This window comes from Rhipicephalus microplus, chromosome 7, assembly GCF_043290135.1.
Source record: "Rhipicephalus microplus isolate Deutch F79 chromosome 7, USDA_Rmic, whole genome shotgun sequence".
Taxonomy (NCBI): domain Eukaryota; kingdom Metazoa; phylum Arthropoda; class Arachnida; order Ixodida; family Ixodidae; genus Rhipicephalus; species Rhipicephalus microplus.
Genome location: NC_134706.1, coordinates 140296254 through 140421082, shown reverse-complemented (window position 1 = coordinate 140421082; position 124829 = coordinate 140296254). Strand labels below are relative to the sequence as shown.

Genomic DNA, 124829 nt, shown 5'->3' with positions numbered 1-124829 from the left:
AGCTAAATGATTTGGTGAAAATTGAAGCAGAAAACCCGGGCTTATTTACACATCAACTGCAGGTTGTCAAAAACGAAACTGAATGTCTTGAAGAGGATAAATATAACGGCGCAATTATACGCGCAAGAGCTGAGAGATACCTCGTGGGTGAAGCCCCGACAAAGCGAGCCTTGTCAGATAAAACGGCATACGCTCGAGCTCACGACATACCAGAGATAGAATTGAATGATAAAATATTGAGAGAACATAAAGATGCCACGAAAGTTTAGCTACTATCAAGACTTGTTTGCTTATCGCGAGCCAAAGAAGCCGGGTTTCGTAGTTGAATTCTTCATAGAAATGCTGAGGACACAAATTAATTGGACAAGTCTATTAGTATAGGAAAAATTCAGAAAGCTATCGATGATCTTGGCATGGGCAAATCGCCCGGTCTAGATGCCATTAATTCCGCCTTTTACAAGGCGTTCAAGGAGGATATGGCCACCACATTGCATGAGGTTTTTTCAGAGTCTTTAGGTCGAGGAACTCTGCCTCTATCATTTAATCGTGTGCACACTGTGCTGACTTCTAGAGGAAAAGAGCGACATGTTTTACGCAAAGTGACAGAATACAGGTCAATCACGCAAACAAACGTAGAATATAAGGTGTTCATGAAAGTTCTGGCTTGCCCCGCCACGGTGGTCTAGTGGCTAAGGTACTCGGCTGCTGACCCGCAGGTGGCGGGATCAAATCCCGGCTGTGATGGCTGCATTTTCGATGGAGGCGCGAATGTTGTAGGCCCGTGTACTCAGATTGGGGTGCACGTTAAAGAACCCCAGGTGATCAAAATTTCCGGAGTCCTCCACAACGGCGTCTCTCATATTCAGATGGTGGTTTTGGGACGTTAAACCCGACAAATCAATCAATCAATCGAAAGTTCTGGCTAGGAGGTTGCAAGGAGTTATATACAAGTTGGTCGGGCCGCATCAGACTTGCGGCATCAAGCGTAGGAGCTTATTCATGAATATTCATGTCGCCAGGAGAATTTCGGAGTATTGTGACGCTGCACTACTGAAAGTAGCCATGTTACAAATTGATCTAACCAAGGCTTTCGACATGGTTCCTCACAATATACTCTTCACGCTAGCTGACTACGTTGGTCTTGGTGCGATCATATATAAAGGTATTATATTGGCATACGAAAGTTCAACCACAAATTTAATTGTAAATGGCGAACAGGTACTTTCCTCGTTGCGCCAGGGGTGTCCTTTAAGGCCTTTGCTTTTTGCTCTATTTTTAGAGCTACTGTGTCGGAAAGTGATTCACCACGCAGGGATTATTTGTTTCAGGTTGCAGTCATGTGAAGTGCGTGTTTTGGCACACGCCGACGATACTGCCCTTTTTGCTGTTGATAGAGAGAGTGTCACTGCGTTATTAAGAATCACTGAAAGGTTTTGTGACACGAGCGGAAGCTTATTGAATGACGAAAAAAGCATTGGTTTATGTCATGGTATTTGGGACCTCACGCCCAGTTCCTTTGGAAATGTTCAGTGTCCTAGGACACCTAGTCGTTACCTGGGTGTAACCATTGGACAGGTATCAAGACGATGAAGCGTTGTGGCAATAGAGGGCGGAAGATCTTCGCGCGATAGCCGAAGGATGGGGCGGTCGTGATTTATCAATTTTCTCTCGGTCAGCGGTATGCAACGTGTTTCTGGCTGCTAAAATTATGTACCTTTTGCAAGTACTTAGTTGTACGCGTAAAAGCATTCATAAAATCCACAGGATATTTGTCACGTTCACCCGGAGCTCTACAAGACGCGAACATCTAGAACGAACTTGTTACGGCGTGTTAAGCAAGGAGGGCTGTCTTTGTGCCATCTGTTTCTTAACCAAGTAATATCACGTTTCCTGCTAATAAGAGACCAGAGAGACTCTTTTTTATGTTCTTTATTTCAAACAATGCTGTTACACCACATGCCTGACTTCTTTGTACCTTCAGATGGGGGAGAACGACACACCTTGTCACCGTTCTTGCGCGAAGTTGTTTTCTCAGTCGTTTCTTAAGAGCAAGGTTTTCGATATATTACCTAACTAAAGTGAAAAGAAAGCGCCTTATGAAAGACTTAATACAGAATGTTTCTCCGGTGCCCCTTTACTGTTCAAAGTACGAAAAGTCATATGCACAAGACGTACTAAAGTGAGTGAAAAACATGTGGATGCCACCCAATGTTCAAACTTCCTTTTTCAAACTTCATACGGGAACTTTGCCAGGGAAAACGCGGCTTGAAGAGAGAGTGATGTATGTATTATGGGGAAGCAGCTGTATCCTGTGTAACAAGCCTCGGAAAATTGAACATGTATTTATTGATTGTAAGAATGCCATTTTCTTTTGGGTCATTTTACAGAGCATTTTAAAAGAATATTTGCATCTACTCCACATGGTATCTGTTTTTCGCCATGTGATAGTTCTATGCAACATTTGGACGTTATTTTCTTACTTGGTCTTCATTCGGTTTGCTGTAGCATGTTATCGTACAGACACTGTGATGTAAGAGTTCTATCTGTTCTTGAGTGTTTCGTGGAAGCTGTTATCAAAGTGCGAGGTGTACATAAGTTTACCGACTGTGTTGAAGATGTAATATTTTTGTTTGGTGTGTTATGACGCATGAAACGCATGAGATGTGTGATTGTCAGGTTAACTCGACCTGTAGTCAAGAAGGCAATAAAGAAAAAAGCAGGTGTAGCTCAGTGGTAGAATACTGGGCTGGCACCCAGCAGACCCGGGTTCGAGCTCACTGTGCCATTGGTGCTAGGTCATGCTCCCTAAGGCAAGTTTGACAACAAGTTACAAGCACCGGTGTAACTCAGTAGTAGAATATTGAGCTGGCACCCAGTGGACCCGTGTTCAAGCCCCACTGTGTCATTGGTGCAAGGGTGCAAGGATGTTTTTTTTTTTATTTTCGCGCGATGTGGTTACGGGCCCAGGCTGCGCGTGACTGGAAAAGTGATCGCATAATAGCTTTCGCTGTAAAACTCAAACAGTCCTTGATGCATTTGGTTGAGACAACTCACAGGCGAAATCCTTTTTTTCCCACGGTTGATTGTTTCGATTGGTGGGAGAGGAGTTGTTTAAGCGTATAGCATAGCCGAGTATGTCATCACGCCGGCAAAAGCATCTATCGCATTCTCCTGTATATAACACGTCATAGTAATGTTGCGAGTAAGGAAAATGAGCGTGACGAGGAAGGAAAAGTGGAATGACGAAAGAAACGTGCAGCACATATATGTACGGCATCACGCAGGAAAAAGCAAGTGTAGTACAGCCACCTAAGTTGTGTGAGAGAGAGATACAGGTTTCTTTACAGAACGACAGAGAGGTCGGCCTGAGTGATAGCTTGCTTTAGCCTGCTACTCTACACTGGGGGAGGAGAGAGGGGAGAAGAAAGACTAATGGATGACGATGATGAGATAGAGAGGTGGGTATATAGAATTCTTGCTAGCTGAGAAAATTTTAATAGCAGCGCACATAGTCCAGATGCTTCTAACAAGGCTATAACTGCTCTTATGACCACATATGCACTGTTGGTGTCTGGCCAAGGGCCCAAAACAGTCTCATCAGTTAATGACCTACTGCGATATAGTTCAGTAGAAAAAATCAGTGTTTGTCGTTCACGTGCGTATGCTGGGCAGTCACAAAATAGGTGCTCAAGTGTTTCTGGTACATCACAGTGTTCACAATTAGGACCGGTGTCACTGCAACCGATAATATGTGCGTAACGTCTCGTGTACGTCACACCAAGACGAATGTGTTGGACCGTACTTGCGAGTTGCCGTTTCAATTTAGGGTGCATGCAAACCTCATTTCCGGGTCCCATTTGTGAAGTCGCCGGTGTGGCCATTCCGGTTTGGTTCAGTGTTGAAGTATGTAGCTGCGCATCACGCAGCGAAGCAGGGCGTTCGTGTCAGCTCGTGAAAACGCAATGCGTACTTCAGGGGCAGTGCTTAAGGCATTTTCAGGTTCAGCGTCTGCCTCTTCGTTTCTCTTCACGCCGCAATGCGCAAAATCTACAGGAAAGGGTTAAGATAGCTATTTGTTGAAGCAACCTAAGTAAGTTCTGCGATTTCTATTGACAACATGTAATACAGACCTTGCCTCATGATGCGATTGATGGTTTGCAAAGCGGATTTGGCATACAGAAAATCGTCCAGGCTTGAGGTTGCTCTCCGGAAATAAGTCTTATTGCCTCCCAAATAGCGACAAGCCCTGTGGCAGTTGATGTAGTTTTATGGTCCACTTTGAAGCGTCGGGCGATATCCATGTCTGGGACGACAAAGGCTGCGGCGGAGGTGTTTAGTGTGGCGGACTCGTGGGGTACACGTGCAGAAAATCATCTTACGTTTTATAAATGTGATGTAGGGTCAGCTGTCTGAGGCCAACAGAAGAAACAAAGAAACGAGTGACTTCTTCGTGATTCCAGGTATCGTAGGACAAACAGGTGGCTTAGGCAGGACTCATGGAGGCACGGCAGGAACGTTCGGCGGATAAAACCTTGATGGCAGAATATTCCCATGCCACGATACCACTCTTGAGAAACTGCAGTCTGAGTGAGTGGCGGGTAATACTGATAGTGGGTGCTGTCTGTGTCGGCTCAGCAATCGAAGGTGAACTCTAAGTGGCTCGCAGAACATGTATACACCAATGGGACAAGCCCGAGCCTCTGTGATGGTCCCAAGCATCTTCGTAAGCATTGAGCTTGAGCAGTCTCTAGCGTCTTCACACAGCTAGGCCTCATATTGGAGAGCACCGGCGTGCTGTATTGTATGTATCCCAGAAATAGAGTATTGTACCATTGAATTAGCGATGATTCTGATGGGCCCCATTTCGCTCCTGCCACGTGGCGAAGAACGAGAGCAAAGGCGGGAAATAGAAGTAAAGATGATTAGGAGGGACGTGAAGGGGAAAACGTAAAGTACGAGGGAGAGGGTGAACCATATCATGGCCATGTTTAATGAGTGAGGCATGGGGTAGGAAAGGAAAGCAATGATGAGGTGAGTGGAAAGAAGGAGAAGGCAGGTAAATATAGCACAGCCTTGTCTGTACAGTAGGTCAAGTGAGGGTGAGGAGGAAGGATATTCACTTGTGGAGTGAAAAGGTAGAGGTGATAGCTTTATAATGCCCATTGTGTGTTCAGAAAAAGTGTTTAACGAATTAGAGTAATTGGTACTTTACTACGGGAGAGCAGAAGCCGTCCCTTACGAAACCATTGCGTCTATCAGCGGCAGGATTATTCTCAATTAAACATATAACTCGCAAGCACCAATTCGCTGTAACATTGCCTGAATATCAGGCCACAGTCAAAGTGAATTCAAACAGCGCTCCTGTTCACATAAATAAATTCACACTTTTGAGACGTCACAGCTTAGCAGTAAGGTTATTTTTTGGCGCCAATATATCTCGCCGATTAATACTTACATACACTCCATAAAGCTTTTTTATGAACTGCAGAATTTAGCGTGCGCTTTTGAAGCCGTATTCGCAAATGCAGATGCTAGCGGCAACACGTGCGCCCCAACATACCAGCGTTCGCTTTCTTGTGCAAAGAAAAAAACAAAAAATGCAACACCCGCATGTGCTGCTGTTACAATTCAACGACTGAGGCTGGGAGCGCAGCACAGACCAAAGTTTTGCGCTGTCTTTTTTTGCCGCTCCTCGGTAGCATTAATAATTCCCACTGATTTGAGTGACAAGAGGCCTCCAACAGCTTGAAGAAACGAAGCTTGACGCTAACGAACAACATACCAGAATCACTGATTAGGTGTAACCTTTCCAAGGGATACTACAGTTGAGGTACGTTTTACGTTATCTGGCTTATTAATAGTAATTGCTGGCGTTTCATGTCCCAATCCATGCAATATTTATTTATGAGAAACTTATTAGTGGAGGGCTCTTAAAAGTTTGACCATCTGGGGTTCTTAATATGTGCTTGAATCGAATCAAATAGGCTTTTAGCATTACGCCTCTATGAAAACAGCCGTCGCCAACAGGATTATATTCCGCAAACTTAGAGTCAGTATTCGAACGCTACAACCACCAGACCAGTTTTGTGGTTTACTCTACAGCCATGGTGCTGGCGCATCATTATCATTTCGTTTGGGAGAATATGAGCTGTGTTTATTGGACCTTATAGGTACTTTCCTTGTGTCGTATGTTAGTACACTGTAGACTGGTTCAGGTACCCTTAAGCAATCTGTTTTCAAAAATATTGTCGCAAATTGACTGTAAGGTTTCAGCTGTCAGAATGTAAATCAATGTGTTCCTCAGAAATTGACCCTTGGCCCATTGGTTTTCTTGTGATTTATTAATGATCTATCTAATACTTTGAGTACTGCAGACTGTATCTTGTATGCAGATGACACGACCATTTTCACTTGCACTAATAACAACGATGACCTACAACGAAAAATTTATGTTGATCTACGAAATTTAAGTTCATGGTGTCAAAAGAACATGTTAAAGATCAATCCATCCGAAACAGTTTTTATGGCCTTCTATTCCTTACCGGCAGTATTTTCAAAATATATATTTGTCTGTTTGGACGATAACCTAATGCCAATATCTGATCGCAAAAAGTTTCTTAGGGTAATCTTAGACAGGAATATGAAGCTCAATCTTCATGCGCAATCACTAATTTGCAACATAACCTACGGAATACGTGCCATAATCAAAACTTGTACATATTTTCAGCCACATATTATTCATTCCCTTTATCACGCACATATTCACAGCCATATATCTTATTGCATCACCCAGGGACAACACATATTTCACCCCACCTCAACCAACTTCAGCGCATAAATAATCAAGCACATTGTCTGATGACATTCAGTCATTTCTCAACCAATGCAATGCCACTTTATCAAAATTGAAATATCTACCCTCCTCATAAACTATACCAGCTGAAGTTATCTATTGTTATGTATCAGCTTTTCCGCGGTATTCATGAAATTATTGTAAATAACCTCGTAAATAACAATGTTACTAGTTTTTCTGAGCTGCATAATCGCCTTCTGCCTAAGATTCGCACCGGCAGTGGCAAGTTCATCACCACGTTTATGGTAATCAAGCTATAGAATTCCCTTCCTTACATCATTAAGTAATCAAGCGCAGAACATGCATTCAAAATCCAACAAATACTTTTTGAAAGAACTGTCTTCATCCTAGCAATTGCTTTTTGTTTGGGACATGTTATATTGCTTTTTCTGTGTTGTATTGTAACTTCTGATTCTTTTTTTTTTAGTGGTACATTTCTCTTTATGTTTGTTGAACATATAAGTATTTCTGATTTTGTATTTATTTTCACACTGTTCATTTCCTTTCTCACCAAAGATACTGTAACCACTGAATGATGTATACCTTCCTTTTTCATTCACATCTTTTACACCCCCCCGCCCCTCGGCAGTTTTTAGCTTAGGGATCCTTGAGTATTGTCAATCTTTTACACACTTTTTTGTAGAGTAATATTGTCGATATTGAACAAACTTTGAACTTTGAACTTTGAATAAGAATGGTTAGCCCCACTAAAGTGTATGGTATGTCATTCCAATAATTTCATGTGTTTTCTTGCGTAATCTATATCTGTATATTTCCCCCAAGTTTTCCATGTATTTCTGTAAGAACCTTACGGAAACATATAGAATTGTTGGAATGACTTACAGAACGTGACAGTGAACGAAAAAGGCTTTAAATAATCAGTAGTTCTTCAGCAAAGCATGTCACTGCAGCCAGTGTTCCGACTAATAAAATTTTCTCCGTCAGGCCAACAAATTTTAAAGCCAAGTTTTCTGGTCTAAATATTGGACCCAAAAATGTCCTTCACCGAAGATATCTCATCACAAAGTACAATAGACTGCCTTTTTTTAACGACTTCATATATATCCAGACTATCTACCACATCTTTCCTACATGGTGTGCTCGGGTAATGCGTAAAGTTCAAGAGGTGTTTACAGGCGCCAGGGAACGCCGTATATACTATCATCTTAGAAAGCCTACAAATTTCTTTCGCATATTTCGAAGTGACTCCTAATGCTAAATTAGCGTTTACATAATCGTCATCCACAAGGCCCTTGCCTTCTTGTGCGGCAAACTTACTTTTATTGTAGTTTACAAATACCACCTTGCGACTCTAGAACACACGTGAAAACCGACAGATCAAAACACAATGTGATACACAGGTTTTCGGCAAAAAGTTGGGCGCAGTACAAAACACAGACTAGGGAAGAGAGCGATGACACAGGCGCACAGTCACAGGTGGAAGTTTTATCACATTCATAATGTTTTTTTTTTTTGTCAAACGGGTATAGTCACTCAGGTTTTTTTTTTGTTTTTGTTATGTCCGGTGTTGTCGTCGGCCCATAGACGTACGCGTTGGTCGCGGTAGTCCAAAAAGCTCAGACAGCCTCGAACATGAGTATATCACCCGGCGGGGGTGGTTCATCTATTGTGGTATCTAGCGGCAGGCGGCTTAGTGCGTCGGCGTTCTGGTGTTTCTTCCCCGTGCGATGTTCGAGTTCGTAATCGTACGCCGACATCTTGATGCACCATCGTGTCATTCGCGGCGACAATGTCTGTGGCATTGGCTTCTGGGGACCCATATTACCCAATAAGGGCCGGTGATCTGTTATGAAAGTCACTTTCCTGCCGGTAATGTACTGCCGAAAGTGATCTGCTACGTAGACGATGGCAAGTCCCTCTTTATATAGCTGGAAATAATTCCTCTCTGCCTGCGATAGGGTGCGCGAAGCAAAAGCGATCGGGGCTTCCCGTCCCTGGTCGTCAACTTGGGAAAGGACTGCTCCCACTCCGTATGGTGATGCGTCACAGGCTAGCAGTAGGGGTCTCCTTTCGTCGTAGTGTCGCAGAACAGTAGACTTGCGAAGTAGTTGCTTGAGGGCAACAAATGACTCTTGGTGGCGTGGCGACCAAGTCCATGGGACTTCTTTCTGCAGGAGCTGATATAGATCGTTGGCCACTGTAGCTCGATGTTCTAAGAACCGGTCGTAGAACGTCAATAGCTAGCCCCAAAAACGACTGCAGTTCTTGCTTGTTAGTAGGTGCTCGTGCTTCAGTGATTGCACGCACTTTGTCTTCAGTGGGATGGATACCCTGCGCGTCAATTTGATGTCCAAGAAACTTCACTTCAGGCACCGCAAAAACACATTTTTCTTTACTGATGCGCAAATTAGCATTTGCTAGCCTTTCCAAATTGAGCTCCAAGCGTTCTGTGTGCTCTTCATTGGAGGCGCCACCGACAATAACATCGTCCAAGTAGACGCAAACACCTGGGATCCCGCTAAGTGTAGACTCCATAAATTTCTGGAAGATTGCTGGCACTGCAGATATTCCGAATGGTAGCCTTTTAACTTTGTAAAGACCCTTAATAGTGTTTATTGTGAGCAGTTCAGACGTTGATTCGCTCACCTTCAGCTGCTGGTAGGCTTGTGTCAAGTCCAAGGGGCTGAAGATTCTTCCACCACGAAGCATGCTAAAAACCTCTTCTGGTGTCGGCAGTGGGTAGGAAGATGCTTTTGTCGCCAGGTTGACAGTGCTCCGGTAGTCTCCGCAGAGGCGTAGGGTACCGTTCTTCTTTCGGACGACAACGAGTGGTGTCGCCCATTCCGAATGTTGCGTCGGTTCGATGATCCCTTGTTCCTGCAGTCGGTCAAGCTCATTCTCGACTGACGTTCGCAGGGCGAAAGGCACCGACCTAGCTTTCGAAAATTTCGGCGTCGCATCCTCCCGCAGCTCCAGTGTGACTGGAGGTCCGTTGTTCCCTGGTATTTCTTCGGAGAAAACCGCTTTGTACTTATCTTGAAGCTGCTCCACTGACGGATAACTGGGTGTGTGGTGAACACCGCCAATGACCACTCCAAGGGCGGAGAACCAATTTCGTCCTAAAAGGCTTGATCTAGAACTGTGGACGACTAGCAAGGGGAGCTGATGGGGCTGCCCGTTGTAGTACACGTCTACGTTGGCACAGCCCAGCAGTGGAAGGGAATGTCCGGACCACGTTCTCAGCCACGTGTCGTCTTGCTGGAGAGCTGGCGCGTTCTCACGCCAAGTAGCGCGAAAAGTGTCCTCGCTGATGAGCGTACATGCTGCTCCGGAATCCACCTCAAACATGATTGGGCGCTGGTGTACCATAATTTCAGTTGTAATCTTCGGTCTCGTTCCGAGGTTCACAACGGCGTTTAAGTCATATAGTGCCGATGACGTTAGTGCTGTTCGGCTTGTATCTTGCGTCTGGCCCTCCTGTGCGTCGACATTGTTGTTCCGTTGCACTGAAGTCTTCGGTCCGAGCTGTTTGCGCTTCGAGATGCATGCCCTTTCAATGTGTCCCAGTTTTTGGCAAAAATTGCAGGTCGCTGTCTTGTATCGACATACCTGGGGATCGTGCATGTCGTCGCATCGCCAACAGCGCTGTGTCTTTCTGCTTGATTTCGCCTTGGACGTAGAATGACCTGACTGCTGACTGGTGTGATGCACCGGCTCGACGTTCCGTCGAATATCCCTCTGCTGGTGACCGGCGCTCTCCGCTCGTTGGGCGATGTCGTAGGCTTTGGAGAAGGTAAGACCCGTCTCCGCGAACAGGCGTTGTTGTAGGCCTGCGTCACGCAGTCCGCACACGAAACGGTCACGCAACATAACGTCCAAGGGGAGCATAGTGGTGTTAGCAAGTGTGGCAGTCGATCCTCCCTCCTGCGCAGTAGCTGCAGCTGTGGCGGTCAACGTCCCGAAATTGCAGTCAGCAGCGAGCTTTTTGAGAGCCGCTACGTATTAGGCCACTTTTTCGCCTTCCAGTTGGTCTCGCCGTTGGAAGCGGGCTCGACAGTAGACCTCCGATGGCCTTGGGTCATAGTGCTCTTGTAGCGCTGCTACGATGTCGTCGTAATCAACGGCTGCTGGAGTGCGTGGCTGAATCAGGGCACAGACTGTGTCGTATGTCTGCTCCCCACACAGCGTTAGCAGGTTGGCCCTCTTCATTGCTGCATCAGTGATGTTGTTAGCCTCGAAGTAAAATTGCAGGCGTCCAAACCACGATGACCATGATGAGCCGTTGAATTCAGGTAGCCGATTTGGGAGCCCGTGTGTAGCCATAGCTTGTAGCTTGTCAATATCGTTGCGTAGCGTTGGTCCAAATCCCATCCTCGTCGCCACTGTTAGGCCGCCGCCTCCATCCGAATAGGAATAAACTTGTTTTTAACCGTTCGAGGCTGTCTGAGCTTTTTGGACGACCGCGACCAACGCGTACGTCTATGGGCCGACGACAACACCGGACATAACAGTTTTTTTTACGTGAGAGAAATTGTACCATGTGGCAATTTTGATAGCTATATATACGTGTTGTCTCTTCAATAAACATCCACTTGCGAGCGTTCACCTGTGTGACCGTTCTCTTCTGTTGTCTCCGTTCCGCGTACTGCGCCCCACTTCTTGCATTTGGAATTACCCGTTACCAACTAGCCCACATGGCTGTTTTACGGCATGTTTTCTGAAGAAGGGCAAATCCAGAAGAAAGCCTGACCACCGTTTTATAGGTCTACCTATATTCGCCAAAGGCTTCATACCATCGTTAGTGTGGTAAATTTGAAAGGGTTCATCGGGGATGTCATGTTATGCGGTTTCGCTGTTGATACTTGACATCTGCAAAAAGGAAAAGTTGATTCGCTCTCTAGTTTATCCTTTTGCAAAAGATGTTGCATTGCGTCATTCTCTGCTTCAAAATCTATAAGCTTACATTAAATTACAAATGCTACAAGTGTACAAACCGGTGTAACTTTTGCAAAAGGGAAGCCTTTGCGCGGCCTTCGTGTCAAACATAGCCATCACTATCATCACCGTTTTATTTATTTATCACCGCCTCAATTATTTTTTGACTCCTCAATAACTATAAGCCAATGGTACTACAGCGTAGCCTATGTACAAGAAGAGCAACTTTGCTTTGTTACTCTATGTATACCATAGCCTTACGAACATGACTGTTCCACAACAACTTCCACAAAAGGTGACACTAGAGACTTTTACTTTCGTGGCTCTTTAAAATATTCTTATAGTGAATCGTACATTACTTTGTACCGGTACATATCTCCAGACAACATTAATAAACAATTGATGTCACTCTGTTGCTCTTTAAAGAGCTCGGTATACATAATGTCAGCTACTAGGCTGTATATCTCACGGAAAAGTGTCGTTAAGAATTACCGATAATCATTCCGAATACGCTTCCCACGTAAGCTGGACAGGACAGCTAGTGTCAATACTTTTTTTTTCACCTATTAAATTTGTTTCGGGAACCCTCCACGGTGGTCTAGTAACTAAGGCACTCGGCTGCTGACCCGCAGGTTTTGGGATCGACTCCCGGCTGCAGCCGTTGCTTTTCCGATGGAGGTGAAAATACTTGGAGCTCGCGTGTTCAGATTGAGGCACACGTTAAAAAGCCCCAGAAGGTCAGAATTTCCGAAGCCCTCCACTACGGCGTTTCTCATAACCAAATGGTGGTTTTGGGACGCTAAATCCCAACAATTATAATTAAACTTTGGCCAGGATTATTCACTTAACCTGCTCGGGGTAAGCATCACTCCGTATAACTGAATTTGCATTCTTCCTGTGCAGTCAAGAAGAACCTCGTGTTAGTACAGAGGCATGGCCGATATAAAAGCTGAAAGCTCATCACCGACGTCCGACAAGGCGAAATACCTTCACCACTTCGAAGGCATCCTGGTGGGCGACATGTTCGAAGAGTCACGGCTTCGATCAGCCTTTCGTTACGAGCCCAGAAAGGAAGACATGTTCGTCGTGGGCTTCCCGAAAACAGGCACCACGTGGCTTCACTTCGTGCTGCAACGCATCGTGAATCATGCGAGCGAAACGCCCGCACAGAGCGCCGCGACGTGCTTGCCTAACGTCGCGTTCCTGGAATTCGCTGGTGGCGAAGGTTGAGAAGTTATCCAGGATTCCGGGACTACCACTGGTGATCAAGACGCATCTTCCCTTCGAGAAGGTTCGCTTTTCGCACAAATCCAGGTATATAATGAGGTTGAAAGCTGGGATAGTCATCGACTGATCTTTATACGGTATGGTGAAGTAACGCACTTTTGACCGGCACAAAGAGGACAAATGCCGTGGCCATCTTGTCCTCTTTGTTCTTGTCAAAAGCGCGCTACTTCACCATAAGGTACACTGACCAGGTATGTATGCATCTCGTGTAACGTTGGGGTAGTAATTTTGATTCAAACATTTGATTGAGCAGCTAGAGAAAGAGACGGCAATACAGTTAAATCACGCGAGGGATAACTGTGCAATATTTTCAAGTGATCATCAAAAGAATTCAGTATTGAAGTTTATTGCCTCGTGAACCAATCGCCTTAAGACTTCATCGAATCTCTCAAAGGAAACATCCCACCGCAACATCCAGCAGCCTCAGATGCGAACTCAAACCTCCTCAGTGAAACGTGGGAGGCTGCGATCACTAAGTGAGACCGGGTGAGCCAGCTTCATCTGGTAGCCCCAAGACCAGTAGGTGGTCCAGGCCAGATGGTTTCTAGAATAACGGGTCCTCACTAAAAAATATTTCATCAGTAAATTTTTACTCTCTGCCTCGTGCACGAGCTCAGTTACAGGGAATTGTTGCACCGTTCAAGCACTATTTTCCTTCTTCGCGCCTTTTACCTAGAATCATGCAATTATAGCGCGCCCAGTTGTTCCCCCCGTGACTTCATGACTGTGACACAGCATGTATGAATGGAATGGCCCTTAATAAAGTGACAATGTCGCTCGTAAACTCACCATGCCGAGAAGTCTACTTGCCACGCACGATTACAAAATTTGGATGAAATTTTCACAGCAGCGGTTGATGTAGCGCAAACTGCGACTCATTGTAAGAGAAGGTTCGCGAATATTCTAAATCGTCCTGTTAGTAATGCGCGCAAGACGCGAACAGTCAAGATTGTTCCTGAGCTTGCGCGACGACCCAGAGACAAGGTTGGAATATTCGACGGCACATGTATATATTCCGACGCGCTCCGCCGCTTGTCAGTTGACCGATGGCCGACGCTCTGCTCGCCGCTATCAGTGTCAGTGTCTTGCTGTAATCTGATTTTAGTTTTACATGGCCACAAGTTCGGCCCGATAAACAGCTTCATCTTTCATCTGCAGTCTGCTCCTTCCATCCACGTCACGACGCCGTGACAATATGAATCAGTTACCACACCAGTACTGGAGCTGTTCGGTCATAATAAAATAGTCATGGCTCGTAGCACTCAAACGCAGCTCCATAGAGTTACTCGTGATTACTCTAGAAGCTGTTTGCGCCGTCGCTCATCTGTTGCCTGGAGCATCTACTAACGCCGAAGTCGAACCACGATTTAGTGAAGGTTTCTGAAAGTTAATACACAACATTAAATTTAAATTGTCTCTATAGAAAATAACAATATTCCTTATACGTGCTATGTAATGCCAAATCAACAAAATACAATACGTGTTCAAACTTATGTGATTTCATATATTATACAGGGTTAACTGATTACAACAGCATACTTAAGTTGATATTGAAGTTCGAATGTTTTCTTTTATCATATTAGGCGTGTCTCGTACGAAGATTCAAAATTCCACAAATAATAATCCCTGGTCTTCACATATAATTATGCAGAACTGCCCATTTATTTATATTTACACTTGCATTTACGAATTTTATATGGTATGATCATCAGCTAGAACGTAATTATTGAATATGTGCATTAAATTTAGTAAGTGTAACATATGTGTACACCGTCAGCTTAGGCTGTTGTCTAATTCCCCTATATATGTACTTCGAGGGAGACCAATGCCAGCTAAATCCCAGTTATTTAGGACGTCATCAATGAAACCCTAACGTGTGACAGCTTCATACGGTGATAAGCGAATTTTCTTAACCTTAAAGAGTTCTTAACATTCCGAAAAGGGCATCTATTTCAGTCACGCACTTTCTAGAAAGTTGTGTTTGTGAATGTGTTTTTGCCAATGCGCTCAAGGCCTGTGTCCGTGTCAATCGAAACAGGTATGTCTACGTGCTTCAAAACCCGTACGACACCTGTGTGTCGTACTACCACCAGGTGCAACAAAAAGCCCCAGGTTGCGGTGACCTGACCTTCGACGAGTTCTTCGAGCAGTTCATAGGCGGATGGATTCACCCGAACGATTACTTCGATCACCTAGCGTCCTGGTTCGCGCACAAGGCTAGACCTAACTTTCTGTGCATAGCGTACGAGTACATGAACAAAGATCCTCGTTCGGGTATCCGAAAAATCGCTGCATTTCTCGGGAAGGAAATCAGTGACGATGCCTTACTGGATGAAATCGTACAGGTATGTAGTGATTTGTTCCACTGCAGGAAAAGTGCTCATTTAAGAAAGAAAGATTCTCTCATTTAAAATTTGTTTGTTGAATAAAATGTAACCTTCGAGCGTTCAGCTCATAATTCTTCATTGTTCTTCGGGAGTCAAGCAATGAAACAGCAGTTATAATTGTCACCATCGCCATCATAAGACTCAATAACATCAATTAGGACAGAAAAAAATTTATTACAGAGAATACCGATGGCGAGCACGATTTTCGATTATGTTAGTCAATTGCAACTAATCGTGTTACGGTGCAAGTTCTGTAGCTCGCGCGCTATTGCTTTTCCATAAAGCCCCATGGCCAACGTCAACAAACCACTGAAGTTTGTTCATTTGTTTTTGTAGGTTTTTTTTGCGTAATTACTGCATGTTCAGATAAGGGATCAGGGTTGGGGACTTGCTTTACAATCTGATCATTGAAATACCGTAGATGTGTGGGGTTTATGGAGTCCTCTTAATTCGTATGTTAATATGAATGAGTATCTTTTATTCGCTTTTGTTTTGTTTTGTTTTTCTGCAATACAGACCGTATCTCCGGATATTATGAAAAGAGCCTTCGCCGAAGCCCTTTCTGCAAGGCAACAGGAGAAGTCTGTCAAAGGCCGTCCCCCGAACGGAGCTTCAGACGACTTGTCCGACGGAGCCAACAAGCTCAAAAGGGGAAGCCTCGTGAGGACAGTGACTGTCGGCGACTGGAAAAACTATTTCTCAGCCTCTCAGATTGAGCGTATGAAAGCCAAAATGGCATCCAAGACTGAAGGCTTTCGAGCAGATCTGGAGGTTTTGTGGAAGGACGCCAACCTGCCATGAACGGTCAATTCAACATGCACCACAAAAAAATCAATTCAGCAATTTCGCGCATGCCCACATGCATCCTTCTGGAATGAATTTCGGTTAAGAGTATCACTAATGATTTTTGTTTTAAATCAAATATATGGCTTTCGTAGACTGGAGAGAATACGAACGCATGATGCGAGGGACGGGAGCGTACAATGAAGTAATATCGTTGGAGAAGCGAGAGATACGCGAAAAATTACATTCTTGAGAACAAGTTCGGGATCGTTAGTGCGATCACGACTTCCTGACAATTCGCTTATAAAGAACACCAACATTAACTCAGTTCGCATCTCATAGTTCACCTAACACTGCAACAATAACTTTAGCAGTAGGCTTCTTCTCGACTCCCGCCCTTTACAGAGAGCATAAATCGGGGAGACCCCTTCTGCTCCTACAATGTATAGAGATCAGGAGTCGGAAAAAAGTCTTCAACCCCTGTCCTCTATAGAGAGCAGATATGGGGAGAAGGCTCCGACTCCTGCCCTCAGCCCTCTATACAGGGCCGGAGTCGCTGAGAAGCGTTCGGCGTTGCAGTCGTCAACTCACACTAATGTGTCGATATAGTTGGCGCTGAACACATATACTCGTTAAATTGCTCGCCAAGGAGTCACGTACCGCCCCGCCGTGGTGGTCTATTGGCAACGTCTTTAGATACAGTATCTAAAAACGTTGTCTAGTGGCTAAGGTACTAGGCTGCTGACCCGCAGGTCGCGGGATTGAATCCCAGCTGCGGTAGCTGCATTATTGGTGACGGCGAGAATGCTGTAGGCTCATGTGCTCAGATTTGGGTGCTCATTATGGAACCACAGGTCGGCGGAATTGCTGGAGCTCTCCACTACGCCATCTCTCATAATCACATGGTGGCGTTGGGACGTTAAACCCAACAAATCAATCAAGGAGCCACGTACCGGGTATGCATGCAGTCGTTGTTCCCCAGGCGGCAAGCGACGAGCATGTGGCGCAGCTGGTGTCCCATGTTTCGCACAACGCTCCGGTTGAGGCGCCTTTTGCGCGCCATCCACAGCCACAGCTCGGACTGCAGCGCCGCGTCTTCCAGGTTCGGCTGCGTGCCAGTTACGAATAAGTCACGGGGCATCCATGGCACGCCATTTCGGTCATTGGCACATCTACTGTGGTACGGAGATGCGGTACCCCAGGGCCTACGTAATTTTAGAATAAAAGCTCTCAAAGCCTAACATTAAACGTCGGGCGTGCGCGAAAAACTCTCCGCGTCCTTGCTTATCCCACGCCGTTGCTTATCAGCTGCGCCCACTGACGGATACAGTGCGCACTGCCATGGGGCCGCTTCTCAACTTCGCGCGAGCCAATTACGAGCGACGATATAGGCCCTCGCTTCAACCGCTGTACACTATAGGCACCCGACAGTGGACCTGATTGATTGATATGTGGGGTTTAACGTCCCAAAACCACCATATGATTATGAGAGACGCCGTAGTGGAGGGCTCCGGAAATTTAGACCACCTGGGGTTCTTTAACGTGCACCCAAATCTGAGCACACGGGCCTACAACATTTCCGCCTCCATCGGAAATGCAGCCGCCGCAGCCGGGATTCGAACCCGCGACCTGCGGGTCAGCAGCCGAGTACCTTAGCCACTAAACCACCGCGGCGGGGCCGCCAGTGGACCAGAGGGCGCTACGAAGCTCTTTGGGCCGCATCAGCATTGTTGGTACCGACCGCCAGGGATACTAAGAACATGGAACGCTCGCTGAACACAGTGACACGCTGAAGTGTCTGTGCCTTTTTTGGCTTATTTTCACACAATGCTTCCTGGGCGCTACGTAATCAGCCATAACCCCCTTCGTCACAACTAAAAAGGAAAATGATGTACACGTGCAAGTTCGGTTTTGCTGCGCCTACTCGCTAGGCTGTGTGTTCTGGCGCTAGCATCTGATCTATTAAACTGCATTGCCGGGTGCCTATAGTTCGAGCGCTGGAGTTATAGACATTCTAGTGTAATCGTTGACAGGCTATGGCTCGACTCTTCTTTGTCTATGCCAGGAGTTAACCTAACAGCTTTACTGAAGCTAATAGCTTTACTAAGCTAAGAGCTTTACTGATACAAATGCGATACAATGTGCTGTATAGAAGCTATATAAAAAGTGTAACTTGCCGAAAGTTTTTTTAGGCGGGCTGGTCGGCTCATTAGTGTGGCAGAAGATAGCAAACTATGAACACAGCACCCTGTCCTCTGCGTTTCACTACCCCGTAGTTTGCGCTGTTCTGTTGGAATGAACTTACCAACTCCCAAAATATTTTTATTCAGCCACATCTAAAATAACTTATGACCATTAGGAGTCATAGCCTAACACTCGACAACTGACTGAGCTTTCTGTCAAATCTATTCAAATTGGTTTTCTTGGTTTGGCTTCTACAATCCTTTGTTCTATATAATCATTATATTTCCTTATTCCTGCTTATTTGTGCGGAAAACATTCACAGATACTGTTATTCTCTAGACTTCTCTCCTTTACGTCCAATTCTTCTAATTTGATTCCAGATTACAAAATGCGGTACTGCGACATGGCTAGCCACCTTTTTCTTCTTTTTTTATCTCCTTGTTCTTACTTCTGTGCAATCTTGCCAAAAATATTGACTTTAAACGTTCTATTCACGTTGTAAGTAGACTTCGGCTCGCTATCCAGTGCCTCTCCAAACAGAAGCACTTTGAACAATTCAGAGCCCTATCGAAGAAAAGCACGCAAGTTGTGCTAGTTGATTAATGATCTTTCTTGAGAGATTTAACTGCGTTAATGAAACAAGGACATAACGAAAGTAAAGGACAGCTTGTGTGCAGTGCTGTCCTTTGCTTTAGTTGTGGCCTTCTTTTATAAGCGCAGTTCAGCGTTTCAACAATACAGTGCCCACGTCTCACCTCGTAATAGGCGGCCGGCTCGTCACACTCCCTCCGCCAGACTCGGTCGGGCACAGCTTCGCGACGCGCCAGCCTGCGGTCCTTGCAGAGCGCCGACCTTCGAATCGGATTCACGTTGCACACGGTCACGTCGGGAAACGGCAGCGACGTCTGCGTGCCGTAGTGGACGCTGGTGAAGACCCCGTACTGGTGGTACTCGCCAAACACCCGGGCCCACTCGCGCAGGGTCAGGCCGACCAGGAGCGAGACGACGAGCAGCCAGCAGAGCCGCCGGAAGGCGCCGCCCGTCAGTCCTAGGAGGACGTCGCAGCCCGAACATCCCGCCGAGGCCACCCTCTCGCGGTACCTGAACGAGAGAGGCAGCGGGCGGCATATTCGCGTAGACGCTGTTACTATGACGTAGAAGGAACATCGTTAAACTTGTCTCGGGAGTCTCTCTGTGGTCGGCGTCTTCCTCCCCATAGTATACAACGCATACCGTGGAAAGAAGACGCCAGCTCAGCCGTTTGCTTTAAGCTATGTTGTGCCTCTTTATTAAAAAAACGTTCAATAAGCGTATTTTTCAGCAGACATGTGCACATTGACTGCGTTGAGTGTTACACTTATCAGGACCTCGAAGTTTATTGTTAACGTGTATAGTTGCCTTCACTTTCAAAATATGCAACGCACTTCACGAAATGAAGCGGGTTTCATACGGTGATCCCTTGGTCGCGCACGAAGCCAAGCGAGTTGAGGAGAAAAAACACATGTGTAAGTGCACGAACTAAAGAAGAGGAATCGATGAACGACTTCTTCGTTCCAACAGGAAAGTGCACAGGACATCATTTGTAGTATTTTACTTGTAGTTTTGATCTTATGACATAATCTGGAAATTATTAGAACTCAATTGTTGCTTGGGTACTTGGGCTATAGTTGGTAAATCATCATATATAGGGGCTTAGCGCAACTTGGTAATTTCTCGAAAAACACTCACATTCACTCACGCGTTCACTCAAGACGTGTGTGCAGTGTGTTTTTTGACTGGATTCGGGTGTGTATGAAAGAGTGCTTTTCGAGGGATTATCAGTTCGTGCTAAGTAGCTACAATAATCTATCGAGAAAGTACAGCAAACGAAATTAAGGACAACTTGCCACAGACAGAAAAAAGTCTGGTAGCAAGTGCATTTCATCTACTGATAATCCTCGTATACGCACCAATACAGAGCTTGCAACTGAGTGACGTCTTAAGAGTTCCATTGCTGGATTGAAAAAGTGCGGCGAAGAGGGGGGAAACGCTGTATGCATGAGGGCAATACAGGCTCAACCGTTATTCGTGGTTGATTAAGGGCCCGAACTTACACGCCGTGCTTTCGGATATGCAGCTTGTTCTAGAGTGTAATTGTAGAAATGAATAAATAAATGAACACTCTTTGATGGTTTCTATTAAGCTTTCAATGATGAGAAATTCAACGTGACGCACAGTGAACACACAAATCACACACATCACACCGCAGCGTGTGACATACAAAAATGACACCAGAAAGCAAATTAAAATATTTGTTCTTTACTGCGCGCATCAACATGCTCAACGTTTTCTGCTATGACATCAGAAGTAGTAATGATATTTTGGGTAATGCTGCATATACACTAAACATGGTTGGTTTGCCAACAGTGGTAAATATTAGGAACAGATAACGCCCGTGCGTTTGAGAATGAAATGGTCGGTTTCGTTGTGTTTGGCAAAGTCAGCTAGGTGTCTTTTTTCGTGGTGGAGGAAAAGAGTGGAATGGAAGGTAAAAAGTTGAACACGAATTTCGGATTCCCGATGCTCACATGCACGATGAACGAAAAATCTTCGACAGTTGTCTGAAAATTGTGTACAGGCACGAGTAAGATGCGACTTACATATTCTCGATCAGCTCCGCAACGCTAATCGTGGCCGCGCCGTGGTTAATGTGGAAGCTCGCTTTCCCTTACATCCCTTATTGTGTATGCTTTCCTTTCTTATGACCCCCCCCCCTTCCCCAAGTACTTTCTTTTTCTTTTACTTAAATGAAACACAGGGAAAACACGTTCGCTGTGCTGAGGTCCTTTCAACTTTTTCGCACAAGGTCCCTTCTCTTTTTTCAACATTCATCTTCACAATGTGTTCCGCATGTTTCTCTTTCTCTCTCTATCTTTCTCACTCTCTCTCTCTCTTTCTTTCTCTATTTTTTGTAACTTACGAAGTGCCCATTCCCCGTTTAGGCTTTGCGTAATTTTGCGTTTCGCGTAATGAAGATTATTTTGGTCGAATAATGAGCGAAGCCTCTGCGGTAGTTCGATCGCACCGTTCGATAAAGTTGTTCGATCTCAACATTAGGCGCGGAAAAGTCGGAGCAATCGAAATTTTTTTTTCGCCTCCACTTTGAAGGGACGTTCACGCCGAAGCGGGTGTGTGTTGCGATTTTTCTACCATTTTGCTTCCCAGTAAACTGCGCTTCGGATGCCTTGCAGAATCTAAGTGTTTTGCAGGCTCATTTTTAAATTTCAAAAGCACCATTACTTCTCCGCATGCACTTTCGCGTAAAATGTTCTGATGAGTCATTTGAAAGAACTCGCTTTTTTGGTTATCATAAAAGCAGTAGCTAATGGAAGTTCAATCATACCGGCGCTCAAAGTTCAGACAATGATCTTGGCACTTTTTTTTCTGTCCGCAGATGGTTGCCGCACGTCGAGCCTTCACCCAGAGCTCACGCGCGGCTGAATAGAAAGGGGAAAATCAATAATAAAAAGTCCCACCAGCTGTGTGAGTGTAGCGCTTGGCGTCCATTTCTATTCAGGTGATCTCTCCACTGACACAGGCATGTGCACTGTTACTGTATCGTCACTTGATTGATATGTGAGGTTTAACGTCCCGGAACCACCATACGATTATGAGTGACGCCGTAGTGGAGGGCTCCGGGAGTTTCGGCCACCTGCGGTTCATTAACGTGCTCATAAATCTGAGCACATGGGCCTACAGCACTCTTGCCTCCATCGAAAATGCAGCCGCCGCAGCTGGGATTCGATCCCGCGACCTGCGGGTCAATAGCCGAGTACCTAAGCAACTAGACCACCACGGCGGGGCGCTGTATCGTTACTTCGAGATGAGCGTAATGACCTTCTTTGTAATCAACAACGTAACTTTAAGTAAACATGTGATTACAGCGTATGTCTTGCATTTTCATCCTATTGTTAGTATAGTGTGTTATTATTTCATATTTTTTATTTGCTTTTCTAATACGAATACTATTATCAATATTTTATTAGTTGTTGCGCAATAGAGAGAAACCTTTCTGTGGGGGATCAGGCTTGAACCAGAAGTTGGGTGGTCTTTTCATTCAAGGTATAGCCTTATTTCGCTGCTGCTGCCCGAACACTGTCCTCAACCATGGTTGGTGTATGGTGGCCACGGTCATGCGAAAGCTGTAGAGCCTCCCCAATGCTCTTCTGATGGCTCCTTTTTTCTGGTTCTGCTGTGTCTGGCTCCTATATTATTTTTTTTCACGTGATAAAAGGTTCATATAAAGCGTTAGAGATATTTCTCAGCGCTGAAAATACACAGGATTTTTATATTCACTAGAAATATAAAGGACTTCTACTTTCAGAGAAAGAGGTAAAGTAAGATATTATGAGACAATTTACCCCACAAGGCCCAAACATTCGACAATGTTCAATGATTGTGACTTATTCTGCAATTTTATTGAGTTATTGTGGATGCCAGGACATAGAAAGCTGCTCAGAACTCCAAAACGTATGTTTCCACTGGAGGGTGACTGTGCCAAACTGTAAAAACTGAGGCAATTCACAGAGGTCAAAAATTGTATCGGTTAAGGGTGATTATTCAAGCGAGACGTTTGCTTCAGAATTAAAAAAAAAATATTTTAAGTGTGTCTTGGCAGAGACGAAACGTCATCAAGTATTTATAGCCCAAATTTTTTGTGACATAGTGCCGGATGGAAAGGTTGCTGGTTAGAGTGATGCGGAGTCCTTCGGCATCTCATTTGCTCAAGACCCCACCCATTTTAGGTTAGGTACACTGCAGCGTTTTCTCAAGTTCCTAAGAACCCGTTGATATTATGCTTGTAGCTACGGACGATAAATCTTCCGTCGAAATGAGCTTCTCACTCAATGCAGTCCTTTTCCAGTGGTTTTTCAGCGCGAGGAATCGTACGCTCCCAGGCTTTGCGCTGTTCATCGTCGGTGGGAGCATAGAAGAGAGGCGCTTTCTTCACTTGTTTGCGGGCCGAAGCATATCCCGCATTGCATCCAGGTGCAAAGCAGTGCCTTTGCTGTTTACTCATCACTTGTACATGGTCACATTGGCACGTATTGATTCAGAACCAGTTCAAATAGGCAAAGCGCAGACGTTGCGGCTTGTGAGCACACGAGCAAGCGACTAAAAGTGCCCTGCTAGCGGCTGGTAAGCGCTCTCGACCGATCACGGTGGTGACTTGGTGGCGGTAGTGGTTGTAAGGAAGAGGAAAAAGGCACCTAATTTCTGTCTGCCTTCAGGCGACACGGCACAGTGCCTTATAGGGGTGGGGGGAAGGTGTGATAAAAAGAATAGAAGGAAATAGATGAAGAAATCGTGACTTGCGCGCCGCTCCACGGTGGAATGAAATACCATCACGCCTCCTTTCAAGGCGCGACTGGGACGATGCTGACACCTCTCCTTCTAGCCACCATAGCAGAAAAAAGGTGATGACAATGAGCTTGTACCCCTTTACCTCCTGCTACAAATGGGCTTTTCCAGAATTCGCAGCGCCGCACTATCAACTGGTGGATCGGCGCTGGGCATTATGAGAGAGCGGAGCGCCGGCGGTCAGAGCAGACGACACTTTCCCGCTTTCGCAGGTTTTCATCGCGTGCCGTGAGTGGTTTTGGATGGTGTAAGGAGCTGCTCTTGTGTAGAAACGCTTCTTCTTATCGCTCTGACTTTCATTCGCGCATACTATACTGTGTTGTTCATCGCAAATAACCGTAATCATCACTGAACATGCCGAATAAGGATGATGATTGATTGATTGATATTTGGTGTTTAACGTCCCCAAACCACCATATAATTATGAAAAACGCCGTAGTGGAGGGCTCCGGGAATTTCGACCACCCGGGGCTCTTTAACGTGCACCCAAATCTGAGCACACGTGCCTGCAACATTTCCGCCTTCATCGGAAATGCAGCCGCCGCAGCCGGGATTCGATCCCGCGACCTGCGGCTCAGCAGCCGAGTACCTTAGCCACTAGACCACCGCAGCGGGGCCATGCCGAATAACGAAAGTGGCGGACACACTTGCTTGGTTCTCGGATATGATAATACATGAATGTCACTGGACCTTTCATTCATTGCTTACCCGCCACGTTGGTCTAGTGGCTAAGGCACTCGGCTGCTAGCCCGCAGGTCGCGGGGCTGAATTCCGGCCGCGGCGGCTGCTATTTCGATGGCGGCGAAAATGCTTTAGGCACGTGTGCTTCATTTCTGGTGCCCTCCACTACGGCATCTCTTATTATCGCATGGTGGTTTTGGGACGTTAAACCGCAACACTTATATTATTCGTTCATTGCTTGCTGCCACTTCATGGGTTCGATGTTGGTGGTGCTGCAGATAAGTTGCTCCTTTGTTATCTGTGTTCTCACTGTGATTACGAAGCTGGGATTTTACACTTACAGCTTACCGTGTAATTAACTACGCGAATTTATTAAGGCGAGATGCTTAGATACCTCGCTATAAACTCACAGGGTCGCCCATTCATCCACCTAGGATGATTTGATGGAGAAGGCCATCTTCTTTTTCTTCTAAGTCGATGTACTGATACCACCCCGCCAGTCTATGAATGTCTGCATGGTTTTACCATGGGTGCAAACCCGCGTTGCGTCACGGCTTCGGGAGAGCACTGATGTCGCTTGGACGCCGGCAGGTGCCGGTGTGGCTTGAAGGGGACCAGTGCCCCTTATGCACGTTGGCCGACGCCCCAGTTCGCCACCATTCACACCACCTTTTGAAAACTTGCTGTATACCTCCGAAAACGGAAGCAGCACGAAACTGATTTTCCATTGCCTCCATGATGAGAAAACATTGCACCAAGCTCGGATGTAATGCGATGACGTGATCACGTGAATTCACGTGATGTTTTGATGAGGTAATGATTTTTGGGGATGTCTGACATCATATATGTTGTCATCACGCGGTAGTTTTATTCGATCACTCGACGTCGTCGACGAGGTGCGCAAACGGTCGAGTTTCACATTTTATGAGGCATGTTAAGTTTTGCCTAAAAACAAAAAAAAAGTCCATTGGTGGCTTTAGCGTCCCACTGCGTCGGCGTCAACAGGAGTGATGCCAAAATCATCGCGTGAAGGCGTCACCACAGGGCGTCATCGTGACATTACAGATCAGCAGAATGTGTAAGGTCATCATGACGGTCTTATGATGACGTCATCAGATGACATCGTCGCTTTGCGCTGCTTTGTGATCATGTATTTGACCCACCAATCACGGAGGCTATGCAGAACAAGGTGAGGTGCTGAAAGTTTGGAATGCATTCAGTAATAAATCAGTGCAAAGCCACTTTAGCTGCAGAAAATATTTGCAGGGGGGGGGGGGGGGGGGGGAGGACCAATAAGTTGACTGAAGAAAAAGAAACAGACGTATGTCACCTACAGGTCGCCTTGGGTGAATGCTTAAGAAACCATGCGAGTTATTCTTTTTTGAGTTGTTATGTAGTGTTTATTTCACTGTTTACTGCATGGTTATGTTCAATCGCATCTGTTTTTAATTACCATAAACCTAGAAGCCTTACCTATTTTTGCCCCGCGCATCTCTCTCTCTTTTTTTTCTTTCCCTGTGTCAAGGCAAAGAGCGCTATAGTTGCAGTTTCATGATTATCGATACAAAAGCTACACTCGCGTCAGTTCTTTTCACATTGTCAGTTTATTTAAGCGCTGCTGTGGTCGTCTATAGCTTTCCCGCACTGAATGAGGCTTTCAACATTGCTTTTAAAGTCATTCTGACCTTGTTAGTAGCCTTCCACAGCAGCGTTTTCTGGCTTAAACCATCTGTGCCCAAATAGTGAGTGCTTATTGGCACCGTAAGAATGTTCATGCTGCGCAATTTTTCCTTCTGAAAACGCCTGAGGCGAGTTCTTCAAAGGTTATGTCCTTGGCCTTTTTGGCAAAAGTGACACGAATAGTTGTATGTTTTGGGCAGCTTGTAGGGGCAGATGTATAGAAACAACAAATTACTGAATTAGCATAATCATGAACTACAATGAAACAAGAGATCACGGGAGCTGAAAGAGTAAATAGAATATTGTGTGAATTATGCACACTGACGCTCATTTTGTTGTATATTTATTTATTTATTTATTTATTTATTTATTAGAATACCCTCAGGGCCCGTAGGGCATTACAGAGGGGGTGGGTACAACATATATAACACACAAGAAAAAAAAGAGAAAATACAGAAACAAGTATCAGATGCGCAAATCAGGAAGGCAACATAAGTCAACTAAAAATGTATAAGAATTCAAGCACATACAAGACAAAGATAGATAATGAAAACTGCGTATAGTTACAAGCATTGCTGAGAAATTGCAGTCTTGAATAACAAAGGGTCTGTTATTGATACAACGGAAGAGGGAAGGTGGTTCCAATCGGCGGCTGTTTTCGGTAAGAAGGCTGCTGAAAAGAATTTGGTGCTGCAAAACGGAATGGCAACCTTATGCTGATAATCAATGCGCGATGAGTGGTATGACGGTTGTGAAATGAGGTCTCGCTTCATTGATGGATTGTGAAAAAATATCTTATGAAAAAAATGCAGTCGCGCCAGTTTCCTCCGGACAGTTAAATTGGGTAGGTCAAGGTTAGATTTCATTTCTGATATGCTAGCAGTACGGGAATAATTTCTTCCAATTGTTAACTAGTCATGACCTTTCTCACAGTCAGGTCCAAAATTTTTAAGTTAATTTCCAACTTACAGTCGTGGACACAGGAACTACGCAGAGACAGGAAGTCTTGCGCTGTTTGAAAGCAAGTACTGCATGCTAAGTATCCGCTCTATGGACGTGCTGTTAGCTGGTTTTTATGACTCTCAGCGTCCCAAGTGCAAACTTTCTCACACGCTACAATTGAAACATGCACTTAGTATTCAAATATACAAAGCATAATGGGGCTCGAACTCATTTAAAAGGGTGGAATTTTGACATTATCATTCGCGAAGTGCACTGCGTATTGCGCGGAAGCATATCACGAGTGCCAGTCCCCGACGTAAAGTACTAATAATGAAGCTGTACGGTCACACTGACAATGAAAAAAATGACAAAAGCTTCCGCTACAAGGAAATACGATCAACGAAGCACAGGGGACTCGCCGCGAAAGCCGAGAAAAATTTCCAATTGAGTGGGCCTTTTAGCGGGGGCGTGAGCAATTTCTCCAGTCATTAATAAATCAAGGATACTAGTGTTTCCTGACTACATGTTGATTGATTGATTTGTGGGGTTTAACGTCCCAAAACCACTATATGATTATGAGAGACGCCGTAGTGGAGGGCTCCAGAAATTTTGACCACCTGGGGTTCTTTAACGTGTGCCCAAATCTGAGCACACGGCCCCACAGCATTTCCGCCTCCATCGGAAATGCAGCCGCCGCAGCCGGGAATCGAATCCGCGACCGGTGGGTCAGCAGCCGAGTACCTTAGCCACTAGACCACCGCGGCGGGGTCCTGACTACATGTTGCTCTGGGTGTTGTCTCTTCTGTGAGTCCAGATGGAAGCAGGGTTGTGACGTGCGACATTCCCGCAATGATGCGTTCGTACGCCCGCGGCTGTGGGAAATTGGGTGAGCCAACGATTCCCCGAGCAGACGACACTCCGCCGGCGCTCCGGCTTCGCATAATGATTTGCAGCCACCGTAGGAGGACGTGCGTCAATTTATGGAAAGGTTCATTCCTAAACAAACTAACTCGCTTGGCGGACGTCAAGCTGAACGTTCGTATCGTTCGCGATCTTCGGTGAGTGCACGAGTGAGTGAAAACATTTATTGAAAAAAAAATTGGCCCGGATCTGCATGTAGTCTGCAAATGTCGCCGAAAGACGATAGTCTTGCGTCCAAAGAGAGTGAAGAAAACATTTATTCGATGTTCTCTGCAATAACATTGGTGAATGGTATTCTGGAGGCACTGCGTTGGAGTTGCTCGAGCGTGCAGCGAAGGCAAACGAGCGCATCGAGGCACGTTATACACAAGCACCATCTGGCATTTATCTTCGAAAACGAAGGAAGGCATGCGCGTCTGCGAAGAGAGATGCGTGCCATTCTCGGAGGCAATAAGGTGTACAATGCAAAGCGACGAACAGGTGCCACTACCGTCTCGTTTTAGCAAAGCGTTGGTAACACTAGCCTTTCTTGAGCATCGCGTCGGACTGCCAGCGCAGCGAGTTTAGCGCTACGTTCCTTAGAATTACTTGCGTGTGCCTTCTCTTGTATAAAGGCACACATACGAAACATCGACGTGTTGTTGTGGTACCTCACGTATGCGCAAAAATTGCTTTTTCTTTGACAATCGCACAAGTATGAACGCTAAAACTTGAGTAATATTGGTGGGCGCTGCGGATGAGGTCGGCCGTTTTAGGTATTGTTAAGAGTGGACAAACAGACAAATATACAGACACACAGACAGACAGACAGACAGACAGACAGACAGACCAAAATTTTTCCGTCGAAGGTCGGAGAGGTGCCGCCCTTTAGAGCAACAAACTGACTCGCTCGGTGGACGTCAAGCTGAACGTTCGTGTCATCCGCGATCTTCGGTGAGTGAGGGAGTGAGTAAAAATACTTATTGAAAAAAAAGAGATGTGCCGCCCTTTAGAGGCTTCATGGTGTGGGGATTCCTTATTCCAGGACCTCATTGGTGACACTCGCTGATCTAACCCTCTGGACCAGGGCCCTTGCGGCTTAAAGGTTCGAGCAACCCCGCAGGGTCGCCTCCCACACCTCTCTGCTTGAGTTAGGGTTGGGAGGAAGAGATGAGTTGAGCTGGCACGCCCAAACGATATGGTAGGTGTCAGCCTTCTGCCCGCAGTATTGGCACTTGCCAGTGAACCAGGAATCGAAAAGTTGCGTGATTGGCAGGCGCAATTAAGTATTAGTGAAGAGTCTTAGCAAGATTCATTCATTACCTTCCCAAGCCCCTTTGCAGGAGGTGAATATTGACGATGCTTATCCCTGTCATAATAACTTTGAATGAAAGCAGATATCCGTCTTCGGGTTGCAGGAACTCAGGATCTAAGCGGGATGTCCGGTGAACGAGTGCTCGGGCCGTCATGTGCGCGGCTTCATTCCCCATTAGGCCCTGGTGGCCTGGAATCCAGACTAAGCAACGAAGGGTAGGGTCGATTCACCGTTTGCTATAGTTCTACAAAATTCTTTCCGCTAGTGGTGTGATCCCACCAGCTTCATAATTTAGACTTGCCCCACGCGAATATGATGTGATATATTGAGATCAATGGTCGGAAGCAGCTAGGGCAATAGCTACTTCTTCAGTTGTGTTGTGCCAGGAGCTTTGAAATTGACTCTATTCACTTGTTTTTCCTCGTGAATTACCGCTACCGTATACCCCCCATTGCAGTCTGGACCTGTCATATCCACGTAAAAGACTCCATGTTTATTGCCATAGTGGCCTTGCAAGACGTCTGCCCTCGCCTGGCAATGATCACTATGGTCTTCGCTTTCCATCTTTGTGGGGAGGGGCGGAACTCTGACGGTGCGTATCCAAGTTTCGGCCACTCGGACCCGCTTCTCAGTGTGAAAGTCGTGTTTCAAGTGAAGCCGGTCCAGCAGATGCCGTCTCGACTTTGTCTGCGTTAGACGAGTGTATTGGTTCGTGAAGTATGCTTCCTTGAGCTGCTGAAAGGTGTCAACTACTCCCAGCAGAAAATTCTCGCATTGGAAGTTGCGACAGGTAGGCCAAGGGCCCTCTTAATCACTTTGCAGATTATTGCCTCGACTTTCTGTGCATCACGCTTCCGCAAGAAAAGATACGAAATTGAGTATAAAATACGGCTAATTACGAAGGCATGAGCTACCTGCACAACATGCTTGCACAGCATGAGATAGCCACACAGCAACAGCCTCTCTTGTTGGAGATGCGCCGAACCATTCGGCCCACTTCGTCCCCAACCTTGCAAAGCTTTTGTAGTGTTGTGTCGACTCTCCATTGATTGTGGATGAAGATTCCGGAAATTCGAATCTCCTTAGCCTCGCGTATGGGGCCACTAAAGCCATAGAGGTGCACTTTTGTGACGTCCTTAAGCGATGGCCTAAGATGCACTAATGCAGATTTGTTTGGCGCACACTAGAGTCCGCAGTGCTCTGCGTAACGATCCACTACGTGAATGGCTGCTTGCAGGCTTTCCTCCATATGCCCAATGTTTCCTTCCGTGGCCCAGATGGTGATGTCGTCGGCGTACAGCGCGTGTTTCACACCTGCACACCCCTTTAGCTGGACCGGAAGGTGTATCATCGATAAGTTCAACTGTAAAGGGGAAAGCACAGTGCCTTGTGGCGTCCCCCTATAGCACCCAAGTCGTAAGGTCCACATTCAATGTCTTGGATTCTGATGAGTGCGACTCGATCCGTCAATAAATCCATGATATAACTGAATGTGTTTGTGCCACAATGAGTGTCACTGAGATATGCTCCTATATAGTGCTGTGTTTTATATTGTCGAAGGCTCCCTTCTAATACTAGCACAACCTTGTCAATGTGAGTGCATGTGCTCTGTTGGTTGTAATTGGTCACGGCTGAGTTGTATTATGTCTTGTGCCGACTTATCTGGGTGAAAGCCGAACATCGTGTCTGCAAATGTGTTATGATCTTCGAAATAGTCGGAGAGCCTATCTTGCACCATGGCTTCCACTAGTTTGCCCACGCACGATGTGAGCGAGATTGGTATCAAGTTGTCCGTATTAATTTCCTTCCCTGCTTTCGGAATGAAAGTGACAAATGATATTTTCCAATCAAGTGGCACAGGCGTCTCCCACTCCGATATCGCATTAATGTAGGTAAGAGGGGCCTCATACTTGCGATCAGGGAGGTTGTCCAGCAGTTTCACTGTAACCTTGTTCCAACCGGGGGCAGTGCCTCTCTTCATTTTGGCTAACGCCGCCTTGAGGTCGTAGAGGTGGAACGCCTTATTCATCTCTTCGTTATCTGTGCCTGCATAGAGACATTCCTTACCTCGAGGATCCTGTTTCGTGCAGAGATACTTGTCCCTTAACGCCTCCGCCAGTTGTGCTGTTGTGCCCTAAAAATTGTGTGAACCACGTTGCAAGTGTTTTCGTGTATCTGCCCGCGATAGAGCGGGATATATTACGCTGCGGAAGAGCTTCCATGTGTTCTTTCCCGACATCTGTCGGGCCGCCATGTTGCAACGACCGATTTATTTAAAATCACCTGAGAGGCATACTCGGCAGCCTGTTCGGTGAGATTTGTTATACGTCTTTTCAGCGTTCTGTTGTGTTTTGGTCGTTTCCATCTTTTTGTGAAACTTCGGCGAGCTTTCTAGAGATGGGGTAAATTATTATCTACGCTGGGAAGTCCCCTACAATATGCATGCGCTTCTCATGTTTCTTGAGCGTTGTCGTAAGACTTTGCGCCCATGAGCTATATCCGTCATCGATAACACTGGTCCGTTGCAGGAACTTACAGAAACCAGTCCAGTCTGACAGCTTGGCCTGATTCCATGGCCGTTTTAGTGGCCGGGTGTCAACAAAGGTGTCAAAGATGCAGTTATCACTGCCTAACGCTTCTTTGGTGTTGTACCACTCAATGTGTTGTATGCGTTTGAAAAGAGTGAGTTCAGAAGAAGTGTCCCGAGTCACAGAGTTTCCTACACGTGTTGGTTGGGGTGGGTCAGTCTGGAGCGTTATGCTTAACTAGAATATGAGCTCCGCTAGCTTTATACTTCCTCCTTATTGTAACCCCACACCCTGCGGGGAACACTGAAGTCCCCAACAATGAGTAAGAGATCCCGGCCAGCTATCTTCAGCGCCCGGCTGAAGATGTCCACAAAAGTGATGTGTCCTAGCTTAGGCGGACAATAGATGTTAAGTATGAGTATTTGTAGGTCAGAGCGCCGCGGGGGGTAGCACTGTGACCATTATGTACAAATATGTTACCTGCAGGTCGAGGCCTACCTCTTGGGCCGTGCATGCTTTTTGTACAAGGATGCAAGTAGATGTATCTCGCTGAAATGTATTGAACCCGGCGATTTCGGCTGGAGCCCCTGGTTCCTGTAAAGCCACGATATAGCTGCTAGATATTAGAATGTTTCTAAGTAGAGGCGAAAATGAGTGCACTTAGCGTGATCCTTGAAGCCCCTAAGTTTCCACTGTACGATTGACAGTGGTTCCTGTCGTGAGTTAGTTCTCTCCTGCCTAGGTCCCTGCGCCATGAATAGCACTATTAGAAGCTGGCTGGCTCTCCACTGCCTGAATTGCAGGAACGAGCGAGACATCTTAAGTACTTCTCCCCCCATATTGCGGTGAACTTTCGCGGGCCGACCCACCTCTTTTACGGGTCAAGCTCGCCTACGCAATGCTTGGATGCAGGTCTTGACATTTTGGGTCACAGCAGCGGTGATTTGCTGAGTGAGTGTATATAGTCACCAGCTGTTGCATTTCTTATTGCATTATATGCGCAATCGTCAGCATCGGTGGCATTTGGTCAAAGACCCTTTTTTCGAGAACAGACATGCGGCTTTCCAAGGTGCTGATGAGAGGGCCATACGTCCCTGGTCCCATGCCCGAGCACAGTAAGGCCGATTCATCGCCGCTATCCGGAGTGCCTGGTAAAAGCGATTCTACCCTTTCGCTTTGGAGTGCATTCATTTTCAGCTCTGGTTGCTCATTTTTAGTTCGGAGAGAGTCTATTTTTCTTAAGCTCGAGTTCTAAAGGAGATGCGGAGGAAGAAGACGTGGTGGCGACCCCTGTCCAGTTCTTCACCTTGTTTGTGGTCACTTTGCTGTTATCAAGGGGCAGGAAGTCCTCCTCCTGAGAAAATGGCGTCTAAACACTTTGTCCAAATGCGTCCTGTTCTTGTCCTTCTTAGATGTCTTGTCGGCAGGAGCCGGCCCGGTAGCGTGTTCGGACTTGCCCTTCGGTGTACCTCCGTTGCCGGATGCCTTGCTGGTATTCTTTTTAGGAGCCCCTAGTTGCTTTCCTGGGCGTCGAAGCTGGTGCAATTTTCCCTTGCACTTTGCGGAGCTGGTGAGATGGGCCTTCCCACAAACCATGCACGAAGGGGGCCACTCGTATTTAGCTAGGCCCTGCTCGGAGGCGCCTTCTCGCTGCCAACAGTAGCCACATCTTGCGACATCCGGATGTGGGCAATGGTTTATCCAGTGACCGATCGCCCCACAGAGGTGGCAGGCTTGGACGGTCTTCTTATATTCTCTAACAAGTGTGCATTCAAAGTTGTAGTGAATGTAGTGGGATGCACTCTCCGGTCCACAAAAGTGAGCACAGCCACGTTAGATGTTCCGAGTTTTCGCAAAAATGGCAGCTCGCCCTCGCGCCAAACCACTTTGTGTTTAAGTGATGCCGTTGTTTTGTTTGCCCTCACGGTGCTGACGCCTCAGCACACTTCACCATTGAGTTTTGCATGGACCCACAGAAGAACGGAGCCAGTTCCAACGTTGAGGTTCCAATCACGGGCCAACTTGTTTGCGGCCTCCACATGTTGCGTCCCGCAGACAATCAAGTTCTGCGCCCACACTGGCTGAACGTTGAGGTAGCAGCCACTTCGCCACCGACGTACTGGACAATGGCAGCGCCCAGATCTCCAGTCTAGAAGGCCGTCTTCAGAGGCAGAGTTTCACGGGGCTTCAACACCACGATGATATAACCCGCGCTCATCTTGTAAGTGTCGCGTGGGCACCACTTAGTCAGGTTACTCTTCCGCTGCGCAGTGCGAGCATGACCGTTGGAGACGGGACCACCGGGTTTTCTGATATTCGGCTTGGACATCACCTTCTGCTGAGCAGCCTTTCGTCGTAGTGTCACGAGCGGGAAAAGGCCTTCATCTTCGATATTGGGGGGTTCATGTTCGGTGTTACCAGCCTCTTGCACATCAATTCGAGTCCAGGCCATGGACTCAAATTGGGCAGCAGTCGCCATCATGCGGAGTCTTCAGGGAAGGCCCCACACCAATGGAGTAGACCCTCACCTTAGTGGAGGTCGGCTCCTCCCGGCGTGGCCCAAAGGCAAATCATGCAAAAAGTGGTTAAATTTTGGCCCACATGCGTTGGATTGGTGTCAGCAGGTTCCTCTTTATGTTAGATGTTTCACGACGCTTTCAAAAAGATGACAGCTAAATTTCCGAGGTACTTGGAAAAATTTTTGGAGCTGACGCGTCGCACGTTCGATTTCAGCGACGCAAGCAGCGTCCCCTATGGTGCCAGTGTAGCGTTCGCCAATCGGTGCTCCATCTACGGATAACTTCATCCACGTCCCTTATCTTTCCTATCTCTTTTCTCTAATGTTTGCCTCTCCTGTATGGTGAGTGCTCCCTTCTTTTTATCTTTCTACAATTTTTATCCCCTTCCCCAACAAGGAGCTTAGCCGTGTCATCCTATTCGGAATACTGAAATTAGCTCTTTTTTTGTGATACCAAATACATGGACCAGCGCCTCCTCTAGAAAGTTGCTTGTGACCTGAGCCGAAAAGCTGGTTCCCGGTCCTTTCCAGTTCTCTCCTTCTCCACTGCCCAAATAGTGTAGGCGTTGAGCACTCGCTGCGGCGGCCGCTTTAAACCTTGTAGCCTCTGAGATTAAAACAATATTCACTGCCGTCTCGGAAGCAACACAATCGTGCCTCAGTGATGACGTCACTTCCAAATTCGGCAGAAGTACTAGTGTCAGCTGCGAGCACTTTTCAGTGAGAAAGCACTGAACCACGCGGAACATACCATCCTCATGGGAAAGTCTGTGATGTGGCAGATATCTTTGTAGAGGAGGCGTGGGAGGGATACTCTCGGGTAGATATTGCAGCCAGCGTCGGTGAGCGCCGTCATTCTCCGACATTTATACGTATCTACATACATGAAAACCCAAAAAAAAATAGTGGTAGACCCCACGTACAGTGGGAATCGAATATATGCGAAGCACGAATGGATAAGTCGAATCGTCACATTAAAATCAGCCCAACGTTACGAGGCAGACGTAAATTTTGCCGTACATGGCTTCCATGTCATGAGTATTATGTTCACGCCTGGTATTGGTGCTCACCAACCATTCGCGTCACGTAATACCAAATTTGGTAAATGTGAAGCTAGTGAAATGACCACGAGTGCACTATGACCGTAGCATGTAGCCATGTTTTACATTATACGCTAATCGTGATTATCATGTTTGGACGTGTCGTTTACCTTCATCGTCATTTCGCGTCACGTAATACCAAATTCGGTATATGTGAAGCTAGCGAAACGACTCCAAGTGCATTATGACAATGACATGTCATTTTTTACATGACACACATGCCATATTATGATGTGTACACAAGGCACCTGCCTTCGCCATACAACAACGTCACGGAATATCGAATTTGGTGTATGTGAAGCCAAGAAAAGGACCGCAAGTGCACCATGAGCGGGCATGTAGCCATGTTCTTACATGACACGCATATCATGATCAACATCTCTGCACCAGTCATATGCCTTCATCACCCATTCACGTCCCGTAATACCAGCGAAATGGCCACGAGTGAACAATGAACGTAGCATGTAGTAATGTTTTTACGTGACACGCATGTCACAATTTCCACGTGAGGGTCTTTCACCTATGTTCACCGTGCAGTCGTGTCATACTATACCAGTTTTGTGACATGCCATGTGAACGAAACCACCACAGGAGCAGCAAGACCATGGCGTGTAAATTTTGACATTCATGGCATGCGTGTCATGATTTTCATGTTATGGCTAGTCACTTATGCTCATCATACAGTCATATTATGCCATACCAATTTTGGTATAGATCCTATTATTTAAATGGCCAGGAGGGCTAGAAGTCATAGGCGGATAGATAGATAGATAGATAGATAGATAGATAGATAGATAGATAGATAGATAGATAGATAGATAGATAGATAGATAGATAGATAGATAGATAGATATATAGATAGATAGATAGATAGATAGATAGATAGATAGATAGATAGATAGATAGATAGATAGATAGATAGATAGATAGATAGATAGATAGATAGATAGATAGATAGATAGATAGATAGATAGATAGATAGATAGATAGATAGATAGATAGATAGATAGATAGATAGATAGATAGATAGATAGATAGATACGGTCAAATTCGCCGAGAAATGCTTCGCATTTCACAATCCAGAAAAAGACTCCGGCGCATAGAATCGATCCTCCAAGCTCTTCCTTGTGAGTGCATGGCCCTAAACACTGTGCCTCGAATGAGCACCTTTTGCAACGTTGAAATGGTAAGCTATTTTTCTAACCACAAACCGCTGGCGATGACAACTATTATATTTTTAGCATTACCAGCAAGATGGTGCAATGAGCGCGCGTCGCCAGATCGGCACGACGTGGCGACGCGCATGCTCATGCGTTAATATCCCAGGCGTACTTCGCCCCGCGGAGGGGGGGGGAGATCATACGCCTTGGGCTTTCATGGGAACGATTCTGTCTTAGTTACCGGGTGCAAAAAGGTCACTGCACTCGCTTCGCAGTATCCGTTTGCGGAAAGGCCACGCTCTTCAGACACAGCGAAGTAAACAACTGAGACACTTATTCGCGCTCATCTGTACGTGTGAGTACGTCTGGTGTGTCATTTGTGAGTGAGCAACGCTGGACACGTTTTGCTCAGCTTCCTAATCTTCGCGAGATATTCCCATATGCTCTTATCGCATTAATATCTTCGCCTGTGCGGCAACGCTGTGACTTTTTTTTCTTTTTGTTCAAGAACCATTTACCACTCAACATAGTACGGGGTGGTTTGCCCTACTTTTTCAAACTACCTGGGTTCAAGCATAGGCAACTGTGATGGCCATTTTAGGGGCAATGCTCCTAAAGGCGTGGTTTGGTCGATGCATTTTTTTTGGTTATTGGTTTGTAACCACCTAGTTGTATGACTCACTCGGCAGGTGGCGTAAGAGTGAGTGACAAACAGACGGACGCATGGATGAACGTACAGACAGATGCACGGACGGAGAGACAGACGAACGAACGGAGTATGAGGTGAGATTGCAGTGAACAGAAGCATCGCGCCAGCGTTAATACACACCACAACTTAGAGAAGCGTTTTTTAGAACATGCGTCCATGCGAGTGTTTTACGCATCCCCGTCCTTTAATGCAACTCTTCGGCGCATCGTCTTCTTCGCCGAATATTTTCCCCAGACCTTCTCGGCGGCTTTCCCGGTGGTTGTGGGTTCTCGCGCTGATTCGGGCGCGCGCTGCGTCTATCTATCTATCTATCTATCTATCTATCTATCTATCTATCTATCTATCTATCTATCAATCTATCTATCTATCTATCTATCTATCTATCTACCTATCTACCTAGCTGCCTACAACATTTTTTTCTTTCTTCTCTTACTTATTTCTTAGCTATCCCCTGTTATTCGCATTCGCCCATCCCCGTGTCAACCTGTTGAGGTTTCATCGAAATGATAGACAGTTAAGGGTGGCACTTTTGTCTTCTTTTCCTTATCATAACCACTTAGAGAACATGCGTCCGAGTCGGCCGAGGGTGCCAGCAGCTAGCACAAAGACGTGAAGGCTGTGAAGAGAGCAGATGGCTGGGCACAGGAGCTGGTTTGCCGCTAACGAAAAAAAAATAAAATCTCAAGGCGTAAAAGGGGGAGGGGGGCATGCTGCCGCCGTAGTTCCACTCGATCGCGGTTACACGAAAAATAGAGACAAGAGGAGCACAGTCAATATAAGGACAAACTTGTAGTAGACGCGTTGCATATAATTGAATTGTGCTTCTAATCAGCCAAGCTATTTTAAATATGCTTCTTTATAGTTAAATTGGAGGCTCTCATTTAATTATGGTTGAAATTTGAAAAATAGCGCTACACGGAAACGTCCTCTATTTTCAGTAAAAGACGAAATTTTAGTCTTATTCCATTCCGGGCAAAAGGTGCTTAATTTCATTATTCCATTCCAGGCCGGGAAAATGTGGAATGATTTTGGAATCATTCTAATTCCGATCGCGTGCACGCGATCGGAAAGCCAGGGTGCGTGGTCCCCAGTATAGGGTGATATATGCCTGTGCTCATTTATATACCACACAGCGCTCAAGTAACGTGAGGTACCGAGTTCGTAACTTGAGTTGTGAACATCAGTAGGCGTTGTGCTTCCATTGACGTGTCTGTGCCTGAACCAAAGAAATCGCCAACCAAAAGCATTGTGAAAGGGAGACCAGTGGTTAGAGTGCCCGGCACCTATCGTCGCGGACCGAAAGGTTGAAGTTAGACGTTCAGGTTATCCGACTTCATCCGGTTTGGCTAGTGGGAATTTCACCGATGTTACTTTATGGGAGCCAAAGACGCCCGTGAAGTTTTGGTGGACTCCGGCACAAAACACTTTTGAGTTAGAAGACATTTTGGTTCGCTCTTAGGATTGAACGCAAGTAATATTCATGGCAGTCTCCCCTGAGGCACGCTAGCGAATTTGTCATTCCAGCGACGCAGGCGGTGCCATGCGGCCGTGCTTCGAAGCTGTCTCACGGTGATCATCTGCGACGCCGGTCTCTCAGTAGTCATGAACGCGTCTTCACGCTCTGCGACGCTGACGTGCACGCTTGCAACATCACCGTTTCGTCCACCAATTCTACCTACCAATGCGCCACCTATAGTCACTGGAATGATCAAATAGTGCCTGTATTCCGATCCGAAAAGAAGTCAGCTAAGTAGGCGCATACGGTCGTCCATTCTTAAGTGGAAACGAGTGGCGGCGCTCCGCGGGACGCTATAGGTGAGCCTCCAGCTATGGACCGCACGAGGTGCGTGCATCGAGAGACCACAGACCTCACGCAGAAATGCTCCCATCAGTTGGAGATTTCACGAAGCTACCAATTCGGCACCATGTTGGAAGCTTGTGTCCATATAATACCGCTGTCACTCCTATTGCTTTCATCGCTTTAGATAGTAATCAATCCCGGCATCAAAATTGGGAGAAAATGATTAAGCTGCGCCTTTAATGGGTAAACGCGAGAGCAATATTCTTTCCCTAGGGCGTACTTAGTACACATGGCGCATACTTTCTTTTGTATGATGTTACTCGAGAAGTTCAAGTTGTGCGTTGCTGAAAAGTAATGAATAAAGTTAAAATGGGCTTCTGTCAATGAAACTTTCGCATACGGCTGCATCTGTGTAATGGCTTGCATGCTTCACACCACCAGCACTTACAACTTGCTGTGAACCCATTGCATGCCTCTAAAGGAATGCGCGCTGTAACGTGTCGGCCTTTGTAATGGGTGGATGACTTTAAACCATGCATACATTAAGGTGATCACACGTTCTGACGCTCGATTCACATGTGGCGTTTAACGTCCTAAAACCCCCATTTGATAATGAGACGTCGTAGTGGAGGGCTCCGGAAACATCAACCAGGAGCAGGGTTTTTTAACGTGCACACAAATCTGAGCACACGGGTCTACATTTCCGCCTCCATCGGAAATGCAGCCGCCACTGACGGGATTCGATCCCGGGACCTGCGGGTCAGCAGCCGAGTACCTTAGCCACTAGACCACCGCGGCGGGGCCTGATGCTAGATCACTTTTACCACGCAATATTGCCGTGGTGGTACATGTTATATGGCGAAGCCTGTGCACAGGATGCAGATCTGTGTAAATCATGCGTTACTTTCACTCCATTTTGAAGCAAAGAAACCTATTTTCACTGTATTTACAAGCATACGCATGGCTGTGAGATTCGATCCTCACTAGAATCCGGATTTTTTTTCTATCTTTTTCGTTTTCTCGTTCACGGACAAGATGGTGATTTTTCGCTCACAGCCAATGACGCCCACGCCGACACCGACGCCAACGCCTGAATTTCTACGAATCGGGCTCTTCAACTTTAACGCGCTAAAAATGTTAGATTACTTCGTAAATATTTGTACATGATACCGGCATTTCCTTACTTTGAAGACTACCACAATGCAATCAATAAAGCTGAAAGTGGCCTGTGCCAGTGAAGCTTTCGCATAGGGCTGCATTTTCTTTAATGGAGAGCATGCTGGTTTGAAACCACGAAGCCGTCGTTATATTCGCGCTTTCTGACGCTCGATGTCAATGTACTCTTGTAACCCACAATACTACTGCGATAACACATGTTGTATTGTGAAGCCTGTAAACAGGGCGCTTATGTTTGTAAGTCGTGCAAGTTATTTTCACTGCAAGTCTAAACAGAGGAAACACTTTTCACTATTTCAGATCAGACAGGTGGCTGTTTATTAGAAGTTCTGCTTGCCACGCTAACTGCTTGGGTTTGACTCTCACTCGTACCCGAAAATTTATATTACTCTATTGGCATCTTTCTAAATTTTTCGCTCACAACCAATGACGCCCACGCCGACTTTGAATTTCCGCTAAATAATCTATTTAATGTTGTCACGTCAACAATGCTCGCGTTGGCATCGTTGCTTTTGGGGCCTATACTGGCGCCTTGCAATTTTGACCCGAAAAGCAAGACAGTTTTGTGTGGCTGAGTGAATACTTGCGAAACACGTAACCAACAGCACGTAACCACCAATGTCACACACCCCGGAAGCAGAAGAAGGCACCCAGTGTTGACACTTGTGCAGCAACATTTGGCTCCTACAAAATTTTCATTTTTCGGACGACGTTTAAAAAAACAGTCAGCGTAGCTTCCCTGTCCTTTGCAACGGGCTCTCCATATTCCAACTAAAATGCGATAAATATATGAATCCCCCTTCGAATTATGGTGGGCTTTCAAGGAGGTGGCTTTTCTAGCTTAGGTGCGACTTGCATATGTGCATGCCTGGTAATTTTTCGTTCTCGCCATATCTTCTCCCAGAGACTAATAAGCAGTTAAATATTTGGGGTACCATTGACTATGCAGATCCATTCACTGCCTATTTAGTCAATGTAAACTCCCACGCGAGAAGCAATGATTTGATTGGTTTTTAATGTGTTCATTTTGTTCAGGCTAGTGTGTGGGCTTTGCAAGAATGGTGCAATAAACCAATCCTGGGGACTAACTCACCGGTACTCAATCTCGCCGGTCAATAGGACATAGAGAACAAAAGATTGGTGCCCATCACCAAACATTGCAGAATAATCGGAAAATCAGTTCACGCCAACCGCACTACGCGTGATATCCCGTAGCCATCCAAGAAGTGTTACCACCCGGAGGCAAGAACAGGGTTGTCAACAAGTGACGTAATTAGATGACGTCCTGTGATAATGTCACGTAATTTGGGCACCAAAATAACATGGGCTTTGACAGTATCAGCAAGTATAGACACTCCTTGTTTTTTCTTTAATTTATTCAGGCGACTAAAGCACCTGTGTAGCGTTTTAATAACTTCCCGCTGGGTCACTTTCGCAATATTCCCTTAACTTCCTGCTCGCCGTGGTGCCTGTCATGCTTGAAGTCGTGTTCGCCGTGTGCACCACCATGAGGGCCACCTTAAGGGCCACCTTGAGAACCACCGTGAGACCAAGCTTGAGGACCGCCGTGAGGGCCCCCTTGAGGGCCACCATGAGGGCCGCCGTAAAAGCCCACTTCAGGACCGCCGCGATAACCCACTTGAGGGCCACCTTGAAGGCCACCTTGAGGACCACCATGAGAACCGCCGTGAGAGCCGCCATGGTAGCCGCCGTGTGCGCCGCTGTGCTTGTCCTGGTCGGAAGAATGGCTCGGTGCTGCGTGATTAGAAGTCGACGTCAGATAGCGACGTATATTGCGAGTTTGTCAAGTGGTACAAAAACACGCAAAATTAACATGTGCTTACTAAAGTCTTAGGAAGCACTAACATGGATGTGAAAGCTGCCGTCCCCAGGATTCCGGCCCACGCGCAGGAGGCGCGCTTTCCCGCACGGTGGGGGCGGGGCCCCGCGTCACTCTATGGGACGGGAGAGAAAAAAAATAATAACTCCTCTCCCTTTCCGATTTTCTCATTGCTTTCACGGTTTCAAGTAGCAACTGCATGAACCTTTCTTCTGCCGGAGTTACAGTATTGTAGTTGAAATAGTGCGAGTTCCCTAGCTTATTAAAAAATAATGCACAGCGCCTATGGGCGCTCTCAGAAATATCGGCTGTTTTACCGCATTTGAATCGCTACCGTAGAGCCGTGCTTGAAGATATCCAATTGCTTTCTGGGATTTAGGTACTGGCATATGTCTAGTTCATGATGGTGTAGAGCGTGTTCGAATCGCGTGGTAAAAAAAAGTTCCCTGGCCAGTTTTGTTGAGGGTGCGACAGCCGTCAAGCCCTCGTAGCTCCATCTAGCGTTGAGATGGTGTACTCTACGGTGCCACGCAAATATTAAAATAGGGTACGCGTAAAAAGAGAGGATTCTTATGGAAGGCATATTCATGACCTCGTAAAACAATATTTAGTATTCGTTGAGGTAAAGATCAATAGTATAGAACATCAATGGGGTACTTAAAAAAAAAAAAAAAGACGAAGTGCGCGTTTCCGAACAGTCAGTGCATGTACCACATAGACCCCTCAATTCACAGCACATTCTCGAGTTTTACAGGTTCCATAGTAGTTTTAGGTATCTACTAATTAGTTAATTAGTGTTAATTAACGAATGCATCTTAGGTTAGGCTTTGAAAGCGCGAGTAATATTCACCGGGCGCGGTATTACGGATGGTGGTATCAACTCGCCGTCTGCGCCGCTTAAATCTGGCAGACCTCTGGGATCCGTCCTCGGACCTCTTTTCGGCTTATATCAATAATGCCACCCGTGATTTTGCAGCAAATCTAAAGCTTTTTGCGAATGCCTGCGCGCTTTAAAGTAGTTAACGCATCCAGTGACCAGGTTCTTTTAAATAACTCTTTTAAGATTCAAGATTTATGCACAAAATGACAGATGACCTTTAACGCGAGAAAAACTCTGGCGATAACCATGACCTGCAAAAAAGATCTACTAACATTCCAATAGAACCTAGGCAATCAATTCTTGTCCTTTGTCTCACAGTATATGCACCTTAGTCTTGTTATCACATCTACATTAAGATGAAACCAACATGTTTGTTAAACTGAGAAAATGGCTTTGAATATACAAGGCTACTTACGGGCACTCGCTATGGCATTCGGCAAACCGAAATGTGAAACGAACGTAATACCAATATTAGAATATTCATCGGCTGTCTGGGACCCGCACACGCAAGCTAACACAGATAAACTTGAATCAATACAGCGAAAAGCTGTAAAATTCATATTCAATACGTAAATGTAACACATCTCCGTCAGTTCTTCTGGAAGGCGCTAAACTAGAAACATTGGAATGGAGTCGTTATCGCGAAATAACGAAGCTGTTCTATCGCATATATAATAATAAGCTGGCATTACCAAAAAAAGTCTAATTATATCGAACCAATTTCGCGCCACGAAACGCGTGCCTCCGATCTCGAAAGAGTGACTGAGCCCCTATATACAGGTACCTTTTTTTTTTCTTTTCGAACAAGCAGAGAGCGGAACAATACGCCGCCAGAGATTCTTGTAAGTGTCGATCTCAACTAGTTTCTTCGTGCGTTAGCTGTTCACATGGCTTATAACTACCCCTTCATATATATTACAGTGCACTTTATTCTAATACCCATCTTGATCAGACTGATTGCTTGAGGTTCAATGCCTCGCTTCTGCACGATTTTTAAATTCTTCGATTCTGCAATGTCTCGCTTCTTAACATTGCCGACTTTATTTTTGATACAGTTAATATTTGAGTTCTTTTTACTTTTTACCCAAACAAAATAACCTAGTGGCCACTGTTTTTATATTTTTTGTTTTGTTTAGTGTATTATGGCCATTCTTGGGATTGTGGACCATGTTTTATGTTGCTTCTTTTTTTTTGCGTTTTGAATCATCGCGCTTTCATTCAACACTATCTATACTGCTGTACCTCCTACACAATGTTGCGTCCACTGCGCCACACCCCTGCCCAATGTCCGGCACTAGAATGGCACTTTTTCTCTGAAATATATAACAAATATTTAAATAAATAAATTCACTTCCTTTTTTTTCAATGTGCACCTCTCCTATTTATTGATAGAAATTAAAAATATTAACCGAAGTAAGTTAAAAGAGAGAGATATAATGTTGAAAGGTGGGGAGGTTGAATTTGTTAGGAACTAATAACCCTATTTGCACTGTGTTATGTCCATGGTAGCCATAATACCAAGCGTACGTAACAGGGAACTGACTTTATTACTTTCAAGAAAGGCATTTGCGCGCAGCATGGTCCAAATGGTCCAAGCGCTGACTTTCCAGTCCACTGTGGGCCATAAAAGGGGCGAGGAGCACAATGGACAGGCAACCAGTGCGCGGGCACACTGATTGCCCCTATAGTCCGTCACTCCCCGGGCGCGCTGCGCCCAGCATCGAGGGGGAGGGGGGGGGGGGGCGGTCAAGGTGGAGGACAGAGTGCATCCTTGCATCCCTGGAAGCGGCAATGCCCGGTCTAAAGCCTCTTCATGCGCTTTCCGGTAGAAGACGCGATGAAGGGGCTTTAACTTCAACAAACCAAAACTCCGGGTGAAACTTTTTTTTTTACGATGGCTGCCGTTCATTCGGGCATTCTTTGAAACTGGCGGGCGACCACTGGTTGTCGTTTGTGGAGCTACCGGCAACGCGAGGCGTCTTCCTAATCTGGTGTTACCTTTCAAGGCGGTTCTGGCAGAATGGCTGAGATGTGTGTTCGCAGCTCGCAAGAAAACATGAGATTCGCCGATACCTGGCCCGTCTGGCCCATTGTGAGTTGCTTGAAAAAAAAAAAAAAAACGTGCAATGCGCCGCTGTAATGACCCCGCAGAGTATCTTGCAAGAGCACGTTTTAGCTCTACCACGTAGCGTTTGGCCTGTCCGTTTGTGGCTGGGTGGTTCGGTGCAAATTTCACCACGGTGATGCAGTTGTCACTCCTAGGATTTCTGTATTTTGGCTGACAGGAATGCGATTCCGTTGTCAAACCACTTTGTGGTGTAATCCAAAAGTTTCGAACAACAAGCGCAGGAAATCGATGGCAGCTGTCGATGTTGTTCTGTTCACATGGCGACTTTCAACTCATTTACTGTAGGCACAAGAATAGGACAGCAGCGCAAAACTTGCGAACGAACCAGTACCTAGGAATGCTGCTATCTCCTGGGGTAATCACTTGACCTGTGACTACACGTAGGCGATCATAGCTGAGCGTCTCCTTAAAAAAAAAAAAACATTCCAGTTTCCTGACGCATGTACCTGGTGTCCAATTGTTTTCTCAAGTTCTTGAAAGCTTTTATAATAAATTTCTGTAACATAGCCTAGGGTTCTGTAAACACAAGTAATGTTCATGAAGCTTTCATCATATTGTAGCTGCCTTAAGCATTTAGTTCAAAATGATTCATATTTATTTATTGGTTTCTTTATTATTTGTTCGCTGTGCCAGCAGTGTAGCCAGAAACTTCTTTCGAGTGGAGGCTTTGCCGTCCCTTATGCATGCTGGTACATCTCTTTGCATGTGTATGGGTACACAAGCACCCCCCCCCCCCCCTCACCCCAGCACAGTCTTCGCTAGGCTCTGTGCTATTTTTGCAGCTGAAGTGAGTTCTGACACCAATGAGATGCCCAAATTGAGCATTACTATAGTTTTATGCTTCAAAAAACTGGAAGAAGTTACTGCAGTGGTAATGTTTGGTCGGTGATGGGCTCTATCTCATGAAGAGAAAATTGTTGCTGAGGCTTGATAAGAACAAGAAATGAAAGTACTTGTGAATACTTTATTTTTTATCCTTTGAATGTATACAAAGTGCATTTATTACCGATTACTGTGCTTGAGCATATGTTCCTTACTTCTGTTATGATCTTGGCATTTGCATCTGTTTATAGGTATAATTTGTAAATTTGTGCCCGTCATATTTCTTTTATATTTGTATCGGGATATGTATATAGGTTGCGCACATTTTTTTGGCGGCTTTCGTGTTTGATTTTTCGCGCATTTATTTCAAATGTGTGTCCAATGAATGTCTAACAATCTTTTTATTTGTTAGGGACATTGTGGAAATAGATCATAATACAGTTTTACAAAATAATTTTTTATAAAACGAGCTGCGTTGTATTTTGCATGTGCATTTTTTACTACAGAAGACAGCAAGCTCTATTGAGACGATGACTCCACACAGGTACTTTACCTAATCAGTGGAAGGTATAAGGGAGGTAGTTCCACTTCTCAAATTAGGTAACAAAACCTTAACGACCAAATATCGGCCCATTTCTTTTACCAGCACGTGCTTCTAACTATTATATAATACTTCGTAATCAAAAGCACCCTCAATTTCTCTGAAAATAACATCTTTTCATCTTCACAACATGGTTTTAAGAAATCATAATCATGTGAGACTCAACCTACATCTTTCACTGATCTAATTCTTGATCGTTCATCATCCGCTGGCTGCATTTATTTTAGATTTTGCAAAAGCATTTGATAAAGTGTGTTATAAACTTCTCATCCACAAGTTACGGAACTTAAATCTTGACATTAACCTATTAAAAGAGGTCGGATGCTGTCTTGCTAATCACTAACAGTACGTTACTGCTTACGGCTACAGTTCATAAATGTGCCATGTTATCTCAGGAGTGCCCCAAAAGTTGGTAATTGGTGTTTTGTTGTTTCTAATATATATTATTGACCTGCCTTCTCAAGTAGCTTCTAATATCCACCTTTTTGCTGATGATTGCGATACCTTTACAGCAAATACTTTAAACGACTATTGTAATCGCCTACACTCCGATTTAAATAAATATCTAACTGGTGCAGCTTGTGGCTAATGGAACTAAATATTAACTTAAGTAAAGTTAAGCATATATTTAGGTCACCTAACTCTTCTCGGGTATACTATCTAAATAATTTACCTTGAGATCAAGTAACCTCATACAATACTTTGGAATTCATATCACATCCAATCTTACTATACGCATGGGCTTGTAATAGTGCAATGGTGATTACCCGGCACCCTATATACTCAAGCCAGGGTGTAGGAGGAAAATACCCATTTGACAGACAGACGTTTTTTGTTATCTCGTTGAACGCGAGCACGGGTTCGTCTCAAGGTAGGCGGACAGAGGAGGCAGCATGGTCCTCTGGTGTCGTCGTCCGCACAATGAAGATTTGGCGAACGCCTTCCTCAAACCACATTCCCACAAACACAAACGACACGCTGGGGGAAGGGGGGTAGGATGGACGCCAACCATGGTCAGAAGTTTAACCGAGCTCCCAACAAAAGAGAATGAACATTTTTTCTGTTTGCAAAGTCTACCTCCCCCCCCCCCCTTTTTTTTTCTCAGTAGTCGGCTTGACGGAGGGATAATCATTACGGCGGGAGCAGGTTTTTCTTGCCAAAGTGGTGGTGTGTGGGCAAGTGCGGAGGAGTCAAAATCGTCTCCGAGTCGGATACGTGGCAGGATTCTGACACTCCTTTCGGCAGAGATAACCACAGCATGCAGCAGTGACCCAGTGCTTCCATTTTGGACTCGCTCACTACATATAAGGCCTTATGCTGGATGCTCTCCGTCTCATCATATTTGGGTTCTGGTTTTAGTGCGCATTTGCTACTGAACATTCTTTTTTTTTGTATTCTCTTTCCATGGTGTGCCTGGATGTTTATTCACTCATGTTCTTACCGATGAAATGGGCACACGGAAGAGGTTTTGCTACATGATTCATTTCACTACAATAAAAATTGGCATATCCCACGTACAGTGGGAATCGATGATATGCGAAGCATGCACGAATGGGAAATGTTCATATGTCTCTTTAAAATCAGCACAACGTTACGAGGTGGGAGTAAATGATGCCGTACATGACTTCCGTGTCATGATTATCTTGTTTGGATGTGTCGTTTACCTTCGCTATCTGTTCACGTCACGTGATACCAAATTTAGTATATGTGAAGCTAGCGAAACGACCGCGAACACGCTGTGAGCGTGGTATGTTATCATGTTCTTACACGACACGCGTGTCAGAATTATCATGCTTGCACCTATCATTATACTTTCGTCATTCATTGACGTCACGTAACACCAAATTTGTTATACGTGAAGCTAGCAAAATGGCCGCGAGCGCATCATGAAGGGCTCAGTATACTCCCATGTAGCGTTCACGCTCGAGCACACTGGGCACAGCGACGCTTCGTTAGAAAAACGCGAGCACTGTATAGTCTGATGCCAGGCAACTGGCGTGAAATGCGACATGCTGCATTTAGTGCCGATGCGTTACCAAGATAACACTGCGTCTACCTCTTTTCATTATGGAGGGACGCCGGACGCTCTGAAACGCGCATGCGTCAAAGCAACGAGGCGCGCCTGCGAGTATATGGCAGGACCGGCGCTTGGCGTGGCAACGCCAGCGTGACGCGACGAAATAAATGCCGGAGGGCACGCGCACCACGTCACGTCAAAATGTATTGTCGCCTTGACTTAGGCATGTAGTCATGCTCTCACATGACACGCATGTCATGATTATCATGTTTGCACCAGTCACATATCTTCGTCATCCATTGGCTTCACGTAATACCAAACTTGGCATATGTGAAGCTAGCGAAACGGCCGCGAGCGCATCATCAGTGTGGCATGTAGTCATGCTGTTACATGACACGCATGTCGTGATTATCATGTTTGGATGTGTCATTTACCTATGCTGTCCGTTCGCGTCGCGTAATACCGAGTTTGGTACATGTGAAGCTAGCGAAACAGCCACGAGCGCATCATGAGTGTAGCATGTGGTCATGTTGTTACATGACATACATGTCATGTTTATCGTTCTTTCACCAGTATCATATCTTCTTCATCCATTCACGTCTCGTAATGCCAAATTTGGTATATGTGACGCTTCCGAAACGGCCGCGAGCACACCATGAGCGTGGCATGTAGTCATGTTGTTACATGACACGCGTGTCACGATTTTCATGTTAAGTATGTCGCTTGTGTTCACCATGCAATCATACTATACGATACCAGTTTTTCAACATGTCATGTGAACAAAACCACCGCAAGTGCTACAAGACCATGAATTGTAAATCATGACGTTCATGACATACATGTTATGATTTTCATGTTATGACCAGTCAAATATGTTTTTCATACAGTCATGTTATGCCATACCAACTTTGGTATTGATACCATCATCGAAACGGCCAGGAGAGCTAAAAGTCGTAGGCGGCTAGATAGATACGCTGAAAGTCGCCGAAGGTCGCTAAAAAATGAAGGAAGGAAAATGGGAGGAAAAGAATGCCAGGGAGGTTAACCAGCCTATAGGCAGCCGGTTTGCAACCCTGCGCATGGGAGGGGGTGGGGGAGATGAAAGATAGAGAGCAGAGAGGGAAGAGGGATAAACATTACGTTACTGCCTTCCAAGTGTGATTAACAAATGGAAACTAACAACTGATAATCTGCGTATTGTCTAAAACTGAAATGTTAAATTGGATGCGCTGTTGTGTTGTAAATGAATGTTGGGTGATTTCTGTAATGGTTATTCCGTTTTTATTCTTTCATACATTGCTTTGTAATGCATATTTTTGTATGTATTTCAGTGTTGTCATTCTATTATTTGCTGTCATGGGCCACATGCGTGTTTCGTTTTGTATTGTCGCTTTCCGCTGCCTGTAATTTTTGTATTTTTGTAAACTTGTAGTTTAGATTTTTTTTCTGGGTGGAGGGGCCAGTCAAGCTGTGAAATGAAGCTTTTTTCCCTTCGCACCAAACCACGTATACAGTGTATTTTCGTGTACATGTCACGTGGTTAACTAAACTCAAACTCAAAACTTTCGGCAGCACACGCGCTCACATTCAGCCATAGTCCAGTCTTGTCTTTCGCGGTGTGTGACATTGCTGTTACAGCCGCTTGTTCAAGTCCGTGTCGCGTAGGAATTTTGACAGAGCTTTTGTCGCCTTCTGTTGCAATGTCTTCTCTCGGGCACTTGACAGAAGAGTGTCCACAGACATTTGGCTGTTGTCGATGCGCGCAAAAATGGATGCCAGTGACTGTCTCTGGATGGCATACAGCGGACAGTCACACAGGATGTGGTGTAGCGTCTCTTCGCAATGACAGGCATCGCAGAGAGCGTTGTCGGCCATTCCTATGACAAAAGAGTAAGATTTTGTAAATGCCACTCCTAGCCATAAGCGATGAAGAAGGGTGGCTTCTCTTCGGTCGAGTCCAGTGGGCATGCGGAGAGTCATCAAAGAGGACAGGTGGTGTTTACGATTCGCATCGATGCTTGGTGGGCACCATAGTGAAAACGTGATTTCACGCGCAAGTCGTCGAAGATTACTGGCAGCATCGCTCCGCGAAAGGGGTATGGCTTCTTCTCGTGTTCCTTCAAGGGCTGCCCGCGCGGCAGTATCGGCATGTTCGTTCCCTATGATGCCGCAGTGACTTGGCAGCTGAAACGTCACATGATCCCCTTTCTCTTGTGAAGTGTGGAGGAGGCATCGAATTTTGAAAACAAGCTGTTTGTACGGACCGCAACGTATTGCTGAGAGCACAGATTGTAGGGCAGCCCTTGAGTACCTGAAAATCGACCATTGTTGCGGTGGTTCCTGATTGACCACACAAAGTGCAGCACGCAAAGCAGCTAGTTGCGCTGTTGTAGATGCCGTGGAGTGGTCAGTCCTAAAGCTGATGGTAACACATCTTGCTGGGACAACTACTGCAATGCTTCGCATTTAATATTGTGAGATGAGCAATGCGTGCGTGTGGGCGTGTCCACCCTCTCTATATCTAAAGTTTATTGGATCTTGTAGTACCACTCAAGTCTCGTGATGCTTTTCAGGTCGCGTGCAGTAGTTTATTCGTGTTTTAGGCCCGCAAGTTATTACTGAAATATTTTGAATTTCTGCTTGAAGCTTTTCGGCATTGTGATTGCCGTGCATGTGTTACAAATGACTAACGATAATTGCGAATCAACCTAACCTTATTTTTTGGTCAATGAGAGAAGCATAGTGGGAGGGGTGGCTTTATTGTTAGTCCCCTAATTCCGAGTTTTCACCGGACCGCCTAACATTATCTTTGTTTTCTTCGGGCCCATCTTTAGTTTGTTTTCTTTCGGGCCCCTCATACTTTAACGTGTATTTCTTTTACATCTCCAAATTATTTTTTTTCGTGAATCATCGCCGGCATTACTAAAAAGCGCGATATTGTCCGCAGAACTCAAATAACAAAGATATTATACGTTAGGCCTTATTATTTTGTTTTCGTTCTACTTCTTTAATATTATGAAAGTGCCGCGAATCCTATACAAGAGATTCTAACTCTTACTGAATGCATTACCGATCATGATTTTCTTGCTTTTCTTGAGGAATACTGTGGTTATGGGGTCGTTTAAAGCACGTAATAAACTATTACGTAGCATATGGCTACTACGAATATGAGTATTGCTGATGACACTTTCTTTTATCCTATTCGTACTTACGTCATGGCTGTAAGCGTCTGCTTATATGTAAATATTCGTGTTTCTTTATATGTTGATTTTTTCAATTTGTCTGGGGCAGCACAATGTACGAAACTTTTTTACTAGAGGGAAGGGGGAGCAGGTGTTTAACCATACTTCATTATGTTCATACGTGTAGTTTGCATGTGTGCGCGTACATAAACACATGCATCCACGCACTCGTGCCTAGGCCAGGCGTCCGTACAATTTTCGCAGCTGTAGTTAGTTTTGATAGTAATGAGGTGTTCATAGCACTACCATGGTTCTATGCTTGAGAGAACTTAAAGATGTAGCTTTATTGACTTATCGTCCCGAAACGGTGATAGGATCTTTTTCACACCAAGAAAAGTGTTGAGGCTTGATAAGGACAAAAACAACAGTACTTTCAATGTATTTATTTCATTTTTCGTTCTTTGTTTTGATTATCTCCACAGTGAATATAACATTATATTGTGCATGCATATACGTGCCTTGTATTGTTATGATCTTGACATCTGCATTCGTTTGTAGGTAAAGTTTGCAGATTTGCACACCATAATTTTTTACATTTTAATCGGGACATGCACATGCGTTTCACACATTATATTGAGGTGTTTGTGTTATTAAAGAAAACTTATTTCTTATTGATTCATGAAGAGCACACAATAACTATCCAAAGATGTTTATATTTGTAGACACATTACAAAATATATCATAAGATTGATTTGCAGCGCATGTTTGATTACAAATGAACTGCGTCGTATTTTGCAGGTATGTTTCTTCTTGCTATAGGCCACCACTCTATCAATGACAGGAATATTTCACTTTTTTCGGAATTTATTACAGGCTCAATATTTTCGGAGTATTTTACATGACTCAATTCTACAAATTGACTACAAATTGAGTACCAATTGGATTACTACAAATTGACTACAAGTTTGGTTACTGTGATTCGGTTTGTGGTGGCAGCTATAAAACCCCGACGACAGAAAGACTCATGAAAACATACGATTGACGACATCGCTGCCGTCTATTCCTATATTTGCTCGAGTACAAGTGTTTGCTCAGTATTATACACTGCACCATGATTCAGAAGCACAGCCTCAGAGGGACGGGACTTGGACAATGTAGGTAAAAGAAGTTTACATAGTTCCCACGCTGAGCGATAACACCTTCACATTTAGGATATTCTGTGTGTGCCAAGAGTTTTACTAAGCACACAGTGCTCTAGTAGATGCCTCAAGGCCTTCAACGTGCACTTCGGTGACGTTCAGGATGGTAACTATATGTGAATGAGGGGGTTCTGACCCCCACCAGATTTTTTTGTAATGCTTTAGCTTTTCGGGTGCTACAAAAGTATCTCCGCGCTTTCAGATCGACCAACGTTGCCAAAGTTAGCCAATTTACAAAAACCCAGGCGGGTATGCTTGAATTCGTTCACTTATTTCTTCGTGGTATCAACTTCCAAGACAAGCACCCTCCATGAATGACGATGGCACGAACGCAGACCAAAGCAGCAGCTCAATTACACAAAGTATAAATCTGCTACTTCAGGTGCTTATTAGCAAAGCAAAACACATGCAGATATTGAGACACACACACACACACACACACACACACACATATATATAAATATATATATATATATATATATATATATATATATATATATATATATATATATATATATATATATATATATATATATATATATATATATATATATATATATATATATATATATATATATATATATATATATATATATATATACGACGTTTAAGTAAATATTTCTAAATCAACAGCAACATTTTAGCAGCCAGCACTACACACTATATTTTTTGTTTATTTTTGCTTTTTTTGGAGGTCGTTAATTTGTGGAGTGTGAATTCTATAAGCTTAAATGTAAGCATTTTGGCAAAAATCTGTCGGGCTCGGTAGAAGATTTAAGAAGTTGGGAAGTTAGTAGAGGGCCGGGGGTGTGAGGAACGACTTGGTACTTCCTCAGGATCTGTCTGTGTTTGTCACAAAACATATTTGTGTCTTGTTTTGCCAAAACTGTGTTTCTCCATTTCCAACACGTTTCCGAAGCCGTGAACGTATACAGAGGAGATTGTTCCTAGATAGCGGTTCAAGTTTGTTGGCGTGTTGTAAATGTGTCAGGACTCGCGCAAGGACCTCCTTCCGAAATTCCTCTCTGTTTCTATAACAGAAAAGCTGTAGAAATCGATCATATGGTCGGGCTGCTCAAGCTCTCTGCAAAAGCGCCGCGTTGCACTTCTGCCTTCCTGACGTCGTTCTTAAGTTGGCGTAATCTTAACGAGTGGGAGCGGAAGTTTATTGCTGCCCGGCAAGGCGCACGTTAGCGCTCAGCGGCTGACTCCCTCGTCAGGAACGCCAGTCCAAGCCTTTCGGCCGCTCCACGGGCTTTCTGAATGCAAACATTCGCTTTTGCCCACGTAGCTGGCTGGACACTCTGAACACGGCAACTTGCAGGCTACTCGCTGGTGTTGCTTCTTCCTTCGGCCGTGGTAGCAAGCGGGTGAGCATCGAAGGAGGCTTGCGAACCACCTCGACCCCTGATTTTCCGAGAATCGTGGAGAGCTCTTCACTGGCGCCCGGCACATATGGGATGACAATGCGCTTGGCTGGCTTCAACTATTTTTCTGCCAGTGGGGTGACCAGTGAGGGAAGGTTGTCGCGTAGTGTGTCTTTCACGGGTCCCTCTACACGGTACAGTGATCGTTTTCTACCCATGGTGACGCCTGCTTAAATAACAAAAACGCAGGCAAAAAACGGAAAGAAAACAAGAGCTATCTAAATGCACAACGCTGGGTAATATTTTTGTCAGTTTGTACCTCTCGAGGGGGCGTCACAAAAGTGTAAAGAGTGAACTTTTTCGTTAATAAATGTAAAACCAGGTTGCCGAGATGTATTAATAAAGGCAAGCTAACTGAAAAAAAAATGTTTGGAGTGATTTATGTTGTTGTATACCATAATTGAAAAAACAAATGCCGTAGGTAAATATTGTGTTACTGTGTTGCTTTCCGGCACTAAAACTCAGCTGTTCCTCCAGTAGTTCGTCACGTACACCTCAGCACCAAGAATGTAACCCTACCATCTGTGATCAATATTTTAATATGAGCATTTAGTGTGTTCACCTACTTGTACGGTGAACAGTTTAAAAAAAGGCAGGCTTATCAACAGAATGCAATTCTAGTTTCATGATGCATTTTATTGTCGCTTCCCTTTGCAACATTTACAAACTAGACCACTTCGGGCGCTTTAGCACTGTGCGAAGAAATGCGAATTGTATAGCATTAATATATAAACGATCGTTATTGCTGAGCTTAAGAAAAAAAAAAGCAGATTTTACTGGCGCACACGAGAAGACTGTGGAAGCAACGATGCTGGTGGCCTACCCCAATTCTTTTCATTTACTTTACCTCTTCCTCAGTTTTCTTTCTCCCTTCTTGCTACATCAGTCTATCGGCTCGTTATATATATATATATATATATATATAACGAGCTCTTATATATATATATATATATATATATATATATATATATATATATATATATAAGGGAGGAAGTGTATACCTAAGGGCTCGTATTTCCGTGTTTTAACACTATACTAATGAGATATAACAGACAGTAATGCCAAGGAATGTACAGGGGAAGTTATTAAAACTAATGGAATGTAAATAAGAAGAAAGAAGAAAGAAAAGTGGATGAAAAAATTACCAGCTGTGAGCAGGAATCGAACCTACGACCTTCGAATAACGCGTTCGATGCTCTAACCACTGAGCTATCACAGCGGCCGTCCCTCCATCCACTTTTTGGGGTTTATATGTGAATTTAGAAGTAGGAGTGACAGTCAGTGCCATCTATAAGCCAAACGAGTGTGGAAACACTCATATATATATATATATATATATATATATATATATATATATATATATATATATATATATATATATATACATATATATATATATATATATATATATATATATATATATATATATATATATATATATATATATCAATGCTTTGTTTACGCTTAGCTGACACATGTGTTCCAAGTTCGGAGAGGCCGTCGGGCCAGGCTGGAAATGAAGTTTAAACACTCTGCCGTTAAAAATAAAATGCTACATGTATCAAGCATGTAATTCACCTAAATTTTCATCCTACGCTCTTGTCTAAACTGTGGGAGGATCGAAGCTGTAACACTGTATACGATTGCACCAAACGTGAACATCAGTTTTCTTTCTTCCTGGAAGGAAAATCAAAGCATATTTCTGCCAGTAATGACCTCACGTTAACAACTAATGGAATATTATCAATAAATACCTGTTTTATAGACTAATAAAAAATGTTCTGCATCACTTTTTTTTCTTGGCTGCAGCATGATTAGTGTTCCTGCCGTTGCCATGTTTACAAATACATCAGCGAGACCATTGAGTGAAAAGGTGGATTATCATCAATATTTCCCAATCTAATATAGGCAATTATTATGGTGCATTCACTCTTCTATCGCAAAATCAAGCTCTGAATTCCGACAACATCTGGGGGCGAGAGGAAGCACTACATACTTGAGATGTACACCTAAATAAACAGTGTGGGTTTAAAATTGCTCATAAGTTAAGCATGCTAGCCCTTACATCGTACGCCAAGGACTCCATTCGATAGCTCTTTTATTGGTGCACAGGCCTTCAACACATTTATCAATAATGCGGAGATCGTTGCACATTCAACTATCTGTTGCATAAAGCAGTTGTAATGTGCGCAATAACGCTATGAAATTTCCTTTCACATGTCGCAATGAAATCTCGCCAGATGAAGTGTTACATAAATAATTTATCTATTACTATTTGTAATATATTGCCGCATGAATTCGCGTGGTTTTCGTGTAGAAGAGGACGAAGAAGTTGGGACTGGGCCGCTTTTGTTTTTCCTAGCTTGACGAGCAGTTCTGCGGAAGGTTTCCTTGAGTAAGACAAGATTGGTGACAAGATTGGTGACAAGATTGGTGGAGCTGCTGGGTACGACAACTGACGACGCACCCCATGCACAAGAGCCCGCCCAGGAGCCGGAACACAAGCCCTGTGCCCGTGGACACGCCAGTTCACAGAACAAGCCGCCGCCAACGAGGCCTACCACCAGAGACACCGGCACAGCTTATCCATAGAGCGACTATGACTTCGCCTCAAGGCGTCATGGAAACTCCTACGTCGTCGGCGCCAATTTATTGCACTGTCCAGAACCCGCTGATGCCTAGTCCCTTTCACGGAGAGCTGTTTGAGGATGTGGACGACTGGCTGAGCGAGTTCGAACACGTCGCAGCGATCAACTACTGGGACGAAGCCGCCAAACTCCGCAACGTCTACGCGTGTTTGAAAGACGGCGCCCGAACGTGGTTCATGAACAGAAGTGATGTCTTGACATCCTGGCGCGAGTTCCAGCATCGCCTCTTGGAGACCTACCGGAGCCCCGACCGCCGCGATCGTGCTGAACGTGCATTGCATTCACGCATCCAGATGCCTAATGAGACCGTCACCATGTACGTGGAGGACATGACGCAGCTTTTCAGGCGAGCGGATCCGGCAATGCCAGAAGAAAAAAAGCTACGCTATCTGATGCGAGGCGTGAAGGAGCAGCTTTTTGCTGGTCTAGTGCGGAGTCCTCCGAAGAGTGTAGCAGAATTCCTGACCGAAGCCACTACGATGGAGAGGGTACTTCATCAGCGGTCAGCCCTACTCAACCGGCAAGTGAATTCTGCATCACCTACTGAATTTTCCGCCAGCTTCGGGAGCAACAGCATTGAGTGGATTCGCGAAATCGTCCGCTCCGTCGTCCGCGAGGAAATCGCGAAACTACACGGGGCGAGACAGCCGGAGGTAAGCAGCATCACCAATATTATTCGGGACGAGGTCCAGCAGGTGCTTCACAGCCGTCGCCCTCAACCAACGGTTACAAATCTAGAACCACCTCCTGCGTCCACTGATGTTGGGAACCGCACATATGCCGAAGCTCTGCGCACTTCCATGCCGGTCTCAAGCCCTGCAGTCCCAATCCAGACGATGCCGCCAGTTTCAATTCAATCTGCGCATGCTGGTCTGGACATCGACGGTCGCCGTGCCCCTCCGCGGAAGTCCGATATTTGGCGTACGTCGGATAGAAGACCCCTCTGCTTCCATTGCGGTGAAGCCGGTCACATCTACCGGGAATGTCCATACCGACAACTTGGACTGCGCGGTTTCTCTATTCATTCGCCTCGTCCCCTAGTTGGTCAGAGGCCAAGAGAAATTGAGGACTACCTCGCGCAGCAACGCCTGCCTTTCTCACGGCGTCAATCGCGGTCTCCATCTCCACGACGACCCGCAGCTATTGGACCACGTCTCAGTACGATGGCACGGGGACGTTCCCCAAGCCCTCGTCGGGAAAACTGAAGGCAGCGACCTCCGGGGGCGAGGTCGCTGGGACTAAAAGTGCGGAAGACCTCCTATCGACGCTTCCACAAAACGCTGCAGACATTGAATTGACGTCTGAGTGCAGTGCGAGAGAAATGCCGGATTGTGCGTCTGAACCCAGTGGCCGAGTCTCACTCGACATTCCCGTGCTGATAGACGGTCTTCAGGTTAGCGCATTGGTGGACACAGGTGCAGATTATTCTATTATGAGCGGAAAATTGGCAACCAGTCTTAAGAAAGTGATGACACCTTGGAATGGGACGCGTATTCGCACTGCTGGAGGCCACGTTATTACTCCATTGGGTCGCTGTACCGCAAGAGTGGAAATACGCGAGTCAACGTTTGTGGTAACCTGCCTCGTACTACGCGACTGTTCTCGTCAGCTCATCCTTGGAATGGACTTCCTTCGAGAGAATGGCGCGATCATAAATCTCCGCGAGCGAATGGTGACTTTCTCGACGCAACTTGCAACCGATCGAGGCGCTGATAGCTGTCGTAGACCTGCGCTGCGTGTTGCCGACGAAAGCGTGACGTTGCCTCCCCGAGCGACTGCTTTCGTAGAAGTCACCTGTGAAGACCTCCAAGACGGTGACGTGGTCGCCGAGAGCAACGTATCCCTTTTACTGCTTCAAGGTGTGTGTGCAGTGCGAAGCATTCTGCGTGTGCGTGACGGACGGTCGCAGATACTCGTCACAAATTTTAACTTCGAGCACCGACATCTTTTCCGCGGCACCACCGTGGCCTTCGGAGACCGTGTAGCGGATGTCACCGAGTGCTTCGCATCCGAGGAAATGGTTGATGGAGATAAGTTTCTGGACCACATCGACGTCAGTTCGAAGCTTTCGGACGAGAAGAAGGCCGCACTGCATACCCTGCTGAAGGAATTTAAATCTTGCTTCGCCTCTTCATCTAGAGTCGGTCAAACACCCCTCATAAAGCACCGAATTATTACCGACGATGATGTTCGCCCAATCCGCCAGCAACCTTACCGTGTTTCGGCTAAAGAACGCGAGACTATACAGACGCAGGTAAAGGAGATGCTTGACGACGGGGTGATACAACCGTCGAGCAGCCCGTGGTCCTCGCCAGTCGTTCTAGTAAAGAAGAAAGACGGAACGCTGCGATTCTGTGTTGACTACAGGAAACTCAATAGCGTCACAAAAAAAGACGTCTACCCGCTCCCACGGGTTGATGATTCTCTCGACAGGCTACGACACGCGAAGTATTTTTCATCGATAGATTTGAAGAGCGGCTATTGGCAGATAGAGGTCGATGAGCGAGACAGAGAGAAGACAGCGTTTGTAACTCCCGATGGGCTTTATGAATTCAGAGTTCTTCCTTTCGGCCTCTGTTCGGCTCCCGCAACATTCCAGCGAATGATGGATACCGTTCTCGCTGGCTTGAAGTGGCAAAGCTGCCTTGTATACCTTGATGATGTGGTCATCTTTGCCGAGAGTTTCGAAGAACATCTGAAGCGTCTAAGAATGGTTCTGGAAGCTATTCGTTCGGCCGAACTCACGCTAAAACCCCAGAAGTGCCATTTCGGCTACGATGAGCTGAAATTTTTGGGACATGTTGTGAGTGCGGATGGAGTGCGGCCTGACCCAGAAAAAACTGCAGCAGTCGCCACCTTTCCTGTGCCGTCAGACAAAAAAGCGGTGCGGCGTTTTCTCGGCTTGTGTGCTTATTATCGCCGATTCATTACCAACTTCTCAACGATAGCCGAACCGCTCACGCGACTCACCCGAGATGATGTACCGTTTGCCTGGACTACAGAGCAAGAAGCAGCTTTCACAGAGTTACGGCAGCGAATGCAAGAGGCACCTGTTCTTGCGCATTTTGATGAGGACGCTGATACCGAAGTTCACACGGATGCAAGCAACGTCGGACTTGGCGCTGTCCTTGTACAACGGCACAACGGCGTAGAACATGTCATAGCTTACGCCAGTCGTACTCTCTCTCGAGCCGAGGCCAACTACTCCACTTCAGAGAAGGAATGCCTCGCAGTCGTGTGGGCAACGGCAAAGTTTCGACCTTACCTCTACGGCCGTTCCTTCAAGGTGGTGACCGATCACCATTCGCTGTGTTGGCTGGCCAATCTCCGTGATCCGTCTGGTCGTCTCGCTCGGTGGAGTTTACGCTTACAAGAGTTCGACATCATGATTGTGTATAGGTCTGGGCGCAAGCACGAAGATGCCGACGCACTTTCTCGAGCACCCGTGGGACATCCTGATATGGACTCGGAATATGCTGATGGTTTTCTCGGAGCCCTCAGTGATTCTGACTTTATGTCTAGACAGAGAGCCGATCAGGAATTGCGCCCTATTATTGATTCCTTAGAAGGCCGAAATTCTCACACTCCTCGGCGCATCGCTCGCGAATTGTCATCCTTTTGTCTAAGGAGGGGCATTCTTTACAAGAAAAATGCTCGAGGTAGCAACAAAGCCTTCCTCCTCGTTGTACCAGCCGACATGCGGGATGACATCCTACTCGCGTGCCACGACGAGCCCACGTCGGGACACTTGGGCTACTCGCGGACTCTCGCCAGAGTGCGCCAGCAGTACTATTGGCCACGACTTTCGACCAGTGTACACCGCTACGTGCAAGGCTGCCGCGAGTGCCAGCGTCGCAAGACGCCACCCGTGAAACCTGCGGGCCTTCTCCACCCTATTACACCACCACGGACACCTTTCGACCTCGTGGGAATGGACCTTCTAGGACCCTTCCCTTTGTCGGCCACTGGTAACAAATGGATTATAGTGGCAACCGATTACTTGACCCGGTATGCTGAGACAAAGGCATTACCCCGCGGCACGGCGTCTGAAGTGGCGAAGTTCTTCGTGCAGCACATCGTCCTCCGGCACGGCGCGCCGTCATGTGTGATTACGGATAGAGGAACATCATTTACGGCACAAATGCTAGAGGACATTTTCAGACTGAGCTGCACGAGTCACCGAAAAACAACGGCTTACCACCCACAAAGTAATGGACTGACGGAAAGGCTCAACAAGACCATAGCGGACATGCTGTCAATGTACGTGGACGTGCAGCACAAAACCTGGGACGATATCCTCCCATACGTCACGTTCGCATACAATACGGCAATGCAGGAAACAACCCGATTTTCACCTTTCCACCTTGTTTATGGACGCAACGTACAAACGATGCTTGACGCTATGCTGCCGTACGATAATAGCGATGCTCTTTCTCCAGAAGCCGAGCAATACACGCAGTACGCCGAAGAGGCTCGTCAACTGGCTCGCGTGAACATCGGTCACCAACAAGACGCAGATGCACGACGTTACAACCTTCGCCGTCGAAACGTCGCATACCACCCGGGTGAACGAGTGTGGGTGTGGACTCCTGTCCGACGACCAGGCTTGTCTGAAAAGCTTCTGAGCCGTTATTTCGGACCATACAAGGTTATCCGACGTGTGAGTGACCTTACATACGAAGTACTTCCGGACGGCACAGTGTCGTCACGTCGACAACATCGGCCCGAAACTGTGCATGTCGTACGACTCAAGCCGTACTACACACAATAGTCTCTGTGCTTGCGAGTTACTTCGCAAACGTGACAGTGATCTCATGTGGTGTTTTTTTTTTCTTCTTGACTCTTCCACTGGCGCTGTTGTGTTCGCGCATGGTCCAAGTGCTTGTGCGCCCTCTTTGTTTTCCCTGGCACTCACTTTGTGATTCTCTGCGTCAACGCGTGTTCTAATTATGGGTTTTTTTTTTCTTCTTCTTTTATTTAGAAGCATCGAGTCGATGCTTTTTAAAAGGGGGGACTAATGCCGCATGAATTCGCGTGGTTTTCGTGTAGAAGAGGACGAAGAAGTTGGGACTGGGCCGCTTTTGTTTTTCCTAGCTTGACGAGCAGTTCTGCGGAAGGTTTCCTTGAGTAAGACAAGATTGGTGACAAGATTGGTGACAATATCAAGGCGATTGAAATGCGCCAAAAACATAAAGACACAATAGTTCTAGGTGTAGCAAATCTTTTGTTAAACACACGATGCTGCATAATCTGAAGTTGCGAATCTCGTTAAATTAAATGTTGTCAGGTAGTAGTGGGAAAACAATCAGGCACACGCTGTCCCTTGAAGCAGGCATTGTTTGAAGTACAGTTTACGGAACTATGCTGAGTACCTTATAAAATCAGACACATGCAATGAGATGCCAGCAAATGAGAGGTTGACACTAAATTACAAAAAGTTCTACAAAAGCCGCTCCTTCAGCTTACACTGTGCTGTCGGTCCCGAGCATCTGGTGCTATTTTCTCAATGGAACTATACTTAGCTCCTTACGCACATCGACGCAAAGAATAAGCTCTACGAAGAAATAAGAAAGCGAAAGAGCTTCCGCAAAGGATAACCGAACAGTACAATCTCGGAGCGTTTACTATGTAGTTAACAAGCACATTCCTTTCCTGCCCCTTGACTAATGTATTGAACACATTATTTATTATTACTATTTATTTGCAGTTACTGCAATCACCATTTGGGGATTTCAGCAAGGTGGTACATATACTTAGTCACTGACAAAAACATGACGGTAAAAGTGATGAATAAAAGTAAGCAGAGCTACAGTCAGAACTAAAACCACTTTGGTAGCTTCTGTAAGAGTCGAGTAAGCTGTTTTTAGGTGTAGTTCACCCTTCAGCTCCACCTATTTATCGGGCACTAGAAGTAATTGCGTAATCTACGCGAAACTGCGTGCGCATGATGCGTTCAAGTATACAAAAGTATTTCAGGACATATCTTTGCACCATTGAAATCATTTAAATTGTATGAGTTCTGTCATGTTTTTTCGATACGTTGTTGCAAAAATGTAGTTTTTCTAATAAAAACTTTGCTGGCAATGCGAAAATTACCTATGTCCAGTACACTCACACCAAGATGCAATTGGTGCACATCGTGCTCAATTTAGAAGGAAAAAAAGAAAACAAGAGGTGGCTTGACGTGACACTCTTCAAGCCCAGTCATAAAAATAAAACTGGGGCATGCTGGGAATATATCAACAGCATGAAGCATGAAGAGGATCAGCGAAGAGGATCAACTTTTTCTCGGGACAAAACAAACCCCGCTTGTGTTATATAAGACTAATAACCTAACAGGGCCAAAAGCAGCGCTCTATCTAAGAGAATAGCAGAATATGTGTACCTATTTGTTCAACAAATTATTCCCAGTGCCCAATATACTGGACAAGCTTCTCCTGTGAAAATCGTTCTACTAACATCTTTCTTAATTTTTTGCGTGCTTTTCAATAGCCTAGTAGCTAAAAAAACAAGATTAAAAACTTTGTTCTGCCCTACAGAAAGTTTGGGTCGGAAAGTCATATGGCTTAGCCACAAATTAAGTATTGAACCTGATATTATGATTACAACAGATTACCTACGACGAGAAAAAACACTAAAGAATGTAATGCAGTTGGTCCTAGCTTCTTCGTATACAAATTGTCTATGACTATATCAAAACTGTGAGGACTTGAATTCAACCAAGGCAAGAAAAAAAAAGAAGTTCTCAGTCTGAAAAATTGTTCATGGCTGGTCCGGAACCTGTTCGCGTACTCTACACAGGCCGGCTCTTGAACGGCGTGAGTAAGAATGCACTGACAGCGGGTCGCTATTCTTTGGTTCCCGCAATGAGGGGCGGGCGAGAACAGGTTGAAGAGCGAGGCCACTTCCGTGAGGAACTCGTCAGCGCCGTGGTGGGAGGAGAAAAGAGGGAACGAGGGGGAGGGTTCAACTTCATGCGGCACGTGGTGGACGTTTAACGAACTAGCCCCTCGTGGGCCAGAATCCTGGCCTCGCTTCACATAATCAGTGCTTCTTATGATAGTTCGTACTGCGTCTGTTGGTGTTCGACAGCTGTAGCATCATCTGACGTGGGTGAACCCACGTTGACGCCCACAGGCACATGTCCATCTAGACAATTAACCCCGTGACCATGGTTTAGCCATTGTGGTAGCTGAAACTCTTAACTTGTACCTGCACATAGCGTACCGTGGATCCATCGCAAAGCTGACATCAACAAGCACATGATAGACTGGTACCTAATATTTCCACCTTGTGTTCTGTGCCAGCGAAGAGTGAGCCAGTTCTGTTCCAGTGAACGAAGAAGACGAAGACGAGCAACCCGTGCCAGCGGAGACGTCCTTCTTTTTGTCTCAGATTTTGACAGTCGCGTCTCCTTGTACGTTTCTTCGAGCTCCTAGCACGTGACAACTGTTGGAGGCGCTGGGTACCCTATGCACCGAACCCCTCCTAGTAGAAGAAGCTCCAGCCCCATACCGGTGGTTACGCCTGTTCACCGTGCTAGCCGAAGGATCTGTGGACTGGACCCCGAGTTCGGACTTCTCTCAGAGAGGATGACGGCCCCAACTATCCCAGGCATTTCCGTCTCAAGTGGCTCCAACCCAGCCGGTATGGAAGGCGCAACGCCAATTCACTATGCGCTGTTCAAACCATGAACGCCGAATCCCTTTCATGGTGCTGTCCATAAGGATTTTGAGGATTGGCTAGTCCACTATGACTTCGTTGCCGCTCATAACATGTGGAATGACACAGACAAGCTCCGACATGTCTACTTCAGTTTGAATGACAGGGCGCGTGTTTGGTACGAAAACCGGGCAGGTCTGTTCACGTCATGGGTAGACTTCAAACGCCGGCTTCTCGAAACGTATGCCAGCCCCGATCGCCAAGATTGAGCTGAACGGGAACTCCAGTGCCGTATGCAAATGCCAAATGAAAGCCTAGCAATGTATTTTGGGGACATGACGCGTATTTTTCGACAAGCTGACCCTCACATGCCGGAAGAGAAGAAGGTGCGATACCTGATGCGTGGAGTGAAGAGTTCGGTGGTCTTGTACGCAGCCCCCCTAAGACTACGTCAGAGTTTCTTGCTGAAGCCGTCCTAATTGCAAGCAGGCTTCGGCAACAGACACAGACGTACGAGTGACTAGTCAACTTTGCCTCTGCTACGGACTACATGGGCGGTCATGGGGGCTCCGTCGACTTCTTCCGAGAGCTCTGTAATCCGCGAATAACTGCAGAAGTTTTCAGTACCTTCGGCGCTTACTGTAAGTTCTTTGTCTGGCATCGTCCGAGATGAACTTCAGCACGCACTACAAGAACCATCCTGTCAGACAGAGCCGCGGCCCCTAAATGACTTCCCTCGCATGTCGTATGCGCAAACTCTGCTCTAGCCAGCACCACCTTTGGCTCCGCCTCCCATCGCGGCCCCTGCCATGCTTCCGGCAGACCAAACTCTGCACCAACCTGCACCGCATTTCACTCCGCCTCATACCACGGCCCCAGCCATGCTTCAAACGGTCCGAGCGGGCCCGTACCTCAGCGACCGCCGACCGATTCCACGAAAATCAGACGTGTGGCGGGCCCCTGATCAACGTCCTCTTTGCTATCTTTGTGCACTTATCGAGAGCTGGAACTTCGTGATTTTTCGGCCAACTCCCCACCTCCTAGGTTCGGCCATCGGCCTCCGGAAATTGCAGACTACGTTGCCCAACAACGCAGATCTACATCTCGGCACCACTCATGTTCTCCATCACCGCGGTGGTTCTCGCCAAATCATCGCAACTATTCGGGCGTGGTGCCGGGCCGGTCACCTAGCCCGCGTCGGGAAAACTAGCCACAGCGACCTTCGGGGGCAAGGCCGCTCAGACTGGTCATGCTCAAGGCCCCCTATCGACGCGGACTGAAGGTACCGACGATACATCGACAACGACATCACCGGCTGATTGCGGAAGAGTATCCTTAGATATTCCTGTTCAGCTAGACGGTCACGAAGTCAGCGCTTTAGTGGACACTGGTGCGGACTATTGCATAATTAGCGAAAAACTGGCCGCCCTTTTGAAGAAAGTAACGACTCCTTGGAACTGCACGCCAATTCGTACAGCTGGCGGGCATATCGTCACGCCACTCGGTGTGTGCACGCCAAGATTGCAAGTCCACGGTGGTACGTTTGTTGTCAGGTTTAGCGTTCTCCAACAGTGCTCTCGAGACCTGATCAATGGCATGAATTTGCTCAGGGAGCATGGTGGTATAATTGACATTCGACGACGTCTAGTCACTTTCGCGACCACAAACGCCACAACAGCTTGCGCGGACCTTAGCCCCTCCCGAGTGTCTCTTCGCGTCATCAACGACGCTGTCACGTTACCACCCCGTGCAACTGTTGTGGTTCAGGTGGCGTGGGACGGAGTGATGCATGATGATGCAGTCGTAGAAAGAAATCACTCGCTTCTGCTGTCTCAGGGTGTCTGCGTAGCGAGAAGCCTTGTTGACCTTCATGATGATCACTGCGACGTTTTTGTCACAAACTTCAGCTACGAGCACCGGCACCTTTTTCCTGGAACTGTCATCGCCTACGCCGACCCAGTCGCCAATGTCACCAAGTGTTTTGCTTCCGAGACCATCGGCACTGCTGAAGCGCCTTTCCGCAGCGTCGACATCAATCCAACGCTTTCTGAAGCGAACAAGCAGCGTTTGAGCGAGCTGTTTCTGGAATTCCACACATGCTTTGCACGTTCTTCGAAGATACGTCAAACACCGACTACGAAACACCGTATTATCACCTACGACAACGCGCATCCCATACGGCAGCAGCCTTATTGTGTTTTGCCAACCGAACGGCACGCGATTCAAACGCAGGTTAGGGAAATGCTTCAGGGTGGCATGATACAGCCTTCAAACAGTCCTTGGTCATCACCAGTCGTTCTTGTGAAAAAGAAAGATGGCACGCTTTACTTTTGTGCCGACTACAGGAAGCTTAACAATGTCACAAAGAAAGACGTGTACCCGTTGCCCAGAGTGGATGATTCTCTGGACAGGCTGCGTCGCGCGAAGTATTTTTCGTTCGTCGACTTGAAGCGTGGTTATTGGCACATAAAGGTCGATGAACGTGACCGGGAAAAGACCGCTTTTGTAACGCCGGATGGCCTTTATGAATTCAAAGTGCTCCCTTTCGGCCTCTGTTTCGCTCCAGCCACATTCCAGCGAATGATGGATACCGTCCTGGCAGACCTCAAGTGGAAGAGCTGTCTCGTCTACCTCGATGACGTCGTTGTGTTTTCAAAAACGTTTGACGAGCATCTTCATCGCCTTCGGAATGTGCTCGAAGCCAATAGATCGGCCAATCTCACACTGAAGCCTGATAAATGTCATTTCGGCTACGAAGAATAAAAGTTTCTTGGTCACGTCGTGAGCGCCGTTGGTGTTTGGCCTGATCCTGACAAAACTGCTGCCATCGCCGCTTTTCCAACTCCAACTGACAAGAAAAGTCTTCGACGATTTCTGGGTCTGTGCGCGTATTACCAGCTCTTTATTGAAAATTTCTCCACCATTGCGGTGTCACTATTGCGCCTCACGCGTGATGACACACCATTTGTCTGGGCTGATGAACAGCAGACTGCCTTTGCGGAATTACAGCACCGGCTCTCTTCCCCTCCCTTGCTCGGCCATTTCCATGAAGATGCTGACACTGATGCCAGCAATATTGGTCTTAGAGCTATTTCGGTACAACGACAAGACGGCATAGAACGGGTAATAGCCTACGCAAGTCGCACACTGTCTCGCGCAGAATATAACTATTCTTCATCAGAGAAAGAATGTCTCACGGTCATTTGGGCAATTGCAAAGTTTATGCCATATTTCTACGGAATACCATTTAAAGTGGTGACTCATACCCATGCTTTGTGCTGGTTGAACTATCTACGAGACCCTTCAGGATGATTAGCACGATGGAGTGTGCGCCTACAAAAATTTGATGTCACCATCGTGTACAAGTGAGGCAAAAAGCATGAAGATGCCGACACGCTATCACGAACACCTCTTTAATTCGCCAGTACACGCGCAGAAGAGGAAGGCACCTTCGTGGCAACTCTGAGCGGGCCGTATGGGATGTGTCATCAACGAAATGACGCCTATCTAAGAATGATTATAGATCACTCAGAAGGTGCTACCGCGCCCATTCCTCATCTGATTTCGCGAACGTTGCCATCATTTTGCCTACGAAATGACGTCTTATACAAAAAGAACACCGGTGCTGGTGACAGATCAAATCTTCTCGTCGTGCCTGAAGCCCTCCGTGTCACAGAACGAGCGCTAAAAAAGAGCGCGCCGCCAAAGTCTTGCGACAACGGGCGGGAGAAACGCCGCAAGGTCAAAAAAAAAGAAAAAAAAAGAAAGAAAGTAAACGTCCAAGGCTCCCCGGGCGCGCGCTCTCCCCGCGGAAGCGTGGCGTCGCAGACGAACCTCCTCACCCCGCATCGGCGGCCCAGCAAGATCGCGATTTTTCTAGAGCGAACGGGGCGGGGTCATACCGAGTTGAATCATCCTCCGGGGAGGGCAGTCGAACCGTCTCGCACCTCTCCCCAGCCTTCGCTGCGTATCGCGCCGACGAAATGACGAGAAATTTCTGGAAGGTGGCGCGGAAGGTATTTAATCGAGCGGCCGAGATGAGAGATGAGGAGGAGACGGAAGTTAACGCCAGAGCGCGTAGGGATTCCGCCGTGTAGTCGGCGAAGGTTTTGGTCCGTAGGGACGAAGCCGGAGATGAAGAGGATTTCCACCTGAGGGGTGAAGGCTCGGGCTACAGGCAAGAGCGTGTGTTTACCGCTATCGAGCGAAGACCCGAGGCAACAGCTGCGGGTGTGAAGCCGACGTGTTCCGGCGAAGACGTTGAAGTTTGAAGAGTGGCCAATTGAAGACGGGAGGTTTCCTGGAAGAGAAAAACTTCGAGGACAGCGGAACGGCAACAACGCTGGACTTTGAGTGAGTGATTCTCGGAAGAGTATCATTCAGACTTTGGTTCCAAGGACTTTGGACTGAATAGGTTTTCTATCTCTTTAGTCTTTAAGGGTCTTGGTTGTTCAATGCATGCGACTGCATTGTAGTGTGTACTGTTGTCCGTGTCCGTTGTTTCGAGTGTGGCTGATTGTATTGTGTAGTACGTTGATTGATTGGTTTGATTGGTGACATATTGTATGCAACTATTGTGGAGTGTGCATCTTTGTGTATTGTTTTCGATCTGCCATTATTGAGAATATAATTTTGTTTGTTTATCAACTCTCGGCTCTGACTTGTTCTTTGGGCCACAGCCGGCGTCTGCTGGCGCGCCAATAAGGACCACTCCTAAATTGTCCACGCTTTCGTGGTGCGGTTCGGAGGGCCGATACTTCGACTCTTAGAATCAGCCCGGCGATCGCCTCCCTAATTAACGGGACGGGTGTGACAATTAATCTGGCGTCCGCGAATCAGGACCTTTTGGTGCACAGTGTGTCCAAAGTAGTGAGAAAGAGCCTCGAGTTGTTGATAGTGCTATCGGAACGATTTTGTGTGTTGTTCAGTGTTCTCGTTAACGAGTGCAGGGGAGTGTTCCGATAGACTGATTTAGGCAGATACTTTTTGCACGCGGCAAGGTTTTAGTTGCGAGTGGCGAGACACAATGGATCTCGAAAAGTTAGTTGCTCTTGGTGAAAAGATGGGTCTTTCTGGCGCCGAACTACGCAAGTGGGTCACCCAGAAGGAAAAAGAAGAAAAAGAGAGAGCCAAAGAAGAAAAAGCAGTCGAGCTGGAAAAAGAGAGGTTGGCGGTCGAAAGAGCCAAAGCGGAAAAAGAAGCTGAGGTGGAGAGAGAGAGGTTGGCAGCTGAGAGGGCCAAGGAAGAAAAAGCAGCTGAGTTGGAGAGAGAGAAGTTGGCAGCAGAAAGGGCGGGAGAAGAAAGAGAAGCGAGGGAGCGCCAGCTGCAAGAAGAAAGAGAAGCGGAGATGGCTGAAAGGGAACAGCAGCGGCAGCACGAAATTGAACTCGAGCGGCTCCGTTTGCAACAGCGAAACGAAACTCCCGTCCAAGCTAGAGTTGAAAGCAGCGAACGGGAAGACCATGGCTTCCGCTTGAACCCAAGCAAGCTGCTCGTAGCGTTTGATGAAAGGAAGGACGACCTTGATGCGTACCTTCACCGATTTGAGACGATTGCGAAGAGCCAGAATTGGCCGGAACATCAATGGGCAACTTCTTTGAGTACTTGCTTGAGTGGTGAAGCGCTCAGTGTGTACGGTAGGCTGACGCCGACCGATGCAGCCAACTATGCAAAGGTGAAAGCTGCTTTGCTGAAGCGATTTAGATTTACCATGGAAGGATTCCGGGACAGATTTAGGACAGGAAAGCCAGCTGATGGGGAGACGGCTACGCAGTATGCCGCCCGACTTTGTCATTATTTCGACAGATGGATTGAACTTTCAGGGACAGCACAGGAGTACGATGAGCTTAGAGAGCTCCTAATTAGAGAACAATTTCTTACTAGTTGCCACCCAAGCCTGTCGCTGTATTTGAAAGAGAGGAAGGCTGAGTCACTTGAAGGAATGCTTGAATTGGCTGATCAATTCTTGGAAGCGCAAGGTGGCACTAATTTGGCCAAAGTCAAGAAGGAGTGTCCCGACGATTCGAAGAAATTGGCTCCCGAAGAAAAGAAGCGTGCACCAGAGAGCATTCCGCGATGTTTTCTGTGCAACCGAGTGGGTCATAGCGCGAAAAACTGTCGAACGATCTTTACGAGCCCTACGGTTGTAAAATGTTTCAAGTGTGGTCAGACTGGGCACAAAGCAGATGCATGTCGGAACGGAGTGAGTCAAACTCACCAGGTATCCTGTGTGCAAGCAGCACCGAAATCTGATAATAATGCCGTCACTGATGGATTCGTAGAGTTGAAGAATGGGGAGAAAATTCCTATTGTGGGGGCTGTAATGTCAAAACAGCCAACCGGTGTTACGAAGGGAATGCCAACGCTTCCTGGAAAGATTACAGGCAAGAAGATTACGGTTCTAAGAGACACCGGTAGCTCCACGGTTATCGTGAGGAGAAATTTGGTACGGGAAAGAGAGTTGACAGGCAGAACGAAACCGGTTTGCCTAATTGACCGTACAGTCCGGATGCTTCCCGAAGCAGAAATTGAGGTTGAAACCCCGTACTTCAGCGGGAAGGTTACTGCGTTATGCATGACGACCCCCCTGTATGACCTTGTCATCGGAAACATCGACGGGGCGCGAGGGCCAAGTGATCCAGAATGTTTGGGAGAAGACCCGAAGTTAGAGCCCTCGCCAACACAGCGGCCGCGAGATACAGTGGAGGAGCATCCCGTGACGGATCTCATTAGAGCCCGAGGCGAAGCCGCGGCGCAAGAGACAGCGAAGGAGAAGACGATCGTGTCGAATAAGTTCACGGGCCGAGCAAACGGACTTACGTCGGCACGACCTCAACCGACCAACAGTGTAAAGGAGACGGAGTTGGCCAGCCGGCCAAATGTAGAGGCATGATCAAGCGGGTAAATAAACAGACAGGACCCGTCGAATGTAATGACGCGTTAACGGTGTCGGAAGAGACAACGATGGCTGAGACGACGCCTCAGATATCGTCGTTGGAAGGGGCTCGCCGAAAAAGAACGTGGAAACACAAAAAGAGATCGAGCGAGCACCGCAAAAAGGGGCGCAAGCGCTGCTCGAAGTACGCAGGATAAGTGCTGAGATCCAAGCAGAATTTGTTTGGCAGTGTTGAGTGCCATATGTTGTGTTAATGTTGTGTTATCCGGTGTCACAAGTGTCGAAGTGTTGTGCTGTGATGTGATGTATAATATTGGACCATTGTTGTAATGAGAGAACTTTGTACATTTGTATTAATGGGAATGTGTGGGGGAGTGTTGTACTCATGTGCTTGTGGTTGTGTTTTGACGTGTTGTGTAATTGAATTACAATGTCCAATCGTATTGAGTGATATATTGTGAATGTGAAGTGTCATGAACGACGGATTGTGTTACAGTCTGTGAGAATGTGTGGTGACTGTTCGCGCTCGTTTGTGTGGTTTTGAATATTATGAGATAATATTCTTAAAGTGGGGGCAGTGTCACAGAACGAGCGCTAAAAAAGAGCGCGCCGCCAAAGTCTTGCGACAACGGGCGGGAGAAACGCCGCAAGGTCAAAAAAAAAGAAAGAAAGTAAACGTCCAAGGCTCCCCGGGCGCGCGCTCTCCCCGCGGAAGCGTGGCGTCGCAGACGAACCTCCTCACCCCGCATCGGCGGCCCAGCAAGATCGCGATTTTTCTAGAGCGAACGGGGCGGGGTCATACCGAGTTGAATCATCCTCCGGGAAGGGCAGTCGAACCGTCTCGCACCTCTCCCCAGCCTTCGCTGCGTATCGCGCCGACGAAATGACGAGAAATTTCTGGAAGGTGGCGCGGAAGGTATTTAATCGAGCGGCCGAGATGAGAGATGAGGAGGAGACGGAAGTTAACGCCAGAGCGCGTAGGGATTCCGCCGTGTAGTCGGCGAAGGTTTTGGTCCGTAGGGACGAAGCCGGAGATGAAGAGGATTTCCACCTGAGGGGTGAAGGCTCGGGCTACAGGCAAGAGCGTGTGTTTACCGCTATCGAGCGAAGACCCGAGGGAACAGCTGCGGGTGTGAAGCCGACGTGTTCCGGCGAAGACGTTGAAGTTCGAAGAGTGGCCAATTGAAGACGGGAGGTTTCCTGGAAGAGAAAAACTTCGAGGACAGCGGAACGGCAACAACGCTGGACTTTGAGTGAGTGATTCTCGGAAGAGTATCATTCAGACTTTGGTTCCAAGGACTTTGGACTGAATAGGTTTTCTATCTCTTTAGTCTTTAAGGGTCTTGGTTGTTCAATGCATGCGACTGCATTGTAGTGTGTACTGTTGTCCGTGTCCGTTGTTTCGAGTGTGGCTGATTGTATTGTGTAGTACGTTGATTGATTGGTTTGATTGGTGACATATTGTATGCAACTATTGTGGAGTGTGCATTTTTGTGTATTGTTTTCGATCTGCCATTATTGAGAATATAATTTTGTTTGTTTATCAACTCTCGGCTCTGACTTGTTCTTTGGGCCACAGCCGGCGTCTGCTGGCGCGCCAATAAGGACCACTCCTAAATTGTCCACGCTTTCGTGGGGCGGTTCGGAGGGCCGATACTTCGGCTCATAGAATTAGCCCGGCGATCGCCTCCCTAATTAACGGGACGGGTGTGACACTCCGCAATGATGTCTTATTAGCTTGCCCTGACTAGCCCACATCCAGCCATCTGGGCTACTCGAGAACTATGGATCGGGTGATATACACTACTGGCCTAAAATGCCTGCCTGTGTCAAACGCTACGTGAAGGGATGCCGTGAATGCCAGCGTCGCAAGACACCACCCTTAAAGCCTGCAAGCCATCTACAACCAATCGATCCACCGCCCACACCATTTGATCAAGTGGGAACGGACCTCCTAGGCCCGTTTCCTTTGTCTTCTTCGGGCAACCAATGAATTATTGTCGCAACCGATTACTTGACGCGTTACGCTGGGACGAAGGCATTGCCACGAGGGACCGCAGCTGAAGCTGCCAGTTTTTTATGCATCAAATTGTGCTACGTCATGGCGCCCCGTCATATGTCATCACTCATCGAGGGACATCATTCACAGCGAAGCTCTCGGATGATATCTTCAGGTTGAGTTATACAACCCATCAAAAGACCAGTGCGTATCACCTTCAGAGTAATAGTTTAACAGAAAGGCTAAACAAAACGCTAGCCGACATGATCTCTATGTACGTGGATGTGCAGCACAAAACGTGGGACGACATCCTGCCGTACGTAACACTTGCGTACAACACTGCAATGCAGGAAACTACACGCTTCACGCCTTTCGGCTCGTTTATGGTCGAGATGTCAGAACTATGCTAGACGCCATGATTTCGTATGAGGGCATCAATAAGCTCGATCAATTAGCCCCCGCCATCAATTAGTACATTCAGCACGCTGAGGAAAAACGTCAACTGGTCTGTGTGCGCATTAAACTCAACAGTGCGCAGATGCACAGCGGTACAACATCCGCCATCGAGAAGTTAATTATGAACCTGGGTTTGGATTTTGGGTTTGGACCCCCATTAGGCGGCGAGGTCTCCGTGATAAACTCTTGAGGAAGTACTTTGTACCTTACAAAGTACTCACACATGTGAGCGACGTCAACTACGAAGTGGTTCCAGACGGAGGCTCACCATCATCGCAGCGCAGGTCACCACGCACAGCGACTGTACACTTTGTCCACCTAAAACCATACTTTACTCGGTGATGCGAATTTTTTTCGTCTGCCAGTGAACTCTTTAGGCGAACAGTGAATGCTGTGTATTTCCGATTGCCGGGCCCAGGGTGCATTTTCTCTCGTGCGCTACTGTGTTTAATGTTTGTTTATGTTGCCTACTTTGACGCACTACTCTGCACACTTTTTTTTTACCTCGGGGTGATGCTCTCTTGGGGGGAGGAGCGATGCCACGTGGTGTTCGGTGCCAGCGAGGAGTGAGCCAGTTCTGTTCCAGTGAACGAAGAAGACGAAGACGAGCAACCCGTGCCAGCAGAGACGTCCTTCTTTGTGTCTCAGATTTTGACAGTCCCGTCTCCTTGTACGTTTCTTCGAGCTCCTGGCGCGTGACAATATGCACTTCAAAGTGCCAAATAAGATGTACGCTTTAGAAAACATACATACACTTTACGCTACCATACGTATGTTTCAGCAACATGAAAGGCAGAGGTTCGTAGTTGAATCCGCGAACGCGCGCAGACGTTGAACGTTCCGCTAGTCTCGCTCCTCCATTGCACGAGATTAACCCGCCAACGTCGTTGCTTTTTTGCTACATTTACTGCAGCAGTTTTACTATCAGCGGCGGAACACAATTGGTGCATGGGGAAGCTTCACTACTTCGGCAACGAGTCATAACTGCCACTAGGGCGGGGTCTATATTGGGTGACTCCTCCATGCTGGAGCAGCCAGTGTTTTTTCGCTGCTATCGAGATGATTTAACCATGGCCCAAGAGGTTGCAACCTGGCGTGTCATCTCGAATGCCATGCTCTAACTACGTCAACGAATCTTTCTTTATCGGTGCTCTAGTATGTGTCATGCAGCATTACTTCTCGCCCCCACACACAGATGGTGGCACCACTTTTCGCCCACAGACAGCACTGTGCGAGAGAAAATTTGAGTAATATGACGTGCCTTTTTACGATGCCTTGCATCTGCCTCGATAGCTTCGTTAGTACAGCCCCGGGCGCTTCTCATCGCGGGCCAAGGAGTCGGAGGTTCGGTCCCGGGTAGAAAAGTTTTGCTTACAGTTTTCGTTCGTTCACATTCGGTGGCGTTCATTTATCAACGTGATAACAGTGACAGAAATATGTCACTAAAATCTCGATAGACCCCGGCATAAAACACTTTGATGTTAAAAAATCACAGCACATCCACGAACTGAATGATGGTGGGTGAAGCGAAGCATCCGTCTATCCGTTCGCGCTTCCATCCATCTGTTCCTAGTTGCTTCCATCTGCCCTTGCGAGTGGCCGTGCGGCCGTCCGTGAAACCATCCGTGCATCCATCCGTCCGTCCGTTCGTTCGTTCGTCCGTCCATGTGTTTGTCCATACGTCCATGCGCCCATCTGTGCGTCCGTCCATCCGTGCATCTGTCTGTTTCTACGTCCGTCCGTGACTCCGTACGTTGAACACTACTATTATCACCATCTCGAATCTTTTCATCGTATATTTATCATACAGAAGTACCGCCATCCAGCGTACATTCCAAGAACTAAACGAGAGGTGGCTACCTACTACTAAAATGACTTCTACAACAACTACTACTGCTAGTAGTAGTGGTGGTATACTACTACTAGATATATCGCAGGCGCACGACCCACCACATACGGAGCTTCACCTTTAAAATGAAAATACAAGTGCGAGTGCACATTGGACAGGCGGAAGGCAATAAATGAAAAATCCTCCAGACCCCTCGTAGTGTGAAACCGATTTTATGCGAGGAAGTTGGTGAAGTCACTCGTGCTGCATTTATTGTCTACGAGCGACGTAATGCAATGTGGGTCGGCTGCTTTGCGCACATTATATCGCTTGCTTACCACGCACATCTACAATGGCATGTAAGGAACAACTAATGGTGCGACGTAACGTCACCAATCGGATTGTCACACAGTCGTCCCTTTTTCAGAGACGAAGTGCAAGCAGGGTTAGTAAAAGCATTCGAGCGGTCACGAGCGATGTTAAGAGTATGGCTAGGTGAGTCGTAGGAGCAGATGGAACATGCAATTCTTTGCGCAGCTGCCTGAATTACGTGTCACCAACAAGCTGATCAGTCTGCGCTTTTGAACGGTCTTTTCAAATGACATCGTCGCTTTATCACAGATGGGGAAATCTGGAAGGTAGTCCGAAACTTGGTCGGGTGCAGCGCCGATTGGAAGCAGTGCAAACCACGTTTGGAGCAGAGATCTTTCCAGTGGATGGGAGCGGGAAAATTATGCGCTGGCTGATAGAAAAATATGGCTTTTGTATACCGCAAAAAGGAAAAGGAAACAACCCATATGCTTTTCGCGGACTGACGCACGCTTGTTCGGTTTTTTTTTTTTTTAATCTTGACGAGTTTCACACATTTCATCCAAGCTCGAATGCTGTGGAACTTCCTTGAGTGTAAATGTTCGAGCGAGAGTGGGTTCACGACGTGCGCACTTCTGCCTGCGAGGATAGTAGCGCTGGCCAGTGCTAAGTAGACCAACCTCAGTGGATGGTGCTAAAGCATATAGTTGACTTCAACCTGACGTGAGGCCTGTCTCATAGGAGCAGATATCTAATGCTTGTAAAACTAGATCATAACTGACACTTCACAAACATTACGCCTTCGTAGGGTATTTTCCAAAGCAGTTTCGAGACCTGGCATGCTTCTTTGATAGGATACTTGAACCCTGCTGGTACCATGATATTTTTCTTTGCTTTTTTTCGGGTGAATGTTGCCTATGTCTGTTTCTACTTAACGCTCTCGCATTGAAATCACTAATGTCTGTTCTCGCCATTCCTACGTAGATACAAACACTCTGTCCCCGGTGCCGCGTATCCGCATGCTCCGGTAACTAAAGCAAAAACTGTCAGCATGTTTCACTGACTATGAGATCGGGTATCGTGCCCGCCACCGTAATTTTACCGCCAATGTTAGTTGCCTGTATACAATATGAGTGTTGCTTCGTTCACAGGACACAGTTTTGCTTAGTAAAGAGCTGCCCATAACATAAAGTTTATATTATATGGGGTTTCACGTCCCGAAAACGACAGGAAGATTATGAGAGATGCCGTGTTTGAGGGTTGCGGGATTTTCCACTGCCTGTTGTTGTTTATGGTGCATTCAGACGACGGATTGAATCCCGATGCGGCGGGACGGACGGCGCATCAAGTGACCTCACATCAGCGATTCCCCTCGTCCGCGACTCGTCCGCGCGGCTCGCAGACGGATGAACCCAACCTGTTTCTCACATCGGGATTCTGGCGGGGGAGAGCCGGTACTTCAGCGGAATAGCTTGGGGTCGGTGGCAACCAGTACACTTTTCGTCTGCTCGCGGCATGTCCTCCATGGCTCGCGGACATCTAGCTGCATGGCTGGTCGGCATCATCTACGCTTGAGCATTGTTTACTTAGTTTCCGGAGACTTTGTTCTCAAGTGATTAAATATGCAGAAATCACTTTTGGTGGTTCGGGAAATGTCGCCGCCGTCGCTTAACACGCGAGATTCTTAGCCGTCATGGTGGTGAAATATTCCAACTTCTGCAACCGGCGACGTGCCGCTTCTAAACAAAAAAAAGGCGGGAGACACGTTTAGAAGTTCTACAAGTGGGGAATAATGTAGTTGAAAGAATATCCTGCTAGCAACTCCCTTTTCTGAACACTACTCGTTCATTTGTCACAACACGACAGACATCGCAGCCAAGCTTCACTTCTTGCGGGCATCCATGTTGAATACTCTCAAACCGGTCTGCTGCCAGCGGGCGCAGGTGAGCGCCGAATCTGCTGTCGAGGGCAATCCGGCTGTTTTCCCCTAGGACACCGTCCGTCGTGTGGATGCGCCAGCAGGCGGACCATCCGCGGATTAGCTGTCCGCGTCCACGACAAATTTGGATTCGGTCCGTCGTCTGAATGCACCATTAGCGTGCGCTGACAGCACGCGAGCCTCTACCATTCGCGCCTCCACCAAGCTGCGACCGCCGCGGTCGAGTATCAAACCTGAGCTTCGGATCAGCAGCCGATCCCCGTAACTACACTGCTACATTGCGCTGGATGGTAATGGTAATGAAAAATACGCCAGATCCACGCAGTGCGGGAATCGATTTCATGCGAGGAAGTCGGCGAATAGCTGCTTGAGCCGCATATATTGTCTTCGAGCGACGTATTGCGTTGTAGGTCGGCGTCTTTGCACACATTGAGTGGCTAGCGTGTGGCGTGCGTACCAGGCACATCAACTACAACGGCATGCAATGAATAAATAACTGTCCGAATTAACGTCGCCCCTCGGATTGTCGCCGCACAGGCGTCACTTTTATAAACACCAAGTGCAAGCAGCGTTTGGGAAAGTCTTATACGGTTTGGTTAGTGCATTGCTCAACGTGACCACCACGTGATGACGTGGTCGTATCTGACCCATTAAACAGAACTGTACACGCACCTTCCGACGAGGTCGAGTCAGGTGCGGCTGGCGCAATGGGTCCACCCGGCTGCACAGGGTACGTCATGGGTGGCAACTTGGGGTTCAAGTACTGCTCGGGTGGCTGCGTCGGGATGGACGGCACCAGCACGTCCTCGTGCCCCTCGTGACGCCGAATAAACAGCCGGCCCAGCAGACCAAACCGCATCGGCGAATCGGAGAACTGAGGTCCCAGGCTGTTGGGGTTCAGCGTGGGCAAGAAGTTGCGGACCTGCGAAGAAAGATTCGAACGATGCTCTACAAGAAACGATGCTGTTTCTCCCACCACGTCATTAAAAAGAGTTGAAGACATGCGTTTTAAATTTCTGTGCTTTTGCGCGAGGCAGGCTCACCCCATTTTTCAGACATTTTCTACACCAGCCGATCTTACCTGTGCCAGCTCCTTGGTATGTGCAAGCTGTGTGCAAGCTTTGTGAATAAGGGCAACATTATAATCAAGTTGGTAATCTATTACTTCTGTACGATTGCGCAACAATTGACGAGGGGTGATCGATGAAAATGACGAGGGATGTATCAATGAAAATGAAGGGAGATTATCGAATGACGAGGCATGCGCACGCACATTGCACTTTTGTTGTTTTAACGTATTGTTATTCGTTACGTTAATGCCGGACGGTTGAAGAATGCGCACAGCGCACACGAACTGAAGACCACAGGGCAGATCCAACTCAGTCTCAACACAACAAGGTCATCATGTTCACCCACACGGTGGCGTTTCGGCGCCCGTGACAGGGGTACCTTTCCATACCCGTAACAATATAAACAATGGAAAGAAATTTGGTAACACAATAAATTCAACTTATTGTGTGCGTTTGGTGTGTCTTGTGTGTTTCCCATGTTTGTTGTTGTCTTTTGTTCTCGTTGTTGTTGCTGTAGCCGTTGTTGTTGTCCTTCCTTTTGTTTCTGTTCTTGTCGTCGTCGTTGTGGTTGTTGTTCAATCATACTGAAGTATACTGCCTCAGGGGAGTACCCTGATAAAAGTTCGACTGGAGTTTAAAATTGTGCTTGCCTGAGGTCGTTGTTTGCGTATAGCGAGGGGCTCCAGCTAACTACTTGGAGCCAGTTTCAACTGGAGAAGGACCTACCTGCTGTGACGGCAGTTGCGGTGGTGGTTGAAGCATCCCGTGCGAGAGTCTTCGAGGTGCTTCTGGCCCTCTTGGGGCTCCGGCTGCACCTTCTGCCCTGTTCATGGATACCGCCAGGCTGTTCAGGTCTAGCGCTGGCAGGTTGGGTGGCAGGGACCACACTCGCTCCACGTGACCCTGATTAAGAGAACGATGAAAATTATGAGGGATGATCAAATCCTTTATGCTACGCACTACTTTAAAGTGACACTGAAAGTGACACAATGAATTGGTTTAGACTGACAAAGGGTACTCTGAAAACATTATAGTCATAGGCTCCATTATTATCATAGGCTCGTTATCAGAGGAGAAAATCAAGGTCAAAGTACTGTTTTGTTTTATTTCTCACCGATATAAGCGTGAGCGATGTCTCGAGTTTTGAATTGATTTTCACGTTTTACCGACAAACCCTCAAGAATTTTTCCCAAAATGTCAAGTCTTTGGCCCCATCAGCAGACAACTTGCTTCATCTTTACCTGTTAGGAGCTATGTAAGCCTTAGTTAAGACTGTCAAAACTTATGACGTCATGGCATTTGGTGCAAGATTTTCAAGGGGGCTTTGCCACCTTCATTTAATTTTTGCGCGTTCTCTCTTACCAAGTTTAACCATTATCTAACTTAAGTATACTTTTCTGTGCTCTAGTGCCATGTAATCAGTAATTTGAGGTCACTAATGGTGGCTGCACTTTTAGCCAGACAACGCATCCTCTGTTGCGAAAGTATCTAGGCGCCGGGTCTTTCAGAGAGGAAACGTAAGCAACCTCGACAGTTTGATTCATGGACGTTACCGCTCTGCACTGTTGTCCTTTATAGACGACGCCAATTTGCATGTGTATTTTTGATACCATGACTTTCTATGCCTAAAGACAGAATAGAATTTTTAAGGGATCCTTTCTTTGTTTGACACGAACTTGTTAAACGAGCCATGAAGCCGGGGAAGAAATCTGCTGCTTTTCAGAAAGTATTCTTAGGGGAAGGCTTTTGAAATAATGATAAAAACATAAACATTGTTGGTACTCCAAGATCAAATATTTACCCAACGTGAGAAACTCGTGAAGCACGGCGAGAAATTCTTGATGCTTTCGCTCTTCAACATCGTCATATTCCGTCTACAAGGTGTTCAGGACGACGAATGCTCATAGAAAGGATCCCAAATTTGCTCTATCCTGTGCAGGGCGACACCTAGTTAGGACTGTGAACTTCTTCTTTCCCCTACTCCATTCTACCCTCTGCCAACCTCGGTTATAGTTTTCCATCTTTCTCACATCCATTCTGTCGCTTTAACTGACCTTCGGTTACCTGTTCATTGCACAGACCTGCCAATGTCGTTTTCTTCGTGTAATATCAGCTAGAATACCAGCTGCCTTATTCTCCAAGCCACTCTGCTCTTTTAGATGCGAAGCTTCTCATGGTCGAGCTCAATCTGCTGTGCGGCATGACCTTTCTTACTGCCCATGAGCGCCCCTCTCTCTCTCTCCTCTAGGCATCCCTTCCAACGGCGTTAACAACCCCATTGTACAAGTGCGTCCCCTCTCCATCTCTTCTCTCCTACGCTCCCCTTCTCTCGCCTCGCAACGTCAACTCACGCAGCGTCCACTAGCAAGTTTCTTAATTGAAAAAAACCGACTGATCACGCTGCACAATCGTTCACTGGCCGCTCCATATACAAACGCACTGAGTATTAACTTTCAAATTAATTCCGGTGGGTGATTTCTTCGGTGCGTTGTTGAACGATAAAAATTCGCAGCATGTGCGTTAATTAAAAGCAGACGGCGGGCCTTTGTGTCCGACCGGTCTTCAGTCTCTCATTGACCATTAGCAGTGATTGGCACGTTCTAGTAAAAACACCAGTTCATCACAGCGCGCTTTGCTGCCTCCCCAGGTTTCTCGCCTGCGAAACCCGCGATGAGAGACATCGTCAACGGCGCCGCCAGTGTAGGTCTCAGTTCCCGCTTCGCATCCAAACACATGGTTCCCTTTAGCGAAAGGTGGTGCAACTTTTTCATCTCTTACTGGGACAGACAAAAACTCAGAAGTCGAATCTAGATGCGTTTCATAAAAGTGAAACCGCCACTAATAAATGACTCTATACCGCATTCGCTAACAAGCCCTGCCTTATCACTCGACGCGCATTTACATTTTTATTTCTTCACTAAAGTCACTTTTACTCACGCGAAAAAATGCGAAGATGCATGTAAGCGATCACGAGACCTTTTACTGGTGCACGTGGTTAATAGTATCTATATCAGAGTAGAAGTACATCAAACTTATTTATCATAATCATTTCTAACCCTAAATTTGCCTATACATCTTCATTTGTAGTGCGTACAACAGTGCACCGCCTTCGCTTGACGCATGATCCGATGCTACTGAGCGACAGCGCGTGGCCTTTTTAGTTGGCTCCGGCAACGCGCTGTTGCTGGAACTAATCGCGGAGACCACGGGTAGCATGAAAGTTAACAGAGGGACCAGAGGCCCTAGACCGAAAAGCGATTGCAATTGATGAGTGCTTAGAAAACTTCTGGCACAAACCCCTCACATTCTTGCAGGAATTTGTCACTCGCCATTATAGGTGCGGGACATCATCAAAGTTACCCTTACGTGTACATCACGCGCCGACACGTGATAGCTGGCATCAAGGTTACGTGTGCTAGCTCTAAGAACAGTTGTACTAATAAATGGATCAGGTGTACATACAGGAGGCCGACGACGACATTCGACTATATTTCGAAGCATGAAGAGGTGCCTCGCGACGAGTAGAACGTATTATTTTTACGCCGAGTAGAACACTTCATCGTAGTATGGCAAGCACTACTCATCTATCATCCATTACACACGTCACCAATATATCTCTTTCACGCACTTTTAGTGCGAACACTTCTAAGCCCTTATACAGCCACCTAACGCCTCCAACGATCACATCTCCTACCATCACCTGGCGTTCTTTGGCCACCACTGACCCTTGTGCCTTAAAATACCGAATACCATCACCAGATAACCAAAATACTTTCGCCTGGTACAAACGACTGCGCGTCCATTATAAGGGATCTTTAGAAAATATCTGTAGAGCATGCGAATCTACGTATGATGAATATAGGTACATTCACCTCGTGATGTCCTCCCCCGCCGGGGCGCCAGCTGATCGGCGACCACGAGGGCGGCTTGACCGGCTCCGCTGCGAACATGACGGGCAGCACAGCGTCAGCCGGCACCGTTTGCGGTATGATGAAGCGCACGGGAAAGCGCGAGCTCATGGGCACCAGGCCGCGGTTGCGCAGCCGCGCCTGGTAGGCGTTGAACAGCGCCGGCTCCTCGGGACCCCACTTGTACGACGGGAGCATGGCATCGTCGCAGTTCTGCGCGTGCAATCCATGCTCCGGGGTTCATTTACAACTGGTCATTCACAACTATTCATACCGTCCTCTAGGATACAACGCAACTCGCCGCCTCATAAGCCCCGCACAAACTCGCTGTGACGTCAGGTTGCGACAGTGCTAGCGACATCTCGTGTATGATTATTGGATAAAAGAGGACTACATTCTGTTATTATTAGGCAGCCAACAATTTGACACGGCAAGTTTCTGAGCCTTTTATGTCACTGGCTTTGCCGAATTGTGCAATACCGGTGATGTCGCACTGAATTAACACGATAGGGGTTTCGTCATCAAATTCATGGAGGAACTTTAACCTTCATTTTATATCCTCCTCACACATTAGGATCATGAATTAACAATACCAGGGCTTTTGAAGAGCACTAGTCTGCACTAAATGTGTGCTTCCGATTTCAGCCATCAAAACACTGACTGCGATCGAGCTTATTTATTACAGGCCGTTTTCCTCCATCTTGAACTAAACTGAGAGGTGCCACTCGTTGGTGCAGCAAATGTCCAGGTTTATGAATAATGATTTTTGTCAGGGTCATCCAGGCCTGATAAAAGCTTTAGCTTCATTCATAGATCAGGCAGCTGCGACCAGAATATGTGAATGACAAACCACAATTAAGCATTGTCATCTTACAGTTTTATACAAAAGCAGCATTGTCATTTAACATGCGCCAATCAACAATAAATCAATTACATGAAAAAATATGAAATATTCAGTTCCTATGTTAGTTACGCTGAATACAATCACATAATTTTCTATTACACAGGCGATAACAATACATTACTGAGTAATAAATGAATATTGAAAGAAATAATGTCAAATTAAAATCAACATGAACAGATTTCAAAACATTGACCTGCGCCAAAAAGTTATTCAAAAAGCTTGAATAATGTGTAGTAAATACCATTAACACTTCAGTAACAGCACATAATGTGTAAATGTGGAAATTAAAGATGGTTAGATAGTTATATTCAAGTTACTTTCGACTTAGGAATTAACGTAGCCATAAGCGGCCACTACGTGAATGATGCAAAGCGCCACTGGACATTTGTTTCCTTTTCTGCGTGGTCATTTATTTAGGTTCCTTGATTTAGATTCAAGAGCCAACACCAAGGTAGAGTCAGACAATTTTTCAAAACTTGCGCCACTTTCTATGATGAATTCTATAAAACATTAGTTCGCTACACATTAGTGGTCCCAAGACTGAGCAATCCACCGAGCTGGTGGCGTTCTTTTCTTCTTTTGCTTCCGCTTACTCTTACTTCTCTTTCCCACCCTTTGCCATAATGTGCTGTATATGTGAATGCTATGCTTCTTCCTTTCTGGTTCTCCTTTCGCTGCTCCTTCTAACCACTTTTCTTGCAGACCTATTCGCATACTGTACCACGTAAGGCTATCTTATCCTTCGTTCTCTTCTGTGTCTTCGCCCTACTCCTCATTTTCGCTTCCCGACCTGCTTGCTATACTATGCTACACAGAGTTTTCTAAAACTAACTAGAGGGGACTCCGGCACTGCGATCATTCAGCGAGCACGGGAATGATGGGTAGTACACGTATTTGCTTAGTCGTCGTACTTACAGGCCTCGGTTGCACTTGTGCCTTCGTTTACAGCTGTGTTTCGGTTTCACTTAAAACAAAGTTTTGAACTTCGTTTCCCGATTTCAAATGGTAAGCATCAATTATTAAGGTGGTGGTGCGCTACGGCTAAACCTTTGGTGATTTTTGTTTAGTGACAAAACAGCTCCAAGCCAAGCGAACCCAAATGGAGCCAAAAGTAAGAAATCTGTGTGCTACCAGTTATTCCCATGCTCGCTGAAATGCCGTGCGTTGTAGCTCCCATTGGCACTAGCGCCAGAGTTCTCTCTAGTGTATATCGAGAAAACTCTGGGCTATATATATGCGTGCTTTATTTCTCTCTTTGTCTGTTTCTTTCTCTGTATTTTTGACCCACGTGTCTGATAATTGTGTTGACGGCCTCATACTAACTGACAAACTTTTCATTGCTAATGCTTTCAATGAGTACTTCCGCTCCGTATTCACGAATGAGGATGGCGAGACACCACCCATACCTATTTTAAACGAGATTCCACCCATAAGTCCTCTCGACGTGAATGAAGCGAGAGTGCTGTTCGTGTCTTTTGACATTGACGTAAAAAATGCAGGGTGTCGATGAAATACCAAATGTCTTCCTCCTCAGATACAACGAATGGTGCGCAAAATATATTTGCATTATCTTCAGTAACTCACTTTCATGTGCAGAAATACTTAATGACTGAAAGCATGCGAAAATTATGCCTATCCCTAAATCATCAGACCACTCACTGCTTGCCTCTTACTGTCCTATTTTCTTACTTTGCACCTCATCAAAACTCATGAAACATTATAATTAAGCAATTAAGCACAATTTAGTCTTTATTGAAAATAATAGCCTCTGTGATGCCCGACAACACGGCTTCCGCAGCAGAATATTGACTGTAACGCAAATATTGGAAACTGTACGTGAAATTGCGGGAGTACAGGACAGCCAAGGTTAGATAGATCCCATCAAAATTTCTTATTAAAGCTAAAACCTGTTTTATGTAATGATCTGCTACTTCAATGGAGAGGTGTATCTGAAAGATAGGCGGCAGACAGCCGTTGTTGACGATGCTAAAGCTCTCATCTGCTCCGCCGCGGTGGTCTAGTGGCTAAGGTACTTGGCTGCCGACACGCAGGTCGCGGGATCAAATCCCGGCTGCGGCGGCTGCATTTTCGATACAGGCGAACATGATGTAGGCCCGTGTGCTCAGATTTGGGTGCACTATAAACGACCCCAGGTGATCGATATTTTCAGAGCCCTCCACTACGGCGCCTCTCATAATCATATGATGGTTTTGGGACGTAAAACCACCATACCAATCATATCGTCAAGTCTGTCTCATCTCATGTGAAGTCGGAATACCACAAGGATCAATTCCGGGTCCTCTGTTTTTTACTGTCTATTATTGACATAGTAAAAAACGTACAAGTTAACATTCAGCTGTTTGCCGATGACATCATACTCTACCGAGAAATTCGCAGTGAGGCAGACAAGCCTCTGCTGAATTTATCTTTATTCGTTATACCTACATGCGGCGTGGAATGGCAAGTAAACCTCAACCTATTGAACACTGTACCGATGGTCATAAGATTCGTAACAAGCAAAAAGAAGTGATCACCTTTCTATACAACATTAGCCGTCATAGCTTAGCTTATAGTTTGTGACTGAATATGTGTAACTTGGATTAGTGATCAGGTCAGACCTTAGATGAAATTGCCATTTCGCTTACGTTGAAGAAAGGTCACGAAAAAGTTTGGATATCTGAGTATCACCTTGTCTGAACGTACGAGTAATATAAAATTGTTGGCGTACAATACACTCATTACACCATTGTTCTATGACGCTCCTGCCGGCGGTCCTTACACCCAGTCAACTACAACTGAAATCGAGAACATACAGCGACAGATCAGAGTCATTTTCAATTCTTATCGTCATCACACACCTGTTAGTGCTTTACTACAGGGCACGAACCTTGAAACTCTAGAAACTTTGATCCAATCGATAATCGATAGAGCCTTATGCATACCTTGTTCATCGTGAATGTGTGATATATATATATATATTGTTATGGCGTTTATTAGCCGGCACACAGCGAGTCTACACAATGGCGACAGTAACGGCCAAAACACGGGGTCTCCGCGCGAGCGGCGTTCTCTTTGGGCAGACCCACTAGAAAGCACATAAGAGTTCGACCCACTTCAGTGTTCGGCGGCTTCTGTACAATTACCCCGGGGTCGAAGAGGGAGCCGCCTGGCGACCTAACAGCTTGTCACTACGAGCGGGTCATAGTAAGCCTTCAGACGCTCCACGTTGACTATGTCGCGCCCGCGGCGGCGCATGTCCGAAGATTGTTCAATTGGCTCGATAAGATAGTTGACCGGAGATGTGCGCTCGATCACACGGTAGGGACCTTCGTATTTCGGGAGTAGTTTGGAAGAAAGGCCAGCTACAGAGGTCGGGATTGAGAGCCATACAAGGGCACCAGGAAGGAAGGTGGGCTCAGAAGTGGCGGAGCCATCACGAATACTCTTCTGCCGCTCTTGCTCATGCGTCGTAAAAGTCTTGGCAAGCTCGCGACACTCTTCAGCAAGCCTGGCGGTCTCGGAAATAGGTGTACACTCAGATGGATCCGGCATGTACGGGAGTATCGTGTCGATGGTGTGTGACGGGTGCCTTCCGTACAGCAAAAAGAAAGGTGAAAAACCAGTCGTGCTCTGAGGGGCGGTGTTGTAGGCGTAAGTGACGAAGGGCAGTATGGTATCCCAATTCGTGTGGTTGGCGGCGACGTACATCGACAGCATGTCGCCGAGGGTGCGGTTAAAGCGTTCGGTCAGACCATTCGTCTGCGGGTGGTAAGCAGTAGTTTTGCGGTGGACAGAATGGCACTCAGTGAGAATGGTATCGACGACTTCTGACAAGAAGACACGGCCTCGATCGCTGAGAAGCTCCTGGGGTGGACCGTGGCGCAATATAAATCGATGTAGTAGGAAGGACGCAACATCACGCGCAGTAGCCGCAGGGAGAGCGGCGGTTTCGGCGTATCGCGTTAAATGATCTACGGCGACGATGGCCCAGCGGTTGCCAGTGGACGTCAGAGGAAGTGGTCCGTACAAATCGATACCTATGCGCCCAAACGGACGGTCAGGGCAAGGTAGCGGTTGCAGACCGGCTGGTGACATGTGTGCGGACGGTTTACGGCGTTGGCAAGCGAGACAGGAGCGAACGAACTGCTGGACGTAGCGGTACATCCCGCGCCAGAAGTAGCGTTGTCTAATGCGATGGTAGGTTTTGAATACCCCAGAGTGCGCGCACTGTGGATCAGAATGGAAGGATTCACATATCTCCGACCGCAGACTGCGGGGTATCACGAGTAGCCACTGCCGGCCATCGGCATCGTAATTGCGTCGGTGTAGGAGGCCGTCACGAATGGCGAAATGGTGAGCTCGACGACGCAAGGCACGCGTGGATGGCGTTGCGGATGGATCAGAGAGCAAGTCGAGCAGTTGGGCGATCCAATTATCCTTTCGCTGTTCGGTAGCGATGATGTCAACATCAATGGCAGAAACAACAACCGAGGATACTGAGCAGAGCACGTTAGCTTCAGGCAGAGGGGAGCGCGAGAGGGCGTCGGCGTCAGCATGCTGGCGTCCGTTGCGGTAGAGGACGCGGATGTCGTAGTCTTGTAAGCGAAGAGCCCAACGGGTGAGGCGGCCTGAGGGATCCTTCAATGATGACAGCCAGCATAGTGCATGATGGTCAGTGATGACATCGAATGGGCGACCATACAAATAAGGTCGAAACTTTGTAAGAGCCCAGACGATCGCCAGGCACTCTTTTTCCGTGACGGTGTAGTTTGTCTCGGCTCTTGTGAGCGTACGGCTTGCATATGCCACAACATAATCAGAGAACCCGGGTTTGCGCTGCGCCAGGACAGCGCCGAGGCCTACACCACTGGCGTCCGTGTGCACTTCTGTTGGGGCCGTAGGGTCATAGTGGCGGAGAATGGGAGGAGACGTCAACAAGTGGCGGAGCTTCAAGAACGCGTTGTCGCACTCTGACGACCACGAATTGAGGGGCCCGTTACTTCCGAGGAGCTTCGTCAGCGGTGATATAATCGTGGCGAAGTTTCGTATAAAGCGTCGGAAGTATGAGCACAGGCCCACGAAACTACGCAGTTCTTTGACGGACGCAGGTTTTGGGAATTCGGCCACGGCCCGAAGCTTGGCTGGGTCAGGAAGAATGCCATCCTTGGACACGACGTACCCTAGGATGGTGAGTTGGCGTGCTGCAAAGCGGCACTTCTTCAGATTTAGTTGCAAGCCGGCATTGCTCACACGTGCGAAAACTTCTTTTAGACGTTGGAGATGGGTGGAGAAATCTGGAGCGAAGACAACAACGTCATGGAGGTAACACAAGCACGTGTGCCATTTCAAGTTGCGCAGTACGGTGTCCATCATGCGCTCAAATGTCGCAGGTGCATTACACAGACCAAACGGCATGACGTTGAATTCGTACAAGCCGTCGGGTGTGATGAAGGCAGTCTTCGGTCGAGCGTCATCAGCCAGGGGTACTTGCCAGTACCCCGAGCGCAGATCGAGAGAAGAAAAAAATTGGGCTCCGTGAAGGCTGTCAATTGCGTCGTCGATGCGCGGCAGTGGGTAGACATCCTTGCGAGTGATCTTATTGAGCCGTCTATAGTCCACACAGAACCGCACAGAACCATCTTTCTTCGCAACAAGAACAACAGGAGACGCCCATGGACTGACCGAGGGCCGAATGACGTCGCGTCGGAGCATATCGTCAACCTGCTCGTTAATTTGCCGGCGTTCAGCAGGCGACACGCGGTATGGACGTTGCCGTAATGGTGGATGGGCACCAGTGTCAATACGATGCGTAACAGTGGACACGCGACCGAGAGAACTTCGCCCGACATCGAAAGAAGAACGGTATTCTTGCAACAGGTCTAGAAGCTGGGAACGCTGCATTGACGTAAGGTTGTCATCAATGAATGGGCCAAATACATCAGGAGATGATGGGTCAGAAGTAGAAACAGCACTGATGGTACGTGAATCGGGACAACGCGAGTCTTCGGGTACGTCCAGGACTTGTGCGTCGTCAACTGCTTCCACTCTGCCGAGACATTCCCCTTGAACCAAGGTAACAGTGTACGGGGATGGGTTGGTCACAAAAATAGCGGCGTTGCCTTGGGTGATTTGCACGGTCGCGAAAGGTACTAGCAACCCTTTCCTCCTGGAAGCACGGTAGGATGGCGAAACAAGTGCAATTGTGTCGGAGAGACCGGTGCAGTAGACCGATACGCCCATCGTCGAGCTTGGAGGCACTATAGTATCGTCTTTCACAAGAATCTTGTTCAGTGTCGAGGGACCGTCTTCTGGCGTCAAATGCGAGAAGGGCGAGAGTTCAATTTCGGTGGCGGCACAATGAATGACGGCGTCGTTGCGGGAGAGAAAATCCCATCCCAAGATGACGTCATGAGAGCATGCAGGAATGATGATGAATTGGGCGACATACAGAACGTCCTGAACGACAACGCGAGCTGTGCAGCCTGCTGTAGGATTAATACGATGTGAGCTAGCGGTACGAAGGGACAGTCCAGAAATCGGCGTCGTCACTTTTCGAAGCAAGCGGCAAAGGTTTTCGCTCATAACTGATACCGCAGCTCCAGTGTCAATAAGAGCAGATGCATGAACACCGTCCACAAGCACGTCAATGACATTAGATGGGCGGCTCTGAGGGCTTTCACAATGCGATAGCGTCGCAGTCCTTGCCTCTGGGACTGCGACGACTAGTTTTCCCGCTCATGAGCAGAAGAACTTGGCCGCATGGGGGACAGAGACCGACGTCGTGGAGACGGCGACCTTCGAGCAGACGGACCTGGGCGAGACGACAGTGGCACAGACGGCAGTTCCCCGTTATACGAACGGCTAAGGTGGCCAGCAACAGGAGAAGTGGGAGCCGGCTGTAGTCGAGAGCAATAACGGGCTACGTGACCGGCGTAACCGCAAGCAAAGCAGATGGGCCGGTTGTCGGGTGTGCGCCATCGGTTTGCCGGGGTGGGTCTCGCCCGGAACGGTGTCTGGAAAGGCTGCATGGTGGGCTGAAAATGAGGCTGAGGGGTTGCGCCAACATATGCAGCCGGCATACCCGCTGCAAAGGACGGAGGTCGTGCGGCAGCTTCGGCGTAAGTCACTGGTGCAGGCGCTTGAACGACTGGAGGCGGCCTTGCGACCACTTGGGCGTAACTTGGGGGTGCAGGGGCCGGAAGTTGTTGTGGGTGGTACGCAGGCATGACCTCCGCTATTTCCTGCTCAATCGCTCGGCGGATGGGTGGAAGAATGGTAGTGGCCGATTGTTGAGCAGCCGGTGGGTGGGCAAAGGGCAGGAGAGAGAACTGCCGCGCGATTTCCTCACGTATGAAGGACTTGAGATCTGCCAGCAGTGCCACCTGATCACAGCTCGCTTCCAAGCCTGCAAGCCCTGCATCTCGTGGTGTGGAGCGACGGGTCATCGAACGCTGCCGGCGGAGCTCCTCGTAGCTCTGGCACAGCGTGATGACCTCAGCTACTGTGCCTGGGTTTTTGGCAAGCAGCATCGTGAAGGCATCATCGTCAATGCCCTTCATGACGTTCCGGATCTTGTCTGATTCGGACATGCTGTCGTTCGACTTCTTGCACAAGTCCAGGACATCTTCAATGTAACTGGTGAATGACTCACCGGCCTGCTGAGCGCGTTCGCGTAAGCGCTGCTCGGCTTGCAGCTTGCGAACGGCAGGGCGGCCAAAAACGTTGGTGATAGCAGTCTTGAAACCGGACCAGGTTGCAAACTCGGACGCGTGGTTGGTGTACCACAAACTTGCAACGCCCGCAAGGTAGAACACCAAGTTTGTCAACTTGCCGCCCTCGTCCCATTTGTTGGGGACGCTCACGCGCTCGTAAATGGCAAGCCAGTCCTCCACGTCAGTGCCATCGGCGCCCGTGAAGATGGGTGGATCGCGGATCCTGGGGACACCGGGACATGGGGGTGGCATGGGAGGAGGCGTTTGCTGAGAGGCGTCGTGGGACATGGTAGATTGCAGTGTACGTGAGCGTAGTTCCAAGGGCATCGAAGGGGATCGTAGCACTCTCCACCAATTTGTTATGGCGTTTATTAGCCGGCACACAGCGAGTCTACACAATGGCGACAGTAACGGCCAAAACACGGGGTCTCCGCGCGAGCGGCGTTCTCTTTGGGCAGACCCACTAGAAAGCACATAAGAGTTCGACCCACTTCAGTGTTCGGCGGCTTCTGTACAATATATATATATATATATATATATATATATATATATATATATATATATATATATATATATATATATATATATATATATATATATATATATATATATATATATATATATATACATTCATATTGATAATTTCTGTTCGGACTACCCGGTGCAGCGAAAAGCTCCGCCGTTAAAACCACCTTCACATTCTCAATAGCTTCAACTGTTATACTTTAGAAGTTCTTACTATTGAATTTTTAGTGCTAATCGCATACAGAAAATCGAAGATTCTGGGAACATTCAGCTGAAGGTGCGAAAGAATTCCACGTTGGCGGCACCTACGCTTTGCTGTTTGTTTTACTCTGATTGATTGATATGTGGGGTTTAACGTCCCAAAACCACCATATGATTATGAGAGACGCCGTAGTGGAGGGCTCCGGAAATTTCGACCACCTGGGTTTTTTCAACGTGCACCCAAATCTGAGCACACGGGCCTACAACATTTCCGCCTCCATCGGAAATGCAGCCGCCGCAGCCGGGATTTGAACCCGCGACCTGCGGGTCAGCAGCCGAGTACCTTAGCCACTAGACCGTTTGTTTTACTCTACAGACTTCCGCTACGTCACTTCATTTCTCTCCCATAACGTCAAAATCCATTCGAATCGCGTTATACCCGTGAGATTACTAACTGCCGTCACAACTCTTCTGATTCACTTCCGCTTCGACGTTACTTGCTGTGGTTGGTTTTCTAATGACTGCAGGTGGCGCTGACGGACTCTCCCACGTTTAAATGTACATACCCTAAAAAATGGACCACAGGGATGACCGCCACCGTAGCTGAGTGGTAGAGCACGAGACGCGTTGTTTAAAGGTTGCAGCTTCGGTCCCTCGCGGCGACAAGTTATCTTTCCACATTTTTTCTTTGCATATTCATTAAACTTCCTTTAATGACATCTCCGATACTTTCATTGGCATCCTTGTCTGCGAGATCTCATTATTATTGTGCCGGACAACAACAAAAATGAACCCTTCTATCTGCTCCTCCTTCCTTGGTTTCGAGAGAGAGAGAGAGAGAGCAATTGAGCTCCACCATGGCACTGCTAACACAAGCGCATGAAGAGCACTCACGTATCCCCGCTGTTTGAACCAGCTGAGGCCGTAGAGTGGGATCTGGCAGAAGATGAACAGCAGCAGCAAATAGCCCCCAATGTCCACGTACAAAGGGAACGTGTATCCTCTGAGCACAACGGGTGACGTGCTGAACAGTCCCGACAGGTAGCATAACTGCACAGAACGACACGAGAATCCTTTCTAGAGAAACTGACCATGCAGCGTAACAGCCTGCGATAAGTTTCAGTGTTAAAATCTAAGCCACGAACGTTACATGACTTATGTCACCTAGGCTAGAAAGTAAACGTCGCATGAATAGAAGATTCAAGCTGCACATGAAATGAACCCCTTCAATTTTTGTGTACAGTAGACGAGATTTAGACATTTAAAAGGGCATGCAATGCGTTTCTGCTGAGTAAGCACTGCATTCAACTCTCCTGCCTAGTAATAAAATAAAGAAAAAGAGTGGGGTTATCGACAAGATACAAGGGTGAAGTGCCACCTACTCCCCCTCTTCTCATACCTCGTTCCTGATCGTAATGACTTCAGTGGTAAAGGGTTGGAATGAAAGGCGACAGTGAACTGAAATGAAAACACGCCCCCTCCACCTGAAGCAGAAGATTTCACATGCCTGCGTCTTATGTGGCAACCCGATTTTTCAGTTCAGGATGCCCTATAGGGTATATTAGAAACACCAAATATTTGTCGAATAAAATTTCAAAAATATCCTCGAAGCAACAAAACGTTGGAAAAGAGAAAAGCAACGTTTCTTGCCTCATTCATCGAAAACCACAATGCACGCTGCCCAAACATTTACGGGGCTGTGGACACTATATAGGTCACAGTATGAAGGCATTTTTACTGAAAGCTCTAGTGTCGCTTAAGCGACAGAGTCTTCAATCCATAAATTTCATCTTGGCTCAATATTTCATATTTATGTATCACTTTTATTAAAAGAGAACGCTGACAAAATTCCATTATCAACACAACAGATAGAAAAATTCGTGACCACGGGAGGCCGCTGAAGCCGATGTTTCGCCAAGTATAGACAATTCCGCTTGTCAAAACATTGACTTAATTGAGAGTCAATGATCACAAATTTTTCATCTCTTCTAGCTTACATCTTACCCTGAACTTTGGCCTTGAACACTACAGTCACTTCTGTTTTTTTTTTTTTTCAGCCGGCCATTCCAAAACATTTTTAATGCTCTAGTTACTGTTGTATAGGTGTGTGGCTTTTTTTCCGAGTGGCGGGGTAGGAGAGTAGGGGTTTAAACTTAATCGTCCTAGGTCAAGGGTAGTAAATATTTCTTTAAAGTAAACGTTATGGTACTCTTGAGTGGTTTCCAAAATTCTTAGAGTAATTTTTTAGGGCTCCTTTTGAAATAGTTGTTATGCTATGCGAAAAATTCTTCGAGTATTATTAGACTAGTATTTCAGTGGACTATGACATCCACGATTCACACAGCCATACTCATGAAGCACCGTCAATTGTTTCTTAATTGTAATGAGGGTTTGTGTGTCCTGTGCCACTGTCGTGTTAGCGCGTATATATAAGCCAACACGACCAATATATAAACGACAAAGGGGCAAGCAATGTGAAAAAAATTGGCCCCGGATCTGCATGGTACAGTGCAAATGCCGCCGAAAGACGATAGTCTTGCGCCTTGAGAGAGTGAACAGAACATTTATTTGATGTTCTGCGCAAGAAAATTGGTGAAAGGTACTCCGGAGGCACTGCATACTAGTGCCTCGAGCGTGCAGCGCAGGCGAACGAGCGCATAGAGGCACGTTAGACGCGAGCGCCGTCTGCCAGTTATCTTAGAAAACACAGAAAGGCATGCGTGCCTGTGGAGAAAGTTGCGTGCCATCCTCGGAGGCGTTAAGGTGTAGAACGCAAAGCGACGGCTAGGTGCCACCACCGTGTCGTTTCAGCAAAGCGTTGGTAACACTAGCCTTTCTTGAGCACCACGTTGCACTGTCAGTGCAGCGTGTTTAAGGCTACGGTCCTTGGAATCACTTGTGTGTGCCATCTCTAGTGTAAAGGCACACATTCAAAACATCGAAGTGTTGTTATGGTACCTCAGATATGCGGAATGATTGCTTTTTAATTGACAATTGCACAAGCATGAACACTGAACTTTGAGCAATACTAGTGGGCGCTGCGGATGGGGTCAACCGTTTGAGGTATCGGTAAAGGTGGACAAACAGACAAACGTACACACAGACAGACAGACCAAAATTTTTTCGTCCAAGGTCTTCAAGAAAGACTGTCGTCTTTGAAAAAGCTCTGTCAGGCTATCTTGGGATTCATTACCAGAAGTGTGGCTGCGTCCTACACTTTGAAAATATGCGCATCCTAAATAAGGCTCACAGCAGAACGACTCGCGAAATTATAGAAGCACATGGACCAAACAACATGACAGATAAATATGTGAGCGGGAATTTTTTCGCATGGTCCCACAAAAAACGATAGCTTTGTATATTCCTCCCTTTTGAAATGACATGGCACGTCCTGATGGTGGAGATGTCTCATGCGAGTCGAGCAGACTATCCTTTTGTTTACTTTGCTTTGTTAACCATTCATCGTTCTGTATGAATAACAAGTATGATAGTAAATTTTTCCTTGAGTGTTAGCACTACGTTTGTGTTTTTTCTTTTTGTATTCTTGTCGTCTAGCGCTGCTTCTTGTAATATGCCGCCATAAATGTTGAACCCTTTTTGTAAGTCTCCAACTTTTTACCCGTAGGCGCCTTTTATGAACACATACAATGTCTCTTGGGCACTCTTCCCCTCACCTTTTACTTAGTTTGCCGTGAAAGCAAAGAAGATGTTTTGGTCGTCTTTCGATCAATAAACCAATTCTACACTGCGTGAAGTGTAATAACGCCTTGTTGTCAGCTTCACCGGTGACTTTATATCAGCGTCTTCTACTAACTATGCTCAACTAATAGTGTTGAAGACCAGTAGCTATAGCAACTCGGTATCCGATGACACGGCAAACAGCAACACTTACGCACTTCAGTCGTTGCCGTGAGAGCCATGTTTTTTTTTTTTTCCACTGGTTTTGGCAACAAGTTAGATGGCAGGAAGAACTGCAGTAGGGACTTCCTAAAACCACCATTTATTGCTATCATTGCTTGCGTCAAAGGCGTTCTCCGAGAAATTTAGCGACAGCGCTATAATGAACCTTGACAAATTACTCTGAAAGGGAACAGTATTCTTGAAGCAAGAGTACTTGTAAGTTCGCATGACTTTCTTACGTTACTAGAAGAGGCCATGTAGGCTGGAACTCACGTGTCCGTATCCCTAATGTTTGCGACAAACGAAGATAACACGCGGACAAGGAGAGAACTCGTATTGCTCGTTTTTATGTGGCGCATTGGCCGCCCACGTCATAATAACACAAGCTCGTGCACGGCAATAACGGAATGAGCAAATATAGCGAAGCCCCTTGCTTAACCAAGATATGCCCGAACTTAAGAAAATTAACAAAGCTAATTTATTTCCACAAAATGATATTGCTTCTACGACCTCAGAAAACAGAATAGGATTTTTATTTCTTTTTAAATGAACCTCTTTCAAACAATAGTTTTGGAGCCGTCCTATATGTAGGGCACCAATGATTCATACACTGCGAACAAAAAACATTAGCACCTATCACTGTCGTACGAAAGTTACTGCGCACCCGATAACTGAAGAACAATTGACAAAAATATCAGCAGCATCAAGAACAAGTTAACTGTATGTTACTTATATCTTTTTTTTCGCGGTATGGCGATCAGCTACACGCACGCGAAATAGCCATTTTGTGACTGCAAACATGCAGCTATTTATAGCCCAGCGATCACCTAGACTTGCATGTGACAAGGACAGGGCATCATAAGCACACCTTATGTGGCGCTATCTTTTTCACAGAAAAAAACATTCGTGTTGATGAAAGATCTCCGCGTCATTCATGTATATAGGACATTGAGCATATTAAAGGCTCCATTGTTACCAGGAGCATGAGTGGAACCAAGAAGCTCCAGAGCACTTTGTACACAATGGACGATTGCACCGTGTACATGAACTCGATGTCGAACAGCAGCCGTCTTGCCGCTGAAACAAGAGTATTTGGTAAGATACTCTAAAAACATTAGGCCTTTAATGCTGCTGATTTATCTTACTAGCGGTAAACATGACGCTAATGATGAAGCCTTTAACGCCACCAGCAGTTGATGGTCTGACCATGTACGCATTCTTTTCTGGAGTACTATGCTGTCTCTTCTTCGTCAGGCGAAGAGTGTTCAGTCCACCGACAAACAAGCAGCCCGATTTTCTACACCATATAAAAAAAGATAACGCATGCAACAACAAACGCGATCGCGAAAAAAGGAACAGCTAGGACACACATTATGTGACTAAGTGAGCCAGCGTGAAAGCGTGGTCATTTTTGTCCCCAATAAAGAAGCATTCACTACGAACTGTCTGCCGCGGTGGAGCAGTGGCTAGGGTGCTCGGCTGCTGTCCCGAAGGTGGCGGGTTCGATCCCGGCTGGGGTGGTCGCATTTCGATAAAGGCGAAATGCGAGAGTGCCCTGTACTGCGCCACGTCAGTGCAGTTAAGGAAACACCACATGGTCGAACTTTCCAGGACCCTCCACTATTGTCTCTCTCGTATTCACATGGGTGTTTGAGACGTAAAACCCCTTATTATTACCTAATGACAACTACCAAAAGGAACAGCAACAACTTACAGGTGTTAGACTTGTGAAACCATCATGAAATTGCGAGTGACGCCATATTTAGAGACGCCATATTGGGGCCCTTAAGAATGGTCAAGTAATTTATGTAAATTACTCGTGGAGCCCCCGTTATCTTATTTTATATTTATTTTATATTTATTTTTATTCACTGTTCACACAATCTCAAGGCATTACCAGCGGTCAGGACAATAGGAGATTGTGAGCCTCCTGACATCGTCCTGATCAAGAATCTGAAATCTATTATGGCTCCTTTAGCTTAAAGCAGTGCGCAGTTTACTGTCTACGCTACCCCGCAGATATAACCAATATTTTGGAAAAACGTTTGTTTATCTGAAATTTGAGGTATCCACTTTGTCAACTTCTGAAATTGCCTCCCGTGTCGGCAAGATTCGTGATTTTTAGCTGTTCGGTACAAGAAGTATTGATTAAATTTTTGAAAGTATTTTCATTCTACCAGTATGTGCTTACGAACGGGTACTTCGATATTAGTACTCAAGTTTTGGGCTAGTAGCCATCGAGCGTAAGCGGAACCTCAGTTGTCCTTTAGAGCAACACCCGATGTCAGCCACGTGAATAATGTCACACTTTCACGAAAATGAGTTCGCTTTGACACGCCTAATAATGCGATGGCGTTAAAGAGCTAGTTTCGAAGGAAGTAGGTGTGTTCTCGGTGTTGACGTCAGCCGTGTTGGTTGTGAGCGAGAAATCAGCGTTGTGTATGATCAAGAATTCGAGATAGATGCAAATAAATGAAAAACTTCTCTTGGCCGAGTGCGAATCGAAACCTGGTTTTCTGCGTGGCAAGAAGGTGTCCTAACACGCAGTGACGTGCAAGCTTGTGATTTAAAAAAACCTATACGAATATTTTGGTGTGGTGGAAGTCTTCATTAACTCGTGTAATATTGCGTGGCAGATGTGTAAATTAGCTCCAGATGTGAAAATGTGAATTTCGCAAGGAGTACGCAGATTAAGGCCGACCATTTACAAGGTGCTGAGGAATAATAATAATAATAATAATAATAATAATAATAATAATAATAATAATAATAATAATAATAATAATAATATTAATAATAATAATAATAATAATAATAATAATAATAATAATAATAATGTTTATTTTATTTCTCATCAGTACGTTTGATGATCCGCATAAATCAGCAACATCATCACCAAATTGTCTAGGTTCACGTGTTCCCTTACGGACGCACAGCGAGCCCTTTGCTGATTTGCAAAATGAATAACGACGCAGTGAGGACTACGCAATCGTAGTTGCACCAGCCAATCTGGAATAATTTTAAAGGGCCATTCTTACTCACAAAGAGGTTCCTTTCCTTCGCCCACTCGTACAGGCGAAGCTAGGTTGGTAAGGTGATGCGAATGGGGCTCGCTTATGCTATCGCGTTTTACTTTTGATGGTTAAGTTCAGGTGTACTGCAAGTGTTTTATGTTGTTTTAAAAGTTCAGCTCTTAAAGCTCGAGAGAAAACGACGAGTGTACGAGGAATTACATCCACGCCATTGCTCATCTGTGCCATGGTTCATCACACGTGCCCACCGATGAAAAAAGTCCGCACCGCCGCCGGGCCGAATTTGCCCGTAGCCAGGATTGCCGTTGGTGGCTACTTTACGGCCCCGATGGCGACAAAAATTTCAGGTTCACGCCAAGGCTACATTTCGGCTATATTGAACCACTATTTTGGCACATTTTTTAGCCATTTTCTTGCTAATTAAAGATAATATGCCGAGCGAGCCTAACGCCCCCGATTCGCTTCGAGCGTTTTCTGACCGTGGTGTGCCTCCTGGCCACAAGGCGGCAAAACTTGTGGAGCTTACTGGAATATATGAAATATATTTTGGGCTGAAGACTCACTCAGACTCAAACTCACCAACATTATACTAATCCGGACTTCAGAATCAGGGCACCATCTGAATGTGAGTGAGTCCAAGGGAGTCAACTCATGAGTAAGTTCAACCTATGCTCATTGTAAATCATACGCATGCCTTCCTCCCGGTGCTCTTAGAGACACCTCAAAGCAATGCGCGGCGCACCTGCCACAAATAACACAAATATTGGCTGAACTTTGTTGCTTTTATGAATGTCAAAAAAGTAAAACTGGAGACACAGTACATTCACAAATTAAAGATGCAATATAAGTGCGCCTTTTTGCTAGCGCGCTTTGGCACTGCTTGCCATCAATGCTACTGTTACGAGTCACTTCCTGGCACTGTTGCTCAACGCACGTTCTAGAGGGAACTTTTCAGAAAGAGATATCTGCAATCGAATGAAGCTGTACTGGTCATCTTCGAGCACTGATTGAAACTGGCCTAGCAATGTGGTTAACTGCAAATCATTTCCTCTCCGCGTCCTCAAACACGACCTTCTTCTACGGTTAATGCTATGGCTTGCTTATGGCTTTAAAAAACGCGCAAGCGGAGAAAAGAATCTTGCTCTTCCTTCTTTTTATTGTAGTATCAAATTGATAATATTCATTGTTCAATAATAACCACTTTCGTAACACTACTGTTACACTTTTTTCTCAGAAATTAGGCGTTAATATTGAATGGTTAGGTTGCTTTGGCTCTTTTTAGTTTGCGGTCTCGTTACTTTTTGATCTACAGAGTGCCATTCCTGCCCGTAGCACGAGCCGAGCACGAACAACGAAAGGCCCGCGCTTTCATCGGGGCTGCCACAACCAGATTTGCTCGCTTGTTCTGGCGATGGCGTTCGGACCATTTCGCATGGTCTTTGACAGGCTGCGGTTCGACTTTCTTTTGTCTACGCCAAGAAAAACAAAAGCCGAGCAGGCCACGTTCAGCCCCTAACATATACTACCTTTGCCACTTCATAAGGTTCACACGGCTGGGGTAAAACTTTTTGATGCCGTAAAGAAAAGAGGGAACAGTATTTCGCACATGGTGCCCTAAATGTAAGCGTGAACGTGTCCGACTTACTATAGCCCCACGAGTAACAGATGACCTCAATGAACGCGATGACCACCAGGAACGAGCCACCCAAGTGTGTTTCCAGGATCTTCATGAAGAAAGGTCCGGTCTGTAAAAAGACAAGCTGCGCTGCTCAGAGTGCCAAGGGCGACGGAAAAGTTCAAATGCACAGCTAGGTGTCATAATTCTGACGGCGCGAGAAACGGACACTGTTAGGGACTAAACATTTCAAAAGGAAGCCGTGAACATTTCGTATACGGAAACAACAGAATGGGCGATGATACCACTTCGCTGCTTGAGAAAGAAAGTCGATCGGAGTGAATACTTGTAGCACTGCGAGGCATACACTTAGCAAAACGAGATGGGTGATCCCTTCGTTTGCGCCGTCTTTGCAGCCGGAGACAGTGAGATGCGTTTCCTCACTTCCGTTTATACTATTGATTAAGCCAGCTTCGTGAGATAGTGTTCGCTGCCGTCGACTGCTATGCGTGTACTATTGGCTATGCGTGCGTGAGTGCACCTCGTCAGTTCAATGTATTTCTCGGGAAGCCAACGAATGCGTATACCTTGCCACATTGTTTGCAATACATTGTTATCTCTAGCAGCACTCCACCCTTTCGGGTGAATGTTGCCGTATTTACACCACTGTAAGTCGACTCGAATAGAGGTCGACCCTCCGAAGAGCAGGGCGTAAAAATGCTTAAGTGTATTACATAGAGAAACTTTATTTGCGTAGTCAGCAGACTGACTACATGCTCCCGGGCTTAATAGATGAGCTCAGAGCTCTTCCTGTTACGCACTTATTTAATTTCATTTATTTATCTGTTTATTCAACACTGCAGACTCAAGGTCAAAGCAAGGTGGTTAATACAGATACAAATAAAATAAAATACACATATAAATAAAATAGCAATTGTACAACGGAAACAATAAAGGGCGAAGAAGGTTGTCTGGTAAGGCAATTAATTCATCGCATGTAAGGCAGTTCCATTCACAAATGGTTCCCGTTACTGGAGCCAGAGGAAAGTTACTAGAGCACGACGAAAGGAAGCGAAGACATAGTTATGATCAGAAAGACCTTGACCTACTTCTAATGTATGTTCAGTAAAATTACGGTTCAGAAACACATCTAATATCGAGGCGGAATCCCCCTGTAACCGCGTGGGTACGTGAGCTATTTGCAATAGGTCATGTATAAGCATAGTATCAAACACTATGTTAACATGTTTTGAAGTGTTCATGCCGGCGTCAAGGCACTCCCAGCATACTCCAGGTAAGTGCAAGTCATGAATAAGTAGGCTCTTTTTACTTTCAGATTTGGCCACATAATTTTTCAGTGTGCTATGTTATTCTGGAGTAACTCCGCCTGGGGGTCTGTACAACCCAATTACAACAAGATTATGAACCAAGCATGTATACGTAATACATAAGCATTCTACGTCAACAACACCATCCAACAAAACAGCATCGATACAATGTTTTACCAATATAGTTACCTCTCTTCCCTAGCGCGTCTGCCTTTACGGAAAACAGTGTAGGACGGGGGGGAAGACGTCATCATCAGGCAAATGCTCGTGTAGCCAAGTCTCGGTAACAACCGTAACATGTGGATCATATTGCAACAGAAGCACTTCGAATGCTTCAGTTTTCTTCACAACGCTTCGGGTATTAATATTTAGTAGCCTGTTTGTTACATAATGCTGGCATAGGTCACGAGTGTGGCTTGGAAGATTGACGGTCTCCTGCTTTTATTCGCCTGTTTTGCAATTCACCCCAATAAATTGTACCTTTATCAACTATAGGCCAGTCATGCACTAAGAAAACTCTTTTTTCCTTGTCGATTTTCGTTCGCAGAACTGTCCCACAGTCATTTCCGTTTCTTAAGTGTCAACTGTGAATAATCGTTCTGAATAGATACAATTGATCCTTTCAGTTTTTTGGGGATTTCCTAATATTATTTTTTTTCATTAAAACTTTGCCTTGTCCTCTTGAAAAGTAGTACTCGATGAAGTAGGAATGTATCACCAACTAACTAAAAAGTTTTGTAATCACATGACCAAAAAAAAAGGATTTTGGTGCTCCAAAGAAGCTTCACAACATTGTGCTACAGTCATATAAACAAGCTAGCTTCGCAACAAAACGCACAGATCATTTTAGAAAGCTGTCTGCAAATCGTTGCTCAGAGTGCATGTTATACGTAATGATTTGCGGCATATGTTTGTTACAAGTAGAACCGGAGCGCAAACTTATGTTGTAACCATGCCACAGCATCCCTGATTTCTCGTGTGGATGGCACTGCCACTGTTCCCGTTTTGGTTGTAGGTCAACCCCTATACTTTGGACTTCACATTTAATTGTAATAAGTCCACCTAAAACCATGTAAATGCGGTATACTTAGCTCAAAGCATTCGATTCTCTTGACACATTCATAAGCGACGCGCGAGGAGCACCTTTAACTTACGGGCGTGCACAAAGGGAGCCCTGCCAAGAAGGCACCGATGCAGAAGAGGAGCGTGAGCTCGACCCTAAACTCCTTGAGGCCGGGAAATTGCTCGGTGATTGACATCAGCACTGTGTGGATGAGGCACACCTGCGGTGTTGTTACATGCGCACAGAATGAATAACCATTCAGGGAGTGTAGGGCAGTCCATGTGTGAGTTGCGCTTGAGGGCACGTCATGTGACGGCAGAGCAGCAATAATAGCAACGAGGGCTGGCATCTTTTCGCCGAATTAACCACAAAACACCGCGTCCATTATCCAGCTTTCCAACGTAGAAAAATTTAGCGCAAAAAAAACGGGGACGAAGAAGAAATCACATGAATACAGCGCAATCAACAATATCCAATTAACTAATAGTTTGCGTTGTGTTCGTGTGATTCTTTCTTTGTCCCTGTTTTTTTTAGCTTTATACAACAATAATGCTGATCTAGCTCACCCAACAAGCCCTTCTCCCGAAGTTTCAGTTTGCAACTATGTGTTTACAAAGAAAGAGAGCCATTACAGACAGACAGACAGACAGACAGACAGACAGACAGACAGACAGACAGACAGACAGACAGACAGACAGACAGACAGACAGACAGACAGACAGACAGACAGATAGACAGATAGATAGATAGATAGATAGATAGATAGATAGATAGATAGATAGATAGATAGATAGATAGATAGATAGATAGATAGATAGATAGATAGATAGATAGATAGATAGATAGATAGATAGATAGATAGATAGATAGATAGATAGATAGATAGATAGATAGATAGATAGATAGATAGATAGATAGATAGATAGATAGATAGATAGATAGATAGATAGATAGATAGATAGATAGATAGATAGATAGATAGATAGATAGATAGATAGATAGATAGATAGATAGATAGATAGATAGATAGATAGATAGATAGATAGATAGATAGATAGATAGATAGATAGATAGATAGATAGATAGATAGATAGATAGATAGATAGATAGATAGATAGATAGATAGATAGATAGATAGATAGATAGATAGATAGATAGATAGACAGACAGACAGACAGACAGACAGACAGACAGACAGACAGACAGAGAACTTTATTGGGACCTGAGAAACGCTGCTCCTTTAGAGCAACGTCGTGGGCCGCTCCCACGTAGAAACGGGGAGGCCTAGCCTCACCGCCGCGTCGTGGGCTCTCTGGACGAACTTCTAAGGCAGTGTCCCTATCTTTTTCTGTGAGCCGACTTGGGCCCCGTAACAAAGGGCACTGCTAGAGCATATGTGCTAAGTCACTAACCTCACCACAATCAGGACAGGCAGAGTCAAAAGCCTCTGAGGAGACTATGCTGAGGAAAAATAGGCTTGGATAAGAGAGCCATTACATATTTTTGTTGTTTATGTTCTTTCCGACGTATTTGTACCAGAAGCTGTGTTATGCGTAACCGCTTACTGAAACTTTGTTCGTTATGCGTGATGAAAACGTCGCAAGAAGCCGTTCCGAACGGTACGACTGACATCTAAGTACGTCTCTGATATGTGACTCACTAAGGGACGATCCCAGCATTCAATGTTCCGGCGTTGGTTCGTTAATTTTGTTCCCCACTGAAAAGCAACAGCGGGTCCTACAAACCCATGAAATAACGGCAGGCAATCACTGGGCTGCTATCAAGGGCTGACGAACGGGCCTTCTGGCCAGCTGCACACTTTTTCTGCATCTCCTGCATAGTGTGAGCTGCAATATCATTAAAACTTCTCTGCAGACTGAGGTCTCGGACATCGGGTTAAGTGCGCAGCTCCTAGCTTATCTCACTCCTACTTCAAAAAAAAACAAAAACCCGCGAAGCTTATTCAGCTCTTCTCACCGAGGAGTTGAGACCCAGGAGGAACATGCAGAGGAAGTACAGCACGCTCCACATCTGCGGAAATGCCAGGTTGCTCAGCGCCTCAATGTAGGAGACGAAGGCCAGGCTTTGCACTGAGAAGTAAGGTGAGACAAGAAAGTTTCAGAAATTAACCTTGCTAACGAGGGTTCTGCAGTTATTGGACAAGAAGGGCATTTGAAAGAACACTTTCAGAGTGAAAAAAGTAGGCACAGATTAGAAGTTTCATTTATATTAAATCATAGTGACCACCAGTCATCCAAGACGCCTGAAAATTTTCCCCTTATCATGATTCTTGGATGCCTAAGTATAATTAAAAACAATAATGATAACAATTTTGACGCAGTAAATTTGACAATTACCTTTAAAACTATGAAGGTTTGCGTTCTCCTGCTTATGAAACGTGGATAGCGGGGAACACCACACGTTTGTCGCCTTTCAGTGTCTTTCCATTATGCAAGTGTTCACCTTACTTCTTTTCATTGGGTAAGGTCTTTGCGCCTAAAATAAATTAATACTGAATCATGGAGAAAATCGCATGCTTCATGGGTGCCACTGTCTTATTCTGCCAGAGTCGCGGACGCATGCAAGATGTTCAGAATTACTGTAAGGTTCAACAAAGCTTATCACATCTTCTCTCAGCAGGTGTAGCTTAAGCTTAACCTTACACAATATTTGTATCTTACCCGCTTAAGGATAATGAAGTTAGCCGTTGTACCAAGCAACAAAGCAACGTCCATTCCACACATTAATAAGACTCTAACGTGACATGCCCACATATCTTGCACGAACATAGTTTACGACGCCACCCAAAACACGGGGGAGATCGAATGCATGCCATCCATTTTACTGCCCTTACTTTCGTCCAATACGAGCTCGGGAAGCGTGACGTTCAGTGTGAAGGACTCGCTGCCCAGCGCAGAGAAGAACGCCGTGCTTGACAGCATGCCCCAAACGAAGTTCATTATGGCGAAGAACCACGTGTCCCTGAGAGCCAGGAATGAAAAGAAATGCAGGACGCTCGAGCTTCATCTTCAAGAGCAGATCGCAATAGCAGAATCGAGACTTGTGCGCAGTGCCTTCTGCGCTGCTAGCCGAATTCGGTTTCTGGTGCATGACATGCCTCAAGTGTGGCGCCAGGAAACGAATGACTTTGCACGTTACATTAGCCATACCAAAGCATGACTAAATGCCTACTGCAAGCACAGTTAAGTGTCCATTACGCCACTATTATTCCTTTTGCAATCAGGGAAGGGCCCACTACACGTCCGTGGGGCAGCACGCGAACCTGCGCCGTTGTTCCCTTTGTGGATCATTTTGCTGCTGGTGGTGGTCAATAAATATGTCTGAGTGCACTTACTCGTAGCTCAGTTCACGCGCTTGTTTTTTTTTTATTCAAAGCAGAATCAATAGATGTTGGGGCTTTATGGTACAAAGCTCTTTCCATAGAGATGGCCTAGGTTCGATCCTCACTGAGACGCAGAAATGTGCATTATTTATTTTATATTTTTTATTATTATCTTTCTCTATTTGCCAGCTCAAATTTCTGCCACACGAGCTCCAACACCATTCCGTTAAAAAAAAAAATGTCGCCAACGTCTATTCAATACCTATCAGTGAGACAATTTGGCAATGTAACGACGGCACCATTCAACATAATTAAAGAAATTCCAAATCTTACTGAAATATGTCGTTGTAGAAGTCATTGTAGCTAGCCAGCACCGTCAGGCAGCCGGTGGCGATGCAGAGAGACGTGAGAGCTTGTTCGATTGCGTTTCTCCAACACTAGATTTGTGAATGTATTGAAAAAGAGGAAACGATTGTCGATGAAACAACGACTGATACTATGCCGCGTCTTTATTGTATTCACCTCTGTTCATTTGTTATGCTCCATATTTCTTTTTGCCTAGCCTACACCTTTTGTACAGCACGAGACAAGCTTAGTCTTTGATTCATAAAAAAAAGCGGTTCATAGCGCTAGCACAACAGTAACAGTCAGGACAGTAACAGTCAAGCCCGTGACGATGTACGTAAAAAGCTTTCGTTCAGTGCGGTCTGTTCTTTTCATTTCTTCAGTTTAGTGCTTCAAAATTTTCGTTCAGTTGTTTAGTTCAGTGCGGCCTTATGTCTATTCCTACGGCATTCAGTACTATTGAAATTACCATAAAGTTTAGCGAACATGCCTCATTCAGTGTGTTTCCGAATGGAACTGATGATACCGAGATTGATAAAGAACGCGAGAGTGGGGCAGGAGGTAGGCGGCTGTGTGTAACACTGGTAACACAGTGACAAACATTCATTTGCTCATTATAACCACAATATCAGTATGGCTAATTTTTTCTGATATAGACACCAGTTTGCGTGTTGAGGGGGATCGAGCTTCTGCTGTTTCGCTTTTACGGTTTATCGATTAGATCCACGTGCCTGTGATGCCACAGCTTCGAAAATTGCTTTCTACGTTACAAGCCAATAAACGTTTTCATCTATTAGTAAAGAATAATAGAGTGTGTAATCAGATCGAACGGGAAACATGATCGAACCTAATCGCTGGTATATGAACAGTGCAAATCGCTATCATTTCAACTGAAGTCTTACTTTGCTTTGTGGGCAAAACTCATCCCAATAATGAGGTAGTCTAAGCGTGTTTGTTGCGTGATGTTTGCTGAGCCTCAGCTGTCACGCTTACCTTAAAGGTGAAAATGTGCTGCCATATAGGGATGAACACTAAGCCGACGCCCGAGTTCGCGCCATCCAGGGATACCCCTTTCATGAGAAGCGCGAACAGCATCAGGTAGGGAACGGTGGCCGTCACCAGCACGATCTGCACAAAACACAGAAAATACAATGATCTGTCCGCAAGTGCATTGCGCATCACGTCACAAACAACCTGAAGTTGCTGCGGAATCACGATGCTGTGAGGAAAATTTTAAGCGGAGATTTAAGTGGCTAGTGCACATTTATACCGCTAAATTGATTGATTGATATGTGGGGTTCAACGTCCCAAAACCACCATATAATTATGAGCGACGCCGTATAGTGGAGGGCTTCGGAAATTTCGACCACCTGGGGTTCTTTAACGGGCACCCAAATCTGAGCACACGGGCCTACAACATTTCCGCCTCCATCGGAAATGCAGCCGCTGCAGCCGGGATTCGAACCCGCCACCTGCGGGTAAGCAGCCGAGTACCTTAGCCACTAGACCACCGCGGCGGGGCAATCCGCTAAATCAGCATTGCATATCCGCGATAAATACACATATTTGTTCGTGTTTTTATTGTTATTTCATGTTTCACGGCTTTATGTCTTGACCACATTGCTTGAAATAGTTAGTATGACGTCCGGTCACCTCAGAGTTTTTGTATATTCATCCCATTTTCCAGACTTTCGTTGCTACACTACGACACTTCTTTCCGCTTAGAGGTGCCAGGTGACTTTTCACTTGCAGCACTTTAATTCCGAGTCGTCTGTATGTACTGCAATAACAGCTCCCCTCCACCTCCACGCGCTTTAACGTGATAGCGCCAAATAGCGTGAACGAAAAATCCAGGATGATGTAAATAAGATAAACAAAATCTTCTGGTTTAGAATGTGTTTCGAACTAGGGTTGTTTGCGTGGCCGGCACGTGTTCTACTACAAAGCCACGAGTCTGCTTGCGAATGCAGTGAAAAAAAGCTTCCTCTTCTTGGAGATGCAGTGAACGCAACTTTCATGTTCTACAAACATAGCGGTCCTCTACGCATGCTTCACAATGCGACATGAAATTAATGCAGTAATGTGTTACAAGCGTGCACTGCCATCGGGTGTCAGAACAAGATAATCATAATGATTTCAAGGTTGAATGCCGATCACCTATTACATTCTCTAAAGGTCACGTATTGGGTGCAGAGCCAGTCCGAAAAGAATTAAATCACTAAGTGCTTCGAATACGCACTGGGGACAGGATGTCGCTATAACGTTCAACTGTTAAAGGCGAAGTTTAAGTGGATCCACCAATATTTTTTCTTTGCATTTTTATTAAACAATTCTGATTGACTGCCCCGAGGCTATAGTGACTCAAGCTGAGTCTGCGCGCTTCACGCACTCTAATCAACACTACTCGTATTGCATTTGCTGCACATGATCCCACCTTCGAAGCGATTACACACACGTGACTTTCCTCTCTCACACTCGTATTATACCAATGTTCTTTAAATAGAGCGCTCAATATGGGTGCCTTTTAGGGACGAAGCTCTTTAGGGCGCGAGTCTGGACATCCCATGGGGTTTGTTGTGAGTGGTGTACGTAGCCACCGGAGGCACATACCCACTCTAGAGCGGGTATGTGCCACCGATGGCGGTACTTGTATGTGGAACTAGATGGCGGTACATGTAGCTGATGATGCTTGTATGTATTAAAATTTAAACAGTACAAGAATGCACCGGTCATACTCGTCGGTGAAGTCAACGTTGATGTCACAGACACGACCAATGATTGGCTTATCTAACATGTGGCTTCTAGATGTGCACTCAGGTGTATATCGTATGACCATATGAAACCAATCACGATCCGAGGAACATGCATTGACCTAGTATTTGCAAATTTTCCACTGCAACTTAATCAAAAAGCGCTCATCCTTCATTTCATGGACCACGAAGCCGTCATAATGAAGGGACACCGCAAGCAGTCCATTGTCTCGAAGAACAAATAAAAGTTGATTTCTATACGCGCACACAGTGTTTCTCATGATGTATTTAGATCATGATCGACTGGGTTAATTACACACAGAAGATTCACGGTTTTACCGATGATTCTCTCTGAAGCTTCGCCCACTCGTCATCATTCACCCCGTGGATATGCTGTAATTTTTGTTCTTCCACAACAGTTAATGTTAACTGGCTTGCTTCCGTTTTTTTTTTTTTTTTTGAAAACGACATATAAATCAACAGAACGCGTTGGCGGGATAGTTTGTGTGACTTCATAGTGCTGATTTAGCGCGAAACGACACCACAAGAAAGAAGGCAGAAGACAGCGCTTCTCTCAACTGACATTATTTTTTGCGTCACTCCACTCTTTATACCATACCGGTAGGACATGCGCCGTGCTTACCATGAGCATAACGACCAGTGCTGTGTTCTGTGTTCTTTCTCGGGGTATTTTTTCGCGCTCAATCAGCACTGTGGATTGATACTGGCATGGTAAACCGATTCCCCAACAGTGATGTGACCGTCAAGTGTTTAGTATAGTGTATATAGTTAAGCGAAGGAGGGCATCTGCACCTTTCCGAACCACTTGATGCCCTTGCTGATCATGACGAATATGGTGAGCCAGACGAGGAAGTAGCAGAGCGTCAGGTCGATGTTCATAGGCCGAACGTCGTGCAGGCCTCGGCTCACTTTCAGAACTTTGTCCCTGCGATAACAGAGAAGAAAAATAGATGTGCTCGCTCACTAAGAAGTTTAAACTGAGCTATGTTGTTGTACGATTCAAAGCGCAACGCATCAGTAATCACGGACGGCAATCCTTCTTAATCGCACCTCCTTTTTTTTTGATCAACTAACCAACTGGTGTATCAATCAGTCGATCACAAAAAACAAACACTGAGGAGCACAGGTCCGAATAAGTACCTACCATAACCAGTATAATGCTTTTAATTGACGAGTTTCTCCTTGAATTTCTTTTTCCAACAAAATAAAGGCATTTATAGCATGCAGCCGAGTGACTCTACTATCAGTAGGTTATAGTGATGGCGCCTCTATAGCAGCAAATTAAAAAGACCTAGCCAGAGGTGAGTATTTGTACATGTCTCCTCATCCGGTGCATCAAACTATTTCTGGCACGTGAGCAAGTCTGTTCGTTATGATAGGCTCTAATTTATGTGTGCTGCAAAAGTCCCTCATCGCCTGCGAAGTTATATTGAAGTGCCTCATCAGGCATGGTTTATGTTCTTTCATTTAGTTATCAATTATATGGACACTCCAGGCGGTACTATTGTAGTCTTCTTGGAATTATACAGAAAGTCTGAAGGTGATAAAATCCTCCCGCGCGTCGGCGTATTTTATGTGCTAGTGGGCACCCACAAGTGTTGCTAACGGTTAAGGCTCAAGCAGAAAGGTAGCGCGTAAGTCGTCTTTAGTCGCGCTAAAGGCCACGGAAAGTCCAGGAGGGTAGAATGGCTTCGGGGCTGCGTGTTTTCGGTAGAAATTGCATACCTTGTGGCGCGATTGCGCACGCACTACCTTAACAGGAATTAGCAAGACGGCTCATACCATTATGAGTATTTTGTTCCCATTCTCAGCTTGCCTGAAAGCGATAGAAAGAACGAGACGAGCTTCCTCAGTGGAGCTGGCACGTTTTCATACGCCAGCGCTTTTCCTGAATTACGCCAGGTCACCTGCTAAAAGAGCGAGCTGCTAGCCTTACTCCATACATTCCAATTTGTGGAACAACTTGAACAATGAATAGAGAGTACAATGCGATTCATTGTTTCACATTCATTGCTTCTCTATTACGGTGGTGGGTCAGTTGCGGTTGCGTATTGCCTACATCAGACACTTCGGTAACCGTAGCTGAAATATGAGGGGAGGGAATAAAAAAAAAACGTGGCTGATCTCTCTTTTTAGAAATCGCTATAACACGAAAGTGAAACGTCTCCTCACCGAGGTAGGTGAGCATTCCTTGCGCAACGTTTCAACAAAGGGCAAAAGAATGAAGGCTACAGCAGAGAATTGCAATGTCACGCGAAGAACACCAAGCAGCTCGAAACGTCCAGTCCACACCTCAAGCAGAAAGCAGGCACGAAATAAGCATACACGGGAGGAGCGCTGACAAACAACTCTTGCAGCTGGGCACATAAAACACGCTGCTCTAACAGAACGAGAGACGCACGAAATGAACGCACAGGTATGCACAGGACAAGTGCAAACAGCTGTCCGATTCTCGCTAGTCTAGCGTGAGCAGCGTGCTTCATTAGTAAACACAGCCGCGGCCGCGAGCAAAGTGACGTTCGTGCTCTGTTTAACCATTGCAACTTCATGGCAAACTTCCGGTGGAAGCGTGAGATCGACAAAGCGCCGGGATTTCGATATAAGCGTGCGCGAGTGAGCCACCACGCTAAAGAACGTCTACATGCACTTTGACCAAGCCAGTTGGGGGCGCACGCGCATAGCGACACGCGGGGTGGCGCGGCAAGGCGACCTTCCAGCGCGCTCAATGCTACGCCCGTCGTGCCATCTTGCTAGAGATGACGAAAACGTGCTTAAGTTGTTAAGCACTGAGGACCACCAGTGATACGTGATGTATATAAATGGCTCGCCATGAAGGCGTTAGAGGTTTCTTCTGTGGCTTAGGATTTAGAGTTGCGTGCTGAAGAGCACGATGTCACTGGTTTGACGCCCCGCAGCGGGAATTTGCACACTCGTTTTTCCTTTGTGATCTGTTAGTATATGTTTTACAACGGCATATTCGTGACAGAAATGCGTCAGCGGAGCCGTGATGGACACTGGTATAAAACACTTTCGTGTTCAAAAGGAGAGCAGTAGTATGAGATGGTTTCGAACATTACGTCTCACTTATTACACATCTTTACGTCTTCCTGTATTTAGGCTTCGCTCACACCGCAACAGTTATCCTTTCTGATATCACCTGTCATGTCAGTCACGTGGCACGTGGTGTCCAAACAACCACTACAGTGGTTCCGGCTCACCCTGTCACTTCTTTATGCCTTGGTCTTCACTATATATTGGTCTTCACTATATATACAGTTGCACTATGGCTACTTAAGGACATCACTTCCACTCTCCAGGTTCAAGTCTACCAGCCATTCTTCCTTTGCGTTGAACTGTGCATAATGGTATACATATAGTGTGCATGACAACATGTACCTTTATGACTGACTTACTTCTGGTTTATACTTCATCAGCTTTCATTCTACATTTCCTGTTAGAATGCTTGTATCACCGTAGTTCACCTTAATGAGTATTTTGCTTTGACACACACACACAACACACACCATTTCCACTGTCAAACTCGTATGCTTGAAATGCATGAAAAAAACATTACGAGATCCTTATTCGCGCGGACTTCGCAGTTGGTAAAGCTCACCAGTAGAAATGTTCGGCGGCCGACATGGTAGCGTTCACACAGCCAGCCATCTCGACGGTGTAAGCCCTGTGCGGCACATACACGATGTTGTTGTTGGTCGAGTTGACGACCACGCCGAAGGTGATGTTGGTGTTCTTGAACCGCTGGTACAGGCGTTGAGCGGCAGCCTTGCACGTTCTCTGCAAGCAGAGACAGCGCCACAGGTTAGCTACAGAATAACAAAACTATGCTATAGAGGATAACGGTAACATTACACCATTTCATAAAATACAAGAGAAAACTTATTTCGTTTAGTTATTCGTAGGAGGAAGTGGTAATCAGAATCGGTAAAATATATTCAGCTACGATATTTTTGCTGTAGAGGTCACTCACTTGCAAAGCAATTCATTCATGGCATAATACGAATGTATTCAGCCGTGAGAAAAATAAGCCCGATTACGGGTGCGTTTATAGTCTTTTTGAGAAACAGTTGTACAGTCGCAGACAGAAGTCATTCTAGAACATAATCACGCACTACTTCGATTTCACTTTTACGCACAGCGCAGAGGCGTAGACAGAATTTGTTTGTTTTTTTTTTCGAGAGAAGGGGGGGTGTACCTCGATTTGAAGGAGGGCCCGAGCAGGCAAATTGTCATTTTTTACTATGTATGCAATGGCCGAAAAAAATTGGGGGGGATGGGGGAGGGGGGAGGGCACAGGTTTGGTGTGCTGTTAGATGCGATATGCGAAAAAACAGGAAAATTCCGGAAAAAAAACAGGGTTTTCTTTTGGGGAGGGGGGGGGGGCAGGATTTTCTTGTTTTTTGGATTGGCTGAAATTTTCGTGAGGTATAACGCACACAAACCTTAGGTAACCCCCAGCATCGAATGTGAAACCAGAACATCGCACATGATACCAAGAGAACTAACAATGGTTGAGGACTCGCCATCGACATCACGTGAAGTCAGCTCCTCCAACGTCACCTTAGCTTGAGTCTATTGCGTATATAGCTTTGTTTTTTGGGTGTGGTCTGCTGTGGTTATGCACATCTGCGACCTTTTCGACACTTGGCATTAACTATTACCATATGGCAATAAACTATTGTTATATGCTGAAGAAAATTCATTCGTTTCCACTTTTTGTTTTCAAGATTTCGGGGGGGAAACATAATAACGACAAGATTTTTTTTCGATTGCTCAAACTTTCCCTAAATTTCGCATCTCTAGTTGTGCTAATCCTGGCTACGGCACTGAGGTTCCCTATCCGTTAAATTAGGGTCCTGGAGGGTGTACGTGTAAAACAATAAAACAATAATAATTATCGAGTGAATCTGCGAATCAAACCACATACACTCCGCATGTCAACCAGGCGTTTAAATTGTCAACGCCACTGCTTGAAATTACTTCTAAAAATACTCTGTAGAAGCGTCGTGCCATACGAGCGTAGTTAACCGGCGCAAAGTCGTGGGGGGGGGGGGGGGGGGGAGAGAATAACATTAAGCATCACAGACTTGTTTTGCAACGAGTGAGCAGTTCAAAGGCTTCCCACACATTACATAGCGGTGCAGTCCTGTACATATATAGTGCACGAACAACATGCTTTTTCTGTTTTACTGCTCTAAAAATGGTGAATAGCGGCACAGTGGTTATTTCGCAGATGCATCCATACGAGAGCCGACAACGTACCAGGGCGTCCTTTAAGTCCATCGAGAAGCGAAGAACGGCAAGGCTATAGAAACTTTACCATGTAACGCTAACTTGTTCCACACAAACGTGAAGCTTCGCCATCCTCGGAGTTTAATACGAGGGTATTTTATGCCACCGAGAATCGATGTTAGATGGCCTAGCGCATCACGACAGTGAAAGAGAAGGATGCACACGCCCATACACAGAGTGCTATCTGGCACTTGTGGTATCGTCTGTCCCTGTCGTGAGACGTTACGCCATTTAAAATTATTAATCTAAACGAAGTAGCCTGGCAACGTTCCTTAGCCAAGAACTGCATCATGTTATTGCCAGCGGCTACGCACATCTGCCCAAGCTGCCTCAATTGTCTAATCTCAAGGCTGGTTGCGGAGTGGGTATCCTACCGACAGCCTCCATGTCGAATCGGTTTTCACGAACAGCCATTATGGTATTCGGGGACAGCGCCCGTGAAAGTAATGCCGTGCTCCATGCACTTCCTCAAATAGTGAAGACAAACCATGTCATCTTAGAAACACAAAAGACACTTTGTGAGAAATGCACAAGAAAGTAGCACCCACTTCCCAGAGTCGCCAGCATTCACGCCGTGGGAAGTCACTGTAGATTTCTTCTTTAATACGACATGTGTTAAAAAAGTATCCGACCTTATTAATTTTTGTGAGCACCTAATGGAAGTCCGCTTGCATCAGCCGACCTTACGCGTTCGTGCACATGCGTGAATTTTTCCCCGCCTGCCAATAGCGTCAATCGCTGGGATGCAGCGTTTGAGTGAGGCAATGCGCAGTGCTCTCGCCAGTTTTTCATTGCAAGGAAAATGACGAAGCGACTAGAGCAGCGCTACAGCATCAAATTTTGCCAGAAACTGGGTGACAGCCAAGTAGAAACCATTCGGAAGATCGAGACAACTTTCGGTGACGGGGCTATAAGCCGCACACAGATTAAGGAGTGGTAAAACCGATTTGAAGACGGCTGTACATCGGCGGAGAGCGAGCTAAGCTCTGGTCAGCCATCATCATACCGAAATAACCAGGTCATTGCCGAAGTGAACACTGTGGTGATGCGAAACCGTCGAGTGACTATCCGGGAAATTGTGGAAGAAATTGGCATCAGCACTTTCTCTGCGCATTCCATTATGACCGAAAATTTCGCCATGAAGAGAGTAACGGCGAAATTTGTGCCAAAACTGCTCATGGTGGAGCAAACGCAACTTCGTTTTAAAGCATGACAGGACATGCTGAGTTTGACAAGCAGTGACCCTATCTTTATGAATACCATTATCACTGCTGACGAGTCTTCGGTGTACGGGTACGACCCGGAAACCGATTTGCAGTCATCACACTGTAAGAATTCCACGTCACCAAAACAAAAAAAAAACGCTAATTGCGCAGCAACGTCAATGTGATGCTGAGTGTTTTCTTTGACTCCCGCGATGTGGTACACCGCGAGTACGCCGCTTACAGGGTCAGACAATCAATAATGAGTACTACAGGGATGTCCTCCTTCGCCTACGTCATTTCGTTTAGTTTAGTACGTCATGCTGTGCGACGCAACAGAGATGACTTTTGGTCCAAGAAAAACTGGTGAATCCATCACGACAATGCTCCTACACATTCGTCACGCTTGGTTCAGACTTTTTTGGCGAAAAGTCAGACTCCTGTAGTTCAACAGGCTCCTTACTCTCCGGATATGGCCCCTTGCGACTTCTGGATGTTTCCCAAACTCAAGAGAACATTGAAAAGAGAGTCATTTCAGACAACCGGGGACATTAGGACTAACGACAGCTGAGCTAAACTTCATTACGAAAGAGGCCTTCTCAAAATGCTTCCAACAATGGCAGCAGCACAGCTGCGAGAAATGTGTAGAGTCCGTAGAGGACTACTTCGAAGGGGATTAGGTTTTCAGCGCTTCAATTATTCCAGTTGTTGTTTTTTATTCCACCAAAGGTCACATACTTTTCTAACAGACCTCGTATTTTGTATCAGTGTGGTGCAAAATCCGGCTGTATTCACGAACCTTGTTTCTAAATTGATTCTTGTGGTATTTATGTGATAATGGCAGAGCTCATACCTCTCAACCGCGAAAACACAATGGTCCTCGCATTTTAGGATGTTAAGACACGTTGCTACATACGAATTGGACTATGTATCTCCACGTGCCTAGCTTTTCATCTTTTCTGACCATCGCGTCAAACCATTTCTGCCTAAGCTCGCTAACTTTTTGCTACAGAAGCTTTGCGAACTCATCAGAAGTGCTATATGCAGCTGTAGTGTAATCTGTACTTGTTTCTCAATCCAATTATTCAACGATCACAGTGTGTCGTTATATAATAGATATAACTACACAAGGCAATATATTTATGAGGGATGCCATAATGAAGGGATCTGAAAATTTCGACCTACTCGTGTTCTTTATTAACGACATCGCGCAGTCCACGGGCATTTCGCCTCCATCTAAATGCGACAGCCGTGCGAACCCATTACAATTTGTCGTCCCTGTTATTAGCATATTCACGCATGAAACAGCTGAATGCGTTCGAATTGGTTAGCGCCCTCTGTCTGATGAAAATATTAAGTCAAACTACGTACGGTTGCTAAAGGGCATGATCCCTATCATCCGCAATAAAACGCGATAATTACCTTCCAAGAGCTTGCTTCGTATATTTGTGTCCTTTCTTTTTGCTGTTGAGTTAACACGTAATGTTAAGGTGTCAGAAGTGTAGTCGTGAAACTACCGCAAGCGCACTGCACGCCACCCTGCGGATTTTTCGGTGACATATCCGGTGAGTATGGATAGAGTAAACTCACCACGTTCGGCTTGCGTATGTAGCAGACGTGCGTGTTGGCGCCCCACGAGCTGTAGCAGCCACTCCAGGGCAGGTGGGAGCCGAGCGAGTGATACAAGTACATGAGCGCGTACGACAGGTACATGTTGTAGTAGAGCGCCAGGCATAGACTGCCCACCGTCATGGTGGCGCCGACTCCTGTTACGGGGCACGAGAAAAGAAAAAAATTATACATAACAATAACACTAATACCCACGATATGATTATGAAAGACACCAAGGTAGAAGGCTTCGGAAATTTCGACCACTTGTTATTTAACATGCACCTAAATGTAAGCGCACAGGCCTTAGGCCTATTTTCCCCCCGTGGCAAATGCGGCCGGAATGCGATCCCTTGACCTGCGAGTCATTATATCCACGGGCAAGTTTTCTTGAAAACGAAGGAAAAGCTACAGGGGCGGATTGGCTGCACGCGTCACTACGTGAAGTACTCCGGCATGTCACGCATTTCGTACCATTGTGGTAAGAGATGACTGTGCGCGATTAGCGTTTCATGTCGACACAGACGCAGTACACGAAAAAGGCGCCGCTTTCTTACACGTTGAAAATGCGCAGTGACAATGAATAAATTTAAAGAGATGCGAATATCTCAGTCGTGTGAGCTGCGTCTTGTGTCAAAGAGCCATACGCAAACAAAAAAATGAAGACAATATTTTTCACATCTCAAGTTTAAAATCGGGACACAACTTTGGTACTATATTCATTAGCGTTAGAATATGCGTGATTTAGCTCTATAGCCTTCGCTGCATTGGAAGAAAAGTTGTTCGCGAGTCGAGTACTTTAATCGCTATACAACCGTGGCGGGTTCCGGAAAAATGCAGGAGCTTTTCGCTTGTCGTGCGAATGAAGGCAAGTAATGCTTGGCATCTGCGTGGCTTACGTTCTACGTCTGCTTTATTTATTTATTTATTTGTTTGTTTGTTTGTTTGTTTGTTTGTTTGTTTGTTTGTTTGTTTGTTTGTTTGTTTGTTTGTTTGTTTGTTTGTTTGTTTGTTTGTTTGTTTGTTTGTTTGTTTCACATGACAAAATGTTCTCTCCAAATGTTTTCCTTCCTTCATGCCGAGAATGGAACCATCAACCACTTCCGTTGCAACGCGACAGTCCAGTCGCTTCATTGTGACAACGAAAGTGATGCACTTATACTTTAGAGAGGCCAGTGCTAAAGGGCCATTCAACAGACTCCAACGTTTTTTCACACACCCCAAACTCGCGTATCTTTCCTACGCGCGATTAACCTCCTTCCACGCGCAGGGACGTTATCTCGGCGATCGGCGACGTGACGCACCTCGTCGATAGGATTAAACCAGGTCTCAACAAAGTAATGAAGTCAACGTTGCGAATACTCGAGTTAAGGAGGAGGACAAAGAAGAAACTTTATTCAGGAAAAAAAAGAAGGTGAATGCAGGCAGTTGTAGTGGGGCCCTCACTCCAGACGAGTAGTTCGCTGGGCCTAGTCAAGACGTTACTGCGCATGGAAGGAGGTTGATCAGGCGTACGAAAGATGCGCGAGCTTATTTGAGGGGTGTAAGAAAAGTTGGAGCCTGTTGCCTGCCCTTTAACATGGGCCAGGTGACTACAGTGTGCGAGACAAGATAAAATTGTTCACAGAAAAAACCTGTCAAGGGTGCAGGGGCCGAAAGGAAAGAGACGTCCAGAGTGAAATTCCGTGAGCAGCCGTGGACGAGAAAGAACGGGGGAAAGCCAGTGATGCGTTGAGCAGCCATATTGTAAGCGATTGTCAAGAAGGGCAGGAGTGCATAGTTCATGTGGTGGTGGTCAATGTGCATCGCGATCCTGTCCGAGAGGGTCCGATAGAAGCGTTCTGTCAATCCGTTAGATGATATTTGTGAACAGTGTTGTAGGCACGCAAAACATCAACAATGGAAGAGAGAAAGACCTTTCCACGATCGCTCAGGAGAACGCATGGGGCTCCGTGGCGCAAAAAGATGTTGCGAAGGAAGAAATGGGCGGCTTCAGGGCAGTCCCAGATTATAGAGAAGCTGCTTCGACGTAGCAGGTGAGGTGGTCTACGGCCGTGACAATATATTGATTATCCTTCAATGTTGTAGGAAGAGGTTCATACAGTTAGATTTCGACGACTTCTAAAGGCAAGGTGTGACAAGGAAGAAGTTGCATGAAACCAGCGGGAGCAGTTGTGGGTCGTTTTCGTTGTCGGTGAAGGACGCGGTAGGCGACGTACTTAACAACGGCTGCCGAGAGGCCAGGCCAGGAGCAAGAGCTTCGTATTTTGTCATGACTTTTCTGATAGACTAGATGACCGGCGGTGGGATCATCGTGAAAAGTTTCCAGAACATCGCGTTACAAAGAACGAGTGATGACAGGTACCCATTTGTTTCAATCGACGTGCTGCACGTATACATATATAGCGGTATAAAATCGCCACCGTGAAGCTTAAATTGTCTAAGTTGTCGACGGAGTCGGGCGTTTGGACGAGGAGTATCGAAAGCCGGTCGTTCCCTCAACAATGCAGCGGCAGTATGTGTCAGCACGTTGCTGTGAAACGAGGACGGATTGGGTGCCGAATGGTGGTTAACTTGGCGCTGCGAGAGGAGAGGCGGGATCGTTTTGGAGTAGCGATGGTGACTTGCTTGCGCTGGGCAAAGGGCAGCGTGATAGAGCATCAGCATCTTGGTGCTTCTTCTTAGGTGTGTAGGTGGCATCACCTGCAAGCGAAGCACCCAACGACTGAGACGACTCGATAAGTCTTTTAGCAATGAAAGCCTGCCCAGTGTGTTATGGTCGGTGACGACTGTAGGTGACAGCTGTGAATAGGTCGAAATTGGCACTGCCCAAACAATGGCAAGGCATTCCTGCTCGGTGATGGCGTAGTTCTTTTCTGTAGCAGTTAGAATACGACTTGCGTAAGCTACGACGCGTTCACACGAGGTGTTCTCACGCTGCGAGAGTATCACACCTGACCATGACTGCTTGCGTCAGTGTGAAGGATGGTGGGTGCATCTAGATCGAAGTGGCACAGTACGAGATCTGACGTAAGGGCATGCTTCAACGCTGAGAAAGCGCTTTCGCAGTCTTCGGACCAAACGAAGGTGGCGTTACTTGCGAGGATTTAGAGCGGAAACGCAAGTTCTACGAAGCCCCATTTTTCAGCGCCGGAAGTAAGAAGCTAACCCAAGAAATCTGTGCAGGTCCTTTCAATGTAGTGGGCGAGAAAAGTCGAGGATGGCAGCAAGCTTTTCGGGGTCCGGCCGAATTCCTTCTGTGCTGACTAAATGGTCGAGAACCTTGATTTTTTAGCTTGTAAAGGTGCATTTCTTCGTATTAAGCTGTAGACCAGCTTTTGCAAGGCATGCGAGGACTTCGTCGAGACGCCACATATGTTGCGAAAACGTGGATAAAAACACTACTGTCTCGTCTAGATAGCATAGAGATGTTTTCTATTTCAAACCACGCAACACACCGTCTACCGTGCGTTCGAAGGTGGCGGGCGCATTACAAGTCCAAAAGGCATCCCATTAAAGTTGTACAACCCATCTGGGGTTGACAAGGTGGTCTTCACTTATCAGATTCCGACATTGGTATCTGCCAGTAGCCTGAGGTCGAGACTAGAAAAATACTCACGCTGTGTAATGAATCCAGTGCGTCGTCAATCCAAGGCATAGGATAAACATCTGCACGTTATTTGGTTTAGCACACGGTATAGTCGACGCAGAAACAAACTGTTTCTTTTTTTTAGATGCGGAGCATCTAATACTCGAGGCTTGTAGTGCGGCGCCGTCCGCAAGCTTCCTCCTCCTTCTTCCACCATCTGTGCATCCCTTCCTCCTCTACACACCGCGCGCGCTTCACTCCTCCACCATCTGTGCACCCTTCCTCCTCTACATACCGCGTGCGCTTCTCCTCTTCACGAACATTCGCTAGCTGTATAATGTAGCGCGCATGCGCCGTCACGCTTCGAGAACATCGGCAGCTGACGCGCGCGCATGCGCCGTTGCGCTTCTCCCCCTTCTCGAACATTCGACAGCTGACAGTGCATGCGCCGTCGCGCTGTATATATACTCAAGGTCGGCGCTCGCTCGCTCGCTCAGTTGCCGCTCGACGGTTGGTTTGTACGGCGCGTCGACGTCCAAGGTCGCGGTGAAATGAATTCCAACGAATCCACAAACACAATGATCGACGTCCCTTCGACCAGCGCCGCCCTTTCGCATACGTGTGTACGTGTTCACTCATTTAACACCCCCTCCTACAACCACGTTAACCAATTTAGCCATCGACCCAAGTAAGTCGCAATTTAACACCCCATTTCACAACCACGTTAACCAATTTAGCCATCGACCCAAGTAAGTCGCACTATAACACCCCGTTAACCAATTATATGCTCCGCATCCTCCTCCGTGTTCCCCCGAGGGAAGCTGCGGGCAATTTTTTTTTGACAAGAACAACTATGAATGACATGCGACTTGAGGAAGAACGTATCGTGTTACGTTGTAGCATGTCTGAAACGTTTTACTCGATGATCTTGCGTTCATCTAGAGAGACGCGATATGGACGCCGATGCACAATACGAGAGCCGTCAGTCTGGATGCTGTGAGTAGCGGTGGTAGTCATACTGAGTGCGCGGGCGAAATGAGGTCGAATAAAGAACAGCGTCGATTCAACAGGGTGGGCAATTGTAGCCAGTGCTTATGGTTGCCTCCAAAGATGTGGAAGAGACAATGAGTGGCCATGATGTTGACTTTAGCAGATCGTTATGGCTGTTGCTCGGAAGAACAACAATTGCAACAGGCTGAATGCGATAGCGCAAGTGACTGTTGTCACCACCAGTGCACGCGCTGGCGGTGACAACGAAGCCACAGGTGTATGGTGTGCTGGTGTAGGCACAGAAACAGTGGGTGCGGCAGAGATCGCGGAAACTTCGACGTATGTGCGCGTCTGGCGCACGCAGGGAACGTTAGAACACGTCGAACGCGATATGGACGCTATCTCTTGTTTAATCAGGTCTCCCAAGCTATCTTTTGCAGGAGGAAGAGTAACTTCCGCAGCGCAGTAAGAGCAGCGCCCGTGAAGCTCTTCACGAACGATGTCGCGAATAAGCGCACGCAAGTCGAGGGGTGCAGGCAAACGAATGTTGGTGGCATCGTAGCAGAGGCGAAGATAATGAAGCTCGTCAAATCTCTGACAGATGGTTATCACGTCCTATGTGGTGGTACGAATTTCCGTGGCGAGGGCGTTAAAGGCGATGGTGTTGATGCCTTTAATAATGTGGCCTTTTTGATCGTTCGGGGACATGGTGTAGTTGGCACGCTTGCTCAATGTGAGGACATCTGCAATGTATGAGATTCACCCTATAGCTAGATGCATTCCGCGAGCTGCTTGTTTCCGGCCTCAGCGCGAACTGTAGGGGCATCGAATATTTAACAAAGCTGCTGTGCGAAAGGGTCCCAGTCGGGAAGATCCGGGCTATGGTTCCAGCACTAAGTTTTAGCGACATAGGACAAGTAGACGAAGACGCTGTGCAACTTCTGAGGGTTGTCTCACCTGTTCAAGACTTTAACAAGGTCGCAGTTTTAAATCCAGTCTTCTACATAATCACCTCAGAGACCGAAAAACACAGGTAGGCCACAGAGGCGGGTGCCCGTGGGCAGAGCGGGTGGCGCATGCTGTTGTGAGACGGAGGCGTTGGACAAGCCAGGTTTTTGTTTGATGACCATGGCAAGCGTTAAATGTTACGCGACGACCCAAGTGGAGCTCCAGCGAGAATGGGCGAGAGGACTAGGGGAAACAAGAAGCACTGACCACCACATATGAGGGCCCGGTTGATTAAGCAAATCTTGAGCTAAATCACATAGATGATATGTACAGAGGACGAATGTGTATAGACCCTTTTCATAAATACGCCAGCCTTTCGTCAGTTTCGCTTCCCAAAGGAGCATGGGGTAGCTTTAGCGCCATCATGAGGGCATGGAAGCGAGCCGTCAAATGCGTGAGTGCTGTGATGTTTGTGTAGGCGGCTAGTTCTCCATATCATCCGCTGAAATTGCACCGCTTTCTAGCTTGAACGAGTTCCTGGTAAGTTTTCTGAGCAGCTTCCACTGCACAATGAGCAATTTTTTGTGCCTTTTAATGGGTTGGACGAGCAGTTTGGCTTGTTATGACTGGCAATGCATGGATCCGGCCTGCAAGAGACTCTCATCGGCATGCCCTGCTGACGAGGTCCACATCCTGCAGGAACGCAAGAGGGGTCTGTGTGCGCTGCAAGAAACGCGCATCAGTTTCGCTGGGACACACAGCCTGCATCGTCTGCTGCGGTGCCCTCACGATGGCAGCAGACTGTAGTTCGCGTCCGCGGCGCTAGGGGTGACCTTTTTTAAAAGGGTCGACGATAAGTAAAGAGAATGAAGAGTCATTGACTTCTACCACTCGCAGTATAGAAGTGTGAACACAGGTGATCGTTGTAGGTGATGCTTTCACTTTTGCTAAATTTAGAGATTAACATTCGGCGTCTGCGGGCCACACTGGTCTCGAACTGAGCCAAAGTGTTCCATGATAACCCGGTACGAATCATGGAGCGGTCATGCTAAGCTGTCTGCCGTAGTTATTCAAAACGTATCGTACACTAAGACTTTGCACATTCACAAGTTCGTCCTTGTTCATGTTTGCTGGAGGGTCCCCAATCATACAACCATCATCCAGGATAGACTGTAGATAAGTTTTGCACAACAAATTGTGAGCTTCTTTAGGGAAGAGCTTGGTGTTCCGTCACAAAAGTTTAGCCGAACATTTTGCAAGCTTTCCCCGTGATGCGATGAACGTCATTGAATGAACACATGAACCGTGTTAGATAAATTCCTAAATATTGGAA

At 46.3% G+C, this 124829-nt stretch overlaps 2 protein-coding genes across 2 annotated transcripts; one reads left to right on the top strand and one right to left on the bottom strand.

Moving 5' to 3' along the window:
* The first annotated feature begins 12682 nt into the window (after nt 1–12682).
* Nucleotides 12683–16224, top strand: LOC119179040 (sulfotransferase 1C2). The gene is made up of 3 exons (XM_075870133.1): nt 12683–12930; nt 15075–15381; nt 15940–16224. The coding sequence occupies exons 1-3, from the start codon at nt 12683–12685 to the stop codon at nt 16222–16224; spliced, it is 840 nt and encodes a 279-aa protein (XP_075726248.1).
* Nucleotides 16225–41681: 25457 nt separating this feature from the next.
* On the bottom strand, nt 41682–106366 carry LOC119179041 (uncharacterized). Its single transcript, XM_075870132.1, has 10 exons — nt 106245–106366; nt 105368–105480; nt 103482–103610; nt 101030–101129; nt 97329–97429; nt 93347–93502; nt 83075–83323; nt 79929–80105; nt 78805–79054; nt 41682–42055 (listed from the first exon to the last, which is right to left on the bottom strand). Exons 1-10 carry the CDS (start codon nt 106348–106350, stop codon nt 41820–41822), a joined length of 1617 nt encoding a protein of 538 aa, XP_075726247.1. The 5' UTR covers nt 106351–106366; the 3' UTR covers nt 41682–41819.
* Nucleotides 106367–124829: the final 18463 nt, after the last annotated feature.

Bases quoted from the DNA above. Each gene is read 5' to 3' on its own strand.
- LOC119179040 (XM_075870133.1), top strand. From the start codon at position 12,683: ATGGCCGATATAAAAGCTGAAAGCTCATCACCGACGTCCGACAAGGCG. The intron at 12,931-15,074 runs GTGCTTGCCTAA...CAATCGAAACAG, and splicing joins CCCGCACAGAGCGCCGCGAC to GTATGTCTACGTGCTTCAAA. The intron at 15,382-15,939 runs GTATGTAGTGAT...TCTGCAATACAG, and splicing joins TACTGGATGAAATCGTACAG to ACCGTATCTCCGGATATTAT.
- LOC119179041 (XM_075870132.1), bottom strand. From the start codon at position 106,350: ATGAACTTCGTTTGGGGCATGCTGTCAAGCACGGCGTTCTTCTCTGCG. The intron at 103,611-105,367 runs GTGAGAAGAGCT...ACAACACCGCAG, and splicing joins TCCTGGGTCTCAACTCCTCG to GTGTGCCTCATCCACACAGT. The intron at 93,503-97,328 runs GTAACAATGGAG...CGTTCTGTGCAG, and splicing joins TGGTTCCACTCATGCTCCTG to TTATGCTACCTGTCGGGACT.